Source organism: Pan paniscus, chromosome 17, assembly GCF_029289425.2.
Source record: "Pan paniscus chromosome 17, NHGRI_mPanPan1-v2.0_pri, whole genome shotgun sequence".
Classification (NCBI taxonomy): domain Eukaryota; kingdom Metazoa; phylum Chordata; class Mammalia; order Primates; family Hominidae; genus Pan; species Pan paniscus.
In genome coordinates this window covers 97,787,383-97,931,561 of record NC_073266.2, presented here as the reverse complement: position 1 = coordinate 97,931,561, position 144,179 = coordinate 97,787,383, and the positions used below count along the sequence as shown (strand labels likewise).

Here is a 144,179-nt window from a genome sequence, read left to right as displayed (position 1 = left end):
TCTAGGCATTTGATAGACTGATGGACGTCCGAGCTGACCATAAGGCACAGGCCACACAGGAAGGAAAATGAGACCCAACGCGAAGATAAGTAGGGCTAAACAGTCGGGAAAATGTGGGAAGAAGGATGAATAGTCATACGATCAACTCAGATTCCTCCCTGACATTCTTCTACAGCTTTATTCTCGTCCTTTGGGAGCCAAGATGTTCATTTTCCTACATTCTTAGCTGCCTACACACGGCGACTTTTCTCCACGGTGCCTGATCCCTGCTGCATCCTCCTTCTCTAGTGGCAACTGCAAATGGCCACACAGAAGGCGGACACTGCACCCAACTCAGGAGAATGTAATTCACTCATCGCCAGTCACAGACCTTGGCTCACCGATTTACTAAGTATAGATTTTATTTCTATCCCTCACCTACCTGTTTTGCCAAGGGAACTAAGAAAAGAGCATCATCAAAAATTCAGATAGGTATAGTTCTCTCAAGATGAACCAGATCCAGTACGGCATCACTGCAGACATACACACAGAGCTGCATAAAACAGGAAGAGAGCTGCTAATCACAGCCCCAGAGGGTAGTGGCCAAAGTGATGCCTTGGAGATCCGAGAATGCCAGACTGAGATCACACGGCCTGGGGAATTACCGCCTATGGTCATTTTGGTTTTCCCGGGATAGCCAAGCCCAGAAACTGTTAATTGGCTGAAATAAAGCATATTTGATTTTCTTATGACAAAAAAGGCCTTTTGCCATTGTCTACAGATGATACTTTAAATCTTTATTTTATGACTAAAGGTGAATTCCAGAGCAACATTAAATGTTGTCCCTTTAAATTTTTAATCATTTACATAACGATTACCATAATATTCAATTTAAACATAAAATGTAATTGAAAGTATGAGATTAATATGTGGACATGAAATCATATAATATTCCATGGAAAAAATAGAATGTATAAGGCAAAGAGGTTTAAAGTAACATGAAAACTAACGCTCACTATACAAATTCTGTGAAATCCTCATAATTACACTGTGAAGCAGGTGTTGTTAGAGCCACATAATCTCAAACAAATTATTTATTATCTAAAATTACATAGATATTAAAAGGTTAGGCCATATATGAATTTAGGATTCTCTCAAAAATTTTTTCTCTTTCTCCTACATCAAACTTCCCTAAATTATAGAAAAGTCACAATGTTACCAAACATATTCACAAAACACATATAATCTTGAATCCAAATTTCAGTTACAGCAGAAAAAATAAAACTCTAGATCAATCTCAATCATGTAAATAAATTCAGATTTCCAATCTAAGAGTCTCAATTTGAGATACTTCTTTCTCTCTCTTCTTTCAAACCAGGAGAAATATAAATATGAGCCACAACCTTACAAAAGCTAGAAAATATTTACAATTCCACACAACAACACATGAAGAAAACCTTCTGGACATCAAAAGTTTAAACCAGTCAAGACTGAACACCAAGATAAAGTGCATGCCTCTGAAGAGCTTGAGCTAGTCAAGAAGCCCAGAAATCCCTAAAAGAGGTATGTATACTGAGGACTGAGGATCAAAACCTGTGATCTTTACTTGGAACAGAAATATTGCAGCATGTGAACCCTCCACAGAGTGACAGAGGGAAAGGAGTTTAAAGGGAAACATGCAAATGTATCACCTTTGGAATAATTAGGACACGTGTGTGGTGTAATGAAAGAAGGCAAGAAGATGGGGAAGAAGCCAGACAGATGGCAATTTTCATTCTATTATGAAAAGAAAAGGATAAGTCACAAGTCGCATGACAAAATTAACAAGTATGAATCCACTCTAAGCCATAGTCAATCCTATAGCCTAGGAGTCATTCTAACAGATGAGAGTGTTTTGGAGACAAGATTCCAAAACTCGTCTGCCTTCCGTCATACTTACTACCCCCAGCTCCTCCTCCACAATATCCTTTCACAAGTATCTAGAATATTCAAAGACTAATAATATTATATAATTATTTATAATAATTGTATTACAAAAATAAAACTTGATGACCTTTATAAAAATACTGGAAGAAAAAGGGAAAATTACATAAGGTACAGAACATACAAATTATACCATGAAGCAGTAAAAAATAGGATCAAATTTTCTATGTTTTTTAAAAATATGCCTTCTCTAAAATGTTTTCTCTCTGAAATGATATTTAGAAGACATAATTGAAAATAAATACAAAATAAAGTGATAAAAAATAATCTGGCAAAATTCAGGATGTAATGAGTAAAGACAACCATGAAAGAAATGAAGATCAATAAAAGCAGGAAAAAAAGTGGGAAGTGGAGAGAATAATGCTGCTAAAAACACAGATAAGAATATAAATGACAGGCTTAAATATATCCTGAGCAAAACGAAATAGAAAACACAAGAAGGTGAAATGTAACATTAAAGTCAGGTCCAACAAATGAGAAATTAGTGTGAAAGAGCTCACAATATCTGGTTAAAAAATTCAAAGATAAAAGAAAACTTTTCTGAAATAAAGAAAACATTGAATCTAATGTTAAAGGCTTAACATTTAATGTTAATGTTAATGGTTAAAGGGCTTATCTTTATCCAGAAAAAATGTGTTATAGTATGACCACATCAAGGCAGATGCAACTGAATTTACCGGACTTCACAAACACAAAATAAACAACCCACAAAAAAAAAAAAAATAGAGTCCCCATGAGGCTTTAATGAAGACAACTATTAGAGGCCAGGTGCAGGGGCTAACACCTACAGTCCCAGCACTTTGAAAGGCCAAGGCAGGAGAATCACTTGAGCCCAGGAGTTCAAGATAAGACCAGCCTGGGCAACATAGCAAGACCCCATCTCTATCAGAAAAACTTAAAAAAGAAAACTGTCCACTAAAAATGAATAGAGATAACATGATACAAGTGAGCATTCTGAAGCCTAATATCAAAATGTTCTGGGGGTTGCGGTTAAAGAACAGAATGCAAATGTTACAAACCATAACTGTATAAAGACTAATTATATTCATAACAAAAATAAGAGAAAGATAGTAGAAATATATTCTGGTCCATTCAACTTTCACAGTGGGAGAGAATCAACAAATTATGTTATGGGTGATTAAATATTATTTTAAAAGATAAAGGTCATTATTAGAAAAATTAAAAATAACAAAATCAAATAAAGTTGAATGACGAAGGTGGGAGAGGAAAGTGGGTTAAAGGGGTAAAGTGGAACTATATTAAAAGAGTCAATGGAGAGTACCCTTGGAAATAACACAAAAATTAAAGAACTAAATATAATTTATACAGCACATAACTAAAATAAACTATAAATCTTCAAATTAAAAGAAAATATGTACATACAAAATATCACATAGAGAGAAATATTAATACCATGAAAATATTAAAATAAAAGCATAAAATTAATTCATTTATTTACCCTATTAGTATTTTTTGAACACCTATGTGCCAGGTATTGTGCTGAATGCCAGTAAGATATAGTTCCTGCATCTTGGAGTTTTCGTGGAGGAGACAGAGATTAATCAAACAATCACACAAATGAAAAATTGCAACCATAAAAATTACTCTGAAATACAATGAAAATTACTATAAGAGAGGGATTTGATGTGAGTCAGAGAAGTTTCCCCTAAGAAAGCAGCACTGGAGCTGAGATCTAAAGGGTAAACAGCAGTTAACTGAGTGGAGAACAAAGGTTTTCCTGCAGGGGGAACAATCTGCTCCCCGAGGCCAGAGTGGGGCCTTGGGAGTTGTGCCTGAAACCACATTGTGAGGAAGTGAGGGGAAGCATTGTGCAGATAATGCTGAAATAAGTAGTGGAAGATGCTTCCTAAGAGAATGGGAAATCCAAGACTACTAAGCAGAAGAATGATTTGACCAGATTTCACATTTGTAAATATCACTATGGTTACAATGTATAGAATGGATTTTAAGGAATTCAAATTGGATACAGGTGAGTCAATTAGAAGGCAACATGCTTGCCAAGGCAAGGAATTTGATTACTTAAACTAGGTATGGGAGTTTTGGAAATAAGTAGATAAATTTGTCATATATTTGAGATAATAAATCACCAGGACTTGATGGTAGACTTAGTTGGAGATGCCCTCACTAATGCACCATCTAATGCTTCAAGTCTAATAATTATTCAATTCCTCCAGAGCCACCAATCCAATGGTTCTACCATATTTATGCTGCCATTCACTTTACTGATATCCTTCTTACCTTACCTCTTTTCCCACTTTATATTCCATGATCAATACCTTGCTCCCTCATAATGATTGTACTCACTTTTCCAAACAACAATCCTGATAAATCCAACTCTCTGCCTTCTACATCTTGATACCACACAGCTATATGTGGCTAGATAAAACAATCACACTGACAATCGTCCTATACTTTCTGAATCCATCACTCTTCTACTTTTTCAGATCTTTTCTTTCTCCCTCATCCTTACCATGTAATGAACTCATTTTGCATGTCAAGGGCTAAAAGTTGAATATTTTAAAAGTTCTCATTTTCCCACTACTATATAAACTAACAAATATCTTTAGTCTGCATTCACAAATAACATAACAAATGAGCTCTTCATATTTCTATCTGTGGTGAATTAAGATGACTAGAAATTTTGTGGCACCATCCCGTTGAAAACGTGGGGACATATTCTTTCTCCTTGAACCTGGGTGGGCTCTTTGACTGCTTTGACCAATAAAATACAGTGAAATTAAAACTTCCAGTTTTGATGTCCACATGTTAAAAGCCTTGAAGCTTCCATTTCTACATCTTGGAACCAATGTGTGTGGGGTGCTGAGTCAGTATCGAAGAATTCTGCTTATTCTGCTTGCATTAGTCCATTTTCATGCTGCTGATAAAGACATATCCAAGACCGGGTAATTTATGAATAAAAAGAGTTTCATGGAATCACAGTTCCATGTGGATGGGGAGGCCTCACAATCATGGCAGAAGGTGAAAAGTATGCATTACATGGGAGCAGACAAGAGACAATGAGAGCTGAGTGAAAGGGGAAGCCCCTTGTAAAGTCATCAGCTCTCATGAGACTTATTCACGACCATAAGAACAGTATGGGGGAGCCACACCATCATTCAATTATCTCTCACCAGGTCCCTCCACAACACATGGGAATTATGGGAGCTACAATTCAAGATGAGATTTGGGAAAGGACACAGCCAAACCACCTCATTCTGCCTCTGGCACCTCCCAAATCTCATGTCCTCACATTTCAAAACCAATCATGCCTTCCCAATAGTCCCCAAAAGTCTTAACTCACTTCAGCATTAACTCAAAAGTTGGCAGTCCAAAGTCTCACCTGAGACAGGGCAAGTCTCTTCCACATATAAACCTGTAAAATCAAAAGCAATTTAGTTATTTTCTAGATACGATAGGAGTACAGGCCTTGGGTAAATGCAGCCATTCCAAATGGTAAAATTTACCCAAAACAAAGGGACTAAAGGCTCCAAGCAAGTCCAAAATCCAGTGGGACAGTCAAATCTTAAAGCTCCAAAATGATCTCCTTTGACTCTATGTCTCACATCCAGGTCATACTCATGCAAGCGGTGGGTTCCCATGGTCTCAGGCAGCTCCACCCCTGTGGTTTTGCAGGGGAGAGCCTTCCTCCCGGTTGCTTTCACAGGCTGGCATTGTATGCAGCTTTTCCAGGCACACAGTGCAAGCTGTCAGTGGATCTACCATTCTGGGGTCTGGAGGACAGCAGCCCTCTTCTCACAGCTCCACTAGGCAGTACCCTAGTGGGGACTCTGTGTTGGGGGCTTCAACCCCACATTTCCATTCCCCACTGCCTTAGCAGAGGTTCTCCATGAGGACCTCACCCCTGCAGCAAACTTCTGTCTGGAGATCCAGGCATTTCCATACATTCTCTGAAATCAAGGTGGAGGTTCCCATACCTCGATTCTGGACTTCCGTGAATCCACAGGCTCAACACCACATGGAAGCTGCCAAAGCTTGAGGCTTGCACCCTCTGAAGCCATGGCCTGAGCTGTACCTTGACCCCTTTTAGCTGTGGCTGGAGCAGCTGGGACACAGAGCACCAAGTCCCTAGGCTGTACACAGGCAAACAGCAGAGGGGCCCTGGGCCCAGCCTATGAAACCATTTTTTCCTCCTAGGCCTCTGGGTGTGTGATGGAAGGGGCTGCCACAAAGATCTCTGACATGGCCTGAAGACTTAGCGATTAACATTTGGCTCCTTGTTACTTATGCAAATTTCTGCAGCCAGCTTGAATTTCTCCTCAGAAAATGGATTTTTCTTTTCTATCACAGTGTCATGCTACAAATTTTCTGAACGTTTATGCTCTGTTTTCCTGTTAAAACTGAGTGCTTTTAACACACCCAAGTCACTCTTGAATGCTTTGCTGCTTAGAAATTTCTTCTGCCAGATACCCTAACTCATCTCCCTCAAGTTCAAAGTTCCACAAATCTCTAGGGCAGGGACAAAATGCTGCCAGTCTCTCTCGATAGCAAGAGACACCTTTACTCCAGTTCCCAGTGAGTTCCTCATCTCCATCTGAGACCATCTCAGCCTGGATTTCATTGTCTATATCAATATTTGATATTTTAGTCAAAGCCATTCAACAAGTCTCTAGGAAGTTCCAAACTTTCCCACATTTTCCTGTCATTTTTCTGAGCCCTCCAAACTGTTTCAACCCCTGCCTGTTACCCAGTTCCAAAGTCGCTTCCACATTTTTGGGTTATCTTTACAACAGCACCCCACTCTACCAGTACCAATGTACTGTATTAGTCTGTTTTCATGCTGCTGATAAAGACATACCTGAGACTGAGTGATTTATGAAGAAAAAGACACTTAATGGACTCACATTTCCAGGTGGATGGGGAGGCCTCACAATCATGGTGGAAAGCAAAAGGCACATCTCTACGTGATGGCAGACAAGACAGAATGAGAGCTAAGTGAAAGGGGAACCCCCTTATAAAATCATCAGCTCTTGTGAGACTTATTCAAGACCACGAGAACAGTATGGGGGAAATACTCCTGTGATTCAGTTATCTCCCGTTGGATCCCTCCCACAAGACACGGAAATTATGGGAGCTACAATTCAAGATGAGATTTGGGTGGGGACACAGCCAAACCATATTGCTGCTGAATAGATCATGTAGACAGGCTCTCAAACTACACAGAGAGCAAGAGAGGCCCACCTTACCACAACATTTCATCCAATCCACTAATAAAACAGGCACATCACTGAAGCCACCTTCAACTCTCCAGACTACCCAGCTGCCAGCTGAATACCACAGATGGCTACAGTTAATACCACATGGAGCAGAATCATGTAGCTAAGCCCTGCTTGCACTAATACAAGTCCACAATTTTTTTTAAGTTTGTTGTTTTAAGCTGCTAAGTTTTGAGGTGGTTTGTGGTACCTGGAATAAGATGTCACTCTAATATAATATAAACTTAAACTATGTGGCATTGGCTTTGGAATCAGACAATGGATAGAAACCAGAAGGATTTCACAAAGACTGTTAGTGAAAAGTGAACAGACTTCGAGGAAAATGATAGCAAAACCTGTAAAAGCATTCTGGGAACTGACAGTAAACACTGAATGGTCTTTAAGGAGACTGAAAACTTGAAAGAGCTTAAGAAGTCTACTGGAAAGGGCTTTAAGGATAATGAGAAAAAATCATCAGTGGAGGCTGAGGAAAATGCACCAAAGTCATATTCTGATGGGAGAGTTAGAAAACGCTTGCCTGGAATGATATAAAAAATAGGAAAAATACCGAAAAAGTTTGTGGATCTGGCTGGGAAGATTTTTGGTGTCAACTAAAGAAAAAAATTAAGCTTTTAAGAAATTAAAGTTAGATTTATTTAGGGGTCTGAGAACAAGAGACTGAGGATTACAGCCTAGGAGATTACAGCCTAGGAGAAGTCTTTCAGAGAGGTTCTGTCAGACTGCTCTGGTGCAGGGCTTTAGCCCACAGTTTATATGCAAGCTGTACATATACACCATGGAATACTATGCCGCCATTAAAAAATGATATCATGTCTTTTGCTGGAATATGGATGGACCTTCTATTATCCTTAGCAAACTAATGCAGGAACAGAAAACCAAATACAGCATACTCTCAGTTATAAGTGGGAGCTAAATGATGAGAACTAATGAACACAAAGAATAAAACACACACTGGGGTCTACTTGAGGGTGGAGGGTGAGAAAAGGAAGAGAAGCAGAAAAGATAACTATTGGGTACTAAGTTTAATACCTGGGTGATGAAATAATCTGTACAATAACCCCCTGTGACACCAGTTTACCTATGTAACAAATGCCCCTAAACTTAACATAAAAGTTAAAAAAAAAAGAAAATTAAAATCTCCTTATCATCTACCTGGTAATATGAAAAACACATATCTTTCATTCATTCCTTTCAACTGATGAGGAAACTGAGGCATTGGGAGTTAGTAAAAGTCCACATTGAGATATGAGACCCACCACTGGCTGGACGCAGTGGCTCACACCTGTAATCCCAGCACTTTGGGAGGCCGATGCTGGTGGATCACCTAAGGTCAGGAGTTCAGGACCAGGCTGGCCAACATGGTGAAACCCCCATCTCTACTAAAAATACAAAAATTAGCTGGGTGTGGTGGCAGGCACCTGTAATACCAGCTACTAGGGAGGCTGAGGCAGGAGAATTGCTTGAACCCAGGAGGTAGAGGTTACAGTGAGCCAAAATCACGCCATTGCACTCCAGCCTGGGCAACAAGAGCAAGACTCTGTCGAGGAAAAAAAAAAAAAAAAACACCACCATCATTTTGCAAGTGTTACCACTATTGTGTGTTAATACTGTAGAAGTATTCCTAATTATGATTTCTTTGTATTCCTAATTGTAATAGCTTTGTATTTGAAAAATTATTGATTCATACTCTATATGTTATTATTTTGTATGCGATGACAACAGAATATATTATCATGCTCCTTTTGTGAATCTCATTCATAATATAAAGTATAAATTTGTGATTTTGCTTTAATTTGAAATATAAATTTCAAATATGTTATCACAATTTGATACAAACTATTGACAGTAAATCTGTGGATTAAGTAATGTCTTAGTAGGTATTGGGAAAATTTGAAACTAGTAACATGGAGGACTATTGTCATTGTTTATTTCAAAGCCAGTTAAAATTCTGCAAAGCAGTGTACATAAAAATAATTTCAAGAAATTTATAAAATACGGAGATTATGGTGTATAAACAACTTTAGATTCTTCGTTTAAGAAATTCTGCCAGTTTGTAATATATGCTTCATTCAAAGTAGCTAAGGGCTGTACCTGGCTAATACTAGGCACCTAATATTTGTTGAAAAGGAATACTGAGTAGCTGGGACCTCCTGAGTAGCTGGGACCACACACATTTAACCTGTATTTATAAAATTTCTGTTTAGAGAATAACATTTGATGGAATCATGCTTTTACTTTCTGCTTATGACTCAATTGTTTGTACTGACATTAACATCCCAAATCCTTAGCATGGCCTATAAGGCCCTGAGCAATGTGGCACCTGCTGAAGCCTGCTGCCTCATTTAATAACTCTTTGTCTCTTTCCCAGATCCAGCCACTCTAACATTTTTTAGTTCCTGGACCAAGACAAGCTCTTCCCAGAACCTGACCTTTGTACCTGTTCTTTATTCCTGGAGTATTTTTCCCCTGACAAATTACTTATCATCTATCATAATTCAGGTTAAATGGCACTAACTCAGGGAAGGCTTCCCTAACTGGCTCCCTTCTCCAACCAAATTAGGAACAATTATATGGCCACATAGTATCGAATCAAGTTTATAATTTTAAAATAATTGGGAGATTTTGTTGTTTAACACTTGTTTTCACTATAAGACTGTAATTACATGCAAGTAAGAACCATGCCTGTTTGTTCACTCCTGCCACAGTCAGAATAGTGCCTGGAATATGCAGTAAGGGCTGAACAAACACTAAATAAATGAACAAGTGAATAAATGGATATTGTCTCATTTTTAGAACAGAGTACTAAATGGATCATGAACACTATCTGGTATGTCACGTAGGTAATTTACAAGGGCTACAATTTCAGCTCAGATTTACCTTTTCCTGGATACAGGTCTTGATAGGTCTCTTGATGTCATTTCACTTCAGATTCTTCTTTAGAAAACTTGGACAATAGCATTTGCTGTCTTGTCCAAATTGTTACTAAGAATCAAGAGAGATATCTGACATGAAATGACATTGGAAAACATTAAACACGATTGAAATAATGCTAGCCAATATGGTTATTATTAGAAACCAATTACATTTTCAACTTAAAAATAGTAATACTTATTGCAGACTCAAATGTGCTCATTCTAAAACAAGTAAATGTTTGCCTATGGTCTGAGATTCTAATCCATGGAGTTCATTCTAATCCACATTCAACACTATCATGTACCAGTGGGCCTCATAACCCACCTAGCCCTGTGATTTTTCAGGTTCACTTTTCTAAACTTGTGAATTAAATATTTATTTTCTTAGTTCAGAAGAGGAAAAAAACTCTTGTAATTGTTGCCCATTTCAGGAGAAATCTTGCATATGAAAACAAGAGATAAATATACACAACTGAGGGCTGTGGTTTAAACAAAATCTTGAGAATGTTTTTTGACCTTATACATTTGTGCTTTAGTATAAACAAAATGATATAGACAAAGGTAGCTTTTAATAGAACCAGTCACTAAATTTAAAAAATGACAAATTCTTCTGCTTAGCTAAGCAACAGAGAAGGTAAAATACTAATTCAATTCATCAATTTAAGCAATACTCATTAAGAGCCAAGTATGTGCTTACTGAATAAGCTGCTAAGGTTTGGTGGTTACAGAGTGTGCGGTGAAATGATGTCTACATCACAGTCCAACATTCACAGAGTTTAAAAGCCTACCAAGAATCAAGACAGACACAAATACCTAACATAGACGTTTGTATGTGATAAGAGAGCCAGAGTACAATTTAGGAGAAGAAATTGTATGGAAGGAAGGTTCATTTCCATTAGACCAGAAAAGACAGCACATTTGAAGGCCTGAATAAGAAATATTCTGGATAAGATATTGTGGCTGCTACCAGAATGGCTCTTGATGATCTCTACCTCTTGGTATTTATACCCTTATATAATCTCTTTCCTATAGTATAAGCTGGTCCCAGGTACTTGTTTCTATTGAATAGAATAGAACAAAAGAAATGAGATGCCACTTCTGAGATTAGATTATAAGATACTGTGAATTTCATCTTGTGCCCTCTCCCTCTCTCTCTTTCTCTTGCCCTCTCATTTGAATGAAGCCAACTGGCATGCTGTCAGTGGCCCAGTGTAAGTCCTGTTACAAGAAATTGATGATTACCTGTAGCCAACCCTAAGTGAAGAACTGAGGTCCTCAGTCCTACAAATGGAGAGAAATTGAATCTAGCTAAGAACCATGTGAGTGAGCTGGGAAGAAGATCCACCCTCAGTTGAAATTTAAGATGACATATTGAGCAGACATACTGAGACACACTGAAAGTAAGAGAGCAGGAGGAAACAAAACCAGGGTCATACAAAGAACACAACTGATTTTGAGATTCTCACATAAGTATTACACCTTCAGTGAGCACGTGTACTAGAAATTAAAAAAATAAATAAAATAAACCTTCAAAGAGAGCTAGCAAATAAATTTCCCTATGTTTTCAGCTCTGAGTGGAGAGAGAAAATGTTCCCTGTAGAGTTTATAGCCAGAATCCAGCTCTCAAACAGGTTTCAGCCTGAACTCACACAATCTGTGTGGCTTCCAAATTTGCAAGCTGAGAATTTAATTCAAAGTGGTCTCAGGTTGATAGCAGTCCAAAATGCCAGGTGGGAAAAAAATTCTCTCTGGACAAATAAATCATCAAAGCAAGCTCATAAGAGCAGGTTTCAAAGGTCATGAGCTTCTAACACACACACACACAAAAATCACACACACAAAATGGGGGTAGCAGCAACATGGGTAGCGTATTCAAACTTGAAAAGACTTTAAATATTTGTATTATTAGATGTAGATTATGAAACATATTTTAATGTGGTTAATTTTTTTAAGGAATCAAAACTATGAGTAAAGACCAAGAAAATTGTGCTGGATGGCCACTTCCACCATGGCTCCCCTCCTATTTAAGTCTGGGTACTGTGTCACCCGAAGTCTTCAGGCACATTGTTCCAGGTTTGGGTTTGCCTATGAAAGAAACTCATGAGAGCTGGAAGTGAGGAGTGAAGGAGGTCTTCACATAAAGCAGGCTTAAGGATTAGACACAGCAGGTTTGACAGATGTGATGGCTTGCAGAATTCTTTATGAGCTCCCACTGTCCATCTGGATAAGATTTACAGACCTTTCAGAAATTCCTATAAGCTTGGATTCTGTGCCCACACTCTAGACTGTCAGGCTAAGATCTCTGATATAAAACAGACCTCTTCTGATTTTGTCTAGCTGCTTTTCTAATATCTATTCACCAAGCTCTTCCAATAATAGCATAAGGCCCTAATTAATATTAAACTTTTATCATTATAATACATAGGATGTCTTCTGTTTTCCTGATCAAATTCTGACTACTATTAAAATATAAAGAATTGTCCAGAAATATATAAAAAAAGAATCACACATTGATCTTCTTTAAATGAAAATATAACAATTGTATGGACTAGGATGATTACAGTTGTTCACTTCTGACTGTTATTTGAAGAAAAAAGCAATAAGAAGCCTCAGCAACTTAACAGAAGGAGCTGCCATTTACTAGGAGAAAAGATTGTGGATGAGAGTGTAGCAAAGGTCAGAATTCTGTGAAGCTTGAGATGTCTATTATAATGAATTATCTTTTATACTCACTACAATTTCCTAACAATTTTGGGGTTTATATTTTTGAAAGAGATATACCTTTAATTTTCTTTCTTTGTACTATTGTTAGGTAACTTTAATGTGCAGATTATACTACAGTGAAAGTTGTCAATGACAAGGCAAAGTCACTTACATCAGACCCAAAGCAAAGTGGAGCCGGGTCATGAAAAAGGGGATCTTGTGTGTGTGTCCATGATAAGCACTATCACAAGGACTTTCTATAAACTCACAAGAAATTTCTGCCCACCCAGCACACTCTGTTTGTCCAGCTCATCCTGTAAGTGTCTCTATAATAGGACCTATCATAAAAAATTCCTCAAGACTGCAGCATTTCAGATAAGCCACCCTCACAAGAACACTTACCTAGCAATGGCTGTTTCTGCCAGTAAGTTAACACCAGCTCCTGCATCAGGCCCTGTGACCAATGATGTTTGTTTCAAAACAGCTTGCATAGACTTCTTTTTGTCTTTACATATTTTCCTTACCTCAACCTCTTGGGATGCACCTATGATTGATCATAGCACAAATATCTCAGATTATAATCCTTGTTTATTTCCAAATAAATTTATTTCTTCAGAGATCCACTTTTTCTGTTATTATACATTGACATTGTTATCATGAAATTGGTTGGGTGATGTGTCTTATTTTCTTGTCTCCAGAAGAATTTCTGTAACAGTGCAATTAAACGTTCTTTGCATGTTTGCTAGAACTCACCTGTAAAATTGTCGGAGCAACCAAAGCCTGGTTTTTGTGTTTAGTTTTTCTTTTGTGATTGGGGAGGGGGGTTTGTCATACTGATTCAAGGTGTGAAGGTAACATCATTTTGATTTTATACATCTTCTTCAGTCCATTTAAGCATGTTACATAGCGGTGTTTGTTCTTTTCATGATATTCTTTACAGTAGTCTCCTAAATGTTCCCTCTGCTTCTCCCATGAGCCCCTACAATCTATTTCAACTCAGAAGCTATAGAGTTTGTTTAAAACATGTAACATATTATGCCACCTTTCTTACTGTAAAACATCCCATGGCTTCTCATAGTACTTATAGTAAAAGTGAAATTTTTATGATGGCTTGAGAAACTTTTCTCATTAGATGCCCAAGTGCTGGTCTGGTCTGATCTTCTCATCTTCCCTTGGGTGATTCTGTGGCAGTCACACTAGCCTCCTTGCTGCTCCACAAAAACTCCAACATGATCCTACTTCAGGATATTTGCCATTGTTACTGCATCTGCCTGGAACCTTTTCTCCCATATAAACATAGAGATTGCTCTTGCCTGTCCTTCAAGTCTATTCTTAAATGTCCCATTCTCTGTGAAGCTTTCCTGCCCACCCTATTTAAATTACAGACTTCACTCCCAATTCCCCATCTACTTTAAGAGTCTTCATTTATCATTCCTTGACAAACTGTAAATATACATGTTCACTTTTTTATCGTCTGTCTCCAAATACTGGAATGTTAAGTTCTGTAATGTCAGATATTTCTGTTTGGTTCACTGGTGTATTCTTAAAGCATGTTACATACTAGGTATACTCAATGAATATTTGTTGAATAAATATCACATTGGGCTTATTCCAGAAATTCAAGCTTGTTTCAATAGTTAGAGCAATCTACAAATGTAATTCATTACATTAACTAATTAAAGGAGCTAAATCACATCACCACCACAATAATGCAGAAAAACACATTTGACACAACTCAATATTCATGTCTGCCTAACAAACATCTCATGATACTAGGAAAAGAGGAAGGGATATATTATTTTCATGTATAAAACACTAACCATTGTAGCATGCCAATATACTCAAAATTCAATGAAATTCCTATCAAAATCTTAGCATTCCTCTTAGTCCTCAACAAAGCATTTCTAAAATGTGTATAGAAGACCAAAGGGCCAAAAGAGTCAACTTCTGAAGAAGTGGAAAAAGAAAGTTGAGGAAATCTTAAAACATGTTATTGAGCTTAAAGTTGCAAAAATAAACTCATGTACCATAATTCATGAGTAGAAAAATAGACTAGTGGAATAACATAAAAATAAAAACAATGCTTACATAAAATGTTGTAACTGATTTGGATGTCATTCGAAATCAGTAAGTAAATAGTTGGACAATGTAATGAAAGATGCTAGGCAAATAATGTGGTAGGGAGAATAATGGCCCTCAAAGATGCCCATGCCTAACCCTGGAACCAGTGAATATGTTACACTGAATGCAATAAAGGCTTATCAGATGTGATTAAGGATGCAAACCGAGATGGAGAGATCTTCCTGGGTTATCCAGATGGGCCCAGTCTAATCACATGAGTTCTTAAAAATGGAGAACCTTTCTTAGCTGAGTCCAGAGAGAGATGTGACAATGAAAGAATGGTCAGAGAAACGTGACATTGCCAGCTTTAAAAAGAGAGAGGAGAGGCAATGAGAAAAGGAATGCTGATGTTCTCTAGAAGATAGAAAAGGCCAGGATATGGATTCTACCCTAGCCACCATAAAGAAACATGCCTGTCGACAACTTGATTTTAGTTCACTAAAATTCATGCCTGATTTCTGACTTGTGTACACTGTAAGATGACAAGTTTGTGTTATTTTAGGTCACTTAGTTTGTAGAAATTTGTTACAGCAGTAATAGAACAAGTGGTTATCCATATGAGGCAAATTAGATTGGATACCTATCTCCAATAGAAATCAATTCAAGGTGAATTCCAGGAAAATACTTAAAACATTTAGATTAAAAATAAATGAGAATTTTTGTTACTTTTGGTAGGTCGTAGAACCAAAAAAAACAAACATTAAGGAGGAAAAATGAACATATGACTACATCAAAATATAAAGCTTCTCTATTTGGATGATATCATAAGGTGACAAATCATAAACTGTAATATTTGCAACATATATATGAGTGAATAAATATACATTTAGAATATATATGAACTCCCAAAAATCAACAGGAAAAATAAGACATAGAACAAGCAAAATGCATAAACAAAAGAAGGCAAAACAAAAATAATGACTCATAATTATATGAAAAGAAGCTCATCTTCATAGATGAGCAGATAAATGCAAATTAAAACCACCCTGAGATGATTTTTACATCCATGAGCCTGATAAAAGTTAGAGTCTAAAAGTAATAATTAACAAAGATGGGAAGTAACAGAAAATCTTGTCCATTACTGGTTAAAGTATAAACTGATACAGCTACTTTATAGAATATTGCATTATAGAATAAAGTTGTGAGTATGTATATGCAGTGACTCAGCATCTTCATTCCTAGTATGTACTCAAGAGAAACTTACAGGAGTGGACTAGGAAGTAAATACAAAACGATTACAACATTGTTTGTTATATCAAAAAATAAAAAAGACACCCAATTTTCCAGCAAAAAAAATAAGTAAAAATAAATCCTGGTGTATTCTAACAATGGAATAATATATCGCCATTAAAATAAATCAACTATTACTGTACATATGAATGTAAGTATCAGCAAAACATATTGTTTAGTGAAAAAGTAAGAAGCTGAAGAAGAATATATGCAATATGGTTACATTTATATGAAGTCCAAAAACTTGCAAAATAAAGAAATGTATTTAGAAATAGATTCACATGTGAGAAAACTAGAAGAAAATTAATGAAAGGATAAAAGGGATAGCAGTAATTCTGAGTAGTTGAGGGGATTTCAATTGGAAAAAAATAGTATCATATTCTTTAAGTCAGGTAGTGGGTATTGGCATTTGTTTTACCATCGTTCTTTATTCTTATAGCTACACTATATATTTTCAATGTATTTAATGTATTTTTTGCATAATTAAATATTATGCAATAAAAATGAGAAAACAAAAAAGTAGAAAATGATAAATTACAATAAAGAAATGGAGAAAAAATTATAATCTCATTGTGTAATGGTATATTACATAGCTATTTTCTTAAGTAGATGTATGTACATGATGTATGCACGATTGTACATACATGTTCTTAATTATATATAAATATATGTACATATTTTTAATATAAAATACTAAACAAAGTACACCAAAATATTAGCTCCTATGTTAGTGAGATAATGTTTTGTTTTTTTGTATTTTAAGTTTTACATAGTAGGTGTATTTGTCTGTTTTCATACTGCTATAAAGAACTGCCCAAGACTGGGTAATTTATAAAGGAAAGAAGTTTAATTGGCTCACAGTTCAGCACAGCTTGGGAGGCCTCAGGAAATCTACAATCATGGCGGAAGACAAAGAGGAAGCAAGCCAGCTTCTTCGCAAGGCAGCATGAAGAAGTGCCGAGCAAAGGGGAAAGAATCCCTTATAAAACCATCAAATCTCGTGAGAACTCACTATCACAAGAACAGCACAGGGGAAACTGCCCCCATGATTCAATTGCCTCCACCTGGTCTCTCCCTTGACCTGTGGGGATTATGGGGGCTATGGGGATTACAATTCAAGATGAGATTCAGGTGGGGATACAAAGCCTAACCATATCAGTAGGCATGTGTTGAATTTTAAACTCAGAGAAAAATACTAGTGTTTTTATAGGATTCTTACTAAAGAAAAACCAGAAAGTAATAAACCATCTATGCTAAGACATAAAATTCAGTTGTTTAGTTACAAGATAGAATGTGGCCTTGTAAGAAAGCAAATTAACTTCTAACATACAAAGCCTTACAGAAGATTCAAGTGACTGACGGATCTTAAACAGAGCTATTATTACAACTCAAACTGCAGTAAAATATCCTCAGCAACATAGATGTGTGTGTTTCACTAGTCAGAGCAATACAAATTTAATGAAACTCCATTGGTGGTGTTTTTAATCAGACAATTTCTGAAGATGTCCTGGCTTATTCATAGATGCAAGCCAAATCTCTAGAAGACTACCATAATAAGAAAAAAAAAGAATGCAGGCAATTGAGAGCTGTTCCAAAGTTTAGGGAGTTTTTGTAAGGAATTAATAAATAAAAATGTTCTTGAAAGAGAGAAATTAATATGCAGTTCATACTGCCAGAATTGCAGGCAATTTATCAAACTCCCCTAATCCTCCAAAATCGTTATTTTTTTTTGACACACACTTTACAGTACAGAAGAAAATGTCTCTGGCAATAAATCACAAGGTTAAAATTACCTAGTCTACAATTAACTAGACAGTGATGGTAAATCATTTTCTACCAAAAGAAAGAAATGTCTTGTCTATTCAGGTTCTGCTCTACTTAAAAGTTTTCCTTGTTGGCGAGCAAGTGGTTAGAAAATCATATTTTATACGTACATTCAGCTTAACTATCATTCAGCTCAGGAAGATGACTCAGGGCCTTATCCATACCTTCAAGTTTGCTCTTAGCAAGTAATTGTTTCAGTATCTATATCAAAAATGGCTTAAGTCTGCAACATGTTTCTGAATGATTAACAAGGTGATAGTCAGTTCTTCATTGAATCCTGGATGCTTTATTTTTCTTAATAAGAGGAATTCATATGGATCAGCTAGAAAAAAATTAAGAGGAAAATCACATGGAAAGTTATATAGATCTATAATATTATATATCTATTATATATAATAGATATCTATAATATTATATATCTATTATATATATAATATTATATATCTATTATACATAATATTATATATCTATTATATGTAATATTATATATTGTATATCTATTACATATATTATATAATATATCTATTATATATATATATTATATATTATATATCATTTTCAAATTCCCCAGCGTTCATATTTGTCAGTGCAAGTAAAGAGCCTTAGTGCTGATGAGGTTTGAGGTATGACCATTTGGCCAGAATTTATGAACTCTACATGTCGCTTGATGTGTGCTTCAGGGTACACTTTTTTTTTTTGAGACGGAGTCTTGCTCTGTCACTCAGGCTGGAGTGCAGCGGTGCGATCTCAGCTCACCGCAAGCTCTGTCTGCCGGGTTCACGCCATTCTCCTGCCTCAGCCTCCTGAGTAGCTGGGACTACAGGCGCCCGCCACTATGCCCTGCTAATTTTTTGTATTTTTAGTACAGATGCGGTTTCACCGTGTTAGCCAGGATGGTCTCGATCTCCTGACCTCGTGATCCACCCGCCTCGGCCTCCCAAAGTGCTGGAATTACAGGTGTGAGCCACCACGCCCGGCCAGGGTACACTTTTAAGCAGAGACACTACTTTGAAGGTCATAAAAAATATAATAAGAGATAAGGCTAATTTCCTTTAATAATAATAAAATCCTTTAATAAAAATATAAAGGAATAATATAATAATTTTCTTTAATAAAATATAATAAGAGATAAGGCTAATTTCCTTTAATAAAATATAGTAACTACATACCAACAGAATTCCAAAAAAAGAAATGGAGAGGAAGGGAGCATGGGTCATTAATCTTGTCAAAAATATAAAATTATATATGAGGAATTCCTAGAAACTGTTTTCCTTGTCTGCGGCCATTGTGCTGCTGCTACACAACTACCGCAAGCAGCCCTTCACGCCCTCCTCCCAGTACAAAGCTAATTGACTTGTGAGAAATGTTAAGCTTGGAAGAGTCAACATCGCTGCACTTATTTTTTATTCTACTCTGACATTAGAATAATCCTTGAGTGGGGGAAAGGTCAAAAACCCCCCTGGATAAGTGTTACTAATTAATGATGATTGTTTTAAACAATGTTTGGATAATTTTTCCTTGTCCCTTGACATAAACTTGATAAATAACTGAGAAGTGAGAAGGAGATTAGTGGGTTGATTAAATTCCATTCAGGTACTTAAAGTTAGCTCCAAAAATTTAGCTATTTATAAATTGTCATGCATTGTTAATGTATAAGAGATGTAGATTTCATTTATCTTTGGTGGAGCGAGATGAATCAGTGAATCATTGAAGACTGAAAGAAAGAAAAAGGTCTTTTCTCTTTTCTTTAAGAAGCATCATTAGTTAAAAACATGTTAGTTGATACCAGAGAACTATATTTAAAGGGACAGCAATAAGCAAATTGATTACTCTGGTGATTATTGGAGCGACATTGCCTTTTAGTTGTACTTTCACAAAAATTCACAATATTTGCCAAAGTCAAGTTATCCATTACACTATTAATTTGTCATTCTTTTGTTTATGTAGTCAATATCTCTATCTCAATTAGATCTATCTCAACTGCTTCTAAACAAGCCACCATAGTCTCTCCCATTTCAACAATCTCTTCCAAGTACCATTTCATTTCTTCTTTTCATATTTTTGAAAACTTTTGAAAAACTACCTATTTTCCTACTCCATTTCTTGTTCATTCCGTTCTAGTGGACATGGAATCTGTTCCTCCTCCAAAATGGAATTTGGTAACCCTTAAATTACCAAACCCAAAACAATATGTTGCTTTTATCTTTACCTCTCTGTGGCATTTAATGATAAGACCACTACTTTCTTCTCTTTTACCCTTCTTTCTTGAATTCAGTCAAACAACATACTTACATTTTTCGTCTTATTCTCCATCTTAGAAACCACCTCAGCTTTCTCCATTCAGCCATAAAATTCTGCTTTTCCTCAAAGATTAATCTGCCTCTCCTCTCACTCTATACTATCTCTGTTAGCTAATTTTATTTGTGCACATTGCTTATACTGAGCATTACATACACATATGCATGTGTGTACATGTGCACACACACACTGTATGTGGACATGTATATATATATGTGTGTGTGTGTATATATATATAGTATATATATAAATTACAATAACATAAAGGTGGCATTTTAAATTAGTGGAAATTACCCTGATTTGATCACTACACATTCTATACATGTAAAGAAATATCACTCTGTATCCCAAGAATATGTACAATTATGGTTTGCCAAATGAAAAAGTTCATACTTTGAAAAATTTTAGATAAATATCAAACTTTCTCTGAAACTGTAACTGTAAAATGTAAAAAACAGTAATTGCTATATTGCTTATTTCTGAGTAGAAGAATATGAGACATTTCCCTATTCATTATGTGTAATTACAATTACATATATATATGTTTATATATTACATACATATATATGTAATTGTAATTACACATAATGATTAGGGAAATGTCTCATATTCTATATATATAGACAGAAAGAGAGAAAATATATGAGGGAGAGAAAGAATCTTTCCATCTCCTTTGAGTTCCACGGTGCTGAGAGTCAGGACAACTACAATTGCTTCATCATGCCTGCTTGCAATTATAGGGCTTTTGAACCATTTGTTCCCTCCTTAGATATCCTCATTTTTTTCAGATTCTTGCTTAGAAGTCACTCCTCCGTGGACCTCCTCTGACATATTAAACATTGCAGTCCATTATAAGCTGCAAGAGGACAGGGATTTTTGCCTGTTTTATTCCCTACTGTATCACCAGGGGCTACAGCAATATCTGACAAACAGTGGGCATGTAATGAATATGTGTTAAGTGAAGTAATAAATTCAATCAAATCACATCACCTGTTTAAAGCACTTCATTGGCTTCACATTGCACTTAGAATAAAGAGAAATTCTTTTTATACGATATAAGTTCCTGCAGAATGCAGACACTTTCTACTTCTCCAGCCTCTTTTCAACTCCTCTCCTACTAGCTTCTGTATTTAAGCCACATTAGACCTTTCTTCAGTTTTTTATATAGACTTTGTTGCATCACACCTCAGAGATTCTGTACATGTTCTTCCTCCTGCCTAGAAAGGATCGTCCCTCCACTTTCGCCAACTAATCCCTGCTCAACTTTTCATCTCAGCAGGAGGCCCATTCTCTTTGGCAATCCTCTGGCCTCCAGCCCATTTATTATATACTCACATGTCAACATGTACTTCGTACAGCATGTAACACAATTGCACTTTTATATTTTTACAAATTATATTTCCCATATTGAACTGTAAGTCTCCTGAAAGGAGGAATTTTGTTCTTGCTCATCATCAACTTTTTCAACATCCAGTGCACCATTTAGAACTTAGATGTAGTCAATACAGGTTTGTGGAATGAAAGAGGAAAAGAAAGAATTAATATTCCTTTAAATTAGGATGGCAAAGATCGTATATAGAAAATTGGCTAAGTTGTGGTCCATTCATATTTGCTCCCAATTAAGGAGCACAGCTATGAAAAGGAAGGCTTCAAATTAATAACCAATAGATTTTTTAAAAAAGAAAACTGGCCAGGTACTCTGGCTTATGTCTGTAATATCAGCATGTTGGGAGGCCAAGGCAGGATTACTTGAGCCCAGAAATTCCAGACCAGCCTGAGAATTTGGCAAAACTCTGTCTCTACAAAAAATACAAAAATTAGCCAAGTTTGGTGGCATGTGCCTGTAGTACCAGCTACTTGGGAGGCTGAGGTGGAAGAATAGCTTGAGTCTGGGAGGTCAAGGCTGCAATGAGCTGTGATCGCTCCACTGCACTCAAGCCTGGGTGGTAGAGTAAGACCCTGTCTCAAAAAAAAAAAAAAAGAAAAATCACTAAGCAAAATAAGACATGTGAAGGATCATGTCAAAGGTAAGAAAAATTAGGGGAACATTAAAAGCTTTCTTCCCAAGCCACTAAATCAACTTGACTAACAAAATTACCACTTGATTTAGCATTAGAAAATTACATTACATATCAAACATAAACCCATTAATCAAATACTAAAGAAATTTCTGAGTTAAATGGTATAATGTTAGCTTATGCCAGAGCTGACCTTGAAAGATTGTTCAAATATGGCTCAGTATGATTGAAAGTTCTGTGTGAATATGTTTTTGGAAAGATCCAACAGCAACACCTTAGTGTATGTTTTTGAAATAAAATGTATCTGAGTAGCAGGAAAGTTATTCTCAAATTTCCATTTTATAGCTGGAGATGTTATACCGTGACATATATGATACGACCCAATATGGATTAATCCCTTTTAGAAGTCAATCAGGAAGAGGGGAGCAGTTAAAACAGTTGCTTGGTTTACAAACATTAGAACAATTTTCTTATTCACACCATCTGATTATTGTATTTTATTTTTTCCCCAACGTTTAGACTACACAATGAGTTAAGAATGATAAAAATAAGCTCACCAATATACTATGTACATATTTACCAAAATCTGTGCATGCTTATACATATAAACACAGCTGATAATTTATTAGTTAGGCTCATTTGTAATTTTTGTCACTATAGACTAGTTTTTTTATTTAAATTGAAGATTAGTATACATTTTAAATGATTAGTCAAAATAAAAAATCTAAAATGTGCTCTAAATACCTCTTAGGTCAGAAAAAAAAAGTCAAAAGCTAGAATATAGAGAAATTAAGAAATGCCCTAAATTTCTTTTTTTTTTTTTTCTATAGAATACACAAATAGACTTTATTGGGATAGATTTCTGTGGCTGAATGTTTTTAATGCTATAAATATAGAAAAATATCTTATTTTTGAATCTTTTTCTTATCTTTTTTTTTCTTTTTTTTTTTTTAATTATACTTTAAGTTTTAGGGTACATGTGCACATTGTGCAGGTTAGTTACATATGTATACATGTGCCATGCTGGTGCGCTGCACCCACTAACTCATCATCTAGCATTAGGTATATCTCCCAATGCTATCCCTCCCCCCCCCCCACCACAGTCCCCAGAGTGTGATATTCCCCTTCCTGTGTCCATGTGATCTCATTGTTCAATTCCCACCTATGAGTGAGAATATGCGGTGTTTGGTTTTTTTGTTCTTGCGATAGTTTACTGAGAATGATGGTTTCCAGTTTCATCCATGTCCCTACAAAGGACATGAACTCATCATTTTTTATGGCTGCATAGTATTCCATGGTGTATATGTGCCACATTTTCTTAATCCAGTCTATCATTGTTGGACATTTGGGTTGGTTCCAAGTCTTTGCTATTGTGAATAATGTTGAAATGTGACAAGTAAAGTAACATGAGGTCTTTTGTCTATTTAAAATAATCAAACAAAAAATGACTTACTAAATTATAATACCCTGTGCCGGCAAAGGTGCAGTGAAATGGGCACTTTCTTATACTATGAGGGGTGTTTAAATTGTGTATAAGCCTTCCAGGGTAAAGCCTGTCAATTTTTTAAAATAATGGAGACAGGGTCTCACCATACTGCCATACTGCCTCCTCCAACTCTTGGCCTCAAGCAATCCTCCTCTCTTAGCCTCCCAAAGTGCTAAGATTATAGCTGGGAGGCACCCAAAACCCTGTCAATTTACATCAAGGGTAATGAGAATGTCCATTCACCATGACTCACAGTAATCTTACTTCTGGGGAGACAATTCAATCTAAACAAAAGGTCATCTGTACACACACAGTAAAAATCTGGGAGTAACTGAAGACCGAGTTGGTAAGTGAAATAAGAAACAGTTCTAAGAAATTAAACTATGGTATCAATAGGCACCTGGTATAAAAGGTCAGTTGATGTTAGCTGCTACTTTTTTGTTGTTTTGAGACAGGGTCTCACTCTGTCACCCAGGCTGGAGTGCAGAGGCCTGATCATGACTCACTGCAGTCTCAGCCTCCCTGGGCTCAAGTGATCCTCCCACCTCAGCCTCCCAAGTAGCTGGGACTACAGGAACATGCCACCACACTAGGCTAATTCATGTATTTTTCTGTAGGGATGGTGACTCCCCCTTTGTTTCCAAGGCCTGTCGCAAACTCTTGGCCTCAAGCCATCCTCCTGCCTCAGCCTCCCAAAGTGTTGCGATTACCAGTGTGAGCCACCACACCTGGCCAGCTGCTACTTTTATCATTATTATTATTCCACTCAATTAAAAATTATCATTTTCAAGGCTATGCAACAGTGTGTATCCTACAGCGTAATTGTAAAAACATATACAGTCGTCGTCCCTCAGTATACAGAATTAGTTCCAGCCCCCCATCTCTGCATATACCAAAATCCATGCTTACTCACGTTTCGCTGTCACCCCTCTGGAATCCACGTATACGAAAATTCCAAATATTAGTTGGGCATAGTGGCAAGCACCTGTAGTCTCAGCCACGTGGGAGGTTGAGGTGGGAGGATCGTTTCAGCCTGGAAGGTTGAGGCTGCAGTCAGCTGCGATAGCACTACTACACTCCAGCCTTGGACAACAGAGGGAGACCCTGTCTCAGAAAAAAAACAAAATAAAACAGGTTAGAAATTGTAATCTAACCCTAACCCTAACGCTAACCCTAACCCTAACCCCACCCCTAACCCCTAACCCTCACCCTCACCCAAACCCTCACCCTCACCCTCACCCTAACCCTAACTTGAAAGCACCCACATGGTCATCTCCTGTTCTTGCTGCACTTACATAAATAATCAAGCAAAATCTAACAAAACTAGACTTATTTTTAAAACAAGAATAGTCTTACTTTGATTATGATCAAAAATGATGGTTACTACAGAGATAAATTTTACATTTCAATGGAAAACTATAACATGGCCGGGCATGGTGGCACACACCTTTAATTCCAGCACTTTGGGAGGCCAGCAGTTCAAGACCAGCTGGGGCAACATGGTGAAACCCTGTCTCTACCAAAAATACAAAAATTAGATGGGCATGATGGCATGTGCCTGTAGTCCTAGCTAATCAGGAGGCTGAGGAGGGAGGATCGCTTGCACCCAGGAGGTAGAGGTTGCAGTGAGCTGAGATTGCACCTTTGCACTCCAGCCTGGGGGACAGAGCCAGACCCTGTCTCAAAAAAAATTTTTTTAAAGGAAAACTATAGCCATTGTGGGTTATCAGATTCTAGTCTTCTTTCTTGTTTCTGGGCTATTTTTACCTCTTTGTAAACTGGATCCTGCCATCTGCTGAATTTTGTCCCACAATGATACTTGTGGAACAAGAAGCCATGTATTGTCTCTTCTACTAATGTATTTATTGTCGGTTAATTTGAAGGTCTCCAACCCTGGAACAAAGTTAGAAGAGGAAGGTTTTGCTCCCCAAAATGTATAACCAAATTGTGGTACATTCATGTAATGGAATGCTATTTAGTCATAGAAAGGAACAAGCTATCAACTCACACAAAGACATGAATGAATCTTGCATGCACCTTGCTAAGTGGAAGAAAACAGTCTGAGGAGAATACACACAGTGTATTCTACATGGTGTGTATTCTACACGGTGTGTAGGCAAACTACACGGATGGGAAGCCATTGGCTCCATGGGGTGGGGGTTTGAAGCATTCCATATGATACTTTAATAGTGGGATACCTGCTACAATGCATTTGTCAAAATATGCAGAATTTTACAGCCAAATGGTTAATCAAACTCTATTCAAACTAAATAAAATAACTCAGGATATGGACTATCCCAGGATAGAATACGTCACGTGAAAAAGAATTTATGTTATAAATTACTATGGTTTGGATGCAGTGTGTCCCTGCAAAAACTCATGTTGAAATTTGACCCCCAATGTGGCAGTGTTGGGTGATGGGGCCTTGTGGAAGGTGTTTGGGGACGGATCCCTCATGAATAGATTAATGTCCTCCATGGGGGTGAGTGAGTTCTGCTCTCACAGGAATGGATAATTCCTGCAGGAGGAGGTAGTTAAAAAGAGTCTGGCTTCCTTGGCTTCCCTCTTGCTTTCAATTTTGCTACGTGATCTCTGGTGCACCCCTTGCTCCCCTTCCACTTTCCACCATGAGGTGAAAAAGACTGAGGCCCCACCAGATGCAATTGCCCAATCTCAGACATTCCAGTCACCAGTATTGTGAGCCAAATGAACCTTTTTTACTTCTAAATTACCCAGCCTCAGTATTCTGTTACAGAAGCACAAAATGGACTAAGACAAAAATGTAGGTAACAACTCAGTGAAGGTGTAGGGAAAATGGTGTTGACCTAAGTCACTTTGAAAATGAATAGAATCTGTAGGCTGAAGGCAAATGAACTATACTTCATCATTGGATTCCATTTTATAAAGTTCTTTCCAACATAAAGAAGCAGTTGTTAACAATTGTAAAACCACATGTCTGTATCTGGAATAAAATAATGACTTACATAAGTCACAGATGGTAGGAACCAGGTCTCTCACTGTTGAAGTGGGAGGTTACAAATTAGCAAGGTGAGAAGGCTAGAATGCTTCATGTGATAATAGATCAGAGGTGGAGACATTAACGTTGTAGGGAAAAGAAAGAGAGATGAGACTGTTACTGTGTCTATGTAGAAAGGGAAGACATAAGAAACTCCATTTTGACCTGTACCATGAACAATTGCCTTGCTGAGATGCCGTTAATTTGTAACTTTGCCCCAGCCACTTTGCCCCAACTTTGAGCTCACAAAAACATGTGTTGTATGGAATCAAGGTTTAAGGGATCTAGAGCTGTGCAGGATGTGCCTTGCTAAAAAAATATTTACAAGCAGATGCTTGGTAAAAGTCATCACCATTCTCTAGTCTCGCTAAACCAGGGGCACAATGGAAAAGCCTCAGAGACCTCTGCCCTGGAAAGCTGGGTATTGTCCAAGGTTTCTCCCATGTGATAGTCTGAAATATGGCCTCGTGGGATGAGAAAGACCTGACCGTGCCCCAGCGCGACACCCATAAAGGGTCTGTGCTGACATGGGTTAATAAAAGAGGAAAGCTTCTTGCAGTTGAGATAGAGGAAGGCCACTGTCTCCTGCCTGCCCCTGTGAACTGAATGTCTCGGTATAAAACCTGATTGTACATTTGTTCAATTCTGAGATAGGGGAGGTGAGACTTGTTGGCAGCAATGATGCCTTGTTATTATTTACTCCAATGAGATGTTTGGGCAGAGAGAAACATAAATCTGGCCTACATGCACATCCAGGCATAGTACCACCCCTTGAACTGAATTATGACATAGATTCTTTTGCTCACGTTTTATTGCTGACCTTCTCCTTATTAACACCCTGCTCTCCTTCCCCATTCCTCCTGCTGAGATAATGAAACCCTAACCCTAATCCTAACCCTAAGCCTAACCCTAAGCCTAACCCTAACCCTAATCCTAACCCTAAGCCTAACCCTCACCCCTACCCCTAAACTTACCCCTACCCCTAACCCTAACCCTACCCATACCCCTAACCCTACCCCTACCCCTAACCCTAACCCTACCCCTAACCCTAACCCTACCCCTAACCCTACCCCACCACTACCCCTAACCCCTAACCCTACCCCTACCCCTAACCCTACCCCACCCCTACCCCTAACCCTAACCCTAAACCCTAAACCCTAACCCGAACCCGAACCCCACCCCGAACCCTAACCCTAACCCTGACCCTAACCTGAACCCTAACCCCAACCCCTAACCCTAACCCTGACCCAAACCCGAACCCTAACCCTAATCTAATCTTTACCAAGGCAAGAGACTGAGGACACGAGCTGTTCCACTCCAATAAAATATAAAACAAGAATAGTTATACCAGATATAGATCTTAGATATGATTATATATGAATATCATTAATCATTAGTTGATAGCAATTACTCTTTATTCCAATATTATAATAATCCTCCCTCTATAATCATAACCTAGGAAAAGCCAGGCCATTCAGAGATAGGGGCTGAGGGGACATAGTGAGAAGTGAACAGAAGACAAGAGTGCGAGCCTTCTGTCATGCCCGGACAGGGCCACCAGAGGGCTCCTTGGTCTAGCGGTGACATCAGCCTCTGGGAAGACGCCCATTGCCAAGCGGACCATGGTCTAGCGGTAGGCTCAGTGTCAAGGAAAAACACCCGCTACCTAGTAGACTGGGAAAGGGAGTCTCCCTTTCCCCAGAGGAGTTTAGAGAAGACTCTACTCCTCCACCTCTTGTGGATGTCAGGCCCACCCGCAGTTATCCGGAGGCCTGTCTCCCTGTGATGCTGTACTTCAGTGGTCATGCTCCTAGTCTGCCTTCATGTTCTGTCTTGTACACCTGGCTCTGCCATTTAGATAGCAGTAGCAAATTAGTGAAAGTACTAAAAGTCTCTGATAAGCAGAAATAATAATGTAAGCTGTTTCTCTCCTTCTCTCTCTCTCTGCCTCGGCTGCCAGGCAGGGAAGGGACCCCTGTCCAGTGGACACATGACCCACGTGGCCTTACCTATCATTGGAGATGGCTCACACTCCTTATCCCGCCCCTTTGTCTTGTATCCAATAAATATCAGCAAAGCCTGGCATTCAGTCTCTGCGTCTCTGTGTCTTGGTGGTAGTGGTCCCCCGGGCCCAGCTGTCTTTTCTTTCATCTCTTTGTCTTATATCTTTATTTCTACACTCTCTCATCTCCGCACACAGGGAGAAACCCACCGACCCTGTGGGGCTGGACCCTACAATTAATATTTTCCCAAACCCAGTTGGGAATCCAAACTCTACCATTTAACTCCTATTTTTAACACCTATCAGCTGAGACCTAAGCATCATCCCTGCCCTGACTCTTACCCTAATTGTAACTTCTAAGAATTTTTACCTGAACCCAGTCTGGAACCGGAGCCCTCACTCCAACCATGGAATGAAAGGACGCACTCACCTGAAGAGCACCAACCACCATTTCACCCTGGGTGTGACACAGGCTGCAGCCATGCTGTCTGCAGAGGAGCAGGAAGACAGGACTAACAGGGCTCCAAGGGAGCATCCACAGCTGTGACATCCACTGTCATTGCAATGGGAAATCAGGACAAGAAAAGAAAATCATGGCTGGGCACAGAGGCTCACACCTTTAACCCCAGCACCTTGGGAGGCTGAAGCAGGTGGATCAGTTGAGGTCAGGAGTTTGAGACCAGCCTGGTCAACAGGGTGTAACCTCGTCTCTACTAAAAATACAACAATGAGCTGGGCATGGTGGCACATGCCTGTAATCTCAGCTACTGGAGAAGCTGAGGTAGAAGAATTGCTTGAACCAGCGAGGCAGAGGGTGCGGTGAGCCAAGATTGCGCCATTGCACTCCAGTTTGGGTCAAGAAGTGAGGATCTGTCTCAAAAAAAAGAAAAAAGAAAGAAAGAGAAAGAAAGAAAGAAGGAGAGAGAAAGAAAAGAAAGAAAATCATAATTGTGAAGATTATAAATTATATCCCTTTGTATGTTGGACTTAAGTACTCAAAACACAACCAAAGTGTTAAAGTCTTTTGTGGGTTTCTCCAAAGCCTCTTTATTGATTGATTGATTGACTGATTGATGATTTGAGACAGGATCTCACTCTCTTGCCCAGGATGGAGCATCACGGTACCATCACAGCTCACTGCAGGTTGGACGTTCTGTGCTCAGGCGATCCTCCCACTTCTGTTTCTTGAGTAGCTGGGACTAAATGCACATGCCACCATGCTCTGCTATTTTTTTTAAAAAAATTATATTATTATTATTTTTTCTGCAGAGACAGGGTCTCTCTATGTTGCCAAGGCTGGTCCGAAACTTCTGGGCTCAAGTGATCCTCCCACCCTGGCCTCTCAAAGTGCTGGGATCCAGGACCCCTCTTAAGGAGGCCTGACCCTAGCCACCATCCCTCCTTGGCAGAGCCTTCACAGGACATGAGATCACTCAGGCCAGCACACTTGCATGAGACCAGCTTCAGTTGGGAACTAGGTTTGGTCAGAAAGTCAAAGCGTTTGGTTCCTTTGTTGCTTTTAGCTCAAGTAGTCCCTGGGCTATTTGCTCACTGTCACTACCTCTGCCTGCCACACATTAAGGACCCCAGTGCCACATTGATGAATAAGTTGAGAGTGTGTTTTGTGGTGGACGATGGGGTATTTGCTTTGTCAGAAACTGTTCCCAGTTTTTCCCTGCCCATTATGGGCACACTGAAATAAATCCTGGGGATCCCTAAGGGCCCCAGCAATGGAAAATGCTCTGCTGAACCATGGTACCTGGGCAGTTTATTAACATCTTCCACCCAAGAGCCCTCTAAATGAATGCACTACTGCCCCGTATACTTCATGGGGTTTCTGTGTATGTATCAGATGAAGTTTTGCATATGAGTGCACGTCGTGACCTTAAAGCTCTTAGAGAAATGGAAGAAGTTATGACCCTAACTCCCCTCCTTTTCTATTCTAGGGGAAAAGGGCTGTGTCACAATACCCTCACGCCAGTCCCACTTTAATCTCCATCAGCCCTTCAGGCACACAAACCCAAATAAATACAATTAAGCAACTGCAATGTGCTTGCTGCATAAATGCAGTCTTAATACACATCCCACCTAATTACCACCGAATACCTGTGCTATCTAGAACTTGAGTCGTTACAGTCTTTGCTGCCCTGCACATTGAAGTTCCACAGCCTCCAATCTGTCCTCCGTAAATCTTTTCATTCCAGAGGCATACCCATGGGGAACTTGAGAACACACGTGGCTTCAGTTACTAGTTTTGGATACAGCACAGCTAAAATGAAGCAGCTGAAAGCTCCAAACACACTCACTGTCCAGGCGGAAAGAATTCTCCTGGGCTGACAAGGCCACTCTGCTATCCCTAACCCACAGCTTCCGGCCCAGGGCCAAAGATCCACTGCTTGCCAATCCTAGGCCCACAGGCAGTGGCAAGGTCGGTGGCAGGTAATGGGTAGATCATCATTTCGACTTAGGTTCATTGGCCAGAGCTTGTTTGGGTGGTAACATCTAGCTGCAAGGGAGGCTGTGAGATGGACCTTGCTAAAATTGAGGAAGATGGAGATACTCCATTTCTAAAAAGGGGAGAAATGGATATCGGGGGGAATCACAGTATCCAACATACCACTCTAATCAGGAAAGTTCTATTTGCAGGTGTCTCTGAACACTGCCTCCCTCAAGGTCTTGAGACAGGCCCAGGAGAGCTGGACCCAGATCAATCCCTATCCTGCATCTCACAGTGAGTGGCATAGAGAAGCCTTCGATAGACTTGGTGAATGCCTCCTACAGGTAAAGGGCCTTTATCCACAGAGGTCCCCACTACCCACATCTGCTGACCCTATCTCACACCAGGGGCCAACCAGCCAGAGGAAGTTCCTGCTTTCCTACTCATGTCTCACTAATTTCAAAGGGGACCAGGTCCAATGCCCACTCCCCACCCTCCACCCCCCTGCCCTGCACTCACATGACCTCCTTCAAAAGACCCCAACCCCCTTCAAAAGACCCTCAGACCTGGTTACCCCAGGCAGTGAGCCTATCCTTCCAACAACCTCACATATGTGAAGGCATGTGGGGTAAACATCACCCAGCCGTCAAATACACTCACAGAGCCCTCCTGTCCAGGGCACAGCTGGGGCTCATGCTGCCTGCCAACCCCCATGCCTCTCCCTTCAGCTCCCACTCACGTTCCTCCCTCAGAGCATCACTCTCCTGAGACGGCTCAGTGACCTCACTGTGAGAGGCAGTGCCACCACTTCACAGGATGACGGCCAAAGAAGGAGACAGGGCTTTAACAGCTGAGTGAGTAGTCGGCCAGCAAGTTTCTCCATACTTTGCCAAGCAGGACAGCAGGGCACAAGGAACACCTGGGGTGGAGGCAGACCATGCCCACAGGGAGGCCACACCCACAGTGGACAGGCCACACCCACAGGGAGGCCACACCCATAGAGGAGAGGCCACGCCCACAGTGGACAGGCCACACCCACAGAGAGGCCACACCCATCTCCATCCCCATCCCCACCGCATCCCACGTGGGGCTATCAGAGTCACATCAAGAAGGGGTGCCTGGGATCCCCCATTCCTGCTAGTGGGAGTACAGCTTAGAACAATGTTTTTGAAGGCAATTCAGTGGTACATTTCAGAAATCAATGTGCCTTCTTTGTGATCCACCAATGCCACTTATAGGGGTCTATTCTACAGAAACAAAGAGGGACGGCTATAAAGATTATGAGAAATACAAAAGTAAGAAACCTGGACGAGTGTCCCTTGAAAAGAAAAATCAGACATAACAGAGATTAAATGCTAAACCTACGTCCTCAAGTTGCCATCCGATGAAGAAGACAAAAAGTAAGCAAGTCCCCCTCCCGAGAGTGAGAATGCAATGATAGAGCCATGCACAGAGGAGCAGTCCTTGGACGGAAGCCCCAGGCCTGCAGGAGGAGGAGTTAGCTAGGCAGAAAAGGGGACCAGAGGTCCAGCCAAAGAGGCTGCCTGCTCAAAGACAGGCCCTTGAGACCACCACACACAGAAAGGCCCCCGGGTCACTGGGAGGATCGGGGCCAGGCTGCAGATAGGAAAAGGGAACTGGTGGGCTTCACAGACCACAGGGGACCAGCAGCCCTGACACATGCCTGGAGGAGAGGGTCCACTCGAGGGACTGAGTGACCCCTGAGCTGCCTGAGATGGGGCTGGGAGACAGGCAGTCCGGCAGGAAGAGAGTCCAGAATGACCTTTCCTGGAGTAGGTGACTGAGCGATGATGTTTATGAAGGTGGAGACAGACGCCTCCTGAGAAGTTTGGGGAGAGAGGAGCAAGGCCAGAAGCGATGAGCTCTGTCTGTGTTGCACACGTTGAGTCTCGGTGACCAGTGACCCAAAAGAGTGCTTGAGACCATGTCCGAGAATCTGTGGATATGTGTAGGCAGGAAAGAGAGGAAGAGGACCTGGAATTCTAGGACTTTCTCACCCCTGGAGGTCACAGGGATGTTAGTGCTTAGCAGGGAGTGAAAGTCCAGGCACTCACTCTTGGCAGTAAAATTGGGAGATCGAGATCAACAAGAAGAAGATATCAGAAGGGCATGCAGAGGTACAGAGACTGGGACATGAACCAGGAGACTGAGAGACTGGATCAAGGTCATCTGAGGGAGCCCAGAGGGTTTCCCAGTATGTCCTTGGGCCTGTGGGCATTATCTGGGGTTTCTGTGGGATGCTCTAGAACAATTAAATCAGGCACATATTGAGGACAGAGGGGACTACATATCAAGCTGGGTACGGTCTGAATCCAAGCCCGTCTTCCTTTGGGGCTAAGGATGGCTCCAGGAAATTGCTTGTTCACTGCCTTCTGTGTGATGCTGTTGGTTTTACAACTTGAGTGAGCAAGCAGCATCTTCCGGGAAGATTTCCCCACATATCTAAGAATAAGGAGTTGATGCATATCCATTTAGAGTGAATGAACTCTTCACACCTAGCTTCAGGATTCTTGCTTTGGCTAAGACCTCAAGGCCAGAAGACATGAGTGCTTCCTTAATGTTTGTATTGCCAGGGCCCAGTACAGGCCGGCACCATGGCAGAATTTGATGAATCAGAGACATTATCTTGGAGATGGCCGTAAACTGGACCACCAAGAAACCATGCTGAAATAGACAAGAGGAAAAGCATGCGGTTTCATCTAATAGGAAATCAGTAGGGCCTGCAACTACTTTGAACCTCTGAAATGCTTTGGGAGTGTGCACGAGGAGATGAATCATGCTGATGAATGGATGCTGTGTGACTGAAAACTGACCACGCTTTTCTGCCATAAAATCACATTCTGATACATTCACCAAGTCAGTGAAAAGCTTTACGGACTGACTCTTTTTAAAACAGATCCTGAGACTCTAATCCATGCTTAGTGTAATACTTGGAACAAAGATTGTGCTTCATGTTCTAGGTGCTTTTATTTGTATTTTGTAAAAGTGTCCCAGAGTTTTAATGCAAAGTCAGAGACAGCTGCGTAAGGTTTACCACCTGCCTTTTGTCTTCCACCTGGGGGTGGACATGCAGGTCACACCGCAAGCTGGTTGAGGAGAGAGCCCTTTGCACCAATCTAGGGGATGCAACCAGGGCCACTTTGTAGGATGTGGGCAGATGGCTCTGGAATGCAGGGAATTCATTCTATTCTGGCCAACGGTGCCATCTGCTGAAAGAGCTACTGGTATGTCAGTTTGGGCATGAAGCTTCCATTGAGAGTCAAGATATTACTGCATCAAAAAGGCAGAAGAGGCTAGACACAGTGACTCACACCTGTAATCCCAGCACTTTGGGAGGCCGAGGCGAGTGGATCACCTGAGGTCAGGAATTCGAGATCAGCATGGACAACATGGTGAAACCCTGTCTCTACTAAAAATGCAAAATTAGCCGGGCATCGTGGCACATGACTATAGTCCTAGCTGTTTGGGAGGCTGAGGCAGGAGAATCGCTTGAACTCGGAAGGCGGAGGTTTCAGTGGGCCAAGATCGCGCCATTGCACCCCAGCCTGGGCAACAAGAATGAAACTCCATCTCAAAAATGAAAATTTAAAAAAAAGGCAGAAGAGGCCTCTTTGAGCAGGGGAAGAGAAAAGGGTAAAAAGAAGGGATGCCTTTATATGAGAATCAGGTGATAATGAGGCATAACTACTCTGCCATTTCCTTATTTCAATCGAATATCAGTTCTTTGCCTGCCTCATCCGAAAATATATTAGAATGCATTGCAAATGCAACAGCCTGCTGGTTCAAATATTACAGCGATGCTTTCCTATTACCCAACGAAATTATCTTAGAGAATGTTTTCTTAGAACATATACATCAGCAACAAATGTTCAATCATAAAAGAGCCTGCTCTCATCATAAAAGAACCTGCTATCATCTTTTTTTCAACAGGGTCTCGCTCTGCTATGCCCTGGAGTGCAGTGGCACGATCACAGCTCACCACACACTCGACCTTCCAGTCTCAAGAAATCCTCCCACCTCAGCCTCCCCAGTCTCAAACAATCTGCCCCTCTTGGCCTTCCAAAGTGCTAGGATTATAGGCATGAGCCACTGCAGAGGGGCCTTCCAAAGTGCTAGGATTACAGGCGTGAGCCACTGCAGAGGGGCCTGCCAAAGTGCTAGGATTACAGGCGTGAGCCACTGCAGAGGGGCCTGCCAAAGTGCTAGGATTACAGGCGTGAGCCACTGCAGAGGGGCCTTCCAAAGTGCTAGGATTACAGGCGTGAGCCACTGCAGAGGGGCCTTCCAAAGTGCTAGGATTACAGGCGTGAGCCACTGCAGAGGGGCCTTCCAAAGTGCTAGGATTACAGGCGTGAGCCACTGCAGAGGGGCCTTCCAAAGTGCTAGGATTACAGGCGTGAGCCACTGCGGAGGGGCCTTCCAAAGTGCTAGGATTACAGGCGTGAGCCACTGCGGAGGGGCCTTCCAAAGTGCTAGGATTATAGGCGTGAGCCACTGCAGAGGGGCCTTCCAAAGTGCTAGGATTACAGGCTTGAGCTACTGCACCCAGTCAAGGAATACATTTTACTGGGTCCACAACATACTTCCTTTTTGCTCCTGATGGTTCAGTTATTAGATGGGTTCCTAGAAGCCGTGATTTGAGGAAGATTTAACCCCTACCCATTCCTATTTTCTCTCTCATTTTCTGTCTGAAACAAGTCAGCCTCTCAGAGGCTCCCATGACCCCCGGTTGTGTGAAAAGGCAGGCTATCAGGCCAGGATCTGAGGAGTCTTTTCTCTCTCTCCTTTCTTTTCTCTTTCTTTCTTCTTTTCCTTTTCCTCCCCCACTCCCTTCTTTTTGCTTAGATGAGGTCTCTGTCTGTCACCCAGGCTGGAGTACAGTGGCACAATCATAGCCCACTGCACCCTCGACCTCCTGGGCTCAAGCAATTCTCCCACCTTGGCCTCCTGAGTAGCTGGGACTATAGGTGTGTCCCACCATGCCCAGCTAATTTTTTTTTATTTTTTGGAGAGACAGGGTTTCACCATGTTGCCTAGGCTAGTCTCAAACTCCTGGCCTCAAGCAATCCTCCAGCCTCAGCCTCCCAGTGTGTTGGGATTACAGGTGTGAGCCATTGTGTCTGGTAGGAGAGGGCTTTTGTTTTTTCCAATCTGGCTGCTGTACTGTGTAAAAGCCTTTCCAGCTGAAGGCTCAGTTAATTTTTTTTTGGTCTATACCCGCCTGAACCTAGAGCTCAAAGCCCTAGCAAATCCAGTTCAAGTCTCAGCTGGAAACTCAAGCTCCACACGCAACAGCAAGCTTTCCCAGCCTTTCCTCCTGCTTTTGCCTGCAGATCATGCCAATCAAGAGCTGTGGAGCAACAGATGATTAAGATAAAGGAGCAGCACCTCTCAAACTTCAGTGTGGACATGAATCACCTGGGGATCTTGTTCAAGTGCGGCTTCTGATTCAGTGGGTCTGGGTGGGGTGTTGCTAACAAGTGCCAGGTGGAGCAGATTTTGGGCCTTACACCACACTCTGAGCCACAGGCATTGACAAAATGATCTCACTCTCATCAACCTGGTCCAGAAGCCAAGTCTAGGGCTACTTGAAATTCCGTAGCCTTCCAGCCTTTCCTTTAAAAGGCGTCTTCCCACTCCAAAGCCCCGAGCTTACTGGGTGCACCGCACTCCCACCTTCATTGCCTACAGTGCTGTTCATTCCTCCACATACTCCTTTGTCCCTGCATTTCTTAAAATGTGACAGTTGGAGCTCCTCCCTCAGGATATTACTGAGCCTCTTCTAACCACAAAACAATGTTGCCCACTGTAATGGGCAACTTGCAGTCAGCATTGAGCCTGTGACTTTTCTCAAATCCAAAGATTTGCATTCAGTTTAGGAAATTTCCCTTGAAAGAATGGCAGCACCTCTGTCCACAGTCTGCTTGCCAAGTGTGTGTCTCTTGGCATTTTTTGTTTGCTTGCTTACTTACTGCGCACGTGCCTTGTTTTGGAACTCTGTTTACATATCCGGTCCTCTGGCCAGCCTAGCATTTCTCTAAAGGGCAGTGATTATAACTCAGTGGCTTTGTAATGGTACTCCCTGGCACTAAGTCCCAGCATATAACAGGGTAAATACTTAGCAAAAATAAAGGAAAATCAGATTTCTATGAAAGTAATTTGTGTTAAAGGCTTTAGAGGTGTGTAGTTTGTGGCCTAGTAGTTCTAATTTTAGAAGTCCATTTAAAACATTGAATATAAGCAAATTTTTAAAACAGTATGATATAAAAGCTTAACAGTGGAAACATCTTAAATATCCAACAATAATGAAATGATTATAAATTATGCCTATATTCATATAAGCACCTTTTAGAAAACATCTTCTCTAAGAACATTTAATAAAACCGTTCTGGCCGAGTGTAGTGGCTCACATCTGGGAGGCAGAGGTGGAAGCATTGCTTGAGGCCAGGAGTTTGAGACAAGCCTGGACAACATAAAGAGACCCCCATCTTTACAAAAAACAAAAATAAAAATAAAATTAGTCTGTGTGGTGGCACAAATCTGTGGTCCTCAAGAGGCTGAGGTGGAAGGATTGCTTGAGCCAAGGAGTTTGAGGCTGCAGTGAGCTGTGATTATGGCATTGCACTACAACATGGGCAACATAGCAAGATCCTGTTTTTAGAAGAAGAAAAAGTTCATTATATAGCACAAGGTGAAAAGTGCAAGTTGTAAAACGAGATAAACAGCATGGTCACAACTTTGTAAAATATACAAATATATATGCAGAAAAATAAGTGAAAATAAAATACACCAAAGGTTAATACAGTTGATTGCTGAGTAGCATGACTACAGGTAATTTTTACAGGTTTTTTCACTTCTTTATATTCTGCAGGTTTCTTTTGCAATGAATGTATGGTGAGATTTATAATTATATGGCTTGTAGATTACAATTCATAGTATACTTCACAATGATTTTTTAAAAACTGTCTTGTCTTCTGAACTTCATCACAAATTCCTCAAGGGCAAGGATTGTATCTTTGGTTTCAGCAAGCCCGTTTCAGAGGCCTCTTGATTGGTAAATATTCATTGATGCTGCTAGTAATTGATTCTTTGTCTTAACAGGTTCTCTTTTTCTAGCTGCCTTAGAAAAAGTCTCCTTTCGCATCAGGCAGGTGCTTCTGATCCTCTCCCTAGAGATAGGCTATCTAATAAAGCCCTCTAAGCCTTTATTTTTATTTTTTTATTTTTTGAGACGGAGTCTCGCTCTGCCTCCCAGGCTGGAGTACAGTGATGCGATCTCGGCTCACTGCAGCCTCCGCCTCCCGGGTTCAAGCGATTCTCCTGTCTCAGCCTCCCCATTAGCTGGGATTACAGGCACCCCCCACCACACCCGGCTAATTTTGTATTTTTAGTAGAGATAGTGTTTCACCGTATTGGCCAGGCTGCTCTAAGCCTATTTGATAAAACCCTTCTCCCAGGCCATCAGCAACTTGACAATTAGTACTGACAGGTGATGCCTTTTGGGATCAGGTCTCCAGTGGTTCTCGTTAGCATTCTTCACTTGAATATTACCCAAAACAATGGCAAAAATCAACCCCTATCCTAGGTTGCTCGGTGGAGGCAATCAAAACGAGACGCCTTGGGCTGGCCGCGATGCTCCTTTCCCCAGGCTCTGGGATTGTGGACGAGAGGGCGCGCGCCCACTGGCGATCCCACGCGGAGCTGCAGCGTGGGGGCGTGGTGTGGCGGGTCCTCCGGAGCGCGGGGCGGGGCTGTGGGCGGGGATATGGGCGGGTCCTCCGGGGCCCGGGGGCGGGGCGCGGGCGCGGGCGCCGGGAGGTGGGGCGGCGCGCGCCGGCGTCCCCCGCGCTCCTCCCGCGCGCGGCCCCTGGAGTCCCTGAGGCGCGCGGCCAGCCCAGCTCGGGCCCGCAGCACCGGGAGCAGCCCGCCGGCCAAGCGAGCGCGGGCCGGGGCCGGGGCCGGGGCCTGGGCCTGGGGGCGCCGCCCCCGGGAGTCTTTCTGCGGCCCCTGAGGAGCGAGGGCCACGGCGAGGCTGACCGGGGCCGAAACCATGAACCGGAGTTTTCACAAGTCTCAGACCTTGCGATTCTACGATTGCAGCGCAGTGGAAGTCAAGAGCAAGGTAAGCCCCCCGCCCGCCCCGGCGACCCTGCGCCCAGTCTCCTGGCTAATGAATGGGGCGCCCCGCGGAGGGGGACTGGGGCGGCGTGGAGGCGACAGGCGCCGGCGACAACTTTCCAGTTCGGGCGCCGCGCGCCGCTCCGCGGGACGCGCACTGGGGACCCCGGCCGTCCTTCCCGCCCCCCGCGCGGACACAAAGCCCGGCAGCCGCGGCGCTCAGAGGGCCGAGGGCCATCGGACAGTCCGTGCAGACTCTGGACCCGCTCCGCGGGAGCTGCTCTTTTGTTCCACGAGTGAGAGGCGATCGGGGCGCGCCACACATTGGAGGGGAGGGCGGCCTTTCCGGGGCGAGTTGAGGGCCAGGGGCTGCTCGGATTCGGGGCCGTGGGGGGGGCTCTGGGGGCCCGGGCCGTGGGATGGCCCTGGCCAAGGCGCCTTCAAGGCTGCAAAGGAGGCTTGTTACCTGCCAGGAGGAGACTTGCCGCCGACTCCGAGCCCGGCGTCCCCCACCCGCTCGGTACCAAACATCTAGGCACCAGGCGCGCTCCCCGGCGCAGACCCAGAGCACGCACCCGGCTCTCCCCCGGCCCAGACCCAGACCACGCCTCCCCGGGCGCGTCCCCGGGCGCGTCCCCGGGCCAGACACCCCACCCCACCCCCACGGGCGCGCCCCCACCCCAGACTCCCCCACCTCCGGACGCGCCCCCGCCCCAGACCCAGCCCACTCCCCCGGGCGCGACCCCGGCTCAGACCCAGACCCCTCCCGAGCGCGCCCCCGGATCAGACCCGTACCCAGACCACCCCCACGGGCGTGCCCGGTCCCTCCCGCTGCCTGCGCCCGGGCGGAGCGTGCCCGAACTTGCGGGTCGCGATGCGCGTCTGGGTAATTGGCTGGTAGGATCTGGCGCTTCTGCCCTTTGCGGGGGTGGTTCCTTCGCCGCAGATGCTATTGTTTGTGAGGGTCTCCTTGGTGGACCCCGCGGGCTGAGGAGGTGCTGCAGTTGTTCGGGGTCCTGCGGGAGGGGGCCCCTCGAGTCTTTCGCTGGCTACTCTCTGGGAGTTGAGCGGCCCTTTCGCCCTTTCTTTCTTCGCACCCCGGTTCTCAGAGTTGTGGGAAAGGCTCCTAACGGCGGAGTGGGAGCCCGCACCCCTAACTGTGTGCCTATCTTGGGCGCAGGGCGGGTGTTCCCTCCCCTGTCTCTGCGGAGGCAAGTCTAACAGCCCCCTCTCGCTGTGCTGCTCTGACCTTTGGAGTGGGATTTCCAGGGTGTCTGCAGAGGATTGAGGCGGGGAGGTGTCCCAGCAACAGCATGGCCGCCTCTCCAGCCTGCTACAGTGAGTTGCAGGATCCTTCTCTACTTAGGGGTACACGGTCTTTTAATGAATCCCTCATTTATCGTAAGATCCTGTCCTTACCCTTGCCCCATGACCTCAGCCCCACACCCATCTTCTCTGGAGCACAGAAGTGCCCCCAGCTCCCCCAAATCAAGTGTGCCAGCTGTGGGTTAGGTGAGGGGAAGAGCCCACAAGCATGGGCGGGAGGTTTCTTTAGCTCAGTGGGAACACAGCTCTCTGGAGCTGCACTATCTAGTACAGTAGACAATAAGCACGTGTGGTATGTAATCTTATTTAACTTTTTATTTTGAGATTATTGTACATTCACAAGTAGCTGTGAGAGAATATAGAGGTCTGTGTTCTCAGCCTCTGAGCTTTTGCTCAGCCTCCCTGATGGTGGCATCTCGTGTGACTAGCACACTGTCCTATGCTGGACACAGACCTTAGCGGGTCTCAGCAGCGTAACACACTCATTCGTGTACGCCTAGGTCTGTGCGGTGGTGTGACCACCAACACAATCAAGGTGCAGAGCAGTTTCCCCCTTTCATCCTAGGATCCTTCCTGCTGCCCTTCACAGCAGCTGTTTAACCAGGGAGGACTGGTTGGTTAACATGAGCGTTAAAGACTCACTTCTGTGCTCATTTGCCCTCTGCAGAGGGTGGCTGCCTCCTCACACACATAGCTCCGGAGAATCAGAGGCCTCAACCAGGCACAGGGTAGGTCTGGAGGACATGCCCTCACCAGGCCTCATCCTGCAGTCCTGGGCTGCTGGCACTACAGAGGCTGCCTCTGCCTTCCCTGGGGTGCCAGCCTGCCTGCTTCTGCCAGCTCCATTTGGCAAAGAAGGGGTGCTACCTTACATCCCAAGCATGGATTCAAGTTCAGATGCAGCAGATGCTTGTCTGGAGGTGAGTGGCAGCGCCAGAGTTTTGGTTGAACTGGGGTGTCCTTGGAAGGGCCACACTGACCTGGGCCTTACTGGACTTGCTGTTGTGCCCTCCCCACCATGATGGGGCTGAACTTACTGCTTGTCCAGAGGGTCCGTGTGGCTCTTCCTTCTGTGCACAGCTTCCCACTTACCCACTTTATGGTTAATATTTGTTACTGTGGCATCTATCTCCATAGGGAGCCGCTGTTGTCAAAATAACAGCAAAGCCTTATGACAACCTCAATGTAGCACCATAACACCATGGTTTGGTTTGTGGGGAAAATGGCGTCTGGGGAGCTGAGTCCAGCCTGGGTTCTGCCACCTACTGCATTTGTGAGCTTTTGGGCAAGTCATTTAACTTTTCCAAGCATCGGTTATTTCATCTGTAAAATGGGCATGATACCTTTTCTGCTTACCTATCAAGATGAAATGCATTGAATACAAGAGCGCTTTGAGTTAAATACTGCAGGTCAGAATTCTTTGGCATTTTAAGATATTGGGTTGGAAAACGGCCTTAGGTTCTCTCAGAATTTTTGTCATTCACCATTTGCCACAGATGGTCAGTCCCCAGTGCTTAGGGACAGGACCCTGGTGTGTGTGCGCAGGGGGCCATATGATCTTGATCTTGACCTGGTGGCTTTTCCTCATTTTGCAGCCCCTTATACTTCTCCAAACATTTTTACCTTAATTCCAGTGATTCATCTGTTCCTCACCAAACCAGCAGCAGTATGTACTTCCAATTCCCTAGTTCTGTTCATGGGACCACCCTTTTCCCACTTAGCTTTGACTTTGGCCTCTCCTTCCACAGGACCTGCCGTGGGGAGGGAGGAGCTATGCAGAGGGTTAGGGTGTTTCACGTGGAGGAGAGCAAGAGTCCTTGGCCACCTTAGAATGCAGCAGAAAAGCCAGTGCTGGGATCGGAAGGGGTTTACAGGGGGCGGTAAATGGAGATGAATTTTCGTATGAGGAGAAGACAGCAAGCAACACGGTGCCACTATGAACTTAGCAACGCCTTTACCTACGTCAGTATTTCGTCAATTCCACTGTCGTCCGCATAAGCTTGAAAAATCCAGAGAAACACAGCTTATCCCCCCTCCCAGCAGTGTGCTCAGCCCAGAGCCCTGAGTTCCTTCAGACTTGAGCGTAGATGGCCCACTGCTCATGCCCTCGGCCCATGCTTTCTTTGGCCTGTGTGTCCCTAGTTTGTGGCTTCCCCTACCTGAAATGCTTTCTCTGAGAATCTGCCCTATCCTGAGGACCTTCTTAGGCAGCTCCCTCTTCTACAAAGTCATTCTGGATGCCTGTGCCAGAACAAACTTTCTCTGTCCGACCCCTTCTTGGTGTTTCTGGTCATCTTATTGGCACTTGTCATGATGCTGGTGCCACAGTTATGTTCGGCACAGATTGTCTGTCGTGTTAATTATATCTGAGGGAGAAGATTTTCATCCCATTTGTGCTTCCTGATTAAATAATGTTGGGGCTTTTTTGGATTCTAAGCTAACACAGTGTCATCGTAGGAAATTTAGAAACCACAGCCAAGCACAAAGAAGGGCCAACACCATTGGTAGCTCTCCTGTCCAAAGGTGAGCCACTGTTAAATGTTGCCTCTGGCCTTCCGGTCTTTTGTATGCCTGTATGATGCACGCATTCTTGTGTTACAGAATTTGGGTCAAATAGGCATGTCATGGTGTAGCCGGCTTCCCCTCTAACTTATCATGTATTGCGAGTGTTTTTTCATGTCAGTAATATTTTTAGACAACAGAAAAGACTGCATCATATGCCTGCTCATGTCTAAACCATGACTAACCAGTATCTTAAGTTAACCCCAATTTTTTCCACAGTAAACAGTGCTGTAAATAATATCTTTAAGTCTTTATATAAAGATTATATATAGAATATACACATATAAAATATGTAAAGATTATTGATTATATTAAACCAGTGCAAAATTCTTACTGATCTTTAGAACAAATTCCTGGAAGTGACATCACCTGGGAAAGGCACGTACTTTTACAGGCTTTGAGTGCGTATTTCTACTTTTCTTCTGGAAAGTTTATTTTACCAATTTATAGATGCTGTTTCATATCTATTCATTCATCTGTTTCTTTCTCCCCATCCCTTTCTTCTTTCCTCCTTCTAGCACTGGGCATTTTCTCATTCTTTCCCAATTAGATGAGTGAAATGGTATCCCATTGTTTTAATTTGTATCTCTTAAGTTATTAGAGAGTTGAAATTTTCGTATTTATTGGCTACTTGTGTATTTATTTTCAACTGCCTGGTTTTGTCCTGAATCCTTTTTCTCTGTTAGTTTTCTTGGGAGTTAATAAGTTATGGGAGCTTCTTGTTCGCAATGTTTCCAATCAGTGCAGATGGTGCTGAGGGTGACTGGCTCTGAGAGTGTTGTGACCTTGCCCCCAGGCATTAAACTTGGGCCCTCCAGGATGACAAGGGTATGAGGAGCCTGTTGGTGGGCTGGCTGATGCACTGGCTGGCCATGTTCTCCTGGGGACAGCCAGGTGTGCAGTGTTTTGTGTTAGCATATCTCCTCTGGTCCCCAAGATCTTACTGCTGGCTGAGGCCGTTGACTGCCATGGTGCTGCAGGAACATGCCCTTCCAGCTGTGTGATGTGCGACAGCCGGTGGGATGGAGCTGAGGCCAGGCCTCCCCATTGGGTGGCTGACACTTGCCTCCTGTGGGCCAGTTAAGAATTGCCTGGACATGGTTTGACTCACCTTTGTGTGTCAGCTACACCCTTTTAAGACTTTAGTTTTGTTGTATTTGTGCATGTCTGTGCTTAAACAGGTTCAGTGACTTGATTTGGGAAGTCACATCTTAGGGAGACTTACCAGGGACCCAAGTGCAGAGTCAGCCTGGGGGGCACTGATGGCATCACTGCCCCTGGAGGCTGCCAATTTCTTGTAGGTCTGTGGCCTGGGAGACTCTGATGGCCTTCCAGGTGGGCACCTCAGCTAGCCAGGGGGTAGAGCCCTTTCCTAGGACCCATGGCATTTCAGATAGAAGGCCCTAATTTTAGGGAAGTGAAGGAATATCAGGGATTGGGAGATGCAGCCATTCAAGGTCTCAGAAGCTCTGGCGTTTGTGAATCACGTCCAGAATTAGTACAAAGGGGAGAGGCATCCTGATCTTTTCCCATAAAGGGGTCTCCATGACCTTTAGAGGCAGCAAGAAGGGAGCCTGGCATGACAGCAGCAGAACCTCCCAGGTGGTTAGATGTGTTCACCTGGCTGCTTACATGTCAAATCCACTTCCTCTGGGCAAATTTCTACTGCACCATGACCCTGGGGATCCATGGGAGGTACATGCTCCTGTGTAGCCCCCAGCCTCTTCCCAACACACACCCTGCGGCCCTGCTCCGAGTCCCCCAGGCTGGACGTTGCCTGCTGTGCAGAGAGGTTGTGTTCTGAAGTATTAATAACATTTACTTAATGTCCCTCCAATATATGTGCATATATGTGCCAGGGACCATCCTAAATACATTGCAATTGCAGATAGTTCACTAATGCCCATCACAATACTGTAACGTGGGTTCGTTTATCACACCCACTATACAGATGAAGAGGAAACTGAGTCACAGGGTGCTTCACTGACCTGCCGAAGGTCATAAAGCTCATAAGTGGGGTTGGAACCCAGATAGTCTAGCTCCAAAGTCTAGAGTGGGAACCACCAGTTGTCCGTGGCTGCTGGAAGAGGGCTCACGCCCCTCTCAGGATCCAATAAGCCATGAAATACAAACCAGGACACAGGTGCACACATTCCCAGCTCACCGTGCATAGGGTGAGAGACTCCCTCAGCTGTCTGAATCTGGAGCTTGCAAGAAACAGCTGGGAGGGTTAGTCTTGTGTTTTGTGGGGAGAAGTTCTATCTTTCTTGCATCACTGTAGAAGGTTCTTGCTGCATGGCCTCACAGGAAGTCCTCTATTCAGTAGCTATTCTTTCAGAGTCTGATCTTATCCATACATTTGTTTACTCATTTACTGAGCAACTACTTTGTGGCAGGCATAGGGCATGTGCTGGGGTAAAACGTACAACATCCCTGCCTTAAAAACACCAGTGAAGGTTCAGTCAGGTAAGTGGGCAGATTTGGGTGAGGTGGAATGTCCTTTGTCTTGATAATCAAGCTATCACCAGATCCACAGCCTCACGTCTCCTTGAAATCGGAGGTTTCCGGTGCAGCCCAGTCATCCCACCACCCAGCAAGACCAGTCAATGTGCTGAGTCTCCCCTGAAATTGCTCTGATAGTCTCTGCATCGGCAACAGTGATGCCTGTGTGAGGTGGTTTGAGATTCTAGGCCAGGTCTCCATAGCTCCCAGAAGCAGGTAGGGTCCAGTCCCCACTTGTCCTTATTTGGGGCTCTTTAATCCTCCCCACATGTTTTCAGAGGCCAGTTCAGAACCCTAGCTGCGTTTCTCAATGGCGTGCTGTGTAAGGAAGAGCTCAGCATTGGAGGTGGGAAGAGCAGTGCCTTGTTTATATTAGGGACACAATCAGTGTTCCTTGGGTCGAATTCAGATGAAAAACAAGTGGGTTTTCCTGACAGCTACTGGTTCAGAAATGGTCCGTTAAGCAAATTTAGAAAATTACTTTTTGAGGAAAGGGACAACTACTTGCACTTTTGAGCTGATGCTGGAACAAGTTAGGACTTTTGGGAACTATTGAGAAGGGATGATTATATTTTGCAGTGTAATAAGGACATGAGATTTGTGGGAACAGGGAGAATGTTATAGCTTAGATATTTGACCATCGAAACCTCATGTTGAAATTTGGTCCCCGATGTTGGAGGTACAGCCTAAACGGAAGTGTTTGGGTCATGGAGGTGGATCCCTCGTGAATGGCTTGGTGCCATCCTCATGGTAATGAGTGAGTTCTTGCTCTATGAGTTCTAGCAAGAGCTGGTTGTTAACAAGAGCCTGGCTCCTCCCCCGTTGCCTCCTCTCTTGCCACATGATCTCTGCACATGCCGGCTCTCCTTCCACCTTCCACTGTGAGTAGAAGCAGCCAGAAGCCCTCCCCAGAAACAGATACTGCCACCATGCCTCTTGTACAGTCTGCAGAACTGTGAGCCAAATAAGCTTCTTTTCTTTACCAATTAAAATGTATTGATACATTGATTTGCCAGTTGGCTCATTGCCGGGACATCCCTGAGAGGCATCAGTGGCCTTGCCCTCTGTATCCTGTGAAGGTAAGTGGCACTAGTGCTGTAGGTGAGGGGAGAAGGTGAGGTACTTTGGAAATTAAAAGCCCACATAGCTATTTCTGTTGCTGTTGGCACCTCCTGAGTTTCTCAGTGCTCAGAAATAGGCCAGGAACCTGCTTGTTGCCAGCTCAGCAGCTCCAGGGGTGCTTGTGCCCCTTCCTTGTAGACCAAGCTTGTCCAATCCATGGCCTATGGGCCACATGTGGAACAGGATGGCTTTGAATAACGTGGCCCAACACAAACTCATAAACTTTCCTAAAACTTTATGAGATTTTTTTTTTTTGGTAATTTTTTTTTGTTTGCTCATCAGCTGTCATTAGTGCATTTTATGTGTGGCCCAAGATGATGATTCTTCTTCCTGTGTGGCCCAGGGTACGCCTGTTGTAGACCATCAGCCCTACACACTTCCTCTTGCAGAGTTGCCTGGGCACACTCAGGTGCTCCAAGGACCAGCCCACTGGGAATGGGGTGGCTGGACCAGAGCACTTCTGGTACAGCTGTGTCATCAGGTACCTTCGACCCCCTCTTCTCCCTGCTGCTCCCATGTTCCTGGGGTCTAAGGATGAGCTCTCCTGCACCCTGGCCCCTGCCCCACCTCTCCCTTATTCTCCCTTCACATCAGTCACTCATCCCATACTTCATAGACAGTGGCAGAGGAGTCTAAGAGGGGAGGGCTCCACTCCCCAGCCACAACCAGAGCAGATCTGCTTGGTTTTGAGATACATGTGTAGCATTTTACTTGGGGGAAGAAAAGGCTTTCACTGATTAAAAAGTTTGAAAACCACTGTAGTGCAGGATGCTTTCAGCCTGGGCACCGAGGCCCTCCCACGTGGCCTACGTGAAACTACTAGTCTATCTGTCACCTCCCACTTCCCCCACCCGCCCCCCGATTCTGTGACCTCCCAGCAAGCCGATCCTTTCCTACTCTTGCCAGTGGAAGTTCAGCCTTGCCTTCCTGCCTCAGGGCTCAAATCACTGCCTGTTCAGGAAGCTGTCCCAGACCCCCTTAGCCCAACGACAGTGTCTGCTGTGTTCAGTGAGTGTATTACAGTGAAATACACTCATCTTAAGTGTACGGCTTGGTGGTCAAGATGCAGAACATTCCAGCGTCCAGGAAGGTTCCTTCATGCCCTTTTCTAGTGAGTACCTACCCCCGAGGTAACCACTATTAGGGTCTCTATCGCCAGACCAGTTTTTTGTTTTTATTTTTATTTTTTTTACTTTTGGTTAAAAAAATAGTTTTTTTTTTTTTGTTATACTTTAAGTTTTAGGGTACTTGTGCACAACATGCAGGTTTGTTACATAGGTATACATGTGCCATGTTGGTGTGCTGCACCCATTAACTCATCATTTAACATTAGGTATATCTCCTAATGCTATCCCTACTCCCTCCCCACACCCCACAACAGGCCCCAGTATGTGATGTTCCCCTTCCTGTGTCCATGTGTTCTCATTGTTCAATTCCCACCTATGAGTGAGAACATACAGTGTTTGGTTTTTTGTCCTTTCGATAGTTTGCTGACAATGATGGTTTCCAGCTTCATCCATGTCCCTACAAAGGACACGAACTCATCATTTTTTATGGCTGCATAGTATTCCATGGTGTATATGTGCCACATTTTCCAGTCTATCATTGTTGGACATTTGGGTTGGTTCCAAGTCTTTGCTATTGTGAACAGTGCTGCAATAAACATATGTGTGCATGTGTCTTTATAGCAGCATGATTTATAATCCTTTGGGTACATACCCGTAATGGGATGGCTGGGTCAAATGGTATTTCTAGTTCTAGATCCCTGAGGAATCGCCACACTGACTTCCACAGTGGTTGAATTAGTTTACAGTCCCACCAACAGTGTAAAAGTGTTCCTATTTCTCCATATCCTCTCCAGCACCTGTTGTTTCCTGACTTTTTAATGATCGCCATTCTAACTGGTGTGAGATGGTATCTCATTGTGGTTTTGATTTGCATTTCTCTGATGGCCAGTGATGATGAACATTTTTTCATGTGTCTTTTGGCTGCATAAATGTCTTCTTTTGAGAAGTGTCTGTTCATATCCTTCACCCACTTGTTGATGGGGTTGTTTTTTTCTTGTAAATTTGTTTGTGTTCTTTGTAGATTCTGGATATTAGCCCTTTGTCAGATGAGTAGATTGCAAAAATTTTCTCCCATTCTGTAGGTTGCCTGTTCACTCTGATGGTGTTTCTTTTGCTGTGCAGAAGTTCTTTAGTTTAATTAGATCCCATTTGCGAATTTTGGCTTTTGTTGCCATTGCTTTTGGTGTTTTAGACATGAAGTCCTTGCCCATGCCTATGTCCTGAATGGTATTGCCTAGGTTTTCTTCCAGGGTTTCTTTGGTTTTAGGTCTAACATTTAAGTCTTTAATCCATCTTGAATTAATTTTTGTATAAGGTGTAAGGAAGGGATCCAGTTTCAGCTTTCTACATATGGCTAGCCAGTTTTCCCAGCACCATTTATTAAATAGGGAATCCTTTCCCCATTGCTTGTTTTTGTCAGGTTTGTCAAAGATCAGATAGTTGTAGATATGTGGCATTATTTCTGAGGGCTCTGTTGTGTTCCATTGATCTATATCTCTTTTTTGGTACCAGTACCATGCTGTTTTGGTTGTTACTGTAGCCTTGTAGTGTAGTTTGAAGTCAGGTAGCGTGATGCCTCCAGCTTTGTTCTTTTGGCTTAGGATTGACTTGGCGATGCGGGCTCTTTTTTGGTTCCATATGAACTTTAAAGTAGTTTTTTCCAATTCTGTGCAGAAAGTCATTGGTAGCTTGATGGGGATGGCATTGAATCTATAATTACCTTGGGCAGTATGGCCATTTTCACAATATTGATTCTTCCTACCCATGAGCATGGAATGTTCTTCCATTTGTTTGTATCCTCTTTTATTTCATTGAGCAGTGGTTTGTAGTTCTCCTTGAAAAAGTTCCTTCACATCCCTTGTAAGTTGGTTTCCTAGGTGTTTTATTGTCTTTGAAGCAATTGTGAATGGGAGTTCACTTATGATTTGGTTCTCTGTTTGTTATTGGTGTATAAGAATGCTTGTGATTTTTGCACATTGATTTTGTACCCTGAGACTTTGCTGAAGTTGCTTATCAGCTTAAGGAGATTTTGGGCTGAGACGATGGGGTTTTCTAGATATACAATCATGTCATCTGCAAACGGGGACAATTTGACTTCCTCTTTTCCTAATTGAATACCCTTTATTTCTTTCTCCTGCCTGATTGTCCTGGCCAGAACTTCCAACACTATGTTGAATAGGAGTGGTGAGGGAGGGCATCCCTGTCTTGTGCCAGTTTTCAAAGGGAATGCTTCCAGGTTTTGCCCATTCAAGATGATATTGGCTGTGGGTTTGTCATAGATAGCTCTTATTATTTTGAGATACGTCCCATCAATACCTAATTTATTGAGAGTTTTTAGCATGAAGCATTGTTGAATTTTGTCAAAGGCCTTTTCTGCATCTGTTGAGATAATCATGTGGTTTTTGTCGTTGGTTCTGTTTATATGCTGGATTACGTTTATTGATTTGCGCTTGTTGAACCAGCCTTGCATCCCAGGGATGAAGCCCAATTGATCGTGGTGGATAAGCTTTTTGATGTGCTGCTGGATTCGGTTTGCCAGTATTTTATTGAGGGTTTTTGCATTGATGCTCATCAGCAATATTGGTCTAAAATTCTCTTTTTTTGTTATGTCTCTGCCAGGCTTTGGTATCAGGATGATGCTGGCCTCATAAAATGAGTTAGGGAGGATTCCCTCTTTTTCTATTGATTGGAATAGTTTCAGAAGGAATGGTACCAGCTCCTCCTTGTACCTCTGGTAGAATTCGGCTGTGAATCCATCTGGTCCTGGACTTTTTTTGGTTGCTAAGCTATTAATTATTGCCTCAATTTCACAGCCTGTTATTGGTCTATTCAGAGATTCAACTTCTTCCTGGTTTAGTCTTGGGAGGGTGTATGTGTCAAGGAATTTATCCATTTCTTCTAGATTTTCTAGTTTGTGTAGAGGTGTTTATAGTATTCTCTGATGGTAGTTTGTATTTCTGTGGGATCGGTGGCGATATTCCCTTTATCATTTTTTATTGCTTCTATTTGATTATTCTCTCTTCTTTATTAGTCTTGCTAGTGGCCTATCAATTTTGTTGATCTTTTCAAAAAACCAGCTCCTGGATTCATTAATTTTTTTGAAGGGTTTTTTGTGTCTCTATCTCCTTCAGTTCTGCTCTGATCTTAGTTCTTTCTTGCCTTATGCTAGCTTTTGAATGTGTTTGCTTTTGCTTCTCTAGTTCTTTTAATTGTGATGTTAGGGTATCAATTTTAGATCTTTCCTGCTTTCTCCTGTGGGCATTTAGTGCTATAAATTTCCCTCTACACACTGCTTTGAATGTGTCCCAGAGATTCTGGTATGTTGTGTCTTTGTTCTCATTGGTTTCAAAGAACATCTTTATTTCTGCCTTCATTTCGTTATGTACCCACTAGTCATTCAGGAGCAGGTTGTTCAGTTTCCATGTAGTTGAGCGGCTTTGAGTGAGATTCTTAATCCTGAGTTCTAGTTTGATTGCACTGTGGTCTGAGAGACAGTTTGTTATAATTTCTGTTCTTTTACATTTGCTGAGGAGTGCTTTACTTCCAACTATGTGGTCAATTTTGGAATAGGTGTGGTGTGGTGGTGAGAAGAATGTATATTCTGTTGATTTGGGGTGGAGAGTTCTGTAGATTTCTATTAGGTCTGCTTGGTGCAGAGCTGAGTTCAATTCCTGGATATCCTTGTTAATTTTCTGTCTCGTTGATCTGTCTAATGTTGACAGTGGGGTGTTAAAGTCTCCCATTATTATTGTGTGGGAGTCTAAGTCTCTTTATAGGTCTCTAAGGACTTGCTTTATGAATCTGGGTGCTCCTGTATTGGGTGCATATATATTTAGGATAGTTAGCTCTTCTTGTTGAATTGATCCCTTTACCATTATGTAATGGCCTTCTTTGTCATTACAGTCACCTTGACTTGGTGACTGGTGAGTCTCACCAGTCACTCACCTGGGCTTGAGTGATCCTCCTGTCTCAGCCTCCCTCCCGAGTAGCTGGGACTACAGGTGCACACCACCATGCCCCACTAATACTGGCTTTCAGTGATGCAAGTCTGCCCTATGGGGGTGATGTCGGTCATTGATCTTACCTATGACTCAGCATTGGGATTGTTCCTGGCTCTGGTGTACACAGAGACTGTGACCCCTGTCTGGATTTGGGGTGAGGCAGTTGTAGGTCCTGGAGGCCTTGAACCACAACTTATTAGCTATTTGTTGATTAATCAAAATCAGAAAAGATCCTTTATCTTACAGAATTTAAGGTCCCTACTGCTGATGTGTGAAGGGCTTTCACAACCCTTCTTCGGATTCTGTGGTTTGATTGGCTGTTCTTATGCATTTCCTGGCTTTCCTTGAGTTCACACCAGCTGATCAATCTCTGGGGTCCCTCTGGTGGGCTGGATGTTGTGGGAGAAGCTGGGACCTGAGATGAGAACAGGCCTGACACTGTGCCAGAGGTCCAGGACATCGCTGTGCTGGGGCCCTTTGTGTACAATGAAAGTTGGACAATCTTTCTTGGAAAACGTGCCTGAACTTGACATGTGGAATGAAGACCTCACAGCAGCTTCACTCATGGTGAGCTGTGGACACCCGCAGGGCCAAGAGCTTCCACTCCACCTTCAGCCTGGGAGGTGTGCCTGGGTTGCCTGGTTGGCAGCTCATCCCTTCTACACTCAGGGGAGGGTGTTCGTGAAGCCTTTGTGTCTCGAGGGCCGTCAGAGCACTGTGTGAATCTCTCCGCTCCTCCTAAAAGCCTGCCTGCTGAGTGGGTGCATTTATTTTCTGTCTTATCACATCAGTACGCTTGTCAAAAGCTGGGTTATAAATCAGTCAGTTCTAAGGTGTGAGATCTCTCTTTTTGCCTTTGCTTCTGAGACAGGATGGACAGTATGCCTGTGCATAAGCCCTCAAGAGGCCCCTTTCTGGGGACCTGGGTGCGGGTGTGAGGCCCCTGAGGTTCCTGGTTAAGGCTGTGAAAGAGGAGTTTGGGGCTGTTACAGCTGTCATTTTTAGGTGGTCAGCTGTTCTAGAGGATTTGGAAACAAAAGCAATGTTAGCACCTGTGTCCCGTGGCTCAGGGGCCTCCCTGACTGGCTTTCCACCCACAGTCCTGACCTCATGCCTTGCTGGTGTCTGCAATAATAAGGGGGTGTTTCCTTGGGACAAAATAAACTTCTCTGGCTTCAAAGTGGTCCTTCATGAGGGAGAGGAAGTGGCACTGACCCCCATGGCCTGCAGTCACCTTGGGCCCATCAGCACCTGTACTGGTGCAGGGATGAGAGGGAGTGCAGGCCCAGCTGTGGGGACAGGCCTCCTGGGTCCTGTGTGAGACCCGCCGGTTCCAGTCACCGGCTATGCGGTGGCACATGAGTGATTGATGCTGAATGTTAAATCCTGTACCTCCTCAGGTGGCTTTGTTTTGTTTAAAAACTTTGCATGAATGTTCTCCTTTGTCAGAGGTAGGATAGTTTGCCTGGAAGGTGACACTGTGTGTCTGCATGGACAGGAGCAGCAGACATCAGAGAGATGCAATTGAAATAAATGGTATGTTGACGAAGCCCCACTCCACTCCTCAGGAGATGAGCAGCTGGGGTCCCTGCGTGTGTGGAGGTCTCTCCCTTGAGGGTCTCACTGTTGAGGAGGCCCCACTCCACTCCTCAGGAGATGAGCAGCCCCAGGTCCCTGTGTGCAAGGAGGTCTGTCCCTCAGGAGGGTTTACCTGTGAGCCCACACTCACCTGTCCTGCACCATGAGCTGGTAGCAGTTCCCCAGGGATGTGGCCCCGTGGGTTATAGGAAGGACACCACTCAGGGATGGGCTGCTTCCTAAATGCCCTCATGCATCTTAGACCCTCTCCTCAGCTGCCTGAGCCTCTGATCCTGCCCATGAATGCTGGTGTGGGCGTGTCTGGCCTTGTGTCCAGTCTGTCTGGTGGAGATGGGGCAGGTGTAGTGATATGGCTTGGCTGTGTCCTCACCCAAATCTCATCTTGAATTGTACTCTCATAACTCCCACGTGTTGTGGGAGGGACCTGGTGGGAGATAATTTGAATCATGGGGGCAGTTTCCCCCACATTGTTCTCGTGGTAGTGAATAAGTCTCATGAGATCTGATGGTTTTATCAGGGGTTTCCACTTTCATATCTTCCTCATTTTTTTCTTGCTGCCACCATGTAAGAAGTGCCTTTCACTTCCCACCATGATTCTGAGGCCTCCCCAGCCATGTGGAACTGTAAGTCCAATTAAACCTCTTTTTCTTCCCAGTCTCGGGTATGTCTTTATCAGCAGCGTGAAAACGGACTAATACATGCAGGGAGCACAGGCCCAGGACTGCAGGCCTGGCCACCTCATCCACTTGCTTCAGCAGCCCCGCAGTAGGCTTTCTGCAGTGGAGGTCAGAGTACCCCTGGTGACCCATCCCACCCACCCAGTCCCTGGTGTGGACACCACCTAGCAGAGGCCTGTTGAATTGTGTGGCTTGGGGGGCGGGGGCAGAACCTACCACTCTTTATCTCCACCCAGAGCTGCTGGCTCTGGTCACACTCATGAGCACAGCTTTTCACTCATGGAATTACTAAAAGGTTATTTCATTTTTTAAAAATGCCCTGAAAAACAGCTACCTGCCAGCAGTGAAGGGACAAGTGTAGGAATGCAGTGGCTTCTACTCAGAGATTAGGGCTTGTGGTTCAGCTGCAGGAAGGCTGAATCTGCCAGCAGCTCAGGCCCCCACAGTGTGAGCCCAAAACAGGCTTACTATTCTGTGCTATTATAATTCCATACATGCAAGAGGTCTGCCTTTACTGTGCTTGCAACTTTGGGTTTTTGAGAAGGGCTCGGCAGCCATCCCTGTGGATGCCTGTGAGATGCCGAACCCGTCTCTAGGCCTGGGGGAGAACGAACAGCTTGGTGAGCAAGTTGAGCGAGTGAATTGCTCCCATTGGCTGGAGTCTCACTCGCTCACCAGGGCCTATATTGAGCACAGGACATGTGTTCATATTAGAGTCTCATCACAACCCTGGGATGAATGTTTTTATCTATTTTATGAAGGAGGAACAGGATCAGAGAAGTTTACTGTATTTTTTTTAGTAGAGACGGGGTTTCACCATGTTGGCCAGGCTGGTCTCGAACTCCTGACCTCATAATCTGCCTGCCTTGGTCTCCCAAAGTGCTGGGATTACAGGCCTGAGCCACCGCGCCCGGCCTCAGAGAAGTTTAATAAATTATCCGGAGTTACACAGCCAGTACAGGTGAGGATTGGAACCCAGGTGTGTCCACTCAGAGCCTGGCTCTTTGCAGCTTTGCTATGTTGTCTGTCTGTATTTGTACAACTCCAGTGACCCAGCCTGCATCCCCTCAGCCGCTCCCAGTGGGCAGCACAGCTCAGATGCAGAACTGCCTAATTCCTCCATGTATCATGAGCTCACATCGCAATGGGACCCCACTTTCTTCCACGGGCTGGAGTTCGAGGCTTCTGCCTAAGTGAATCTACCTTTCAGGAAAGTCTTATGAAGGCAGGGACAGATGCGCAGCCTGTGCTCACGCCTCACACACTTGGGCCCAGGCCAACCCCCAGCACCTTTCCCCTGGCCCTACCTCTCAGCACTAGAGTCTCCTGAGCCCTTAGTTGCTTCTGGAGTAACCCTGGCCCGTTCATCCCACTCCCTTGCTGATGGGCCATCCTTGTCCATTCCCTCCATGAGGGGCATCCCCTCACACCTGGGGTGTTCCTTCTCACAAAGGGCACCCCTTGTCCCTGACCTTCCATTTGGAATTCTCTCTCCCATCATTGTAGCTCTTTAGGTCTTTTCCAAATTCCCTTTTTGAATTCAGCCTCAGGTCCTTCATTTACTAGCCTTGTGACTATGGGCAGGTTATTGAATCCCTCTAGGTTTCAGTCTCCTGGTTTGTAAAGTGGGAACAGTGACACCTCCCTAGGGTTGCCATCAGGATTACAGAGAGCATGCACACAAAGCTTGGCAGAGACTCTGACTTCTCTCCTGTATGGTAAATCCCTTCTGGACGGAGACCATGTTCATAGACCTCTGTGTCCTCCACTGCTACCCCTCCCTCACTGCTACGCCTCCCCCCCTCACTCCTACATTTAGCAGTGCTGGGTGCGTTGGTCCAGAACACATGCATGAACCAGAATGGCAGGCCCTCTGCAGGGACTGTCTGTGCTCAGAGGGGCCACAGGGTACAGTGGGTTTAGCCGTCACCCTGCACAGTCTGGCATGATGCTCGTCTGGGCAGTTCTGCGAGTGCCAACGGCTGCACCATCATCACTCTGGATCTTGGGTGGACAGCACCTAGGCAGGCGCCAGGCTCCACCTCATCTGACTCATAGGTGTGTGGCCCAATTTTAAACCGTCCCAACATGTCAGCCCAAGAAGTCATTCTATAGCAAACTACTGCTGAGTCCCACGCTCCAACAGGTTCCTCATTAGGATGACCGCCTGTATTTCTTTAAGACCTGTTGCACTCTCTTTTCCTACATGGAGTTCTTTCTGTGTTTCTTAGTTTCCTACAGGGCACAGATGTGCACAGGTGCTCCCCGGCTTGAAGGTCTGAGGCGGCTCATGTTTGCCATGCACACGCGTGAGATCCTTTACAGCTGGAATGCGTCTGGGCTTGGATGGTAGGCCAGCATCGCCATCCCCTCCCAACAGACCCTGCTGTAGGCCAGGGGCTCTGACAGTCTAAGGCGAGTCTCAGCCCCTGCCAGTGAATGGTTTAGAGCTGGGCATGTGACCCCACCCTGACAGTGAGACTTGAGGATCTTCTTCCTCTGAAATGGTGACACTGTGACCCTATGACCCACCTGGATGCGTGGGGGAATGTGGGAGACACCTGAAGGCCCCCAGCACGTCCTGGAGCCAACTCCCTGTGTCAACACGTCCCTGGAGCATCTCAGACACACACAGTCCTGTTTGCCTGGCCGCCCACACTGCCCTCCTCATTCCTGGGGCTGTCCAGGCTCCTTTGGTTGTGCCATGGGATGAAATGCTCTCTGTCCTCACACTTCACCCAGTTATTTCCACTCCTTATTCACTGAGTTTAAATTAGGGCCTGTGTTTTACAGTCTTCATTTGCATCTCTCAGAGTTTGCAATTACATATTTGCATGTGTGAATTACTGTCTAACTTCTGGCTCGAGCAAACCATCAGCTACACGAAGACAGGTCAGTTGTGCAACCTTTAATGTGCACATGAGCCCTGACTCTCGTGAGAGTGCAGATTTGGACTCCGGGTCTGGGGTAGAGCATTTCCAGCTGGCTCCAGGGAATGCTTCTGGTTCAAGGAACATCCTCAAGGAGCAGGAGCTAGAACTTTCTGAAATGACCTTGCCTGGGCCCAGCCCAGAGGTCCTGACTTCCTTGGCCTGAGGGGGCTCCTGGCTCAGACAGGATTCCCAGCCCAGGGGCCTTGCCCATCTGCTCTGTTTTGTGCCAAGGTAATTTCTGACCTAACTGGGACCTCGCTGCAGATTCGGTGTTGTGTTTTTGTGTGTGTGTTTTTAAATTTACTATATTGTAAAGGCTTCCTTGAGCCCTTAAATCCTTTTCAAATACCACTTCTGGCCAAGTGTGGTGGCTCACACCTGTAATCCCAGCACTTTGGGAGACCGAGGTGGGTGGGTCACAAGGTCAGGAGTGCAAGACCAGCCTGGCCAACATGGTGAAACCCCATCTCTACTAAAAATACAAAAAATTAGCTGGGTGTGGTGGCATGTACCTGTAGTCCCAGCTACTCGGGAGGCTGAGGCAGGAGAATCGCTTGAACCCAGGAGGTGGAGGTTATGGTGAGCCAAGATCATGCCACTGCACTCCAGCCTGGGCGACAGAGTGAGACTCCGTCTTCTAAAATAAAATAAAATAAGTCCCACTTCTGTTAGCTTCATCATATCTCCACCTGGAAATGTGCTTTCATGTGTTTGATGCACTTACTGTTTCCATTTGTCACACTTATAAGTATGTTGATGAGCATTTCCTGTGGGAATCCGTCTCTGTTTCTGATCACCTGCAGTTGTTCACTGTTGTCACCTGTAGGCCTGGGGTGGGGGCCTTAGATGGGAGGCAGGCCCCTGGGGGTGTGAGGCAGGTCTTTGGTGGAGAAGGGCCTTAGGTGGGAGGCGCAGTCTGTGGGCAGGGGATGGGGCCTCAGTGGGCAGGGCCTTAGGTGGGAGGCGCAGTCTGTGGATGGGGGTGGGGCTTCAGGGCTGCATCTTAGGAGATGCAGTCTGTGGGCCTGGGGGCCAAGACCCTGTGGTGTCTGGAACCTTAGACGAGAGACAGTCTGCGTACCTTGGGGCAAGCCTGGGGTGGGCGGGCCTTGTGGGGGTGGGGACCCCTTGCAGACAACGTGAGCTGTAGGGGCACTTGGTGCCTGCGACTCACCCAGCAGAGCTGGTTGAGGAGGCTGGGGGTCAATGTAGAGGGGCCTGGGTGGCCTTGTGCATGTGGCCTGTGTTCTCCAGGACCGTGTGTCCGGGATCTCCTCTCCCCTGGCCTCCCCTCCGCTCACCTCCGCTCACCTCCCCTCACCTCCCCACGGCGGCTTCCGCAGTTTTCACTTGGGGTCTCTCTGCTCGCTGCCGTCTCCCCCGTGGGATGCGACTTCCTGAGCACCAGGTCGGGCCCTTTTCCAGCTGTGCTCAGAGGCCTTGAAACCACTCCTCAGATGAACAAAGGTGGGGCCTGCCTCACGCTGGTCACCTGTCGTTTAGTAAATGTTTTTAGTATCTACTGTATACTGAGCTCTCTTGGGGATAAAATGGAGACCATATTTTTCTTTCACCGTTCAGCCCAGCACAGGAAAATACGGGTTCAATGAGTAAGTTTCTACCTGGCTCAAAGAAGTGAGTTCAAATTGAGACACGGCCACTCAAGAGAACACTTCTGTGAACCTCCTGGCCTTTCTGAAGCCCTGGTGGCCTGGTGGTTCCCGGGGTTGCCGTCTCGTGAATGGGGTTTCTCAAACCTCCTGGACTTTCTGAAGCCCTGGTGGCCTGGTGGTTCCCGGGGTTGCCCTCTCGTGAATGGTCTGGAACCCTGGTGGTCTGGTGGTTCCCGGGGTTGCCCTCTCGTGAATGGGGTTTCTCAAACCTCCTGGCCTTTCTGAAGCCCTGGTGGCCTGGTGGTTCCCGGGGTTGCCCTCTCGTGAATGGTCTGGAACCCTGGTGGTCTGGTGGTTCCCGGGGTTGCCCTCTCGTGAATGGGGTTTCTCAAACCTCCTGGCCTTTCTGAAGCCCTGGTGGCCTGGTGGTTCCCGGGGTTGCCCTCTCGTGAATGGGGTTTCTCAGATGCTCTTCTCTTTCTGGGGTCTGTTCTGCTGAAGGGAAGGATGTGGGGTGGGGAGTGAGTGGGAACTCCTCAGGTTCTCAGGAGAATCCACCGGCCTGCAACAGACGCAGTGCCTGCCTTGCAGTCGCCAGTGTGGAACACTACCCGGTGTGTGTGACCCAGTGGCTGCCACTCAAGTTTGACCAGAAGAAGGGAGCTGGTCAGAGCAATTCAGTGCTTCCTTCTTGAGTCATTTGGAAGCAAAGCCTTTTGCAAGAAAACACAGCCTTGCCTCTTGTCACCCGTGTGCAAGTATTTGAAACATTGCCTCCCTGTTTTTGTTGCTTGAAAATATCTTCACCTGCATGCTGACATTTGGCTCCAGATGGGGGAAGATTATGGCAAATGCAATGTCCACAGGGCCGGACTGGTGGGACTCATTGCTCTATAAGGGACATGGAACACATTTCATGACTTTGTGCTCAAACCTTGTCCTGTCTTTCTGTTTTGTGACATTGTCAGCCAATGTCAGTTTAATAAAATTCTAGAGTTTTATTTTAAAACTGGTCAAGCCAGGCCATGCCTGTCATCCCAGCAATTTGGGAGGCTGAGGCAGGAGGATCACTGGACCCCAGGAATTCAAGACTAGCCCTAGCTACATGGTGAGACTGTCTCTACAAATACATATATATTTTTTAATTAGCTGGGTGTGGTGGTTGTGAGCTTACAGTTCTAGCTACTGGAGAGGCTGCGGTGGGAGGATTGCTAGAGCCTGGGAGGTTGAGACTGCAGCGAGCCACACTGCACTGCAGCCTGGGCAACAGAATAAGACCCTGTCTCCAAAAAGCAAATAAACAAAAACTCTGGTCAACAGGTTTAATTAATTAATTCAGTGAAGATTCAAGTGCCTGCTATGTGATTGTAGTCAGTGGTAAGCCGCAGCAGTTTCCTGCCACTCGTAATATGGCAATTAAAAATTTTAAATTTGTGGCTGCTTGGGGTCTGGGAGGTGACCTGCTCCTCAGCAAATTTTGACTGATAAATTAATGCCTGGGTCTTCAGCCTGGTTCTTTGCTGGCCAGTGTGACAACAGTCTGTCACGTCTCTGGGGGCACATTATAATTAACAGATGTGATCTTTCTCCGGTTCAGGATCATCTGTGAATCAGGGGTACTGCCCCAGTAGAACTAGGAACATCCAGCAAAAGACTGTTTTCAAAATATACCAATTAAGTGAAAAAAGCATGAAGTAGACCGGTGTTGGTAGTGTGCTGCCATTGTTTAGAAAAGAGGGAAGATAGAGACAATTCACATTTGTTTGCTTTCGTATGCATAAGATATCTCTAGAAGGGCACATTAAAAGCTAAGTCTCAAGCCTGTAATCCCAGCCCTTTGGGAGGCCAAGGCAGGCGGATCACCTGAGGTCGGGAGTTCGAGACCAGCCTGACCAACATGGAGGAACCCCCGTCTCTACTAAAAATGCAAAATTAGCTGGGCGTGGTGATACATGCCTGTAATCCCAGCTACTCGGGAGGCTGAGGCAGGAGAATCGCCTGAACCCAGGAGGCGGAGGTTGCGGTGAGCCAAGATCACACTATTGCACTCCAGCCTGTGCAACAAAGAGAGAAACTCCGTCTAAAAAAAAAAACAAAAAAAAAAAAAAACTGAAGTCATTGGTTACCTGTGGGGAGGGGGCTGGGTAGCTGGAGATTTCACTAAATACCTTTTGAATGTTGAGCTATGTGGTTATATAGCCCTATTCAAACCATAAAGAAAAATATAACAGTGTATGATCCTAATTTTTAAAAACCATACATGTTAAAGAAGCCTGGAAGAATGTCTTCCTACACATTACAGTGGTTTTCTTTGTGGTGGGGTGATGTGCAGAGTTAGACATCCGTGTGTGGGGCCCTCGTGAGCCGGCCCAGAGATGACTAGGTGTGCTCTGATCTCCTTGTCCTCTGGCAGCACCTTGGGTGTCACAGTAGACCTGGACTTTCCTCTTTGTATGTGTTGTACATGTGGGAGGGGGCATCTACATTGAAACTTGCTGGTTTCCCCAGGATGGCTACTTTCCCAAGCTTCTCCAACTACTTCAGGCAACACTGTCTTGATTTGGGTGCAAAAGAGAAAAAGAATGCTTTTAAAAAACAGCAAGAGTATTTTGAGGAAATGACAAAGGACAGTAGAAATGCAGTGTCAGAAACATTTGCCCTTCAAGTTTAATTTTGCTTTTTTGTGAAAACCAGCCTGAAGGGGGAGGTGAGCTGGGAGGGAATCGAGCCGGCACCGTGGCAGAGAGTGAGCAGGATAACTGTGAAGGGGACATTCAGTTGTCTGCCTCTATAAAGGGGATGCTACATCTCCCAAGTGGCTTAAAGATTAAAAATCATGTATGTGCATCTCATGCCCCAAGCAGCTATGAGAACTTTAACATGGCAATGGGCCTTTGCATGAATGATGGAAATGGCCAGGAGCTTCCCTCCCTTTGGTTTGTTGAAGAACAGCACGTGGGTCCAGGCCCTAAGGGTCCTCCCTAGTGTGAAAGGACCTAGGTGACAAGAAAATACTGTTAAAATTCTCCTCTTCATTATTTTGGACCCTTTGTAAAGGAAAAGCAGACATGAGTCCAACATGCGGGAGATGGCTGCTTCGTGCGTAGACTGAGAAACGGTGCCGCAGTTCCTTGGGGATGGTTCTGAGCCAGAGCTGCACCTTGATCAGCAAAAGCGTGACATCCTAAAGTTTTTTAGTCACTAGTGGCTGACTGAGTTTAAGATGAAACCAGCAGGGGACTATGTTTTCAGTGGTAAGAAGAACGCCTACACAGTTGGAGCACTGGGCCAGAGTCAGGAAATAAGGGTCTTAGTTCCAGCCTGGAATCAAGTTTCTCTGTAGCTTTTGGGCAAGTCTGTCACCCTCTCTGAGCCTTCAGTGCAGGGGCTTGGACCGTCACTTTCTTTTTTTTTTTGAAACGGAGTCTCACTCTGTCGCCCAGGCTGGAGTGCAGTGGCGCGATCTTGGCTCACTGCAACCTCCGCCTCCCGGGTTCACGCCATTCTCCTGCCTCAGCCTCCCAAGTAGCTGGGACTACAGGCGCCCGCCACCACGCCCGGCTAATTTTTTGTATTTTTAGTAGAGATGGGGTTTCACCGTGTTAGCCAGGTTGGTCTTGATCTGCTGACCTCGTGATCCGCCCGCCTCGGCCTCTCAAAGTGCTGGGATTACAGGCGTGAGCCACCGCACCCGGCCTTGGACGGTCACTTTCAATTGGGAAGCTTATGATTTAATTCAGGGCATGAAGACAGATATCCAGCTTTGAAGTACACACCAAACATGAGCCCTGTTTGTGCCGACAGTGAGAGAACCTCACATGATGAGGAGGTTTGTCCAGAACATACTGAATCAGGGCCCAGGCAGTCAGGCAGGCCAAAAGGATTTTGGATTTCTGTTTTAGACAGAAAAAGAGTTTTATACCTTCTAGAGTCATCCATGCTCTGATTTGTTTAAACGTATGGTAAATTTAGATAGACCTCTTAGGTATCAAGAAAATTTTATGTTTGTAATATCTTTTAACCTGGAAGGTAAGACATAATCGTGTTAATGGTGATGAGTTATCCTTCAGTATAGAAGTTGAATAATGAGAATAGGTTTATATTGCCAGAGCCCTGTGACTCCAGAAATATCATTCATATACAGTTTTGGTTTCTGAATTAGAGAAGGAGGACTGAGGACTTTTGTAGTTTGGGGTCAGGGTGGAGACAGGCATGTGAGGGAAGGCAAGTTCTACCCTGTTGGGAGTGCCTGCCCTCTGTCCTCCTTACCCAGCCAACACTGTTGGGTCCATTTTAACTGGAAAAGCCAGCCCTGCCAGCTGGGTTGGACCAAACCTCATATCCTGTGCCTCCTCTGTAAGGCCCAGCAGTGATGAGGCATGGGCCTTCCCTGAGTTCTTAACTCTTCCTCTTCTAAATGGGTTGTGTGCTTACAGCAGATGCTGGCCTCCCTTGGTCCCTTGGAACATCCTGTTTGCCTGGAGCAAAAGCAGAGTCTCCACTGAGTGTCTGCTGGTGCCGTCCTCGGGGTTGAGTGCCTGCTGGTGCCGTCCTCGGGGTTGTCATGTTTCTGAACATGGCTTCTAGTTAGCCTTCAATTTCTGGGTCACATGGTAACTCAACATTTTGAAGAACTCCCAGACTGTTTACAAAATCATTTGCACCATTTTACATTCCTAACAAAAATGTGTGAGGGTTCAGATTCCCACACGTTCTTATCAGCATGTTATCTTTTTTATTACAGCCAACCTGGTGAGTCTGAGGTAGTGACTCCTATGCTTTTGATTTTTTGGTCATCTGTGTATCTTTTTTGGAGAATGTCTCTTCAAGTTATTTGACCATTTTTAATGGGGTTGTCTTTTATTATAGAGTTTTAAGAGTTTTCTTTTAATATGCCTTATCAGAGGCACAAGTCCCTTATCAGAGATCTGATTTGCAAATATTTTCTGTCATTCTATAGATTACCTTTTCACTTTCTTCATGATGTTCCTTGAAGCACAAAGGTTTTTAAGTTTAATGAAGTCCAGTTTATCTTTTTTTTCTTTTGTGGTTTCTGCTTTTGGCATCATATTTAAGAAATTATTGCCTAACTCCAGTAATGAAAATTTAATTCTATGTATTTGTCTAATAGTTTTATAATTTTAGCTCACATTTAGTCTGTAATCCAATTTGAGTTACTTTTTATATATGGCATGAGGTAGAGGTCCAGCTTTATTGTTTTGCATGTGGATATGCAGTTGTCCCAGCACCATTTGTTGAAAAGACTGTTTTTTCCTCATTGAATTGTCTTAACATTCTTGTCAAAAATAAATTGATTACCAGCTGCAGTAGCCCATGCCTGTAATCCCAGCACTTTGGGAGGCTGAGGCAGGTGGATTGCTTGAGTCCAGGAGCTCGAGACCAGCCTGGGCAATATGGTGAAACACTGTCTCTACAAAAAAAATACAAAAATTAGCCAGATGTGGTGGCGTGCGCCTGTAGTCCCAGCTACTTGGGAGGCTAAGGTGAGAGGATTGCTTGAGCCCAGGAGATGGACGTTTTAGTGAGCCAAGATCATGCCACTGCACTCTAGCCTAGGTGACAGAGCAAGACCCTGTCTTAAAAAATGAATAAATAAATAAATTGATGACAAATGTAAGGTTTTTTTCTGTACTCTCAATTCTGTTCCCCTGGTCGTTTATACATCTCTATGTTAGTACTATGTGTAAGTTTTGAAATTGGGAAGTGTGAGTTCTTCAACTATGTTTTTCGTTTTCAAGATTCTTCTGGATATAGTGAGACCTTTGAATTTAGGATCAGCTTGCTGACTACTACAGAAGATACAGCTAAGATTCTGATGGGGTTGTATTGAGTCTGTAGATCAATTTGGGGAGTATTGCTGTCTTAACAATATTAAGTCTTCCGGCTGGGTGCCATGGCTCATGCTTATAGTCCCAACACTTTGGGAGGCCAAGGCAGGAGGATCACTTGAGCCTAGGAGTTCGAGACCAGCCTGGGTAACATAGGAATGACTCCATCTCTACAAAATTAAAAAAAAAAATTAGCCAGGTGTGGCAGCGCATGCCTGTAGTTCCAGCTACTTGGCAGGCTGATGCAGGAAGATCACTTGAGCCCAGGAGGTTGAGGCTGCAGTGAGCTGTGATTGCACCACTGCACTCCAGCCTGGGTGACAGAGCAAGACTTCATTTAAAAAAAAAAAGAAAAAAAAAATTAAGTTTTCTAATCCATGAGCATGAAATGTCTTTCCATTAATTTAGATCTTCTTTATTTTTTCAACAATATTCTGTAGTTTTCAATGTATAAATCTTTCACTTATTTTGTTTATTCCTGTTTTATCCTTTGTAATGCTATTGTTAATGGAATTTTCTTACTTTTTAGATTGTTCATTGCTACTGCTTAGAAATACAGTTTATTTTTGTATGTGGGTATTGTATACTAAAATCATGCTGAATTCATTTATTAACTCTAATAAGGTTTTGTTTATGGATTCCTTAGGATTTTCTATATACAAATGCATATCATCTGTGAATAGAGATATTTTAACTTCTTCCATTCCAATCTGATGTCTTTTATTTTCTTGCCTTTCCTGGGTCGAAACTACAGTACAGTGTTAAATAGATGATGTGAAAGTAGACATTCTTGTTTTGTTGTTGATCTCGGGGAAAATCATTGTCTTTTAACCATTAAGTATGATGTTAGCTGTGAGTTTTCATAGATATTCTCTATGTAGGATGAAGAAGTCTCTTTCTATTCCTAGTTTGTTGAGTGTTTTTAATCATAAAAGGGTGTTAGATTTTGTCAAATGCTCTTTTTGTATCTATTGACATGATCATATGGCTTTTGTCCCTTTAATATTGTTTATTACATTGACTGATTTTGGAATGTTAAACCAACCTTGCATTCATGTGATAAATCTCACAGGTCATGGTGTGTGGTCCTTTTTATATGTTGCTAGATATGGTTTGCTAGTATTCTCTTGAGGATTTTTGTGTCTCTATTCATAACAGATATTGGACTGTAGTTTTCTTTTCCTGTAATGTCTTTTTCTGGTTTTGATATCAGGTGAAAGCTGACCTCATAGCATAAATTGGCATCCCTCTTATTTTTTGGAAGAATTTGTGAAGGTTTGATTTTGATTTTGTGAACACTTTGTATAAGTGGCCAGTGAAACCATCTGGGTCTGGACTAAGAAAAGTCCAGACCCAGATAATTCAATTAAACAAGAGATAATTCAATATCTTGTTATAAATTTATTCAGATTTTCTGCTTTTTGAGTCAGTTTTGGTAGTTTATGTCTTTTTCTAGGAATCAGTCCATTTCATCTAGGTTATCCAATTTGTTGGCATACAGTTACTCATAGTATTCCTCTATGATCCCTTTTTACAATAAAATTTTATTTTAGAAAAGTTTTAGGAGGCTGAGACAGGCAGATCACTGAAGGTCAGGAGTTCAAGACCAGCCTGGAGCCTGGACAACATGGTGAAACTCCATCTCTACTAAAAATACAAAAATTAGCCAGGCATGGTTGTGTGCACCTGTAATGCCAGCTACTTGGGAGGCTGAGGCATGAGAATCACTGCAACCTGGGAGGTGGAGGTTGCAGTGAACCAAGATTATGCCACTGCACTCCAGCCTGGGTGACACAGAGAGATTTTGTCTCAAAAATAAAAAATTTAAAAAAAACAAAGATTGCAGAGAGTTCCCATATACACCATACCCAGTTTCCTTTATTATTAACAACTAACATTAATATAGTATATTTGTTAAAATTAATATACAATACTGATATATTATTATTAACTGAAGTTCATACTTTATTCAGATTTCCTTAGTTTCACCTAATGTCCCTTTTAACTTAATGATCCAAGATCCCATCCAGGATGACACATTGCATTTAATTTTGATGTCTCCTGATATGGTTTGGCTGTGTCCCCACCCAAGTTTCATCTTGAGTTGTAGTCCCCATAATCCCCATGTGTTGTGGGAGAGACCCAGTGGGAGGTAATTGAATCATGGGGGCAGTTACCTCTATGCTGTTTTTGTGATAGTGAGTGAGTTCTCACACGAGCTGATGGTTTTATAAGGGGGCTTTCCCCCAACTTTGCTATGCTCTTCTCCTTGATGCTGCCATGTGAGGAAGGACATGTTTGCTTCCCCTTCCACCATGAATTGTAAGTTTCCTAAGGCCTCCCCAGCCTTGCAGAACTGTGAGTCAATCAAACCTTTTTCCTTTATAAATTACTCAGTCTTGGGCATGTCCTTATAGCAGTGTGAGAACAGACTAATACAGTAAATTGGTACCACAGAGAGTGAGGTGCTACTATAAGGATACCCCAAAATGTGGAAGTGACTTTGGAACTGGGTAACAGGCAGAGGTTGGAACACTTTGGAGGGCTCAGAAGAAGATAGGGAAATGTGGGAAAGTTGGGAAATGTGGGAAAGTTTGGAACTTTCTAGAGACTTGAGCTCAGAAGACAGGAAGATGTGGGAAAATTTGGAACTTCCTAGAGACTTGTTGAATGGCTTTAACCAAAATGCTCATAGTGATATGGACAATAAAGTCAGGCTGGTCTCAGATGGAGATTAGGAACTTGTTGGGAACTGGAGTAAAGGTCACTCTTGCTATGCAAAGAGACTGGCGGCATTTTGTCCCTGCCCTAGAAATCTGTGGAACTTTGAACTTGAGAGATGATTTAGGGTGGTATCTGGTAGAAATTCCTAAGTAACAAAGCATTCAAGAGGAACCAGAGCATAAAAGTTTGGAAAATTTGCAGCCTGATGATGTGATAAAAAGAAACCCCAGCCGGGTGCAGTGGCTCACGCCTGTAATCCCAGCACTTTGGGAGGCTGAGGCAGGTGGATCACCTGAGGTCAGGAATTCGAGACCAGCCTAGCCAACATGGTGAAACCGCATCTCTACTAAAAAATACAAAAATTAGCTGGGCATGGTGGCAGGCACCTGTAATCCTAGCTACTCAGGTGGCTGAGGCAGGAGAATCCCTTGAACCCGGGAGGCAGAGGTTGCAGTGAGCTGAGATCACGTCACTGCACTCCAGTCTGGGACAAGAGCAAGACTTCATCTCAAACAGACAAACAAACAAACAAACCCTATTTTCTGGGGAGAAATTCAAGCCTACTGCAGAAATTTGCATAAGCAACAAGGAGCCGAATGTTAATCACCAAGACAATGGGGAAAATGTCTCCAGTGCATGTCGGAGGTCCTCACGGCAGCCCCCTCTCATCACAGGCCTGGAGGCCTAGGAGAGAAAAGTGGTTTCCTGGGCCAGGTCCAGGGCTACCCTGCTGTCTGCAGCCTTGGCACTTGGTGCCCTGTGTCTCAGCCACTCCAGCCACGGCTAAAAGGGGCCAACATACAGCTCAGGTGGTTGCTTCAGATGGTGCAGTCCCCAAGCCTTGGCAGCTTCCATGTGGTATTGGGCCTGAGGGTGTGCAGAAGTCAATAATTGAGGTTTGGGAACCTCCGCCTAGATTTCAGAGGATGTGTGGAAAGGCCTGGATGTTCAGGCAGAAGTCTGCTGCAGGGGCAGAGACCTCATAGAGAACCTCTGCTACAGCAGTGCGGAAGGGAAATGTGAGATCACAGCCCCCACATACAGTCCCCACTGGAGCATTGCCTAGTGGAGCTGTGATAAGAGGGCCACTATCCTCCAGACCCCAGAATGGTAGATGCACCGACAGCTTGCACTGTGCGCCTGGAAAAGCCACAGACACTCAATACCAGCCCATGAAAGCAACCCAGAGGGGAGCCGTACCTGACAAAGCCACAGGGGCAGAGCTGCCCAAGGCCATGGGAGCCTACCTCTTGCATCAGTGTGACCTAAATGTGAGACATGGAGTCAAAGGAGATCGTTTTGGAACTTTAAGTTTAGTGACTGCCCTGTCAGATTTCAGACTTGCATGGGGCCTGTACCCCTTTTGTTTTGGCCAATTTCTCCCATTTGGAATGGGTGTATTTACGCAATGCCTGTACCTCCATTGTATCTAGGATGTAACTAACTTACTTTTGATTTTACAGGCTCATAGGCAGAAAGGACTTGGCTTGTCTCACATGAGACTTTGGCCTTGGACTTTTGAGTTAATGCTGGAATGAGTTAAGACTTTGGGGGACTGTTGGAAGGGTATGATTGTGTTTAGAAATGTGAGGACGTGAGATTTTGGAGGGGCCAGGGTGGAATGATATGGTGTGGCTGTGTCCCCACCCAAATCTCATCTTGAATTGTAGTTCCTATAATCCCCATGTGTCATGAGAGGGATCTGGTGGGAGGTAATTGAATCATGGGAGCAGTTACCTCCATGCTGTTCTTGTGATAGTGAGTGAATTCTCATGAGTTTGATGGTTTTGTAAGGGGCTCTCCCCCCCTTCACTCTGCACTTCTCCTTGCTGCCACCATGTGAAGAAGGATGTGTTTGCTTCCCCTTCCACCATGATTATAAGTTTCCTGAGGCCTCCCAGCCCTGCAGAACTGTGAGTCAGTAAAACCTCTTTCCTTTTATAAATTACCCAGTCTCAGGTATGTCCTTATAGCATCATGAGAACGGACTAATACATCTCCTTAGGCTCCTTTTAGCTGTGATAATTTCTCAGACTTTTCTTGTTTTTGGTGACCTTGATAGTTTTGAGGAGTACTCTTCAGACATTTTGTAGAATGTCCCTCAATTGAGATTTGTCTGTTATGTTTCTCATCATTATACTGGGATTATGGGTTTGGGGGAAGAAGAAGACAGTGGTAAAGTGGTATCTTGATCACATCATATCAAGATACATGCTATCAACATTACTTATTACTGTGGATGTTGATCTTGGTTACCTGGCTGAGAGTGTTTGCCCGGTTTCTCCCCTGTAGAGTTACTCTTTCTTCCCCCTTTTTATACTGTAGGTTTTGGAATGAACACATTCCATGTGCCTTACACATAAGAGGTGGGAAGTTATGCTCTACATCCTTGAGGGTGGTGTATCTATTTGGTAATAAATTATTTGGTATTCTTCTGTATGGTAGACCTGTCTACTCTCCCTCATTTATGTACTCAGTCATTTACATCATTGTGGAGTCATGGATTTTATTTGTACTTTGAATTATAATCTAATACTACTTGCTCAAATTGTTCCAGCTTCAGTCACTGGGAGCTTTTTCTGTTGGTTTCTATTTCCCTTTGACATACCCACATGATTATGGGCTTTGTTTTTGGGCACTTCTTTACTTTCTGGTATTATAAAATACCCAAGGCACATCATGTATATTTCCTGTACCAGCCCTTCAATCAGTGATTTCTCCAAGGAGTCTTGGTTCCTTGCATGCTAGGTGTGATCATTGCTACTAGAATGTTTATAAACCTTGATTCCTTAAGGCCCATAGCAATGTCCCCTTCACCGTTACTGATTTTAGTAGTTTGAATCTTCTCTCATTATTTTCTTGGTTAGTTTACCTAAAGATTTGTCAATATTGTTAGTATTTTCAAATAACCAACTTTTGATTTTGTCACTTTCTCTGTTTTTTGAGTCTTCCGTTTATTTCCACCCTAACCGCTATTATTTTCTACTTTCTGCTTGCTTTAGATTAAGTTTGCATTTCCTTTTTCATTTCTAATGGTGGAAGTTTCGATTATTGAATTGAAATCTTTCTTTTTAAATATAGGTGTTTACAGCTGTACATTTCCTTTTCAACACTGCCTTAGCTGCATCCCATAAATTTTGGTGTGGTGTGTTTTCATTTTCATTAATCTCTACATATTTTCTAATTTCCCCTGTGATTTCTTTTTAATTCCATAGGTTATTTAGGGGTATGTTTAATTAGCACTTATTTGTGAATTTCTCACATTTTCTTCTTTTATTGATTTCTAATTTCATTTTATTGTGGTTGGAAGACATACTTTGTATGATTTCAGTCCTTTTAAGCTTATTGAGACTTGTTTTAGGGCCTAAGTATGGTCTATCCTAGAGAATGTTTCATGTGTACTTGAAGAATATTTATTGTGCAGTTGTTGGGTGCAGTATTATACAGATGTCTGCCAGGTCTAGTTGGTTCATAGTGTTGTTTAAGTCTTCTATTTTTTGTTGATCTTCTGCCTAGTTTTATTCATTATAAAAAATGGGATATTAAAGTCTCCAACATTTATTGTTGAACTGTTCATTCATTGTTGAACTATTTATTTCTCTTTTTAAGTTAGTGTTTGCTTCATTTATTTTGGAGCTCCGTTGTCACATGTATATATGTTTATAATTGTTATGTCTTCCTGATAGATTTACCCTTGTATTATAAAATATCTTTTTCTCTTGCATTAAAGTCTATTTTGTCTGCTGTTTATATAGCCACTTCAGCTGTCTTTTAGGTACTGTTTGCATGCTATATTTATTTCCATCCCCTTTCTTTCAACCTATTTGTTTCCCTGAATGTAAAGCATGTCTCCTCATATAATTGGAGAATGATTGTTGTTTCTATTTGTGTTTTGTGTTTTAATCCATTTTGCCAATCTCTGCCTTTTTCTATTAGAATATTGAATTCATTTACATTTAATTACTGACATAGTAGGATTTGTGCCTGTCATTTTGCTGTTTATTTTCTGTCTCATCATTTTGCTCTCCATTATTGCTTTCTTTTCTGTTAAATATTTTTACGTACAGTTTTATTTCTTTGTTGTTTCTTTTACTGTATTTTCTTAGTGATGGCTTTTCAATTAACATTTAATTTCAGTTAACATCTTAATTTAAAACAATCTAGCTCAGATTGATACCAACTTAATTTCAATTGTATACAAAAATTTTGCTCCGATATAACTCTATTCCCATCCCTATTATTTGTGGTATTGTCATCATACAAATTACATTTTCATATAACATTGTCAAAACATTTTTATAGTTATTGTTTTCTGCAGTTGTCCTTTTAAATCAGAAGAATGAGTTACAAGCAAAGAAAAATACATTTATACTATCATTTTTATATACCTATCTAGTTACTTTTAACAGTGCTCTTTATTTCTTCTTGTAGATTCAAGTTATGTGTAATGTTCTTTTATTTCAGCCTGAAAGAGGAGGCCCTTTAGTATTTCTTATAGGGCCCTTTAGTATTTCTAATAACAGATTATCTCAGTGTTATTTGTTTATTATTAATTTGGGAATATCTCATGTTTCCTTCACTTTTTGTTTTCCTTCTCCTTCATTTTTGGAAGGATAGCTTAGCCGGATATAGAATTATCCCCACTGCCTTCCCCAAACTTGAAGTATGTCATTCCACAGCATTTTGGTCTCCATGGATTTTTTTTTTTAACAAGAAGCCAGCTGTTAATCTTACTCTGATGATCTCTTATACAAGAGGAATGGTTTTTCTCTTGCTGCTTTCAGGATTCTCTCTCTCTTTTTTTTGGCAGTTTGCATGTGATGTGTCTAGGTATGGACCTCTTTAACAAACTGCAAGTAGGATACACTTAAACTTTTAAAAATATATAGATTAATTTTTCATCAAATGAAAAGTTTAATGGAAAATTTTGGCTATTATTTTTCCAAATAGCCTTTCTGCCTTTTTTTCCTCTTTCTCTCCTCTGGGACCTCCAGATTTGTTTGATGGTATCCCACAGACCTCTGAGGCTCTGTTCATTTTTCTTTATTCTTTTTTCTTTCTGCTCCTCTGATTGGATAATCTCAATGTACCTATCAAATTTGCTGATTCTTTCTTTTGCCATCTCTAATCTGCTGTTGAGTGCCTCTACTGAATTTTGTATTTTGGTTTTGTAATTTTCAACTCTAGCATTTCTACTTGGGTCTACTTTTATAATTGTTATCTCTTCATTGGTATTCTCTATTTGGTGAGATATCATTCTTTTTTTTTTTTTTTTTTTTTTTTTGAAATGTAGTCTCGCTCTGTTGCCCAGGCTGAAGTACAGTAGTGTGATCTCAGCTCACTGCAAGATCCGCCTCCCGGGTTCATGCCATTCTCCCGCCTCAGCCTCCAGAGTAGCTGAGACTACAGGCGCCCACCCCCACACCTGGCTAATTTTTTGTCTTTATGTTTTTAGTAGAGACAGGGTTTCACCATGTTGGCCAGGCTGGTCATGAACTCCTGACATCTCGTGATCCACTCGCCTTGGCCTCCCAAAGTGCTGGGATTACAGGCGTGAGCCACCGCGCCTGTCCGGTATCATTCTTATACATTCCCTTAGTTCTTTAGAAATGGTTTCCTTTAGTTCTTTGAAAATATTTATAATAGCTAATTTAAAATCTTTGCCTAGGAAGTACAACATCTCGGCCCCCTCATGGACAGTTTCTACTGACTGCTTTATTTTCCTCTGCATGGGCTTTTTATTTCAGTTTCTTTGTGTATCTCTTAGTTTTGCTCAAAACTGAACTTTTTTTTTTTTTTTTTTTGAGATGGAGTCTCACTCTCGGAGTGCAGTGGCGCGATCTCGGCTCATTGCAAGCTCTGCCTTCCGGATTCGTGCCATTCTCCTGCCTCAGCCTCCCGAGTAGCTGGGACTACAGACACCCGCCACCACGCCTGGTTAATTTTTCGCATTTTTAGTAGAGGCGGGGTTTCATCGTGTTAGCCAGGATGGTCTCGATCTCCTGACCTCATGATCCGCCTGCCTCTGCCTCCCAAAGTGCTGGGATTACAGGCGTGAGCCACCGCCCCCGGCCAAAACTGAACATTTTAAAGAGTAGGACTTTTTTCCTTCTCAAGGGTTTTGTTGTTGTTGCTGTTGGATTTTTTAGTGACTTTCCTGGACTAATTCTATGAAGTCTGTATTCTTTGTCATGTGTGACTTTCAATCTTTGCTTAGTGTGCTGAGTGTTCAGCTAATGATTAGATAGAGATTTCCTTAAATGCCTTGAAGCTATAAGTCTCCCAGCCTTTGTAGAGTGGCTCTATATCTGTTGGGACACAGCTTCAACATTCTGGTAGTCCAAGTCTGCTTTAGCTTTCACTTTCTGATTGCACAGAACCCCACAGTCAGATGTAAAAGATCACAGGTGCCTCAGGTCTTTCATGGCCATGCACAAAGCCCTGCCCCTGTGTAGCTGTCTAGATCTCTGGAATGTATCAGAGCTTTTCAAAGCCTTCTTTGAACAGCCCACTCCCCAGGATTTCTGTTTTTCGTTTTTAAAAATTGTGGTAAAATAGACGTAAACTTCATCGTCTTAACCATTTTTATGTGTACAGTTCAGTAGTATTAAGTCTAGTAAGTCCTCACTTATCATCGATAGGTTCTTGGAAACTGTGACTTTAAGCAAAACCACTGGTAATAAAACCAATTTACTGTGGGCTGATTGATATAAACAAGAGTTAAGTTCCTGCAACATATTTCTCGTCACAAAAACATCACCAAACTTCTAAATAAAGACCCCAAATATTTATTATATTAAACATTTGAAATAAATGTGAGCTATGCATTTAAGAAAGATTGATAAAAACAAGATAATTTTTTTTTTTTGAGATGGGGTCTCGCTCTGTTGCTTAGACTGGAGTGCAGTGGCACAATCTCGGCTCACTGCAACCTCTGCCTCCCGGGTTCAAGTGATTCTCCTGTCTCAGCCTCCTGAGTAGCTGGGATTACAGGCGTGCACCACCACACCCGGCCAATTTTTGTATTTTTTAGTAGAGATGGGGTTTCACCATGTTGGTCAGGCTAGTCTCGATCTCCTGACCTCATCATCCGCCCGCCTTGGCCTCCCAAAGTGCTGGGATTACAGGCTTGAGCCACCACACCCAGCCAAAACAAGATAATTATTTACCCAATTTTTGGTGAATCAGTGACTGACAGCGGTTGTAGCGGTGGTGGATTAAATCAAGGAATAACTGTTTGCAAAGTGAAAATTGTCATGAGCACCTCCCACCACCATGCAGTTCAAAAGCAAACAATAACAAATATGGCCGGCACTTTCATACTGCAGCATTTATCGCAGTCATTTCTTGCCACGTATTTGTGTGATTACAGATTTTTATTTTACAATAATTTGTATGTATTCATTCACTTATTTTCCAACCTGTTTATTCCAGTTCATGGTTATGAGTGACTAGGACCTATCCCAGCAGCTCAGGGAACAAGGCAGGAACCAACCATGGGCAGGACACCATTCCATCACAGGTTACACTCACATACACACCCACAAGGACTTGGACAATTTAGACTCATCAGTTAACCTAATGTGCACATCTTTGGGATGTGGGAGGAAACTGGAGTAACTGGAGAATATGTAAATGTGAGGAGAACATGCAGACTCCACACAGACAGTGTGGCCCTGGCTGGGAATCGATTTTTTTTTATCAGTATTGTAGTGAAATAACGTTGAATGAAACATTATTTGAGGACCTGCTGTATATTCATATTGTTATGCAGCCATCACCCATTTCCAGAACTCTTTTCATCTTGTAAAACTCAAACTCTGCATTCAAACTCCTCATTCCTCCTCCCTCAAGCCCCTGGCACCCACCATACTACTTTCTGTCTCTGTGATAAAATTTCGAGTACTCTATTTACCTCATATAAGTGGAATCATACAGTATTTGTCCTTCTGTGACCAGCTTATTTCACTCAGCATAATGTCCTCAAGGTTCGTCCATGTTGTAGCACATCAGAATTTCCTTCCTTTTGAAGATGGAATAATATTCCATTGTATGTATGTGTCACCTTTTGCCTATTCATCCATTGATGGATACTTAGGTTTTTACATTCTAGCTATTGTGAATGATGCTGCTATGGACATGGATATACAAATATCTCCTCCAGATTCCGCCTTCGGTTATTTTAGTTATATACCCAGAGGTAGAATGCTGGATCATATGGTAATTCTATTTGTAATGTTTTTAAGGAACTGCCATATTGTTATTCACAGCAGCTGCACTGCTTTACGTTATCACCAGTCGTGCACAAGGATTCCAATTTCTCCACATCTTTGCCAACACTTACTATTTTGGTTTTTCGATAGTAGCCATCCTAATGGGTATGCGTCCCAGCATTGTCTTTTAAATGTGTTTGTCCAATTCCTGTTTGCCCCAATGGTAACTATTCCTCAGGCACTTTCACAGTGATCTCTATACCATAGTGCAGCAATCTTCAAGTATCACATATCCTCTAAAAGAATTTTAAGAACAAGTATAAAGGAGATAATATATTTTTAAATTGGCATCTAATTTTTATCATAAGAAATATAAATAGCTGCAGAGGATCTAATTTCAAGCATGTTGTAAAATTTTCACTTAAAAGCAAACCTAAAAATACAGATGGCTTTTCAAAAAAAAAAGAAAAAAATGCTACTGGGTCCCTTTCACAAAGGACCTTTTACTAAGTGACTAAGAAACTCAATCAACTAGTTTGAACTAAATGTGAATAGTTCCATTTGTCTGTCAGCAGATCATATTTTAACAGAGGCCTTCAATGTATCGACTCAAAGGAATGACTAGTGACGTGTGTTTGGGGATGGGGGGTGGGGAGGTTTTGCCAGTCATATCACATAAGCAGCTGCTTTGAAAATATCCCCACTTTCCGTGGTTTTAGGCAAGTAACTCGTTGTAAGTTCATTAAAGTAAATGCTTTGTATCTGGCAAGAGATGTAAAATTGGCAGGGAGTATGCAATAATTATTTGTTTATAATTAGTTGTTCCCTTTGTAGATAACCTATTTTGGTCCTACTAACAAAATAAACTTGGCCCATGGAAAAAAACTTTTTTTTAAACTTTGATCATATTAGCTTTAAATATTAAACAGCTGATGCTGATTGTTTTCAGCAAATGCCCTGGGGACAAGGCTTTTCCCACTGAACTTGACCCTATGAGTAGGGCTTTTCCTGGAGCTGCAAGACAGGTCTGACGATGACAGTCCTGAGTGTGGGCTTTGGGGAACTTCCAGACTGGTTCTGCTCCCTCCCAGGCTGTGAGGCTGCTGGATTTCACAGTTGAGGAGAGGTGGATAGGAAGTGAAAGCACCGCAAAGCTTGCTGCTCTTACTGAGATTCAGCTGCTTTTCTAGAATAAACACTCCTTGCATTGTTGCAAGCCATTGATTAATTTCCACGGTTCTCTGAAACTTGGTTTTGACAGTTTTTCCCAGTATTCTGTCTTTAATGGATAAGCAGAGATTTGCAGGTCCTAGTCTTCCATTCTGGAAGTGCTTGGAGATTAACTTAAAACAGCACTGTCCTGTCATCTTTCCTGTCGTGCTTCCCAGGCTCCTAGCTGTCTTGGGTTTCCATCATCTTTTTGTCTCCTTGCTTATTGACCAAGAGCTGTATGGAACATTACTTTTATTGCAACTGGCTCCAAGGTATTATTCATTCAACAAGCACTTCTCGAGCTCTATCCCTTCTTCTGGAAGGAAAAGGGTCAAAATTATGATAAGAAGTTAGAGTTGGGGGAATAGATAGATATGATTAATAGAGATTGATATGATATAGGTGATAGATGGACATTTCTTATTTTCTATTTATAGTATAATGATGTTATCATTGAATACATTTTAAAGAAAATAAAAATGATTTGCATTTAGAAGCTTTTGATACACTTTGTATTTTTTGAGACAGGGTCTTACTCTGTCATCTAGGCTGGAGTGCAATGGTGCAGTCTCAGTTCACTGCAGACTCCACATCCCAGGTTCAAATGATCCTCCTGCCTCTGCCTGCCAAGTGATTGAGACTACAGGCGTGTGCCACCACGCCTGGCTAATTTTTGTACTTTTCTGTAGAGACATGGTTTCCCCATGTTGCCCAGGCTGGTATCAAACTCCTAGAGTCAAACGATCCACCTGCCTTGGCCTCCCAAAGTCCTGGGATTACAGGTGTGAGCCACCACACCTAGCCAGACGCTGATACGCTTTTGCTTATTGATCTTGGTATTTTGTATTTGAGATAATTTTTAATAATTTTAAAAGATGAAATCTCCCCCAACCCCGTTTTTTACTATCCTGTTGTAGGAATAATAGTTGGGGTCAACTACAAAATAGAATAATCATTATCTAAATAATGAATGAGGGTTCATTTAGCTAGAAGCATTGAAGAATAAGAATTTGCACACCTGTGTATTTCCCAATAACAAATAATCTTATTCTTTAAAAATAAACATGGGATTCATAGGCTTACACACATTTCTTGCCATATACCTGGAATCAGCCATTTTGCCTCGGAACCATGGGTCCTTTTAAGGGAAAATGATACAGCTCATAGTGTCAGGGTACTGGTGAGGGAAAGATGTGTTTTTTTTGTTTGTTTGTTTTCTTTTTTCGAGATGGAGTCTCACTCTGTTACTCAAGCTGGAGTGCAGTGGTGCAATCTTGGCTCACTGCACCCTCTGCCTCCTATGTTCAAGCAATTCTCCTGGAGCACCCTCCCAAGTAGCTGGGACTACAAGCGTGTGCCACCACACCTGCCTACGTTTTTCTGTATTTTTAGTAGAGATGGGGTTTCACTATGTTGGCCAGACTGGTCTCGGACTCTCCCTTAGCCTCCCAAAGTGCTGAGATTACAGGCATCAGCCATCGCTGGCCAATGTGGACTTTTTGATGGGGTTATCTATTAACTTGCTACTAACCTAGGCCAGGCACAGCGATGCAATCTTTTTTAGGAAATTTGATTTTTTTTTTAACATAAACAAGGTCTTGCTATGTTGCCCAGGCTGACCTGGAACTCCTGGGCTCAAGTGATCCTCCTGCCTCAGCCTCCAAGTAGCTGGGACTACAGGTGTATACCACCATGCCTGGCTTGAGTATTGATCTTTCATTGAAATTGGTCACTGGTTTGGAGTGAGGAGATGACCTCCCGGGATAGGATGGCGCCCTTTGAGGCATTTTATGTGCGGGATAGTAGGTGAATGAATGAAGCCCAGCAGATGTTGAAGCAGCCGTCCTGTTGTAAGTCCTGCTATACGAACAAACACCCACATGAAAAACAATGAAAATATTAGGGAGTGCCAAGTCTCCTGCTAACCTTTAATGGTGGTTTAGGCATTTTCATAGTGATCCCTGAACTCTGATGTAGTGGTCCTCAAATGTCACATGAAGCCTGAAAGAATTTTGAAAAACTACCACTATAAAAGGGGATGATATATTTTTAAGTTGGTACCTGAATTTTTTTTAGTAAATATAAATAGTTTGCAAAGGATGTAATTTACAGCATACTGTAAATATTCCATTACAAATAAAGCTTTTGGTGCATGATCTTCTAAATACAGCCAGTGAAATCTAAATGCTGCAGTGATTTGATACAGTGAAATCTAAATGCTGCAGTGATTTGATACAGTGAAATCTAAATGCTGCAGTGATTTGATACAGTGAAATCTAAATGCTGCAGTGATTTGATACAGTGAAATCTAAATGCTGCAGTGATTTGATACAGTGAAATCTAAATGCTGCAGTGATTTGATACAGTGAAATCTAAATGCTGCAGTGATTTGATACAGTGAAATCTAAATGCTGCAGTGATTTGATACAGTGAAATCTAAATGCTGCAGTGATTTGATACCACTATCATGCATTTTAAAATAGGATAAACAGACTCTTATTTTTGCCACTTTTCTGACTCTGAAGAGCTCTTTTCTAATCAGAAATTATACTGGTTTCTTTTTCTCTTTGATTTCTTCTTCCCATTACTCCCTCAAGAGATTTTTGTCCTAATATTTTATTCTAATAACTTATGCTTCGTTACCCCTGTTACTCTTCTCTGCAACAAAAAATATGTATAAATTGAAGTTCAAATATTTTTCTCTTGTGGTCCTGGGGCTCTATTTGTTAAAAATATTTTTAAGTTGTTTACTAGTATAGGGTTCTAGCTTGCAAGATGAAAAGCAATCTAGAGAGTGGGTGCATAACAGTGTGAATGTACACTCCTGAACTGTACACTTAAAAAGAGCTAATATGGTAAATTTTATGTGTGTTTTACCACAATTATAAATGAAATAGATTGTTATAGCAAATTTCTAGATTGAGTTATTAACAAGTATTATCAAATGGTGATTGGAACATAGTTGTGCAATTTGATAATCACTAGCCATCCAAGTAAACATCTGAAGAATCTTTCGTTTACATTAAGTATTTATTGATAATCACTAGCCATCCAAATAAACATCGGAAGAATCTTTCATTTACTGTTAAGTATTTATTGATAATCACTAACCATCCAAATAAACACCGGAAGAATCTTTCATTTACTGTTAAGTATTTATTGATAATCACTAGCCATCCAAATAAACATTGGAAGAATCTTTCATTTACTGTTAAGTATTTATTGATAATCACTAGCCATCCAAATAAACATCTGAAGAATCTTTCATTTACTGTTAAGTATTTATTGATAATCACTAGCCATCCAAGTAAACATCTGAAGAATCTTTCATTTACGTTAAGTATTTATTGATAATCACTAGCCATCCAAATAAACATCTGAAGAATCTTTCATTTACTGTTAAGTATTTATTGATAATCACTAGCCATCCAAGTAAACATCTGAAGAATCTTTCATTTACGTTAAGTATTTATTGATAATCACTAGCCATCCAAATAAGCATCTGAAGAATCTTTCATTTACTGTTAAGTATTTATGGATAATCACTACCCATCCAAATAAACATTTGAAGAATCTTTCATTTACTGTTAAGTATTTATTGATAAATGAGGTAGGCTGGCACTAATTGTTTTGCAATTTTTATTGTTGGGTGTCAACACTGTGAAGCTTCATTTGCACACTCAGGTAGATGAGAGTGAAGGCCCCTAAGCACAGCTCAGTTCTTTGAACTCTCAACAGGTTGTGTGACAAAAATAATAGGGTGGTCTCTCAAAATTATTTTGATAATTAGCTGACAGTTCAGTTAGGACAACTTTATATTTTGTTAAAAGCAAGTAATTGGAAACTACTTGACTTGCAAGGTTTATTGCCTGGTCATTAGAGCCATTCACTGTTTCAGTTTCTGGTAAGTATACTGAAAGGACTTTACCAAGAAATATGTGACAATGAATTATACCTGCTAATTCCTTCATTTAGAGGACTCTTGTTTAATCTGATATGATGGGGAAATAAAAATATTTAGTACCCAATACCAATATGATTTTTAAATACAATGCTTTTGTCATGTCACATTTCACATCTCTTTTTGTCAAAACTTTGGAGCTCATTCAACATATGAAGCATGTTTACCATATAGCTGGGTTGGCAAAGTCAGCCTCATCATTAAACACAAATCAACCTTGTTTTCTCTCAGGAAACAGTCTGAATTTATTTTTCATTTCAAGTTAACATGCTAAGACATATTTTGAGAAAATTATTGAATGTACTGAGAAACTGAGATGTGTTTTAGGTTAGTTGCTAAATAAAGTTAAGACTGAAACATTGTAGAACTAACATTTAGCCTATGCTGTTTCAGGGAGGCCTGGCGTTCCTGAGGTGAAAGTGAGCTGTATCCCTTTGCGGGGATACTGAAGTGAGAATTATATAAAATTCAAAAACACTCTTACTAGTTGCATTAGACATGATTAAATTATCTTATGTATTCAGTTAGACGAAAGCCATATAGTGATACAAGGAAATTGCTTTGGAAGTTGGTATATGTATTAGTCCATTCTCACATAGCTGTAAAGAAAGAATGGAGACTGGGTGGTTTATAAAGAAAAGAGACTTAATTGGCTCACGGTTCCACAGGCTGCACAGGAAGCATGGTGACCATCTGCTCCTGGGACGGCCTCAGGGAGCTTTTACTCATGGCAGAAGGCAAGATGGGAGTAGGCATCCTACATGGCAGGAGCAGGACTAAAAGAGGGGGAAGGTGCTACACACTTTTAAAACAACCAGATCTCGTGATCACTCACTCACTCACCATCACAAGAACAGCACCTGGAGTTGGGCTTAACCATTCATAAGAGCTCCGCCCTCATGATCCAGTCACCTCCCACCAGGCCCCTCCTCCAACACTGGGGATTACAATTCACCATGAGACCTGGGTGGGGACACAGATGCAAACCGTATGAGTATATATGAGATTACAGTTCAACATGAGACCTGGGTGGGGACACAGATGCAAACCGTGTGAGTATATATGAGCTATGTGAGATGGGAAAGACAAGGATTGATGTTAGTGAAATAAATGCTTTGTGATCTGAAAGATACTGCATAAAACTGATGTTGTAGGCTTTACATGTGTGTCTTAAAGTTTTGGAGCCCCTGTGTGTGAAAGAATCTGCATCGCCTACATGCTGTGCCAGCGTCATCCTTGGGTGAACGTTTCCCCTTGAATAACGGGGAGGGATTTCAAGGGTTTGCTCTGCTCTGCACTTCTGACAATAGCAGGAGATAGAGGAGAGCCCTTTCCTCTGCCCCTTCCAGGGTGCAGCCGTGTTCAGAGCATGTAACTGTCCAAATACCAAGTTCTGGGGTCCCACTTCTTCCCTTACTGAGTATGTAGACCGTAGGTTAGAGGGGCTTTGATTAGTCATTGAAAGTGGCTTTTCCCAAACTATTGTTATTATTATTATTAAGACTGAGTCTCACTCTTTTGCCCAGGCTGGAGTGCGGTGGCATGATCTTGGCTCACTGCAACCTCCACCTCCCAGGTTCAAGCGATTCTCCTGCCTCAGACTCCTGAGATGCTGGGATTACTGGTGTGTGCCACCATGCCTGGCTCATTTTTTGGTACTTTTAGTAGAGATGGGGTTTCACCATGTTGGCCAGGCTGGTCTTGAACTCCTGACCTCAAGTAATCTGCCCGCCTTGGCCTCCCAAACTGCTGGGATTACAGGCGTGAGCCACCATGCCTGCCCCAAGCCAGTATTTTGAATTGTCCCATTGTTGTAGGCCCTGGAGATTTTTTTTTTTTTAATTGCTGAGGGCAGTGCACAATGGATGAGAGGTTTGTTTTGCTCTTGGTAACCTGGGGGAAGTGCTTTTTGAAAGCGAGGTAGAAAAGGAGATTTGTTCTTGAGCAATTCAGTTTCACAAAGAATCTGTGGAGGTTAAGGTCTAGTGGCCGATTCCCATAAAACCTGTGGTTCTCTGTGTGTGGTCCCCAGATCAATAGCATCAGCTCTTTCAGGAACTTGTTAAAATGCAGATTCTTAGGCTGTACCTCGGCACAGTCAAACCCAGAACTCTGGGGGGCCTCCAGGTGATCCTGGCGCAAACACATCTGATCTTAGATGACCTTCCCTGACTCATTCATACAATGTCTGGATGATAGAACGACTAGTTTTCCATAAACATTACTTTATTTGTATATATTTTGGAACCAATCTAATTAGTTTTCAACTGTATATGTACCACCTGATGAACAAAGATCCCGAATTGCCGAGTGAGGAATGACAGGAGCCAGAACCCTTGGGCATGACCCTAACCTCATGTCCCCCTGGGGTCCTCTCTTGGAGGGTACCCTGGAGCTCTGCGGGCAGCTCATGGGCATCTGAGCCAGGGTTAGGGTCTGCTGGAAAAGAGGTTAGTCCCTAGATGTTTCCCAAACCTGGACCACCTAATGACAGCTCCTGAGGGGGGTGTACATGCCGCCTTTAGGAAAAAGACCAGACCATCATCCTGTCTCCCTTGGACTTGTATGATTTTAACCAGGTTCCTTTATTCTTGCAATTTCATGTCTACTTCTGATCCTTTTGAAATGTAACCATTACTAAAGTACAAATCAAATGAAGACACTTCCTAGCTTAAAATTAAGACCCGTAAGGTCTTCATGGTCTTTTGCCTTTGGAAACAGTCCCGAGGTTTCATCCGGCCTTGCGTCCTCTCCTGCCTCTGAGTTTCCTAAGCCCTGCCCCAAGCTGTGCAGATGCCCCCTCAGCAACCACAGATGAGGCAAGGGACCCTGCTGAGGAAGGATTCTCCTTTCATGCCACCCAAAAAATTAACATTAATTTTGACGTTGCTTTTTCCTACAACATGAGCTACACAGCCCGTCCTATCCTGTCCTCAGGATATTCATCTGTGTTGATGACTGAGCTGTCCCTTGGTCGGTGTGGACGAGAGGGCCGTCCTGGGTCTCTGTGGATGAGCGAGCTGCTGCCTGAGTCACTACTGCTTTTAATTGTTTAGGGTCCCTCTTCCTGTATTATAATTTCTTATTTAGTCACTGTGAGCTCTGTGAGAACTGAGCTGTTTGTCACTATCTCCCCAGGCCCTTGTGGAGAATTAATAAATACTTGTCCTTTTATTTTCTTAATACAACATTTTAAATTCATCAGCCTCTGTAGCGAACAGTATGAGATATCTCAGAGAACTGAAAATAGAGTTACCATTGGATCCAGCAGTCTTACTATTGTGTTTCTACCCAAAGGAAGAGAAATGAAGCATTTGTAGCTTCATTCCAGCACTATTCATAATAGCAAAGATGAAATCAACTTATGTGTCTATCAGTGGATGATTGATTAAAGAAAATGTGGAATATAAATACTTGTTTGTTAAGTACACTAACCACACCTTATTTCTGGATATTTCTCTGGTATTTATTAATGCCCCCCCCCCCACCCCGTCTCTTGCATTGTAGTTTGGGGCGGAATTCCGAAGGTTCTCTCTGGACCGTCATAAGCCTGGGAAGTTTGAAGATTTCTACAAGCTGGTTGTGCACACCCACCATATCTCCAACAGTGATGTAACTATTGGCTATGCAGATGTGCACGGAGACCTGCTGCCCATCAACAATGATGACAACTTCTGCAAGGCGGTTTCTAGTGCAAATCCCCTGCTCAGGGTCTTCATCCAGAAACGAGGTACTGAAGTGGTTGAGTGGCTGGCTGGTCTTGTTGAGCAATCATTTTTAAAATACAGTTTTCAATTTTTTCTGTCATTACAGGACTATGTGGTTCGTTTTCTAACCTGTAGTAGGAGATGAAAGAAATTAAAAATTGTTTCATCAGCATTAATAGACAAAATACTAAACTGTGTTTTCTACTTTAAATGATATTGACTTCTGACTTTTAAATACTGAAGAAAGAATAATAGTGATACTTCCAGTCATTTAACTAGAAGCGAAATGACTCAGTGATAAGGAGGCTTGAGTCAGTGGCCTCAGAATGAAACTTGGGGTTACGGTGCATGCCCTCCATCATCTTGTTAGGAGGAGGGAGCATGTTAGCTTTCGATGATAACTTTGGTTAACTTTTAGCTCTGAGGCCCAGTTTCGCTATAAGTAATAATATCATTTTATGTGAAAATAAATTACTAACATAGGTTAATGGCTGAAAGGGAAGGGGTGCCCTGCTGCTGACTTATTGTGGGACCTCATACTGCTCACGTCTCTGGACTGCATTTAGATTTTTTTTCCATCTCCAAACTTCGGAGAACCTTGTTGTTTCAAAATAATATGCTGAAAGAAAGAAGCACCTGCAGGTGAGGCTTGATATTGGGGAAATGGCATTTTCATAACTGACTGCCTCTCCTTTGGGCGGCCCCACGGTGCAGGTGGTGAACACTGACCACCTCAAGGAACCAAGCAGCCAGTGGTGACACTTGCAAAGTGAGGTTGCAGTGTGCCCTATCTGCCCTCATGGATCTGCTGCCAGAGTCTCTGGGACAGCTAGGAGAGGTTTCCCGGAGGAAAGGCTGAGCTGAGCCTAGAGGAAGCAGCAGCAGGGTGCTGGGTGGGAGGTGGGCTGGGCGAGTTCTCAGACGAGGCCCTCCGCCTCCTTCACCCCAGCGTCCTGCTTTGCAAAACGAGGGTCCTCATAGTAACCCCCATCCAGTTTCTGTGAGGGTGATGCTGAGCAGTGTGCTGCCAGCTCCTCGTCCCTGCTCTGTAAATACTAGCTATGGCTGTTATTCCCATTTGCGGTGATGAAGGGAACGGCAGGAGACTCGTTGACCTCACTTCAGACAGATTCTCTGGCACAAGATCAGAACACTCTGCATCTGCAGTTCTCACTGGGCCTGGGTATCCTGCTGACGGTGCTGAGAAGTCAACACAGCTGTCACTTCCTCACAGTGGCCTGGGGGACGGGCTGAGCTTCAGCTTCCACATCAGTCCTTCGGGGTTGCTGGGGGCAAGGACCCTCGCTGTCTCTGCATGGCTCTGCACAGCCTCCAGCGTGCCACACCTCGGTCCTCTCTATGCTGCCCTCTGCAGTGGCTACTTGCTGCTTGGCTGGTCCTGGAATGGAGGCCTGTGCCCCCTGCCCCCTGCCCTGGAACTCTCTACCCGTTCACATTGCCTGGGTGTCTGTATCTGTTCACAGGCCGCCTTCTCAGGAAGGCCTGGTCTCAGCTGCTTGATCTGATGAGCCCGTGTTCCCCTCTGCCTGTCGCCCTCTGTCCTCTTACTCGGCTTCCTCTGGGCTCTGTCCATTGCTCCCAGAGCTGGTTTGCCGTCTGTCTCCACCCGACCAGGAGCGTAGGGTGGGGGTGTGTTCCTGGCTGTGCCCCTGCCATCCCAGGTCACAGCATTTGCTCACATGGTGTGGGGTGAGCAATGGTGTGAAGAAGGTGTGTAAACTGCAGATGTGCACACAGGCTTTGTTGCCCATCGTGCAGGAAACAAGTCTTTTTGTCCCGCTGACTGTGGAGCTGGGGTGAAGGCCAGCAGAAGGCACTGTGCCCTTTGGAGGTGGGCCCCAGGCGTCTTGGCAGCCTCTACTGGGGGTGCATCAAAGCTGGGCTGGGACCAGAAAGTGGGCTTGTGTGTTGCCCATGGGAACGTGCTAACCTCCAGCAGCGGCTCGGACACTCTGCCTCTTTCCAGCTTGCTGGCTGGGGCCCTGTGTTCAGTCTTCATCATTTATTTTTCCTTCTTCCTCTGCCCTCAGAGTAGTAGCCCAGTTTAACTAGCTGGCTCAGGGTTTCTAAGTCTCTCGTGGTTATAGCGTGAGCATGTCGCCAGCAGCCCCTGCCTTTCTCTGTCATGTTACAGTGTGGAGCTAGGGAGACCTGAACTCAGACCCCACCTTCTCCCTGGCTTTGTGACACAAACACACGCCTCATCCCGCAGAGCTCTACTGTCCTCATCTGTGGCACGGGTGGCAGTGCCTGTCTCTGGGGTTGTTGTCAGAGCTTAATAGCGACATCTGCTGATGACAAGCCCTTCACTGGCCCCTCGGTCCTGTCTTTGGGAAAATCAGAGCTGCCTCTTGCTGTCCTCAGTGGATTTGACTGTAAAGATGACGACATTCCAGGTGGCAGTCGGGGCAGTTGTTTCCGGTGCACAGTCAGGCACCCTCCCTGCATAGTAATCTGTGCTGATGTTTCATAATCTGTGTGTTTGCGTTTGGGGCAGAGCTGAGGCCCCTGAGAGGCGACACTCAATCCCACAGCCTTTTTACTGCAGCAGGGGTGTCGAGGGGTCAGTCACGGCCATGCTATTTTCAAGATTCTACTGCAGCCGTACCCACTCTGTCATTTACTTAATAACTTTCTGTACACGGACGTATTTTATTTAAATATATGTTAAGAGGGAATTTACTATCACAGAGGAAAAGTCAGCATTCTCCTAATACATGTTGGAATAAACCCACAATTATGTTTTAAAAAATTAATCTGTTGCTCAGCCAGGCATGGTGGCTCACGCCTGTAATCCCAGCACTTTGGGAGGCCGAGGCGGGTGGATCACTTGAGGTCAGGAGTTCGAGACAAGCCTGGCCAACATGGTGAAACCCTATCTCTACTAAAAAATATATAAATCATCCAGGTGTAGTGGCATGTGCCTGTAGTCCCAGCTACTCGTGAGGCTGAGGCAGGAGAAATCGCTTGAACCCAGGAGGCAGAGGTTGCAGTGAGCCAAGATTGCACCACTGCCCTCCAGCCTGGGTGACAGAGCGAAACTCCGTCTCAGAAAAAAAGAAAAATTAATCTGTTGCTTAAAATAATCTCTTCCTCCAAACCATACAAAGACACAGTGATAAACTACAGAACAGCATTCCTTTATGAATGTAGATGTAAAAACCCTTCAGCAAAATACTAGCACATGGAAAAATGCACCCACACAAAAAGTACACGAATGTTCATAGTAACATTATTCACAATATCCATAAGGCGAGAACAGCCCACGCGTCCATCAGCTGATAAATGGATAAAAAAGTGCGCGCATGTGCGTGTGTGTCTAGTCATGCAGTGGAATGTTATCGAGCCATGAAAAATGATGCGCTGACACATGCTACAGATGGATGAACCTCAGAAACCGTATGTTTAAGAGTGAGAGAAGCCGGACATAAAAGTTCCCATATTGTATGATGACTTTGGAAGTTGATTCTCATTATTCAAGGACTGTGTATTGATGAAATGTTGTGACCAGAGGCTAACAGGAACCTAACCCTGTGTCCCCCGGAAGCAATGGTTCTATGCTCAGTAATTCAGTGACCATGTCAATTTTAGACAACAAACTACTACACGTGACAAGAATCCTCTGTAATGTGAAAAGTCCAGAATGGGCAAATCCATAGACTCATGGTTGCCAGGGGCTGAGAGGTAGGGAGAATTGGGAGGGAGGGGGTTTCTTTCTGGAGTGATAGAAATGTTCTAGAACTAGAGATTTGCATAAATACCAACAACCATTGAATTCTACACTTTAAATGGGTGAAGTTTATGTGAATTATTTCGGAATAAAGCTGTTAAAAATAGAAAGGACTGTCCACCTTACCAGGGCGGACAGGCTGATGAGCAGACCCCTGGATCTGAGCCATGGCCCTGGGTAAGGTTTTCTGGGTTTATCTCCAGCCTTTATTTCCAAAATTCAGCCATTCTCCATATGTGAATACTTTGACTTTTTAATAAACATATTTGTTCAAAACTTTAAAAAAAATCCTCTCTTCCCCTGGTAATAGGAAACTTCCTGTGCTTCTCTGAGAGGGCTCCAAGCCTGGTGAGTGCCCCAGGTGGGCACAGGAGTGTGGCATCCCCAGCTGTCTCCCTGTCCTCACTGGGAAGGCACACAGCACAGCCCAGTGGGACTAGCTGGGCCTGTCACTTTGTTACCAATAGAAATGAGATATTTTCATATCCTGTGGTAGTTGCATTCCAATATCCTAAATATCATTTACAGTAATCATTATTTAAAAACAACGGTACATATTATTATTTAATGCATGAATAAGAAAAGTAATCTGCCACACATTTGTTTTACTATTCTGATAATTGTCTTCAAAATAATTTCCTCTATAATCCCCTGTGCTTTATTTTATGCCTTTAGGAACGTTATTTTGAGAAAGGTGTTCCCTAGCATCATCAGATTGCTAAAGGGCTCTCGGCTTATACCAGGTTAAGAGCCCCACTTGCAGAGAGGCTGCATTTGGGGCTCAGACGACAGGCCAGGAATGACTTGGTTTTCATTCTCCTGGGATGATCCGGACTTTCTCTCCGGATGTTCTCTCAACGACTACATGGCATTTGGGGGCAAAAGGACCCAGCCTTAGGCCTTCACTGCCTTTCTTCTTTATTTGCTAGGCTTCTGCTGCATCTGGCCAGGAACTGTGAAAAGCCGTGGGCTTTTCCCTTGGACACATAACAGCTGTCTTTGCCCTTCTCTGTATCGCTGTGCCCATTTAAGTGAGAAGAACAGCAGTTACCAGAATGGATTGGCCACAATGAGAGGGTCTGGACTTGAGTCTGCGTATTTAGGTTGTAAATACAGAATGTGTTAAGTGTTAAGGACCCGCTTCTCTGTTCCCCTGCCTCCCCAAGGGTGCAGGAATGTTTTGGGAAGCTGGCCCTTGCCATAGAATGCACAACCAAGTTGATACTTGGAGCATCTCTTTCTATTTTTAGCAGGATAAACAGGAAGTGCAAACAGTAACTTTTCCCTGCTTATCCATCAAATAAACTCTGCAAATGCTAGCATACCCTGCAGTGTGGTTACTCACCTCCAGGCACAGCCGAGGACTTGGTAGGGTGTCTCAGTAGCTCCTCCTCAGGAATATGAAGACTTAATTACACCGAAAGATGTTCAGCACAGAGCACTCTGAACTCCTTACTTTTAAAGCTAACATCAGTATTGCCCATTTGCATATGCCTGTTCACTGTTCTTGGCATTCTGGGCATTCTTTTGGGTTCCTAGAATGAGGAGAACACAGTTGTAAACTATTTGATTTATCAGAATTTGCCCGATGGGGTGTATTTTGCTCTGATTTCACTTAAGTGAGTTACTAGAAAAAGGAAGGGGTATGGAATGATTGAGAATCTTGTTATGGACACTGGCAGGATTTTCAAGTATCAAGCATAGAAATCCTGCTTATAATTGTTTTTCTTGGATTCTTAGGGAAATAGCTAGAGGTATGTTTGGTTTTTAAATTGAGGGTTCACTGCTCATCAGGAAGCCCTCAGTTAAGCCGTCAGAATTCAATTTCTGCATTCCATGCCCCATTGTAGTCTCTTTCCTCGGACACCGCCTAGGGGCTTGAGGTTTTGTGTCTTGGGGGCAGGGAAGAGGTATATTTTTGCTGAATTAGCCTCACTGTGTCCATGTGCTTATGGGAACAGACAGAACGTGGGCTTTGCCCTCTGGGGTAGGAGGTTTTCCATGAGACATGTTTGCTGCTTTAATTGCCACAGATTCCTGGAAGTTTGTGTGTTTGGAGGATTTTCTTTTTTTTTTTTTTTTTAATAAAAGAAAAAAGTCTCCCACTCCACCGTGGGAATGTGGAGAAGATGACATTCCTGCAGCCGCGTTCACGCTAGAGTAGGAGTGTGTTGAGGGAGGAGAAAATGTGCTGATGTAGCTTGTCAAAAAGAAACAGAGCCAGAGGCCCCCCCTCCAGAAGAATCCAGGGTTGTCCTCCAGGGCGCCCACATGAAGCCGAGCCCTGCAGGCGCTGTGAGCAGCCGCCCTGCTCTCTGCCTTGATTCTCTTCCAATTGAGCCAATGGGAACAGAGAGGGAAACAGATGACTAACTTGTCTCCTGTAGTCCCAGCAAAACACCTTGTATGTAAATGGTGAGAGTTTATGTTGCTTGGAGTCTGTGATTTTCTTACTTTTCTTACATTTAAACCCATAATGTATTTATAATTTGGATTATCTTTAAAGACCTAACATATCATAAGCATATCCATCATTAAATTCTTCATAAAACTTTGTTGTTTTTAAAAAAGCTCTTCTGTTTAAAACATATTTGTAAAACAAGATTCGGATGACGTGGAAGCAATGCCACCACCCCGAGGCAATGACTTTTGCATTTTGGCAAAATCATTCCAGGCCTCTCACTGTAGACGTGGTTAGTTGGACGTAGTTTTACACAAACAGGGTCATAATATACATGGCATAGCAATTATTTTAACCTACCACCATATTTTTTGTCTTTTTGTAGATGTATGTAGACATACATCAATGGTGGACATATCAGTTACACAGCTCTAACAAAGTATAACCAAGTCCTTATTAATTGTTATTTAAATTGTTACAATTTTATTATGAACTATGTTGTATATTTTAAAATACTTGTCAGGTTCTGTCTTTAAGGGAAACTGGTAGAAATGTTCTTGCTGGGTTAAAAGGTATGGGTATTTTGAACTAAAATATATATATTGCCAGGGGACCACTCTTTTGCAAGCCTCTAGAGTAATGTTTGAATTGGTTCTTTTTTACTTTAAAAAAAAAAAAGTTTACTTTTTTTTTTTTTCTTGAGATGGAGTCTCGCTCTGTTGCCCAGGCTGGAGTGCACTGGTGCCATCTCAGCTCACTGACACGGCCACCTCTCAGGTTCAAGCGATTCTCCTGCCTCAGCCTCCTGAGTAGCTGGGACTACAGGCACGCGCCACCACGCCTGGCTGATTTTTTTGTATTTTTAGTAGAGACAGGGTTTCACCATTTTGGCCAGTCTGGAACTCCTGACCTCAGGTGATCCGTCCACCTCAGCCTCCCAAAGTGCTGAGATTATGGAGCCATCGCACCTGGCCAGAAAAAAAAAGAAAAAAAAAATGTGTGTATATATATATATCTTTGAAGACTCTTATTGTGTGGGACAGGAACTCCTGATCTTTGAATTTTCCCTCTCAATGCTGCAGTGAAGGCCGGCAAGGGTCTGGCCTGAGGTGCAGGGGGAGGCTGCTTTCCTGCCGGAATAGCACCGAGGGGGGCCAGGTACATGGCTGCCCGCCCTGGGAACAGGGATTCCCGCCTGCTCCAAGCACCTGGCATTTTGTATTCATGGATGTTCCTGTCAGCCTGGCCTCGGTGGATGAGGAGCTGCAGGTCTGCAGAGTTCAAGTCTAGCAAAAAGGATGCTGCCCGTGAGCAGATTGTACCTGTCAGTTGGCCAGAGTGTTGTGTGGTAAAAATGGCCATGTCATTGTTTCTGTCATGTCAGAGTGGCTTGTGTGATGATTAACACATTTGTGTGGGTGCAGTTTGATGGAAATGAGGCCAAGCGTGGAGACACAGGTTGGGGCTTTCTTTTCATATTAGGCCAATGATCATCTCGAGCTCAAGTGATTCGTAGTCCAAGGTGGGACTCTGGCTGGCAGAGCTGGTTTCCTGTCCCCTCCTCCTCCTGCCGTTTTATTCCCCAGCCACACAGTGAGACGCAACAGTGGCGCCGCTGTTCTCTAGCAGTCGGCCCAGGAGGGTTGTCTCTAGTCATATCTCTGCTGCAGCACAGCCATCCCCTCGGAGGGGCTCACTTGAGCCCCTGGTCTCCTCATGCTGACACCTCACACGCAGCTTTCTCTGTTCCCATGGGTATCATTTCCCCCCTCAGTTATGTCCATCTCTTTCCTAGTTCACATCCTTTACTTCCTAAAATTCACCTCTGTTACCATTGTTACTTCAGGAACCCTTAGAAATAATTCCCCACATGGCCTAGGATCCTCCTGCACTAGTATTTTGGAGCCAGGATTATGAAATATGCAAAGTCCAGAGCTCACCCCTACCCCACGGAACTAAGATCTCGGGGGGGTGAATGTCCATAGCTCATGCACGTTGACGTTTATGAACCTCTGCCTGAGAACATTTAGAATGTTCTCAGAAACACGTAATGTTTTACTACTAACCAAGGATTTCTAAAATTATCGTGTGACTCTCACAATAAACCAAGTTGTATAAGTTTCCTCCTTTTATACATGATGACACTGAGGCTTCAAGAAAGGTCAAACATTGTGAATAAGTTCTCAGCTAAAGTTTGAAATTTAGTTCATGTATCCATGAGTTAGAGCCCATTTGGCACCTTTATTTACGTAGAGGATGCAGAGGTAGCAACAGGCACGCACCTCACACTAATGAATTCACATTTCGCTTGCTTGTGCTCAGCACCGAGGATGGATTGAGTGGCGCTGTCACATTAAGGCCGTGTTGTTTTCTGTGGCCAGGAGGATCCCTGTTCAATATACACTAATGAAAAGTAGCTCGTTGTAGAAATTGTATACCTATATTAGTTTGGAGTCCAGGGACATAAAAATTTCCACTGTGAACTTTTTTCTTTTCCAGAAACGTAGGCAAGATTTGGATTTCCTCTTGCACAGCAGTTTCTTTTCCTGTTTTTGCCCCATATCTCTGTACTTTCCATCCACTCCTGTTGGAAAATGATTCAGCCTGGAGGTCACCATGTGCAGCACATCCCACCTGTACTCAGGCTTCCAGAAATCCCGACTGTTTTTGTGGCACTTGACACACACAGGCAGAGTTGGGGTGAGAGGTGCCGTTGGAGTTGGAGCCGTTTACTCCTCATGATGGTGTGTGGCAGGGATGCTGGGCATTCCCGCCTTCCTGCCGGCACTTCCTGCCAGCACTCCTCAGCAGTTCCACTCGGAGCCACATGCTGGGTGGAGCAAAGTGTCAACACCAAGACATTAACCAGTATCAAAGATTAATGACTTACTTTTTATACTGGTAAAATATATGTAATGTAGAATGTTCTATTTTGACAATCTTTAGGTATATAGTTTAGGGGCATTAAGTACATTAGGTACATTGTACAAACATCGCCATCATCTGTCTCCAGAATGTTTTAATCTTCCCAAACTGAAACTCTGTACCCATTAAAGCATTTTGTATGTTTGTTGCATTGAAGCCAGACTCCAAAAAACAGCTCTGTACCTAAAAGTATAAATTTCTACAAAATGTCCTTGGGGCATGTTTATAACTGATATATCTATGGTCTTGCTAGAAATTTCAAATCAAAGGGTGAGGGATTACACTTTTTCAGAAAGCATGAAAGAATTTTCCCTTGCTGATGGAGTTTGTTGAGTCTCTGGGGAGCTCCTGGACCCTTCCCCAGGCCATGCGTGAGGCCGACCCTCCTCCCCTGGCTGCTTCTCCCAGCGCCTGTGTACTGACCACACCCCAGGCCACAGGCTCCTAGGACCTGGAGTGGGGAGGACGTGGGGGTCAGGAGCGAGCCTTCTGTGATACTGGCATCAGTGCTGAGGAGGGGCTGTGCCTCTTGGGCTTCAGGTGGGTCTCCGAGTTAAATTACCCTAGGAAAGAGTACAGCTCAGAGACCTAAGCCACCGTCTGCTTGGGGCCTTTCTGAACTAGGAAGCAAGTTCTGTCTCGAGATGTCAGTCTTCTGTGATGTGTTGACATGTTGGCAGCAGGGGCCAGGAGGACTTGGACACATTGGTGCTTCATCCACCAGAAGTTGCTGCCAAGCAGCTCCCCTGCAGACACCTCTCCTCCGCCCTCCACACAGGAGTGAGGGGAGGACTGACAGCCCAGCTCCCACGGCCGGCGAGCCAGGAGGGTCCCTGCCCACAGTGTGGGGACTGTGAGGAGGAGATAATGAACAGTGGAGATTTGGGACTGGTTGACCCTCATCTCCAGGCCAGGTGTGCTTTTCTTTCAGTCTTATCATTCTTCCCTCCTTGTCTTTGGTGTTCTGGACCACTGTGAGGTTCAGAAAGTACAGTGTACCCTTCAATGTGTCATGACAGCCCCACACAGGTCCCTGGGGCTGCCTTGGCAATTGTGGAGCTTCAGGCTCCCGCCGTGGCACCTGCTCTCCCCCATCCCCTGGGCTCCTGCCGTGGCACCTGCTCTCCCCCGTCCCCTGGGCTCCCGCCGTGGCACCTACTCTCCCCTGTCCCCTGGGCTCCCGCCGTGGCACCTGCTCTCCCCCGTCCCCTGGGCTCCCACTGGGCAGTGGCTTCAGTTAGGGTTGGCATTCAGTTGAGGCCTCACCTAAGGGCTCCAAAACAGATCTGCTCCCAAGTGGCAGCTAAACAAGACCCCCTTGAGCTGGAGCTGAGGCCAGAAGGCCCCTCTGCCTGCACTGCACCCCACCTCAGGGACGACTCAGAGACCACCAAAGGAGAGTGTTCACTGATGTTCTTGCTTCTCAGGAATGAACGAAGGGGCCACTGTCACATCGTGTCTCGTAGAGACTGCGCAGTCTGGTCTTGTGACCCCAACACCTTCTAGGGTTTTTAGTGACTCCTTAATGATCAAATGGAAACTTCTTGTGGTTAACGCTGACCTTCTTGTACATTGAAAACATGAAAGTACACGTTTTTGATGTTCAGAATCATCAAGGTGGAGTTGGACACCTTTGACCAATTTTAGATTTGGCTTTGGAGGCTGGTTTGTCAGCGTTAGGAAATAAATCCCTATCTTGGAACAAGTCTTTTCTAACCTAAACAGTTTTCCCAACACATGATTCTTTCTGGCTACCCTCATTATCACACGTATACATCTAAGCACATTTAGTTAATAAACATTGAGTCTCCTGCTGTATCAGAATCATAGGAATTTGAAATTGAAGGAGTTTTAAAGGTCCTCCAATCTAGCTTTCTTCTTTACAGGCGAGGAACCAAAAACCCAGCTGGGCCAAGTCCAAGGCTCCCACTTAGGTGTCTGACAAATCTATTTAAATTGTGGCATAGGCCCTTGTAGACTTGGTTTTCTTATAGACCAAAACCTAAATGATTTAAACATTTTTTCAAGAAAATTTCTTGTGAGCAGATAAAAGAACCAGTAGAAATTCATATGTCTGAGCTGCCTGCAATCTATCATCTGAGGCAGAAAATGTATGTCTCTCCATCTCATTGCCCAGGGACACACATGGGGGCTCCTGGTGGTGAGCTGTGGTCGGCACTCAGAGTGTTTTCAGTAATGACTCCATCCCAATCTGAGTGGCGTTTTCCTCTAGGTTGATAAAGCCCAAAGAACCATACAGAGCAGAGGAAAAAAAGAAAGAAGAGAATTTTACAAAGGCATCGCCTCATGTAGCTCTGCCAGGCCTGGGCTGTGGCCACGCATCTGGGCAGCTGCTGCCCCGACATTTTCTTCTGCAGGTCCTGGGGAGGTGGCCAGTTTGAGGTTAACAGGTGATCAGCTCTGGATCTTCTAGTTACCTGGAATATGCTGCTGAAACCCTTGAATAAGCCTTCACTGACCTTCCTGCCTATTGCCAGGCACTTCTGAAATTAAAATAACTTCTGCTTTACCCTTTGTTACTGTTAAAATACTCATCCACGTGGTATTACGGAGCCAGTGAATTCTCACACCCTGGCACTGCCACAGTTGTTTTACCGTTGGATGAGAGGAGTCTAATGGAGCCTCCAGAATGTCTGGCCCCTGGTGGGTCGTTCCCAGGGCTACAGGTGGAGGGAGATGCAGAAACCCTGCACGTTTCACAGAGAATTTGGGCAAATAGGTTCTGGATCTGTTGTTTCAGGCTGGGATTTAATGAGCTCTGTTTCCTGCTCATGGATGGTGATTTTGTTGATTGCCTGGAGACCAAGAAAGAGTTCCAGGGGCTGCAGGGCCTCACAGAGGAGTCAGAGGCGTTGTCTCTGTAGGCCTCCTAAGCCCCCAACAGCTGCCCGCCTGCCCTCCACTCCTCAAATCCATGGTCTCCAATACCTCCTCTCAGAGGTAGGGGTGGCTGCCTTTTTTATATAGGACAGAACTGAATCCTGGAGAGGCCGTGTGACTTTTCAGAGCCACATGGCCATCAGGTGACAGACCAGGATCCGTGTCTGGGCCTGCTTCCGTGCCTCCTCCCCACAGCTGGACTTACAGGTGGAGAAGCAGCTGTGTGCTCAGGCACTCAAGGGTGGAATCATGGGCCTGTGCACACCAGGCCCATTATACAGGTCAGAGGCCTAAAGGGACACCTCCTTGGACTGCAGAGTGCCCACTGGGAACAGACTCTGGACGAGAGGCAGTGTACGCAGAAGCCCTCTCAGGCCTGCCAGAGTTTGCCCATCCCAGGAGGCTTTGCCCTCAGGACCCTCCTCTGGCCTCTGGTGGGTTCATCCACCTGAGCCCGGATTGTTGCCGGTGCACAGGACAGCTTCTTAGAAATGGCCAGAAGGTGGCTTGGGTCGTTTCTTTTTTAAAATCCAGGCTCTTGACGATATTAAGCAGAAAACATGGGGTAGAATGGTGTATATGATACATGACCCTTATAATAAAAGGAGAGATTAAGAATCTGTGCTCACTTTTGCTTGTAAGTTGTACGAATAGACCCTGGAGTAATCTGTGAACCTATTGAAAGTCATATCCTTGGGATGGGGAGTGACTAATGGGTTTGGGGTTTCTTTTTGGGGTGATGAAATGTTCCAGAATTAGGCGGTGGTGGTGGTTGCACAACCCTGAATATACTAAAAAACACTGAATTGTACACTTTAAGAGAATGAGCTCTTTGGTAGATAAATCATATCCTACATGGTATTTCAAACCAGCTGTTTAAAAATTCTTCTGACAGCAGTATTTCATTTGCCTTTGAGCCTCTATCTAGGTGTTTAAAAACTGATCGAGTTCTGCTTGGTGCTTGACCTTCTCTCTGGAAGGAGAGGTCTGGTCTCATCTGAGAGATGAAAGAACAGCCTCAACGACGGACGGGGGACTCCCAGGGGACGCGCTTGAAGCTGTTTTTGTCCAGAGGGTCTGTGCGCCAGGCAGGGAGGACTGTGGGGCCAGGGTGACCTGCCTGGCCTGGTGGGCTCCTGACGTGGTGTCAGTTAGCGGGTAAGAGAAGACATCTGGAGTTAGCTGTCCTCGTGGTAGACTCAGAGGAAAAAGGTGTTTTGCCCATTGGTATTTCATGCTGGCCCCTTGAGGAGCCCCAGGAGCAACTGCCTAGCATCGTCTGCTAGAAAGGCTTACTGTTGTGTGTGTGTTGGACTCAGCTTATCATCCAGAGATACGGTCCCACAGCTGGGGTGGCGCAGTGGCCCTTGGTTGAGTTAGGAAGGAACCACTGGCCAGTCCGATGAGGACCACGTGGACATGCCCCAGGCCTCTCTGTTGGGCTTCTGTGATCTCCTTTAAAAAGAAAGAAGAAAACGGTTGGTTTGATGTGTTGGCAAACTTTGGCCTTGAATGCTGGCCATGGGAATTGCTGAGGGAGGTCTGCTCTAAATGTGGGCTTTTCTGCCAACGGTTATTTCTGGTTGTTTCAATTATAGTTGTGCTCTCTGGTAACTGCTGTAGTGTTGTATAAATACAGGGTGAATCACAACCAGGCCATGAAGCCAGATCTGGGGTGGAAGTGACACGTGGGCAGCCCCTAGAACTGGGTTCTCTGCCCCAGAGAGCGTCAGGCAACCCCGGGCTGGGCAACGCCTACCTTGCTGCCTCTGCTGGGATGAGCACTACTCTTCCCATGTCTGCATTCACCCCCCAGGTCACTCTTGTGTTCAGATGCCCCAGCAAGGCCACACCTCCCTCACGAACGTGGGGAAACGGTAGGGATTGCACCCGCCTGACTTCCCCGCAAGCCCATCTCGTGGGCTTGTCTCTCCCACATGCCTGTCACTTGCTGTACCCCGGCCATCCCAGGCCAGGGTGACTGGCCGAGAGCTGCCCATCTTCTGAGATGCAGACCTCTGAGAAGCCATGTGAACTCTGCCCTGCATCTGTGTGGGAAATTAGGGGCCCATGTTTCCTTTCTTTTTCCTTCATCATAAAAACTCAAGAGCAATAGGTGGGGAAACAGAGAGACCCTTCCTCTGGCGAACTGGGCATCCGAGGAGGGCTGGGATGGTTGTGCTGGCACAGTTGGGTCGAGGCGCCTGTACTGGGAGGGTCCTGCCGGGTTTGGGGCTGTCAGAACTTGGGGCAGGGCAACTTCTGCTGCCCAGGACGGGAATTGCAGGTGGAAGGCACCATGAGGAGGTGCCTAGGTCCTTGGAACTGCATCTGTGCTCCTCAAGAGAGTATTCTTGTTGGAAGAGACACCAGCACTGGATTCCAAGTCTCTGTTCCCCAAGACACCCATGTAGGTTCAGTCTTTGAATCTGAGTCTCTGACGCACGCAGTGAGATCAGGCCACCTCCAGGCCCTTAGGGAGAGGCCAGGTGGGGCCAGCCATGGGACCCAAGAAGGGTCACATAATTAAACAAAATTGTATCTAATTAACTGTAGCAGAGACTGAGGAGGGATAGAAATACTGTAAAATGAGAGGGATATTACTGTGTCCAAGGCATCTTACTTCTAATATTGAGCAGAGTCACGCACCACGTAACGTCTGCTATTGGGCACAGTCACGCACCACGTAACACCTCCCGTTGGGCATGGTCGCGCGCCACGTAACGTCTGCTATTGGGCACAGTCACGCACCACTTAGCATTTCAGTCAGTGATGGAGCACGTATGCAGCAGTCCCGTAAGATTTTATTTTTTCTGCACCTTATCTATGTTTAGAAGTATTTAGATACACAGATACTCACCATTGTGTCACAGTTGCCTAGTGTATTCAGCACAGTAACACGTTGTACGGGTGTGTAGCCCCAGAGCAATGGGCTACTCCACGTAGCCTGGGCATCCAGTGAGCTACACCCTCCAGGTTGTGTGAGTGCGCTCAAGGATGTTTGCATGATGACCAGTCGCCAAATGATGCGTTTCTCAGAACCATGGCAATCTCTCCGAACGGGGCCTGACCCTGCAAAGCATCAGGTCAGCAGTGGTCATCCCTGGGCCAGGGTGGAGCCCACAAGTGAACACAGGTGCTGCTCCCATAGTAGGTGCTGTGGGTACCACACAGGGGAGCCAGGAGGTGAATGGGGGGGCCCGTTCACATCAAGAGGGAAGGGGCTAGGGTGTCCTTTGTTCCTCGTGACCCTCCCACAATGCCTGAATTGCGATGATTCACAACTAAATCTAACCGGAACAGCCCAGCCGCACTGAGGGCTGCTTTGAGGATGCTGCGTTGTCCCCCTTGCTGAAGCTCGTGGTTACATGTGTCCACAGTGGGTAGAATCCTTCTCACACACACGCCTCGTGTGTAGCCTGAGGGACACAGCCCTGTCTACTCTGAAGCAAAATGTGAGAAACAGTTAAGCCCAGTGTTCCAAGTACATTTCTCACTAGGAGGGAGTCAGCTGTGCAGAGCCTGACAGCACCCACCCACGCGTGCCATCCCCTCAGCCAGGCAGAGCAGGACACTGACCTTCCAGGGCCAGAGAACAGGTTACAGCAGGCAGCCCCATGTCCTTAGGAGCAGCCCCACTGGTGTCAGACCATTAGAGTAACCCTTAGTGGATTCTTCCTTGATTTCTCTTTTTTTTTTTTTCTTGAGACAGAGTCTTACTCTGTCCGCCAGGCTGGAGTGCAGTGGCGCAATCGGCTCACTGCAAGCTCCACCTCCCGGGTTCACGCCATTCTCCTGCCTCAGCCTCCTGAGTAGCTGGGACTACAGGTGCCCGCCACCACGCCCAGCTAATTTCTTTGTATTTTTAGTAGAGACGGGGTTTCACCCTGTTAGCCAGGATGGTCTTGATCTCCCGACCTCAAGATCCGCCTGCCTCGGCCTCCCAAAGTGCTGGGATTACAGGCGTGAGCCACCCCGCCCAGCCCTTCCTTGATTTGTTAAGGTGGTTCTGAAGACCAGAAAAGATGAGAAGATACTGATTAGCAGGGAGATTTGGGGGCCGAGGGTAAAATTTTATGTTACTTTTAAAACTGGAGGAGTAGCAGCTACAGACGAAATGCTGATTAGCACTTGATTGCATATCACGTGTGATTATATGTAGCCCTCAGTTATCCCATCGAGAGCAGCAGCTATGAGTGCACGTGTGCACAGGGATGTGTGTGTGCATCTTTTGGGGGTGTGTGCAAGGGCTGTGTGTGCATGTGTGTGAGGGTGTGCGCGTGTGAGGATGCATGCATGTGTGAGGGTGTGCGAGCATGTGTGAGGGTGCATGTGAGGGTGTGCGAGCCTTGGTGTGTGCGTGTGTGGGTGTGCAAGCATATGTGAGGGCATATGCGTGTGTGAGGGTGCATGCATGTGTGAGGGTGTGCGAGCATGTGTGAGGGTGCATGCACATGTGAGGGTGTGCAAGCATGTGTGAGGGTGCATGTGTGCATGACGGTGTGTGAGCCTTGTGAGGGTGTATGCATGTGTGGGTGCATGTGTGTGAGGATGCATGCATGTGTGAGGGTGTGCAAGCATATGTGAGGGTATATGCGTGTGTGAGGGTGCGTGTGGGTGCATGCGTGCGTGAGGGTGTGCAAGCATGTGTGAGGGTGCATGCGTGCGTGAGGGTGTGCAAGCCCACGTGAGGGTGTATGCATGTGTGGGTGCGTGTGTGAGGGTGTGCAAGCATATGTGACTGCATATGCGAGTGTGAGGGTGCATGTGTGGGTGCATGCGTGTGTGAGGGTGTGCGAGCATGTCTGAGGGTATATGCGTGTGTGAGGGTGTGCGAGCATGTCTGAGGGTATATGCGTGTGTGAGGGTGCATGTGTGGGTGCATGCGTGTGTGAGGGTTATGCATGTGTGGGTGCATGTGTGTGAGGGTGTATGCATGTGTGAGGGTGTGCAAGCATATATGAGGGTATATGCGTGTGTGAGGGTGCATGTGTGTGTGGGTGTGGGAGCATGTGCGTGTCCCTTGTGTTCCAGGGCTGCTGGTCATGTGCCTAGAATAATTTCATCTAGGTCGTGTGACATTCAGGTAATGTTGGCTCCAAATTTAACTAGATGAGAAAGGCAACAAAAGTTAATTTCATTAATATTTTAAAATTACTTAATACATTAAAAATTAGATGGGTGTGGTGGTGCATGCCTGTAGTCCCAGCTACTCAGAAGGCTGAGGCAGGAGGATGGCTTGAGCCCAGGAGTTCACATCTAGCCTGGGCAACAGAGCAAGACTTCGCCTCTTAAAAAAAAATAAATCACCTTCTGAGGATACGTGAGAGACCCTGTGAGTGTGTCACCTGTATGCTCGAGGGAATGACCCACTCCTCCCAGCGAGGCACATCACACCAGATTCTACTATCCAAGGATAGAGCAAGGGGTGTGCTGGTAACTCCCCTTAGATTGTATGGGAAAGGTACAAACTTTCAGATTGTAATTCATTAACGTCGATTTTAGTCCAATTTGGTGAAGGAGAGTAGATTAAAAGCAGAGAAAAGATTAGGCTCTCTCACAAATCTCTCTCTTAAAAGACATTCAAGGTTGCAACACCTAGGAGGGTAAGTTCATGGGACTAGCGGTTAGGTTCCCGCAAAGCTGGAAGGAGCCACCTTATTTTTTAGCTTTATTGAGACCTAAGTCAGCATCCGACCATTTAAGTTGTCCAAGCCAATGTTTTTAGTGTGTTCACAGAGCTGTGCAGCCATAGTCCGTTTAGAACATTTTCACCACCCCAAAAACAAGTCTCTGCCTGTTAAGTAGTCTCTCCCCATTCCCCCAACCCCCAGCCCCTGGAACCTCTAACCTGCTTTCTGTCGCTCTGGATTTCCCTGTTCTGGAAATTTCACGTGAAAGGAATCATACGGTGCATGGTCTGGGTGCCTGGCTTCTGTCACTCAGCATGATGGTGCTTTGGTGGCGTGTCCGTGGGGTCATCCATGGTGTGGCTCGTCCGTGTCATGGCCTGTTTCCGCGCCTCGCTCCCGCTGCGGGTTTCACGGCCTTGCTCCCTCTGTGGCTGAGACCCCACTGTATGGACAGGTCACCCTGTGTTCATCGGTTGGTTCATCAGTTGATGGACATCGGGGTTGTTTCCACCTCCTGGCCACTGTGAATGATGCCGCTGCGAATGCTCACATACAAGTTTCTGTGAGGTCACCTGGATTCACTGCAGCCCAGCAGTTCCTCAGAGGCGTCAACATAGAGTTGCCCTAGGACCATCAGTGCCGAGGCTGAAAGGAATAAGAGCGGACACCCTCGTCTTGTTCCTGACCTTAGGGGGAGGTGCCCAGTGTTCCGCATTGAATGTGACTTTAGCTGTGGGTTTTCCTAAATGCCCCTCATCTGGTTGAAGCCTTAGTGTTTCTTTCTCACATCAGAGGCAAATGCATTGGGGTGGGTCTGGTTTGGACAATAAATTTCCTCTGGTTTGGACCAAGAAAAACAGAGTTCTTTGACCGCTAACATATATGTAAAAAGAAAGTTTGTAAAAACAAGAGTTAAAATGCTTCTAACAGTGTGGTCATCACTGCACAGGACACTGGAATTGGCATTCGGGGTTGTGTCTGTCCATGTGGTTTCGTTGTATGTCATGTGCTCTCAGCTCAGACAGAGACATCCAATTGACTTCTGACTTGGGGCATTTAAACTTCATACCACAGCTTTATTTAGAGGACTTATTTATTGTATTTTCCACTGTTTTTATTTAAAAGTTGTATAAAAATTGTTAGGGCTGGTTTTGATATAGAAAAATCATTATGACTGGTTTTGCTAAGTCCATACACCTTTGTGGTCTGGGGAGCGGTGAGTGCTGAAGCAAAGGAATGTCTGCAGAAACAAACAAGGGTGTTCTCTCAGCTTCAGAGACTGATGAAGCAGGATGAAGTGGGCTCCCGGGCAGAGAGTACTTGGAGAGAGAGTGGCCGCACAGTGCTCGAGCTGGGGCTGTGTGTACGACCGGCAGGATCACGTGCTGAGCCTTGGGGGACTCAGCTGGGACCATTAGAAGCTCTGGGGCCTGCTCCACCCATTCTGACTGGTGCTGCCCTCAGGAAACCATCTCTGCCTGAAACCCATTAGGGCCAGGGAGAGTTGTCTGGCTGGAAAGGAAGAAGACGGATGCTGGTGGTTTTTTGTCTTTCGCTTGTTGTTTTAGAGCCACTGAGAAGGTCAGCGTACTTTTCCACTATGCCTGTATGCGGCTTTGCTCTTCTCCATGCCCATCTGCAGCTTGTTTTGCAGAAGTCTCTCTGGCTTTCTCTCTCCCACCCTTTCACATTGCAAGGCCCTCCACTTCTTCACTAATTTTCCTGCAGATGACGGAGCCCTGCGACCAGGAACCTGACTCTTCAGCTCAAATCTTGGTTTGAAAGGGGGACTTCTCTGTGCCCCTGTTGTCGGCATGCCATGGTAGAGAATGGACGGCCCACGCAGCTGGCCCCTCATGAGACCCCAGCCATCTCATTCCACTGGGAGCCACGTCAGGAGGAAGGAGGACTGGGAGGGGCGTCTGGCTGCGTGGTGTGGGGTCTGCAGTGTTGTGGCACACGCAGCTTCAGCCAAACATCTAGCCCTGTACCTAGAACTAAGAAATAAAACTATAACATCAGATTTAAAAGTTCTCTGGGAACATTTGTCCCGCCCAAAATAGTAAGTTGTCATTTTTAAAAGAATAAAACAGAGCTTTGATAAGCCCCGTGGATGCACCTGACACGAGAGAATCAATGGTGCAGGTGGATTTGGGCTCAAGGTGGTTTTCAACACCCAGGTGATGTCTAGGTGACTGGAAAGGGTGTCTGTTGGACTTGCACCTTTTTTCCCTGTGGAAGCTATTTTTATGCAGTTTTGTATTTGTTCTCAGAACAAATTGGCCAAAAACACTACCTTAAAGTGTGACTTGATTTTTAGTGTACATTTTCAGATGTTATGGGAAATGCATTCACAGTTGAGGTGTCAAAGCAGGGGAAGATGGCTTCCTTGGCAATAACAAGCAAAGGCAAACATGTTTATTTTTGTATCTGTAAAAGCTGGTCGCTCTTTAAGTGTAGTTCCAGCATCTAAAGTGGACACAGAACCTGTTCTTCAGGGCCTGTCACACCCTCACTGTCCATGTGAGAGTTTGTCCCTCCTTGTGGATACTGGGGGCAGGAGCTGCCTTCAGGCACACAGGCATCAGCTGCCACCCTTCAGGGAGGGCTGGGGGCCAGTGGGCAAGTGGCTGCTGTTCCTCGGAGCAGCTCGTCAAAGGCAGCCCAGTTGGTCACAGGCATTTTGGGAGGAGGAGACAGAAGTTCAAGGTCAAAGACAAGGTCGCAGTTGTGGAAGTGGGAGGGGCCCAGAGCACTGTGGGTGAGCAGCTGGGGAGCTTGGGGTGAGACTCTGCTGGGCCCTACCCAGCTGTGTTGCTTCCCTGCTTTCTGCCTCCGTTTCTTGCATAACAAAAGCAGGTGGCAAGACGAGGAGCTGAACACGAGGCCTGCGAGAGCTCTGAACTCTGCGAAGGGCTTCTCCACTGGAAACGTGTTGTGTGCTGCAGCCCTGGGTCTGTTTGAAATGCAGGTTCTATCAGCGGGGCTGGGCTGCTTCCCTCCCAGGGACAGGTCTACCGGGCAGCCTTGGGCAGTGGATCTCTGAGGTGCTTCATCCAGCTGCCTGTCCCCACACATGCTCTGCACAGGGGGAGAGGACGTGAGGAATGGGGAGCCGACGCCCATCAGGAAGGCCAGGAGCTGAAAGCAGCTTCCAGCCAGGAAGGAGGGAAGGGCCAGGCTCCAGGTTGGCAGCAGAGAGAAGCTCTTCCCCAAGCAGGAGGCAGGGGCACAGTCGCTGATGAGGGAGGATGGGGAGGAGACCCTCCTTGTTGGGAGAGGGGAGGTAGATCCGATCTGCTGAGTTTAGGGGAAGGGCACACCTACCGGACTTTGGAAGCAGAGATGTAGGGTTGCTCCCTCCCTTTGAGACCTGTCACCAGCTGGCCGCAGCGCTGTATGGAGATGAGGCCTTCTTGAGGGCTCACAGCGGCATGTCACCGTGTCCCTGGTGACCTGGGTGTGCAATGCACCCAAGCACGCAGGGTCCCCCGGCGCCCAGAGCGTGATGCCTGCCTTGGCGTGTGTGGCATCGGGACCACAGCTTCCGCAGACATCCCAGCTGGGGACATCGGCTGACTTGGCTGAGGGACCAGGGGACAGACACCACCTCTCCTATCCCCCAGGGGCGTGTGACCTGGGGTCCCTGGCATGCTTGGTGCACACACCAGTCTACGGTCAGGGTACGCAGGGCTTGTCTGTGAGTGTCGTTGCCACACAGACTGAGCCTTCAGGGTGGCGCCCCTTCCTGGCCCACCCCCGCAGGCTGCTTCTCCAGTCACAGCCCATGTTCTAATGTCGAGATCGCGCGTGAGGTTCAGACCTTTGAACAGCCTGACTGTAGGAGCCGCCTTCCAGCCCACTGGAAACGTGCGTGTGAGGCCGGGTTCTTACCCTCAGCACTGCTGACGTTCTGCGCTGGACATTTCTTTGCTGTGGGGCGTCTGCATGTGGAGAGCTATCGGTGCCCCGGCCTCTGCTGTCTAGATACCAGGAGCTTCCCCCCAACTTGTGCCAACTAGAATGTCTCCAGACATCACCACATGTCTGCTGGGGGCAGAACCACGGGGCTAAGTTGTGGCTGTCCCCTGTGGTGGGCTCTCTGTTGTGATGAGGAAGGGCTGGGCCTGCAGGTGGACATCCGGCCCCCTGACAAAGCTTGTATGAGGGGACCCAAGAGCCTGTGGTGCCTCTGCCAAGCTCACTGGCGAGAACTGGGGGTCAGGCTCACTTCCTCCAGGGAGTGGGGAGCAGCCCTGCCATTTGCGGTGCCATAGAGACAGTTAAGCTTGAGAATGTGATTGCCGTTCTGAAAACACCCAGAGGCCGCAGTGTGCCCGGCAGAGAGCAAGGACCCCTGACCACCGGCTGGGTTGGTCCTGGGAGGGCCCCCGTGATACCTGGGGGGTGTACACCATGGAGCAGAGCCTCCTCCAGTGTAGCCTGGGAGCCTCTGTGAGGCCACAGCCCCCAGGAAGAGCACAGTGCTGCATTCCCAGGTGCTGCCGGCTGCACCCCTCCCAACTGCGTGTCCTCACCTGCCGGCCCCAGCTGTCGCTGCCCACGCCCTGCCTGCCTCTCCTGACAGGAACTTCCCAAGCAGAGGCCTCAGGTAGCAGGCGCTCCTTGTCCCCTCTGCCACCTGGGCTGCAGAGGGTGTATCACCAGGAGTGAGCTCAGGACCTGGACACCCAAGCCCAGGTGAGCAGCTGACACACCAATGGCCATTCCCGTCCTGGGCCCTGGTTCACCCAGCCAGGCCTCTGTGCCACTTTTCCACGGGACATTCAGCTTCCCCTTTCCTCTCCTCTCTGCAGACCACTGAACTTTCATTCTGAGGCACAATGGGGCGTTCCCGTCAGGCTCTGCCCCCCTAGACAGAGGCGAGACCAGCTGCGGCACAGCTCTTGGCAGCTGGGTGCCCCTCTGAGATGGGCCAGGCAGCACGCTCATGGCACCTTCATGTGGCTTCAATTCTCTGGCCATTGCATTCCTAACCAAAATATAAACTTCAGGATCGTTTTGGATTTTGCATTACCCAAACCATTTGCTTTTGATAATAACAGTGTCTTGGCAGAGTTCTTGCTCTTGGACTCCGTGTGGTGATGGTGACCGCCATGCACGGAACCCATGGCATGGGCATCCGCCACTGTGCTTGTTAACTGAGGAGGAGGTGCAGTCGCTGCCCGGAAGGCACAGGCAGTGGCCAGGGGCAGCAGTGAGACCACACCGTTGTGAAACCCATGCTCCTAACAACTCGCCTGCACCTCTCCTCTTGGCTCTGCAAGTCTTTGCATGGAACAGCTGATTTAACGTGGGCCCAGGGCAGCAGGGGAACCTAAAGCAAGCCTCCTGGGTGGGGGGAGGCAGTGGCATGTCACTGGGACTCCCCTGTCCTGTTGGCCTTCTGTGGTGGATTTGGGGGCCAGTGGCCCGCTGAGGGCAGGACACACCCTGGCAAGGGAGCAGGCGTGGGCGGGAGGGCATGTTGCTGCAGTCTGGGGCATGTGAGCTTGGCCTCCAGAGATGAGCTCATCCTCCCTGGGCCTTGCTGAGCGTCTGAGGCTTCTTCACCGAGGCTCACCTGAGTGACTTCAGCGCTGGGGGTTTACCAAGGAAAAACGTTCCCCTCCAGTTTGAAAAAAAAAAAAAATGACTGCAGCCAACCCTCAGGCCCTTCCTGTGAAGGTGCTGTGGGCCACACCACGTGGGCTTGGCTGTGGGCACTGGGCCGGCTTCTGGTGCTCACCAGCTGATGCGTCGGGAGGTGTCGGGGGCAGTGAGTTCCCACTGGTGCTTTGTGACAGGCTCCTCCTCTTCGTGGCCTCGGAAAAAATATATGAAATGGGAAACTGTCAGTGGTGGTTAGTGCTCTCCCTGGGCTCTGGCGTGTCCTTCTCTGTCTCCCTGCAGGTCACCACCCGCCCAGTGAGTTCTTCTGCCTGTCTCCTGCTCTTCCTTCCTCACTCCCTCCCCAGAAGAGGAGCCACTGGCTTGACACCTTCACGCTGTTTTGGGTGGACCTGCTCCTACACATGGGAGGAAGTGATGGGGCAGGGCAAAGGAGGGGACCTTGCCATGCTGTCGGCATGTGTCCATCTGCCCAGATTTGTGGACATCTGTTTTCTGCCTCATGTGTTCTGTAAAGACACTTGTGCCATGTGAAGGTGGCACTCCTTCAAACTCTGTGAGCTCCACCCTCCCATCCTGGCAGGAACCATCTGGGGTGAGAGTCGGCGTTGCTAGGGAGACTGGGGGCTGGGACATGGTTTTACCAGAGTGCCATGGTCGGAGGCCTTCCTAAAGCAAAAATGATCAGAAAGCCAGGCTGGACACTGGAAATGCGCTTGAGGGAAGATGGCTGCAAGCTGGGATTCTCCAGGGATGCTCCTCTCTATGGGTTCTCAGCATGCAGGCACAGAAGGCTGGAGGATTCTCCCTTTCTTGAGAGGAGACACTGTTGGAAGGGCAGGTGCAGCCAGGAGCAGGAGTCGGTGGTGAAGGAGTGGGGTTCCCCTCAGCCCAGCAGCAGCGGACACTGAGCTTGGAGGAATCTGGCTGGAAGGCCCAAGTTTACAAAGCCTGGACCAGAGGCATCTCCTTGAGGAGTCAGACCCATTCTCCTCTTAGAGTGCAGCGCTGAACCTACCGGGAGCGGGTGGTTGAGATTTTTATAGAGATCACTGCAGCTTTTCCAATGATATCTCCACTGGGACAGACATGGGGATGCAATCCAGGTCTCCCCATCTCACGTGTGCTGGGTGGGTCTTAGGAGCAAACCACACCTGTATCTGCAAGAATCAAGCACAGAAAAGAAAGTTTCTTGTCTAAGACAATATGTGGTCTTGCTGGACCATGATTATCCCATGCCTCTGTGTGTGTGTATGTATGTGTGTGTGTATGCACACGCTTCCCATTTGGACTCTGATTATCTTGTGCATGTGTGTGTGTGAGCTTCCCATTTGGACTGCGATTTATTTCATGCATGTGTGGTGGTTGTGTGTGCACATGTGTGTGCTTCCCGTTTGGACTGCGATTTTTCCTGTGTGTGTTTGCATGTATGTATGTGTGTGTGTGCTTCCCATTTGGGCATTGATTTATCTCATGGGTGCGTGTGCTTCCCATTTGGACTGTGATTTATCCTGTGTGCGTGTTTGCGTGTATATGTGTGTATGCTTCCCATTTCGGCTATTTATCCTGTGTGTGTGTGCATGCATGCATGTGTGTGCTTCCCATTTGGACTTTGATTTATTCTGTGTGTGTGTGTGTGTGTGTGTATGCATGTGTGTGTGCGCTTTCCATTTGGGCTGTGATTTATCCTGTGTGTGTGTGCCCGCTTGCATGTGTGTGCACGTATGCATGTGCTTCCCATTTGGATTATTTATCCCCTGTGCATGTGTGTGTGTGCTTCCCATTTGGACTGTGATTTATCCTGTGTGTGCGTGTTTGCGTGTATGTGTGTGTATGCTTCCCATTTGGGCTATTTATCCTGTGTGTGTGTGTGTACATGTGTATGTGTGTGTATGTGTGTGTGTGTGCACTTCCCATTTGGGCTGTGATTTATCCCGTGTGTGTGTGCGTGTGTGTGTGTGCTTCCCATTTGGGCTGTGATTTATACTGTGTGTGTGTGTGTGTGTGTGTGCTTCCCATTTAGGCTGTGATTTATACTGTGGTGTGTGTGTGTGTGTATGTGTGTTTCCCATTTAGGCTGTGATTTATACTGTGGTGTGTGTGTGTGTGTGCTTCCCATTTGGGCTGTGATTTATCCCGTGTGTGTGTGTGCGCGCGCTTCCCATTTGGGCTGTGATTTATACTGTGGTGTGTGTGTGTGTGTGTGTGCTTCCCATTTGGGCTGTGATTTATCCCGTGTGTGTGTGTGCTTTCCATTTGGGCTGTGATTTATACTGTGGTGTGTGTGTGTGTGCGCGCGCGCGCACGCGCTTCTCTTTTGGGCTGTGATTTATCCTGTGTGTGTGTGCACATGCCTGTGTGTGTGTGCATGCATGCTTCCCATCTGGACTGTGATTTATCCTGTGTGTGTATGTGTGTGTGCGTGCTTCCCATCTGGACTGTGACTTATCCCGTGCATGTGTGTGTATCCTGTTTGTTTTCTAAGGATCGTGAAGGGCTGTTTACATAGATCATGTTTTGCCTGTGGCCGCCGCGGCACCAGGGAGGAGCATTTTTCCACTTTAGTGAGCTGTTTGCCCTGTCGGGAGCTCGGCCTTCTCCACAGCAGGCAACGAGGGGGGAGGCTTTCTTCAAGGCTGACTTGTACTTTTATTCTTTCCCATATTTCCCTTCCAGTCCCGCACAGAAATGTTTGCCTGCACCCCCTTCCATAGCAAGCTGCAGCCCTTCTCCCCACCCTGGCCAACATTAACTGTTGCCTGCCTTTCTCTTGAGGCTGAGACCTGAGTGGGAGCTGAGACTCAGGACCAGCTGCTGTGTGGTGGCTCTCGGGCCTTTGTTCTGTTTTTAATGTTGAAGGGAGTAGGAAGTATACATTGTAAGTTGGCATTTACTTGGGCATTAGGTCTGGAGTTGAAATAAAGAGGTACTGGCTTTGAAAAACAGGTATATGTTCTGAGTGTAAAGTAAACGTGGGATGTATCCATCAGTCTTTTCTTAGTGGGTTGAGTTCTTTCAGGTAGAGACACAAGGAAAAACTTGATTAAAAGCACATGTGTGTACTTTAAACCTGATCAAGTTATCTGCTCCAATTCCTACTTTATAATGTTGTTCCCTCTTCTTTAATGTGCTTCTCTATACCACGGATAGTTTCCAGGAAAAAATGTGAATTTGTGTTTCAAGACGTATCAGTTGCCCCCCACCCCCGCTTTTCTGTCTTCATCCTGGCTCTAGGAGCTCTCTCCTCCTCCACCTCTGGGTCACCTCCCACAGACCCTCCGGGTACAGCCAGCCTCTTCTCCCTTTTGGAAGCCACCTCCTCAGGAAGCCCCTTAGAACTTACCACACTCTTACCAGCATGACATCCCAGCAGGCACTCACCTCCAATGTGACTGGAGCTGGTGGACATTTGGAGTTTTTGGATTTAGAGGTACCACCTGCAGAATTTCAGAGAAACAAGCCTGAGGGTGTCTCTCAGAAAACATAACACAAAACACAGCAGTTGTGCATCCAGGAAGTGGCCACCCCAGATGCTCAGCGGCGGGTCTGTGTGGTTGTTCGCTGTGGTGTTTTTTTGTGATGGTGAACATTTGGCAAAAGCCCGAACACCTAACGTCCCTGCAGTGGTGGAACGAGGGTTGTGCCCTGACAGAGAACGTGACTCAGATACACTCAGCAAGAGAACAATTACGGAACAGTGTGCGTAGTGCACTGAATCGATACGTCACCCCAGGTTCTGATGTCGAAGTCCTAGCCCTCAGTCTGACTGTATCTGGAGACAGCGTCTTTAGGGGGTGATGAAGGTTAAATAAGATCGTAAGGACGAAGCCCTGACCTAATCAGATTGTGTCATAAGCAGAGGAGGAGGCACCAGAGATCTCGGTCTCCCTGCCACGTGGGGATACAGGAAGAAGGCAGCTGTCTGTAAGCCGGGAAAAGAGCCCTCCCCAGAAACTGTTACAAGCCGGACCTTGATATGGGACTTTCCAGCCTCCAGAACTGTGAGAAATAAATGTGCATAGCTTAAGCTGCACCATCTGTGGTATTTTGTTATGGCCGCTGGAGCTAAGACACACATTATGTTCACACTTCTGCAGCAAAACAATTATTAAAGTGTTATGTGTTTCCCATCTAGCATGTGTTAGTTGCACTAAATAGTCTGGGGAAGTGTGTACTAGACTGTTAGGAAGAAGGATTATGGGGCATTTTCTTTCTGCTTTGTTTAATCCATTTTCTCCAGTCTGTTTAGTCTTCTGATCCCAGCCTGGCCTCTGTTGGGTGCTCTCCCTGAGCATTGGTTAGGAATGAACAGACAAATGCATGAGAGATCATGTTTTTTTACAATGAACATTTTTTTTTTATTTTTTGAGACGGAGTCTGGCTCTGTCGCCCAGGCTGGAGTGCAGTGGTACAGTCTCGGCTCACTCTCCGCCTCCCGGGTTCACGCCATTCTCCTGTCTCAGCCTCCCAAGTAGCTGGGACTACAGGCGCCTGCCACCAAGCCCGGCTAATTTTTTGTATTTTTAGTAGAGATGGGATTTCACCGTGTTAGCCAGGATGGTCTCGATCTCCTGACCTCGTGATCCGCCCACCTCGGCCTCCCAAAGTGCTGGGATTACAGGCGTGAGCCACCGCACCCGGCCTACAGTGAACATTTTTTACTTTGGCAAAGGGGCATGGGTTTTGGGAGGTTATCCTCCTGCATCACCCAGGGCTGGAGTCGGAGCACCTGGATAATGCTGTTACCCCTGAGTGTGAACTAAATGTGGGCTGCATCCATCAGTCTTTTCTCAGTGCACTGAGTTCTTCCAGGTGGACATAGTGGAAAACGTGATTAAAAGCACTTGTGGGCAGGTGCGGTGGTTCATGCCTGTAATCCCAGCACTTTGGGAGGCTGAGGTGAGAGGATTGCTTGAGCCCAGGAGTTGTCGATCACCCTGCTGTCACCTAGCGGCCTCCAGCCTCAGTTCCCCTCTCTGTCAAAGGAAGTCGTCATTGGCCTCAAGGTCTGGGAAGACCAAGGAGGAAATAGGTGGGAAGGTTTTATGGAGCCTCTGGGACTTTCCTGAGGAGGTGGGAGTTCAGCCTCCACGTCAGCCCTTGGTTCGTGGACCTGGAGGGGATACAGGGCCTGGAAAGAACAGGCTTGGCTGTGAACTTGCTGCAGCACAAAAGGTGAGGGCTCTAGGCACAGCCTTGGGGTTTTACAGGAGCCCTGTGGAGTGAGGGTGGTACATCCCATTTTATAGATTTCAACACTGGGCTCAGCACTGGTCCAGGCAGTGGGCGGTGGCTCTGGGATAGGGCAAAGCTTCCCTAACTCTACAGACTGAATGCCTTTCCCTGTATCCTGAAGCCACAAAGCCAAGGAAATTCGGGCATTAGTGACCTGTTGTGACCCGGAAACTGCCCCAGGACTAATAACTCAGTGGCTTCTGTGAGGCAGTAGCCATGCGCTTTGAAGGAGGCTGAGCAGACTTGCTGGGGAGCAGCTCCAGAGCCACCTCCAGCTGAGACACCATTTCCTTTTGGCAGAGAAAAGTGTGTCTGGGTTCGCTTTATTTTTACTTTGAGGGGTTTTTAGGAAAGAGCCATTGTTTGAAGAAATTCATTTAACAGAAAAAAGTCAGCATCAGTGTTTGCCTTCTTCCCCTTCCCAGGTGGGGTCTCCCCAGGGTTTTCCCCCTTTTTTTTTTTAGATGAAGTCTTGCTCTGACACCCAGATTGGAGTGCAGTGGCACAATCTTGGCTCACTGCAACCTCCGCCTCCTGGGTTCAAGCGATTTTCCTCCCTCAGCCTCCCGAGTAGCTGGGATTACAGGCGCGCGCCACCATGCCTGGCTAATTTTTGCATTTTTAGTAGAGATGAGGTCTCACCATGTTGGCCGAGCTGCTCTCAAACGCCTGACCTCAAATGATCCACTCACTTCGGCCTCCCAAAGTTCTGGGATTACAGACGTGAGCCACCGCGCACGGCCGCGTTTGCCCCTTTCCAAGCAGGTTGGGTTGGTATCCAGCTGTGACCCCTGCCCTTGTAGTTCTGAGTCTTGTCTTTGTCCTCCACGACAAACTTTTTCCATAGCCCCAAGCAACGTGCTTCCTAGTGTGCATCACACGCTCATGATGTTGGGAACCTAGTGGCTGAACATGGTGGTACTTAATTTCTTAATAAGGACTTTCTACATTGGGTAGTTGGTTTGTTCATTTTTACATCATGCTGGTTCCAGACAACTAATAATGCCTGATATTCAGGGCTCACTTCTCCAAGGCCGATGGAAATGTTCTCATAAGCCTGGGTCCAAGCATATGGTGACATTTATGTTTCTGGTTTTTTGTGTGCTTGTTTTTACCAGAGCAACAGATAATGTTATTTCCTACTTTACTTAGAATGGCACAGGGATGTGACTTCGCATTAGGCAATGATTTCTTAAATATAACAACAAAAGCACAAGCAAAAAAGAAAAATTAGATAAATTGGACTTCATCAAAATTAAAACCTGCTGTACGTCAATGGACGCTATTGAGAAAACAGAACCCCTCACAAAATGGACAAAAGCATTTGTAAGTCATGTTTCTTAGAAGAGACTCTTATTCGGAATATGTAAAGAATACTCGCGTCAATAGAAAAGACAACCGAGCTGGGCATGGTGGTGCATGTCTGTAATCCCAGCACTTTGGGAGAACGAGGCAGGCAGATCACTTGAGGTCAGGAGTTCAAGACCAGCCTGGCCAACCTGGCAAAACCGTCTCTACTAAAAATGCAAAAATTAGCCAGGCACGGTAGTGGGCACCTGTAATTCCAACTACTTGGGAGGTTGAGGCACTCAGCCTCAGAAATGGCCTGAGCCTGGGAGGCAGAGGTTGCAGTGAGCTAAGATCACCTCACTGCATTCCAGCTCGGGCAACAGACTGAAACTCTGTCTCAAAAAAAAAAAAAAAGACATACAACCCAACCCAGTTGAAAATGGGCAAAGGATCTGAATAGACATCTCTCCAAAAAAGATATTCAAGTGGCCAATAAGCACATGAAAAGATGCTTAGCATCACCAGTCATCAGGGAAATGCAAACCACAGTGAGACACCGCTTCACACCCACTGTGATGGCTGATAATGACAGACAGAAACAAGTATTGTCAAGACTGTGGAGAAATCGTAACCCTCAGAACTGCTGGGGGGAATAGAAAATGTTTCAACCGCTGTAGAAAACAGTCTGGCAGTTCCTCAAACAGTTAGACATATGAGCAGTAATTCCACCCCTAGGTGTATATCCAGCAGAAGGGAAAATGTGTCCACACAAAAACTTGGTTCTGCGTCTCTGGAAAGCCCAGACTGAACATCCAAACCGAAAGAGCAACACGCTATCATTCTTCCCCCTTTTCAAATGAACATTTGATATAACACGTATCAGATGTACATAAGTGTTCACAACAGCATTATTCACAATAGCCCGAAACTAGAAACAACCCAAATTAAATTAATGGATGAATAAATGTGGTATATCAACACAATGGAATACTGAACTCCTTATACAATGTGGATGACCTTGAACACATGATGCTAAGTGAAAGAAAGCCAGACACAGGCCACGTGTTGTAAGATTCCATTTATATGAAGTGTCCAGGGCAGGAAAATCCACAGAGACAGAAAGTAGATTAATGGTTGTGGGGCTGAGGAGAGGAAGGCATTGGGAGAAGCAGACTTTTTTTTTTAGGGTGATGGAAATGTGCTGTAATTAGCGGTAATGGCGCCACTCTATTGTGAACACGCTAAAGCTACTGAGTTGTACACTTTAAAATGGTTAAAATGGTTACTTTTATGTTATGTAAATTTTCTCTCAAAAATTTTAAACAAAATGCACAGGGAACGCGCGTGGGCCGGTGATGGCGGCAAGCAGGTGCCTGTTGCTGGACTGCCATGGCGCCCCCTGCTGGCTGCTCGTGAATTCGGGGAGGGATGGGGCCTGGATGCGCCGGTGTCTCCTCCTGCTTTCTGTTCCGGAGACTTCCCAGGAGGGTGGAAACCCCCACCCAGAGTGACTTCCCAAAAGGCAGCACTACCCGACGAGGGACGCCACAGGAGGAGGGCTTGGAGGGAGGGCGGTGGGCACGGTAGAGTCTTCTTTCCTGAGGCGACCCCAGCTTGTTGGACAAGGCATAGCAAATGCTGACTATAGTAATAGAAGAGTGAGTTATGGCTTCAGGGATTTTTTTAATTATTACTTTTACTTCCAGTTTTTCTATAGTGAGTACAGATTACTTGGGGTGGTATTTTTAATAGAGAGAAATAATAGAGAACCAGGACCAACATGAGATGTTTCTTAAATACTTCCAATGAAAATTTAAGCTCAAGTCTGCTCATTCCTTTCCCGTCTCTCCTCCTGGGTCAAGGCCAGGAATAGCCTCCTCTCCTTGCCTGCAGCCTTCCCCAGCAAAACTGGGGAAAGGGTGTTGGCAGAACATTCCAGAGGCAAGTGCACAGATTGGACCTGGCTACACTTGAGTCCACTGAGTCCAGAAACAGGACCCTAAAGTAAGTTAATAATTATGCACCATAGGGTTCCTTTTTCCCCACATCTGTGGAAATAAAATGTTGCTTAAAGTTCCAGAAAACACTTCTTAGATGGAAACTAGGACTTTGTGTGTGGTGTTTTCGTTGGTTGAGGCTGCCCTCACTTCAAGGGTGCAGGGCCCACCTGGGCAGCGCTGTGTCTGTTGCTCAGGCCCTGGCCTCTGGCACACGCCCTGCAGGCTGCCTGTTGCAGTGCACACAGGTCCTGGGGCAGGCACCATCACCTCCCTCATCAGAATGTGCTGGTCGCCTCCAACTATCAACCTGGGTGTCCTTGGTGACTGACAGCCGACAGTCCTGGTCTTGGTGGAAAATAGATTTGCTCTGGCAGATGGGGGTAGACGGTGATCTTGAGCTGTTCTGTGCTGGGGATCGTGGCCAGGTAAGCCTGGAAGAAACCCCTGAGGATGCATGCTGTAGACCAAGCCTGTGGAGGATGCCACAAGGAGACAGGTCTTGGGGTTTGAAGACAGAGTTTTCTGGAAAAGATAAAACTGCCAAGGAGTTCTGAGACTAGTCAGTACACAACAGGTTTTGTTTTTCACCTTATGTGGCAGGCTTTTTAAATGTTGACATTTATGTTGTCTTTTAAAATGAAATATTGTTCTGGCATGTGTTTTGACCCAGTGGTGTAGTAGTTCTGCGGTATTTTTGTATGTGTCTACATGCTGTTTAATTATGGGGAAGGAATCTGGTCTTAACCACCCTTGGACAAGCGGGGACCGGACAAGGCCCTAATAGGCCGTGCTCATCTGGCAGCTGAAGTCTCCGACGTGGTGCGTCCTGATGCCGTCATCGAGGGATGGAGACGTGCTCTCCCTTCCGGCTTCTTCCCTCCTTCCTTCCTTTCTTTACTAATTTCTTACCATTTAAGCAGCTGCTTTGCCCGTGAGCAGGTGAGGCCATGGCGTTTGGCCTGGGCAATTCACCAGGGGACCATGGTGACTCACAGCAGGGTGACTCGCAGCCACTCATCTCCTGAAATCAAGTGTGGCGGATGCGTGAGCTCTGAATCCCCCTCTCCATGGTGACCTAAAACCGAGTCATTGATCCTGAGAGGGAAAGAAAGAAGCTGTATCTCTCACTTTAGGTAATGAAGTTGAATCGGAAGCAGTGAAGCAAGTGGTTTGAGAACAAGGAACACTGTGAGCCAGGAAACTCGGAAGATCAGGAATTGGGGTGGGAGTGGCTGTGAAGAGGACCCCACACTCTGGCGCCCGAGGGCACCATCTCCCGTCCAGGCCAGATGTATCAGATTCTGAAGAAAAAGCAGAGGGGCCGCTGAGGGGGTGTCTGTGTCCTAGTGGAGCGCCTTGAGGCAGAGGGTTCCCCGCAATTCCGAGTCCTTCTGCAGCCCTGTGCTGCCAAGGGAGGCAAAGCAGTGCTGCCGTACCTAAATTTCAGCATCTGTCTGGTGCTTCCCTTGTTGAGCGCTCGCAGGGATCAAATGCAATGTTGAGCGCGGGCCTGGTGCGTTCTCCAAATGCCCATGAGTTGTCACTACTTCTGCAGCTTCCACCATGCAGACGATTGGGCACCCCAGGCGTCCGGCCAGGCTGGTAGGGAGGTGTGGGCAGAGGGCGTGTCTCGGGACCGTGGCTACCTCCACCCGGGCGCAAGCCCTCAGGCATGCACAGCCACCTTCCTGAGTGACCGGAGCGTGAAGGCGACGCCTTCCTGTTTCTCTCCCTTCCCCAGAGTGCAGTTGGACAGGCTCCATCTGAGAGAAGGACCCTGGAAACCTTTGGAAGAGGCACCTTCAGCAGTTCCCACCCTTCCTCGCCAGAGAGTCAGGATAGTTTTAATAAATCAGGTCAAGCCCTTATGTAACAGAAGGGGTTATTTGTAAGAAAATATTTCTTAGAAAATCTTTAGTTTGAAAACTTGTAACCGTGAGAGCTTCATAGGACCAGACTTCAATTTCCCCTCGTTACGGATACTTCAAAATAGAAATGGAAGAAGAAAATATAATTTAATTTGACGGCTGGGTGTGGTGGTTCACATCTGTAATCCCAGCTACTCAGGAGGCTGAAGCATGAGAATTGCTGGGAGGTGGAGGCTGTAGTGAGCCGAGATTGTGCCATTGCACTCCAGCCTGGGTGACAGAGCGAGACTCTCTCCAAAAAAAAAAAAGTTTATACATATACATACACACACACACACACACACAAACATAATTTGACTGAGAACAGGATATGGGGAGAGAGGGTGGTTAGACAGTTGCCTAAAAAATGTGACTCCTTGAATTGTTTACTTTGTGGAAAATACCAGATTTAACATATTGCTTGAAAAAGAAGCAGTGACAATTTTTTTCTTGTAAAAAGGTATTTTAGAAATCAAAGTTGGAATTTTAGAAATGGGGTATTCTTTAAAACAAATTTTATTTCTAAGAAAGTTTGGAATTTTTCACTAATGAAGTCCATATGCAATGGTTCATATTTAAAGAGATGGAGAAAAGGATTGTTGTCTGAAATTCAGTCACCTCATCCCCATGCCACCGCAGCTGCATGCGGGCAGTACTTCCTGCACCTCCCACTGCAGACAGGCTGAGGTTGTGTGTTCTCTCACCTGAGCTGCAGCTCACTGGAAGCAGGCGGGGTGGTTGGCACCAAACGCACCCTGGGCCCTTGGATGCTGGGGAGGGGGTTCAGGGTGCAGACCACGGCCGGCCCATCTCTTCAAGAGTTCAGGAAGAACCAGAGTCGCATGCACTTGCTGGCCCTCCTCCAAGTGGGGTGTCGGCCCGCTTCCTCCACGGAGCCGCTTGCTCATTTGCCCCCTGCCTACGAACGTGTTCATTTTTCAGCTTACACAGCCATTTGACAGTGGTAGACATTACTTAGCTCATCAACCTCCTGTCATTCAGAATTAGTTTATGAACCCATGGCATCAACCTCACCTGAGTGTCCTCGAGCTGCACCCCAGGCCCAGGGGTTCAGAACCTGCCTTTGTACAGGGTGGTCTGTGTGCCTGCTGCTGAGAGGTGCTGCACCATGAGGGGATACACTCCCTGCTGCTCAGAAATCCCCTGGGCGTTCATCTTAGGCCATGTTCCCATGGTCGTCCTCTCTACATGGCTCAGAGCATCAGAGACGCTGGGGGAGGAAGAGAGGACAGGCCTGGGTACACCTCATGGCCCCAGCTCCACCCTCTGCAGCGCCTCCTCCCAGGACCCCAAGTCTGTCTGGAAACATGGTGAAGCGTTGCTGCTGCCTTGCCTGTCATGGGGGTTACACAAAAGACCTTCCCTGTCCAGGCCATTCGGGGGCCCTGAATCCCTGAGCCTGTGTCCCTGTCCCCAGGAGTACCTGCTCCAAGCTTGCTGCCCTGAGTGAGCTGCTGCATGAAGAGCCGTGCCCTGTCCTCAGCACTGCCCATGTGTTATCCTGCACACACGTCCACACGCAACACTGCCCATGTGTTATCCTGCAACACGTCCACACGCAACACTGCCCACGTGTTATCCTGCAACACGTCCACACGCAACACTGCCCACGTTATCCTGCAACACGTCCACACGCAACACTGCCCGTGTGTTATCCTGCAACACGTCCACACGCAACACTGCCCATGTGTTATCCTGCACACACGTCCACACGCAACACTGCCCACATTATCCTGCAACACGTCCACATGCAACACTGCCCACGTGTTATCCTGCACACACGTCCACACGCAACACTGCCCACATTATCCTGCAACACGTCCACATGCAACACTGCCCACGTGTTATCCTGCAACACGTCCACACGCAACACTGCCCACGTGTTATCCTGCACACACGTCCACACGCAACACTGCCCACATTATCCTGCAACACGTCCACATGCAACACTGCCCGTGTGTTATCCTGCACACAGGTCCACACGCAACACTGCCCATGTGTTATCCTGCAACACGTCCACACGCAACACTGCCCGTGTGTTATCCTGCACACAGGTCCACACGCAACACTGCCCATGTGTTATCCTGCAACACGTCCACACGCAACACTGCCCACATGTTATGCTGCACACAGGTCTACACGCAACACTGCCCATGTGTTATCCTGCAACACGTCCACACGCAACACTGCCCACGTGTTATCCTGCACACAGGTCCACACGCAACACTGCCCACGTGTTATCCTGCACACAGGTCCACACACAACACTGCCCACGTTATCCTGCAACACGTCCACACGCAACACTGCCCATGTGTTATCCTGCACACACGTCCACACGCAACACTGCCCACATTATCCTGCAACACGTCCACACGTAACACTGCCCATGTGTTATCCTGCACACACGTCCACATGCAACACTGCCCACATTATCCTGCAACACGTCCACACGCAACACTGCCCACGTTATCCTGCAACACGTCCACACGCAACACTGCCCACATGTTATGCTGCACACAGGTCTACACGCAACACTGCCCATGTGTTATCCTGCACACACGTCCACACGCAACACTGCCCATGTGTTATCCTGCACACAGGTCTACACGCAACACTGCCCATGTGTTATCCTGCACACACGTCCACACGCAACACTGCCCACGTTATCCTGCAACACGTCCACACGCAACACTGCCCACGTTATGCTGCACACACGTCCACACGCAACACTGCCCGTGTGTTATCCTGCACACAGGTCTACACGCAACACTGCCCATGTGTTACCCTGCAACACGTCCACACGCAACACTGCCCGTGTGTTATCCTGCACACAGGTCCACATGCAACACTGCCCGTGTGTTATCCTGCAACACGTCCACATGCAACACTGCCCGTGTGTTATCCTGCACACAGGTCCACACGCAACACTGCCCACGTGTTATCCTGCACACAGGTCTACACACAACACTGCCTATGTGTTATCCTGCAACACGTCCACACGCAACACTGCCCATGTGTTATCCGGCAACACGTCCACACGCAACACTGCCCATGTGTTATCCTGCACACACGTCCACACGCAACACTGCCCGTGTGTTATCCGGCACACAGGTCCACACACAACACTGCCCGTGTGTTATCCGGCACACAGGTCCACACGCAACACTGCCCGTGTGTTATCCTGCACACACGTCCACACGCAACACTGCCCGTGTGTTATCCTGCAACACGTCCACACGCAACACTGCCCATGTGTTATCCTGCACACACGTCCACATGCAACACTGGCCATGTGTTATCCTGCAACATGTCCACATGCAACACTGCCCGTGTGTTATCCTGCACACACGTCCACACGCAACACTGCCCACGTGTTATGCTGCAACACGTCCACACGCAACACTGCCCACGTGTTATCCTGCACACAGGTCCACATGCAACACTGCCCATGTGTTATCCTGCAACACGTCCACACGCAACACTGCCCGTGTGTTATCCTGCAACACGTCCACACGCAACACTGCCCGTGTGTTATCCTGCACACACGTCCACACGCAACACTGCCCACGTGTTATGCTGCACACAGGTCTACACACAACACTGCCCATGTGTTATCCTGCAACACGTCCACACGCAACACTGCCCGTGTGTTATCCTGCACACACGTCCACACGCAACACTGCCCGTGTGTTATCCTGCACACACGTCCACACGCAACACTGCCCATGTGTTATCCTGCACACAGGTCCACACGCAACACTGCCCATGTGTTATCCTGCACACACGTCCACACGCAACACTGACCACGTGTTATGCTGCACACAGGTCTACACGCAACACTGCCCATGTGTTATCCTGCACACACGTCCACACGCAACACTGCCCATGTGTTATCCTGCACACACGTCCACACGCAACACTGCCCATGTGTTATCCTGCAACACGTCCACACGCAACACTGCCCACGTTATGCTGCACACAGGTCTACACGCAACACTGCCCATGTGTTATCCTGCACACACGTCCACACGCAACACTGCCCATGTGTTATCCTGCACACAGGTCTACACGCAACACTGCCCATGTGTTATCCTGCAACACGTCCACACGCAACACTGCCCATGTGTTATCCTGCACACACGTCCACACGCAACACTGCCCATGTGTTATCCGGCAACACGTCCACATGCAACACTGCCCGTGTGTTATCCTGCACACACGTCCACACGCAACACTGCCCACATTATCCTGCAACACGTCCACACGCAACACTGCCCACATGTTATGCTGCACACAGGTCCACACGCAACACTGCCCATGTGTTATCCTGCAACACGTCCACACGCAACACTGCCCATGTGTTATCCTGCACACACGTCCACACGCAACACTGCCCATGTGTTATCCGGCAACACGTCCACATGCAACACTGCCCGTGTGTTATCCTGCACACAGGTCCACACGCAACACTGCCCACGTGTTATCCTGCACACAGGTCCACACGCAACACTGCCCATGTGTTATCCTGCAACACGTCCACACGCAACACTGCCCGTGTGTTATCCTGCACACACGTCCACACGCAACACTGCCCATGTGTTATCCGGCACACAGGTCTACACACAACACTGCCCATGTGTTATCCTGCAACACATCCACACGCAACACTGCCCGTGTGTTATCCTGCAACACGTCCGCACGCAACACTGCCCATGTGTTATCCTGCACACACGTCCACATGCAACACTGCCCATGTGTTATCCTGCAACATGTCCACATGCAACACTGCCCGTGTGTTATCCTGCACACACGTCCACACGCAACACTGCCCACGTGTTATGCTGCAACACGTCCACACGCAACACTGCCCACGTGTTATCCTGCACACAGGTCCACACGCAACACTGCCCATGTGTTATCCTGCAACACGTCCACACGCAACACTGCCCATGTGTTATCCTGCACACACGTCCACACGCAACACTGCCCATGTGTTATCCGGCAACAAGTCCACACGCAACACTGCCCGTGTGTTATCCTGCACACTGGTCCACACGCAACACTGCCCGTGTGTTATCCTGCACACACGTCCACACACAACACTGCCCGTGTGTTATCCTGCACACACGTCCACACGCAACACTGCCCACGTTATCCTGCAACACGTCCACACGCAACACTGCCCGTGTGTTATCCTGCACACAGGTCTACACGCAACACTGCCCGTGTGTTATCCTGCAACACGTCCACACGCAACACTGCCCATGTGTTATCCGGCAACACGTCCACACGCAACACTGCCCATGTGTTATCCTGCACACACGTCCACACGCAACACTGCCCATGTGTTATCCTGCAACACGTCCACACGCAACACTGCCCGTGTGTTATCCTGCACACACGTCCACACGCAACACTGCCCGTGTGTTATCCTCCACACACGTCCACACGCAACACTGCCCGTGTGTTATCCTGCACACACGTCCACACGCAACACTGCCCGTGTGTTATCCTGCACACACGTCCACATGCAACACTGCCCATGTGTTATCCTGCAACACGTCCACACGCAACACTGCCCATGTGTTATCCGGCACACAGGTCTACACACAACACTGCCCATGTGTTATCCTGCACACAGGTCCACACGCAGCATGATGCTCTCAGGCAGGAACCACAACAGAAGACCCACAGCAGGGATGTGGCCTGTGAGGCCCAATGGGCGTCACTTGTAATTGTGAACTGTCACTGTTTTTATTGGCCATTGTCTTGCCCTGAAAAGTGGTAATTATTCCATACGGTGACACACGGAGCCCTGCACCTTTAGATGCGCTGAAACTCCCTTGGAGCACAGGGCCAAGGCCAGAGGGGTCAGCATGGGATGTTAGGGTCTGGCCAGCACGACTGAGATCAAAGGGGACTCTGGTTTGTTGGATCCTCAAGTGTTTGCAGTTGTGGGGCCCCAAAAGAGGTGGCTGTGGTTTGGAGAAGGGGCCCTGAAGGGACTTCTGTGAGAACAGCCCCCTTATGGTTGGGGGAGGACCAGACCTTCCTGGTCTGCAGGGAGGGCTATGTACTCCCCTGAAGTTCCCCGGGAAGGTGGACATGGGGAGGGAGGACCCTGTGGACTGTCTCGTGCTCTGAGGATGTAAGGAGTCAGGACAGGATGAAAGGGGCACGTACCTCCCCTGCTTGTCTGACGCTCTCTACAGAGGACATTTACCAGAAACTTGAAAATGCTGCTGTAAAAAAGCTGCCACGGAGCTGTTGTGTTTGGGGCAACTAGATCTGACCATGGAGGAGGCTGTAACTGATCGCTTTCAATGAACTTGACGCCTTTAAATTCTAAGGGAGGTGGAGACTTTCCACTGAGACAAGGCGTCCTGATGCCCCCATGACCGAGGGTCATACCAGCAGTGTCTGCCATGGCACACGTGCCCCAGACTGTGTCGCCTGCTTGGCAGAATGCAGTGGGGCTGCCGAGAGAGACACTTGCAGCCCTGCATCTGGGCCTTTGTTCTGCTTGGGGTGCGGCAGAGAGGAGGAACACACTCATGATTGGGGTGGTGTGCTGTGTTGGTGCCGACCTGACCATACGGTGTCCATGAGCTGAGGCTGTGTGCCGCTGACATGCCTGCCTTCATCTCAGAAGGAAAAATACAAGGGAACAGTCACATTTTTTACAGGTCCAAATGGTGACAAAGTGGTAGCTGTGTTAGGAAATAAGCGGAAATGATAATTTTTTTTTTTTGAGATGGAGTTTTGCTCTTCTTGCCCAGGCTGGAGTGCAATGGCACGATCTCAGCTCACTGCAACCTCCGCTGTCTGGAAGCGATTCTGCTGCCTCAGTCTCCCTACTAGCTGGGATTACAGGCAGATGCCACAACACCCAGCTAATTTTTGTATTTTTAATAGAGACAGGGTTTCACCATGTTGGTCAGGCTGGTTTTGAACTCCTGACCTCAGGTGATCTACCCAGCTTGGCCTTCCAAAGTGCTGGGATTACAGGTGTGAGCCAGCGCACCCAGTGGAAATGATAAATTATGTTTTCTGGCAACTTCCTGGAGGTTAACAGTTCAACACCATGTTTTTTCAAAACAAACCTTTACTAAAATTTTAGAGGCAAAGACATATCCATTGCAGGAAGTCAGGGACCCTGAATGGAGGGACTGGCTGGAGCCACAACAGAGGAACATAAATTGTGAAGATTTCATGGACATTTATCAGTTCCCAAATAATACTTTTATAATTTCTTATGCCTGTCTTTACTTTAATCTCTTAATCCTGTTATCTTCGTAAGCTGAGGATATACGTCACCTCAGGACCACTGTGATAATTGTGTTAACTGTACAAATTGTAAAACATGTGTTTGAACAATATGAAATCAGTGCACCTTGAAAAAGAACAGACTAACAGTGATTTTTAGGGAACAAGGGAAGACAACCATAAGGTCTGTCTGCAGGGTCAGGCAAAAAGAGCCATATTTTTCTTCTTGCAGAGAGCCTATAAATGGACATGGAAGTAGGAGAGAGATCACTAAATTCTTTTCTTAGCAAGGAATATTAATATTAATACCCTGGGAAAGGAATGCATTCCTAGGGGAGGTCTATAAATGGCCACTCTGGGAATGTCTGTCTTATGTGATTGAGATAAGGACTGAGATACGCCCTGGTCTCCTGCAGAACCTTCAGGCTTACTAGGGTGGGGAAAAACTCTGCCCTGGTAAATTTGTGGTCAGACTGGTTCTCTGCTCTCGAACCCTGTTTTCTGTTGTTGAAGATGTTTATCAAGACAATATGTGCACTGCTGAACATAGACCCTTATCAGTGGTTCTGCTTTTGCCCTTTGCCTTGTGTTTGTTGGATGCTTATCAGTGGTTCCGCTTTTTCCTTTTGTCCTGTTCCCTCAGAAGCATGTGATCTTTGTTATACCCTTATTAGTACGTCTGCTTTTTGCCTTTTGAAGCATGTGATCTTTGTACCCACTCCCTGTTTTACACCCCCTCCCGTTTTGACACCCGTAATAAAAAACCTGCTGGTTTGAGGCTCAGGTGGGCATCACGGTCCTACCGATAGGTGATGTCATCCCTGGTGGCCCAGCTGTAAAATTCCTCTCTTTGTACTCTTTCTCTTTCTCAGCTGGCCGACATTTATGGAAAATAGAACCTACGTTGAAATATTGGGGGCAGGTTCCCCCATTACATATCTTCAAAAGGTTTAATTTGAGGTTGGCTAGGATTATATTTTACATTATTGTTAGGTGGGTAAACAAGGCTCCCCTCTGCTCAAGTCCTTGAAGGCCCAGGACCCCCCAGTTTCATCCTCTTACTATGGGCATGACATTCAGTTGTGACGTGAAGAGCAGTGTGGACCCGGTGGAAACACCCAACCATGAAAGTTAAAAGCTGGAGCCTTTTAGACACATGGAGAGCACATCACAGAGGCAACGCCCCTCACAGGTTGGAGGGTTTGGAGTGCAGGGGAGGGATTTGCAGTAGTTGGGACTTGGCCAGGAGGAGGGGCTGTTAGGATGGCCCCTAAGTGTTTTGAGGGAGGAGAGGCCCACTCAAGACTGTGGGGCCCATGGACAAAAGACAAAGGCCAGGTCCTCACTCCCTGCTTAGTCTCTCTAGCACCAGAGCCGGGGGCTGTTGGGCACCCATTCTAGCCTTGAGGAGGTGAGGGTCCAGGCTGTGTGTGTGGGGTGCAGCAGGTGGGGTAGTTATTGTCCACACGTGTTCCGTCCTTTTAGGCTGCCTCTTTCTGATCTTTGTACAGACAGAGCAGACTTTTGATGGGGCTTTTTGGTCTATGCCTGTTGGTGCATCCAGGTTGCTGGTGCCTTCAGCTCCAAGTCTGGGATGACAAGGCTAAAAGAAAACCCAAGGAGCTGCTGCCATGTTGCTTCTCCGGTCCTGAGGCCCCAGCTAGTGCGACTTCTCTCCTGCGTCATCTTATATTTGTTGTTTTGTATGTAACATCCAGGGTTTTTGTTGAACTTAGGAGGGATGGGAAGAACTACATGACTTCTGGGAAGCAGAGGTCCACACACTTGCTTTTATTGGTGCAGGGAACCCTGGTCTACCTAAGTGATTTATAAGCCCCTTACGAGGAGGGGCCCGGCCTGTTGTGCCCTTCTCTGTATCCTACAGTTCTGGGCTTGAGCCTCAATCCAGTCCACCGTGCACCACGGCCAGAGCACTTGCTGCCCTGTGGGGATGGCCGAGATGCTTCCGCCTGGCCCTTGTGATGCAGACAGGTTTGTGGTTTTGGTGGAAGGGAATGCACCATGCGGAACAGGGGTGGGGCTCCCGGGATGGGTGGCCGTGAACTGGGACTTGAAGACAAGCGGCTCTCAGAGGGAGGTGAAATTGAACCTGAAACTCTGTGAGTCAGTGGTAGAGAGAAAGAGGATGCTTGGAACAGTAGGTGTCACCTCTCCTGGGCCAAGCCTCACTGTACTCTGCCCGTGTGTGGGACAGGCGGCCAGGCTGTTTCACACGTGGACACACACCATTTCTTACTCCCCTACCCTCAGCATCTCAGGCCTCACCTGCCCTGCATAAAACTAGTTTCTTCTCCTGGGCCCTGCTGCTCATGGCTCTGAGCACAGGGCCTGAGCATAGGGCCTGTCCTCAAGGAGGAGCATGTGGATGGCCACCTGCACCACAATGTTCTTGCAGGCATGAGTTTGCCAGAGGGGTTGCCTTCTTGAAAGTGCATAGATTTGTCATCCAAGGAGACCCCTTGGGAAGAGCCCATATCATGGAAAGCAGGCAGAGCACTGTGCCTTGGACACTGCCACACTTCCATCTGCGGCCCCATGGATCCACAGTCCCTCCCACTTAGAATGAGCAATCATGAGGCAGATGCCTTCAGTGAGGTTTAGCTTTTAGTCCAGGGAGAGCCCACTCTGTCCCAGGCCCTTGGTTAGTCCAAACCTGCGGCAGCAGCCAGACCAGATGGACTCTACAGGTAGTCTCTCCTCATCACGGGAAGAGGAGCTCTGTGCCACTCACCCTCCGGCGTCTTCTCTTGAACTTTGTGTTGTTGATCCCCACACCCCGGGCAGCATAACTGCCACCTCCCCAGATGCCCCCGCACTGTTCCTATCATATCCTGTGCACATCCAGTCTCACGGTGTTCTCCATGTAGCTGTATGTAAAATTCAGTCTGTATCTCTCCCACTCGCTTCATGGCTACTTCAGGGCAGGGACTTTATCCACTCACCTGTATCCCTGAAGTCACTGAGTAAGGATTTGCAGCGTCTGTGAGGTGCAGAGAGGCCGGATGCTGGCCAGGAACCAAGATCCCATTTCTATAAAACAAGCACAACCATAGCCACATGTACGTGTGAGTGTGCAAGAAAGGACTTGACAGACATGCACACCCAGCCCCGGTGGTCACAGCTGGGAAGAAGTATTACAAGTGTCATTTTATTTTTTTATTTTTGTGGGTACATATTAGGTATATATATTTATGGGTTACATGAGATTTTGATACAGGCATACAATGCATAATAATCACGTCAGGGTAAACAGGGTTTACAGGTATAGTTTTTAAAAGTCATCTTATTTCAAAAGTCCTTCCAGACCTTACTGTGTCAGTGGGTAATAAATTATGCTGATAACTGATGACAGATGGGTTCCGTCACTGAGCAGCATGTGTTGAGTGCTGGCCAGGATGCCAGCTCCCAGGAAGACAGTCCTCATGCTGGGGCATCCCAGCTCCAGGGTGCATTAACCCTGCTGCCTGGAGCATGTGCCAGAGCCTGTGCTAGGGCCTTCTCGTTGTCTAGGCAGCCATGGGCTCTGCTGGGTTGAGAGATGTGATGCCTGAGCATTGGCCTCCTCTCCAAGCTGCCTGAATGTTGCCTCCATGGTGGAAGTAATTTGTCTTCGAGTCCTTTCCAGGACTGTCAACCAGCATTCCCCATCATCTCCAAAGCAAGTCATAATGGGCCCTGCCTGCTCACTGAAATGCAGAAGCCAGACTGACCCCTGGAGCCTGGAGGTCTCTGCTCTGAGGAGCTCCTGTTTATGGCATTGCTTCTGCCTGGGCTCCCGGTCCTCCTGGCTTTCACTGGCAAAGCAAAGATGTGAGCCTCCCCAGCCCAAAGAGCAGGCTGCTGTGGATGCCACCAACTCCACAGGACCAAGCCTCACAGAGCAAGCCCTTCCCTCTGCTCCCCGAGACGCCTGTCTTACAGAGTCTTGTGTGTCAAGAACAAGAGGTTTCATATAAAAATTAATGAAACAAGATTTTTTTTCTGACATGAGGAAAATGCATTATTCAGAGTTTCCAAATGCCACCAGTCTCTTCACTTAAAATTTTTACTTTAGACTAAGCTCCTTACGTTTCTGCTTGATTAATTCAGTGGACTTTCATTTTATTTTGCAGTAGCCCAACTTTAGGGTAAAGTTTACACACTGCCACAAATGTGTCATGCCACAGGCTGGCAGGTGTGACCAGGCGGATCCCACAGGGTCCCTGGGAGACCTGAGGAAGAGAGCTGCACAGCCCCCATGTGAGGCTGGGCATATTGGTAAGCCTTGAGGCTCCATGTGCCTACAAATAGCACTGACTCTGCGGGACCTCACAGAAGGGAAGCAGCCATCCTCTGATCCCACTCCTTCCTCTACTCATCTCCCCTCATCAGCTGCTAACCAAAAACGCAGGGAAATGCTCACACGCCCGACTGAGTGACACATTCAGGGGCCTTGAATGCTGGCTAGAAGACACTGTGGTGGGGCTTGCGCATAGAAAAGAAGAAAGCAGGAAAGGTCTCTCTTAGTTGTAATTAACCTTAGAAAAAAAACGAGCCTCCGTCTTACAGTTGAGAGAAGGAAATATGGGAGAATGGGCAAAGCTTAAGAAGTCCCCAGTCCAGCCTGCTGCCTCCCAGAAGGCTGAGGCACTCGCCAGCCCTCCAAGCCCTAAACCCTCCACTGCCATTGATTCTCTCTGCTGCAGCTGCCTGCTAGCACCTTTTAATCTCTGAGTTCTTTTTGGTTTGGTGCCTGTGGAGCTGTAAGGAGAGCGCTAGAGAGTTAATTTTAGGGGACTGCACTTGAGCTTGCCTGATTTCAGCTCAGCCTGCAGGTCTGGAATGCTCCTGTGCACCCTGGGTGCTTCGGCGTCACGCAGATGGAACAGCAGTGCCAGGTGTATGACGGCCGAGGGCTCAGGCGGGGCTCGGTTGTGTGTCCCCTCTAACTGTCCCCTCTCCCGCAGAGGAGGCCGAGCGTGGCAGCCTCGGCGCGGGCTCGCTGTGCAGGCGGAGGCGGGCGCTGGGCGCGCTGCGTGATGAAGGACCCCGGCGGCGTGCACACCTGGACATCGGCCTCCCGCGCGACTTCCGCCCCGTATCGTCCATCATCGATGTGGACCTGGTCCCCGAGACGCACCGGCGAGTGCGGCTGCACCGGCACGGCTGCGAGAAGCCGCTGGGCTTCTACATCCGCGATGGCGCCAGCGTGCGCGTGACCCCGCACGGGCTGGAGAAGGTGCCCGGCATCTTCATCTCGCGCATGGTACCCGGGGGCCTGGCGGAGAGCACCGGGCTGCTGGCTGTGAATGACGAGGTCCTGGAGGTGAACGGCATTGAGGTGGCCGGGAAGACGCTGGACCAGGTCACGGACATGATGATCGCCAACAGCCACAACCTCATCATCACCGTCAAGCCCGCCAACCAGCGCAACAACGTGGTGCGCGGCGGCCGCGCGTTGGGCAGCTCGGGACCTCCCTCGGACGGCACCGCGGGCTTCGTGGGTCCCCCCGCCCCGCGCGTCCTGCAGAACTTCCACCCCGACGAGGCGGAGAGCGATGAGGACAACGACGTCGTCATCGAGGGCACACTGGAGCCTGCACGTCCCCCCCAGACCCCGGGCGCGCCCGCAGGCAGCCTCTCCCGGGTCAATGGCGCGGGCCTGGCGCAGCGGCTGCAGCGGGACCTGGCCCTGGACGGCGGCCTCCAGCGGCTGCTCAGCTCCCTGCGGGCCGACCCACGTCACAGCCTGGCGCTGCCGCCAGGCGGCGTGGAGGAGCACGGGCCCGCGGTCACGCTCTAGACTCCCGAGAGGCCCCCAAATCCTAGCTCCAGTTCCCCGGTAAGGACAGGGACAGGACCTGCAGACTGCATCCGCTCATTTTTTGTTGTTTTTGTGACCACAAAAACAACCCTGCTCTTTGTTTCAACTTCCGGATATAAAAACACAAGTATTGCCTATTTTTATAGAATTTCGCCACAGAACTTAAAATGAACGCCTGTAGACACACTCCATACCAGGCCTGAGTGCAGGTCTTGGCGCCTTTGCAAAGTGATAGAAAAGATCTGACCAAGTGCAAAAAAATGCTTTTTAAAATTTTTACAAATACTTTGTTTTTAAAGTGAAGCTTTAAAATTACTTTTTTAAAATAGTCAAATTCATGTTTTTAAGTTGGCCCATGCAACATGTCTCAGCATTCTTGCTGTGCTCTCTGCTGACTTGCAGGCGAGGCCGACTGTGCTGATGTACGTGACAAGAGGCTGGTTTTTAATAACGAATGCAGCCAGGTGCAGTGGCTCACGTCTGTAATCCCAGCACTTTGGGAGGCCTACGTGGGCTGATCACGAGGTCAGGAGGTCGAGACCAGCATGGCCAACATGGTGAAACCCCGTCTCTACTAAAAATATAAAAATTAGCCAGGTGTGGTGGCAGGCGCCTGTAATCCCAGCTACCTTGGGAGGCTGAGGCAGGAGAATCGCTTGAACCCAGGAGGCAGAGGTTGCAGTGAGCTGAGATCGCACCACTGCACTCCAGCCTGGGTGACAGAGCAAGACTCTGTCTCGGGAAAAAAAAAAAGAAAAGAAATACACCCAAACCTGTCCATGTACAACCATGGAGATGAATTCCAGATTTTCACACTGTTCATAGTCATAATTCGGTTGGGACAGGAGAGCTCCCACCAGCACACTTATGGCACCCGCAGCTGTGGAATTGTTCCGGGGCTTTTTTTTGTTTGTTTTGAGACATAGTGTCTTGTTCTGTCATCCAGGCTGGAGGGATCTCAGCTCACTGCAACCTCCGCCTCCTGGGTTCAAGCAATTCTCCTGCCTCAGCCTCCCAAGGAGCTGGGACAGGCACATGCCACCATACCCAGCTAATTTTTGTATTTTTAGTAGAGATGGGATTTCACCACGTTGGTCAGGCTGGTCTTGAACTCCTGACCTCAGGTGATACGTCCCCCCTCAGCCTCCAAAAATGCTAGGATTATAGATGTGAGCCACAGCACCGGACCAGGGGCTATTTTTGTGACCCACATAGGTGGCCCATTCAGCCTCAAGGGGAAATCCAGGGTAGGAAGCAGCAGCTCTGCTGGACTGGGCTCAGCAGTCCCATTTGGGATGTAAGCCTCTATTGCCTCTAAGATGACCCTTTTCCTGTGGGTTGACTGACTCTGAGGGCGATTTCGGAAATGTTTTCAGCAGAAATGAAGGATAAGCATCACACATGTCCAGCAATGGCTTTGAGAATGCAGTCATTTGCACGTGAGTTCTCATCTTTGTTTTCTGAAACAGACGTTTCTTTTAGTAAGTCACAATACATGCTAATTTTCATTTCTAGAATGGTCACTGGCAGTTCTCACTTTTAACTATAAGAAGTCATGTGGAACTTAGTGATTTTTAACAAATACTAAATTCATCCTCACTTTATGTTGATCTTCCAGCAACATTTATATATTTAGTAATTTTAAAAATTCCTATTTGATACAATTAAATTTTATATAATGTGTTTTGCTTGAATAAAATGTTACATTTATACTTTGAGAACTCTGACCAAATCTTTCATACAGATACAGGTAAAGAAATATTTTTCTAGGTTGTCGGAGCTGCGTACCTCCCGCTGCTTCTCCTTGTGGTCCAGCACCACCTGCTGGTCAGTGGCAGAACTGTCCTGACTTCGTGAACATGGAACTGCTAAGAGGGAAAACTGCATCTCAGCATTTTCATTTTTTCTGAATATTAAGTGAAAAGCAAGTTCTATTTGTAAGAAATAGCTTTTGCTGAGGAGTTGTGAATTCCTGCACCTGTGTTTGATGTTATTTGTATGCAATGGATTGCTGGCCCTTTGTTCCTAAGCAAGAGAAGACCAAAGATGCTTCCCCATGACCTCTCCGGTGAGGATCCGCACCCCCCCCCGACTTGCTCTCTGATGAAGGGCATGTCGTTCAGTGCCCCAGCAGTCAGAAGCAGTTTTTGTGGAACTAAAACTAATAATGTTACCCTCACAAAGGAAATGTTCTTTTACTAAGTTATTGCTGATTCTTGAATGTCTGTTATATAACTGGGTCGGCTATCAAGAAGGAAGGTTAAATTTCTTATCACATTTTAAGTTGTTAAGCAAATGTGAGTTTTTTTTAAGAAATGAGGCTTTCACTGAGATTTGTGTGCTATTCATAATTTTAGGAATTACTGCTTAGAACAGCTGCTTGAGTGTATTTTTCTACACAGGTCTGTACTTCTGCCACTTTCTCCTTTTAAAAAAACAAAACTATGCATATTATGTATTAAAGTTTTCTTGGTTTTATATATCAGAGAATAAAAACTTTTTTGACTTTTGAGTAAACAAAATGCATGAATATTTCAGCTGTGTTCTAAGTGGAAGAGAATACCAGAGATAAAGTAATCCCTCAAAAAGAGAATGACAGATTTATCAAGTGCCTATCATGTGCCATCTTTCACTGAATCTGCACACATTCTCTGAGGAACGTAGATGAGAAAATGGGCCCAAGCTCATCAGATAGACAGATGACAGTCCAGAACCCTCTCTCGAAGTCTTTTTGAAAAAGCTTTTCTGAATATTTATACAGCACACAGCCCTTCCTAAATATGCCCTGGTTGGCGCGGTTTTCATTAACACTGTCGTTCTGGCAGCCATCAAGATTCAAATTACAATTACAAATTCAGTTACTCAGCAAATGACAGATGTGATCACATTGAGCACCAGCATCCTGGAAGCAGCACAGGTACCCTACTAGGAGCTTCACAAGTACTCGCCACCTGCTGAGTCCCCACAGCAACTCTGGACTGTCGGCAGCTGGACAGTTGACCCCCACAGTCTGATGAGGCAGGAGTCAAGTGCCAACACTGGGTACACTCTCCAAAACTAATGTCCGGTTTCAGCAGGATGAGATACGAGGCTTAAGTGTGAGCAGAGGCCACATGTGCCCCTGGCTGCCAGCCGGGTGTGGCCTCAGGCTTGGGTTTCCCTGACCTGATAGTCTACATCATATGGCAAATTTATTCACAATTTGGTGAGGGTATTTAATATTTTATGGTTTCACATAAAATGATCACAGCGAGTGAGAGTTTTGTGGCAAGGTGCAAAAGTATCTAAAAAAATGCCATGATTGTTGTGAAATCTATATTAGCGAAAATCTAAATTTTCCAACAGAAGGACATGTAAGTTACCTGCACCTCTGTGGAATGTTTTTAAAGGATGCAAGTATGAACTAAGTGTGGTAGGGTCAACTTTTGATCCTTGCATTTTAAAAGTTGGCACTAGTATGAAGTTTTTTATGGCAGCACTAAAACTCACACGGTCTGAATAGTTTATTAAAATGGTGTAAGGCTGCACTAATGGCCAGTTCCCAAATGCACTAAGATACTTAATGTGTACCATTCCTACTGAAAGTATGAACCTACTTAGCTGATTTCCAGCTTGCCCATTTCTGGAAAGGTAAGCTGCTCAGCGTGAGCTCAAGGACCTCCTGTTTCAAACAAACTGGAGGGTGAACCCTCGTCCCCTCGAACAGCTTGTTTAAAGAGCACCTGCTGGTCAGGCACAGTGGTGCATACCTGTATTCCCAGCACTTTGGGAGGCCAAGGCGGGCAGATTGCCTGAAGTCAGGAGTTCGAGACCAGCCTGGCCAAGATGGCGAAACGCCGGCTCTACTAAAAATACAAAAAAATAGCTGGGCGTGGTGGCTTGCACCTGTAATCCCAGCTACTCTGGAGGCTGGGGCAGGTGAATCGCTTGAACCCGGGAGGCTGAAGTTGCAGTTAGCCAAGATCACACCACTGCACTCCAGCCTGGGCAGCAGAGCAAACTCCATCTCAAAAAAACAAAACAAATAAAAGAGTGCCTGGATTACCCCAGAGGCTCTGATTTAAGGAACTTGGGTGGAGTTTGAGAATTTTCATTTCTAACAAGTTCCCAGTAGATGCTGATGCTGCTGGTGCAGGAATCACATTTGAGAACCATTGGCTAATCCCCCAAGCTTACAGGACTTGCCTATAAACTTGGACTTGATGACCAAGACCCTATCCAACAAGCACATAGGATTTCCCTCTAGGATGTTATGTGCTGGTATCAATATTGTAATTTCACATCAGGTAACCTGCAAAAGTATTTCCTAAGTGCACAAATACTATTTTTTGAATTATCTCCCACCACCACCATTCTGGTGCCAGATCTATACACCTAGTCTTCTTAACGTTCTCCTTTATGCTTTGAACATCTCCTATTTATTCCTGAAGACACTCCAAATCAATATACAAATTCTTTTTTCCCTCTTACCTTTCCTCATTTATCTTGTGTTTTATTCTCCTTTATCCTCATGGGGAAAAAAAAAACAACTTGAGGGTATTGAGAATGTTTTCAATACTGAGCCATGTTCCCAAGGAGAGACATAACTCTATAACAGTAATAAAAAGCAAACATGATTCATCATTGATCTTGCAACCCAGAAAATGAGTGCCATTTTCCAAATTTGCTTTCCCAGGGAGCTTTGAAGATAAACACATTATTTCTTGACTTGAGTCCCCTTGCTCTCAAGACAAAGTGCCAGGCAAGAGCTCTTTTACAAGAATTGTACTTCCAGTAGACTGTCAGGTGAGCTATTAAGCAACATGGCCGTGATGACAGAAAAGTCTGTCTTACCACTTCAGAGCCAAATTACACACCCTATATGAAACCCATCTGAGGCCAGACTGCAGAGATCCAAACGTATAGATGAGAGGATCAGAGTATGGAACCTCCTTTCTCATAATAAGACTGCAGCATAAGAAGGGCACAGTGCCATGTGATGGGACTGCAGAATGCCAGATGTATGACAGGATCAGAATCCAAAATCGACTTCCACAAAGCCAGACCACAGGGAGCACCACACACGAATGAGGATAATATCCAAAATCAACTTCGAATTAATTAGACTCCAAAGACCAGCACACACTGATGAGAGAATCAGAGATGGAAAACCACCTCCACAGAACTGGGCCACAGAGATTACCAGTCATAAAAAGAGAACTGCACAGAACCAGACTGCAGAAGGCACCACATACATGGATGACAGGATCTGAGCCCCAAATCTACTTTCAGTAACTGGGCTGCAGATCCAGAACCAGGCCGCAGAGGGCACCACACAAACTAATAAGAGTACCTGAGTCCCAAATCTACTTCTGTGTAATGGGTGGTAACAGGCAACAGGCGAAACACTGAAACCCCGACTTCATGCCCTCTGCTTGCCACGACGGTTTTGCATTTGTTTCCCATGCCAGCATACGCTCTTTATTCAGAGGCTGTCATATTCTCTCTGATGTTCAGTTACTAACGATTACTAACGATCCTACTTAGTGTGGATGAGTAAACCAATGTTTGCTTGGAGTTTATGCTTCAGAAACAGGCAACAAACAAAAGATAACACATAATTCATTTATCAATAAATGACAAGAAAAACAGCGCCAGAAGGAGGATATTGTAAATTTTTACCATTTACCATTACTTTTCAGATGAGAAAATGAAGGCACACTAATATTTCTAATATCACACAAATACTTTTCAGAGCCATAATTTGCACCTGTATGTTCTGGCTTAACTGTTTTTCTCACCCCATCTATCAGTTTGTAGAAATGCAGGCTGGGTGCAGTGGTTCATGCCTGTAATCTTATCACTTTGGGAGGCCAAGGTGGATCTCTTGAGCTCAGGGGTTCAAGACCAGCCTGGGCAACACAGATCTTGTCTCTACAAAAAAATGTTTTTATAATTAGCCGAGTACATTCTCTTTGCCTAAAATAAAAAAAGTAGTCCCAGCTACTCAGGTGGCTGAGGTGGGAAGATCGCTTGATCCTAGGAGGTCAAGGCTGCAGTGAGTTATGACTGCACCACTGCACTCCAGCCTGGGTGACAGAGTGAGACCCTGTCTCAAAAAAATAAATAAATAAAAATGCAATGTTTATCCACACAGTCTGGTTAAGGAAAGACACCATCTACCACCTTTGATTTATTCAGGAATGCACCTTCACTGTCTATTCTGGCCAGCAATAGGCAGACTCTGCCATCCAGTGTAAGTGACTTCATTCCTCGGTCAAACATTGGAATTAGGCCAGGCGCGGTGGCTTATGCCTGTAATCCCAGCACTTTGGGAGGCTGAGGCAGCTGGATCACCTGAGGTTGAGAGTTCGAGACCAGCCTGACCAACATGGAGAAACCCCATCTCTACTAAAAATACAAAACTAGCCGGGCGTGGTGGCACATGCCTGTAATCCCAGCACTTTGGGAGGCCAAGGCGGGCGGATCACAAGGTCTGGAGATCGAGACCATCCTGGCTAACACAGTGAAACCCTGTCTCTACTAAAAATACAAAAAAAATTAGCTGGGCATGGTGGTGTGCGCCTGTAGTCCCAGCTACTCGGGAGGCTGAGGCAGGAGAATGGCATGAACCTGGGAGGTGGAGCTTGCAGTGAGCTGAGATCGCACCACTGCACTCCAGCCTGGGCAACAGAGCGACACTCCGTCTCAAAAAAACAAACAAAAATTTGGAATTAAAAGTCTTCTTATATGTAAAGGGTCACTCAAGTTGCTGTTGAAAATATGGAAGGGAATATTCCCTGCTCAGCACCACTGACCCATAGAAAGACAATCAGTGAGAAACGGGAAATCCTTTCTCTGAGCATCCTGTTTCTTCACTTTCTTGGAATCATGATTTTTGTATTTGAAAGTATTTTGGACAAAGAATGTCTTAGGTGAATGCTACTACAATAGTAATCTAAGCAGAAATCTTACAGTCATCCTTACTAGTAACCATTTTTTTATTTGTATAAATCCGTGGGGTACTAGTTTTGGATACCCTATTCAGCATGCATACACTAACGATAGCTGATGATCTTTAAAAAAAAAAAAAAAGGTCCATGCATAATTGGATATATGCACACAACGTGTGCTGGTCAAGTGAGGGCTTTTAGGGTATCATCACCCAAATAATATACATTGTACTCCTTAAGTTCTCATCATCCACCCACCTCCTACCCTCTCACCCTTCCAAGTCTCCAATGTCTGTCATTCCACTCTCTACATCCATGTGCACACATTTTTTAGCTACCACTCATGAGTGAGAACACATGATCTTTGTCTTGGGATCTGACCTGTTTAAGATACCGACCTCCAATCTATGCATGTTGTCACTAAAGACATTTTTATTCTTTCTTAGGACTGGATAGTATTCCACTGTGTATATATATATCCCACATTTTCTTTATCCAGTCATCCCCTGATGGACACTCAGGCTAATTTCTCTATCTTTGCTATTGTGAATAGTACTGCGATAAACATAAGAGTGCATGTATCTTTTTGATATATTGATTTCTTTTCCTTTAGGTAGATACACAGTAGGAAGATTGCTGGATCAAATGGTAGTTCTATTTTTAGTTCTTTGAGAAATCTCCACAGTTTTCCATAGAGGTTGTACTAATTTACATTCCCACAGTGTATAAGAGTTCCCTTTTCTCTGCATCCTTGCCGACATCTGTTTTGGGACTTTTTAAATAACAGCCATTCTAACTAGGGTAGGATGAGATATCTTGTGGTTTAATTTGCATTTCTCTGATGATTAGTGATGTCGAGCATTTTCACATATACCTGTTGGCCATATGTATGTCTTCTTTGGAAAAATGTCTATTCATGTCCTTTGCCCACTTTTTAATAAGATTATCATGAAAATTATGCATGGACTTTTTTTTTTTTTTTTTTTTTTTTAGCTCATCAGCTATTATTAGTGTTAGTGTATTTTATGTGTGGCCCAAGACAATTCTTCTTCCACTGTGGCCCAGAGAAGCCAAAAAAGTTGGACACTGTAGCATGAGTGTTTTGCACACTTAGAAACATGCATCACCTGCACCCTTTTGTCCAGACAATTTCTGGACAATTCGTACAAATGATGTGACTTACAATGAACCCCCGATTTTCTTCCGGGGTTCTGTAGCCTCCTGTGTGCCTATGGGACCAATCCCCCAAACCACACGCAGGACTCAGGCTCAGGCAAGCATCCTGGTGGACAGCACCTCACACATCATCACAGCTCACCGCTGGAGGAGTCAGCAACATCCCTCCTGACTGCCCTAGGAGAGGGTGCTCACAACTCACACAGGCTTCCTGCAGCCTTTGCCTTGTGCCTTTTCCCCTTACAGTGTCCCCTTAGGAAGACTGTAGCCATGAGCAGAATGACTTCTGAGGCCTGTGAGTTCTTTCTGAAACTCACTAAACCTGAGGGTGGTCTTGGAGATGATCTTTCTCTCTCTCTCACATACAAACATACATGTGCACACACGCATTTACATCTCTATTGATTCTTCCTTTCCCTGTTTGTAAGAAACCTGCTCCCATTATCCTTAATATACTCATGTGCTGATCAGTCCCCTGAATGTAACCACCAACCTCCCGTCACCACCACCACCCTCTTCCCCACACAGGTGCCCTCCCCCATCTCCAGGCCTGATGCCCCTTCACAGCTACCTCTCAGCCTCCCAGCCCCACTCACACTGACAGGGGCCATTCTCACCTTCCCCAGGGGACCCTTCCTCACCACCCTGCTTGGCTCCACAGCCAACTCCAAGCCCCACCAGTTCTTCCTCTGCCAGTTGGAGCCCTCTTCGCTCTGCCTCAGTTTAGGGCTGAGAGGGAAGGAAGAGGATGAGGAGAGGAGAAAGGACGGCTTCTGAAGCTTCTGCACCTGTACTGCTGCACTGTCTTACCACATTTATTTATTTACTAGAATTATTTCAAGAACCTTTAAACTTACCAGACTCTGATCCCAGGTCCTGAACTTAACCCTGAAGTCCAATTCTGTGCCCCTAAACTCTTCAATGCTCCTCAAACGAGCTGTGCCTCTCATATGTCTATGTCTCAAAGGTATTTTGTGCTGTTGCTTGGCCTGAAAGGGACTGCTCTGCACTTCCCCTACAGCTTCCCTTCACACTTGAGGTCGGCTGTGCTGCCTCCCTCTGTGAAGCCTTCTCTGCTCCTCCCGGAACATCTGCCTTCCCCCTTGCTCCTGTGTATTGATGGAGCACAGGATCATGGCTTTAGAGCTGGGAGCTCTTTGAGGGGTAACTCCATTTCATTCATGTTTTGTCCCCAGCATTGGGCAGGATCTGATGGACATATAGAAACTAAGCCACTGATGGTATCAGAACTAGTTTCAGGAAAGAAGAAGGAGAAATGATGGCTCACCATCCCATCTCTGCAGGCATAATGGCGGTCACTGGTCAGCCATGGGACCAAGGTAATCAAAGAACTCTATTAAAACTTGCTACGTGTGGTGTTAAGGCTTTTTTCTTCAACAATTATTAAATATGAGTCTACACACAGGAAAAATAATACTTGTTTGCTCTCTCCTGGCCCCTTGCCTGCCCCAAAGCAGTCTCCTCACCTCAGGGTGCTGGTGCAGGGCAGCATCACCTCAGTGAACCACTCCTGTGGAGTACACACCCCAACACTTTCTGCTTAGCAAATGCAAGTGGTAGAGAAGAAAAAGCAAACTTCAAGAACATTGTTATGAGGCCAGGGGGGAGGAGTTGTCCCTGTCCCACACACTTTTTGTTAATTCCTTGCCCTTATGTTTCAAAAGTAACAAAAACATTAACTGCCTAGAACTTTGCTGTTGCAGTGATCAACAACCAATCAGATGACCCACTTTTTTTGAACTTTGATACTTGCACAATCTAGCAGCACCTAATTTCAACAATGACAGCAACAACTTTATATACAATAAATTGGGTAAATAGGGTTAATCACTTTTTCCAACTGGTAGCACTGTTAAATGGGACACCACTTATATTTTTAGAGGACTAAATGCACATTCATTTTAGAAAATTTTTAAAATATAAAAACACAACAAAATCACTCCTAGTCTCACCACCCACATAAATACTTCATACTTGGGTCCTCCTGGCACCCCATTCACTCCAAATGTTAATTAAAAGCAAATCAGTACTCACTTCTGGGTGTAAGCACTCTAGAAATATATTTTGGGCTCTTAGTTGACCTGTTTACCAAGATTTCTGGGCACAATCATTCTTTTGCACACACACACTGTCCTGTTTACCTATGATTTGAAAACGCCTTATGACCAGAATATGTGTAACAATAAATCATTTTGGAGGTCTGTGTTTGAATGGACCTTAAAAGATTGCATGGTTTGATACCGTCTGCTGACCACACCCAGGGAGCATTAATTTCTCACCATGAATGAGACTGGTTTACAGTTGAAAACAGAAATGACTAGAGTGTTCCAATGGGAGGGAGAGGGCAATAAGGTCTGAGTGACAAGCAAGCGTGGATATGAAATTTAATATCCAAAAGAAAAGCACAGAATAAAAAGTCCCAGGCACAAGGCAACAAGCCTTTCCAGGTAAGACGAGACCTGTGCTGATGGGGCCTCAGAAGGGCTTAAAGAACGAGACTGACACTGCGCCTGGAGACAAACGGAGCTGGTGCAGCGGGAGCAGAAGTCTCAGCTCTCACCTGGCACCTCAGGAGAGGCACAGCAGCCATCACGGGGTCCCGGCAACCCTGAGCCAGGAGGGGCTGGCTCTTCTGTCCTCTGTCCTGGGGGCCCAGAGGCCTTGAGCTGGGGGAGGGAGAGGTTCGCGCTGCCATGGCTTGGATGGGCTTAGAGATGTAAACTTGGAGTGAGTCTGAAATAATGTACTTGTGAACGCAGGCATGGCTGAACCACTGGCGTCCTCTTACCCGAAATTCAGTCCCCACCCTTTCCGACCTCTTTCAGCAGCAGTTCCCCATTCCGGGGCCACCGCGCGATTCTGAAATCACTTCTGCAGCAGCTTTCAAACTGGATCTTGTAATTCATTTGGGCTTCAAGACTGCATCTACTTTGAAATGATCTCATTTTTTAACTCTCCTTGCCTTTCTTTAATTTTCTACCCTTCCCAGATTGAAGAACATTGCTGGAGAATGTGAAAGTCAAATACGAGTTGAATCACTGCCTGGTTTCTGTCACCTGTGGAAATCACAGCCACGTTTCACCCCCGGAGTGAGGGCAGCGCCAGCGCAGCTCAGCTTCTCCCATCTGGGATCGCTGGGGAGTTCTGTGGGGAGCACCGAGTCTCCTCAGGGGCATCCCCTTTCCTTTCTAGGAGAGTTGTTACCACCCGGTTAAACATTTTACAGCATGTTCGTCTCCGTCCTGAGGTAGCAGATGCTAGGAACGGAGTCCGGATCCCCAGCCTAATCTGCCTCTCCCAGCAATGGCCTCGCGTCCTAAGAAAAGCCCTTTACCCTGAGGCCACAAGTACTCACCCTGAGGAGACGCAGCCTGATGCAGTCCAGTACAGGACTCGGAACGATGCAAGGCAGGTGAGCCCCTCAACTGGAGCTCAGCCTCGGAGGGCTCATGGCTTTGCCCAGATTTCTTCCCCGCTGCCCGTGGGCGGCAGCTTCTAGTCCCGCTGAAGCACAGGAGCAACCACAGTGACCCGCAAGGCAGTGCGCCCAGGGCAGCAGCTGAGGACAGGACAGGGCTGCACTCACATTTATACCCACTGTTACTTATATGCAAACTGACAGATTATGCAGAGATTTCTGGAATAAGGGTAGTAACTTTCGGCCATCAGGGTGTTGCCATGGAAACGGGGCGGCAACTTCCGGGTGTTGCCATGGCAATGGTAAACTGACAGGGCAAGAGCGGGCGGGTCTTACTGAAAGCTGCTTCCCCCGTCCCGCCTCTACCTCAATAGCGGACTCAAAAGATGAGCACCCCCTCCAGTGCCAAACATGCAAGATACATAATCTTAGAAACAATATTCTGTTGAAACATCAAAAGCATCACGCATTTCTCACTGAAACTCGCCTTGCTGAAAGAAGCCTCATCCGCCGTCCAGCCACAGCGCAGTCCTGGCCGCTCTCCTCCCTCGGCCGCCTCGTCCTAGGGAGGCAGAGATGCGTTCGGAGGCGGCGGCCCCTGCCCAGGGCGGACGTCCGGGGGCCCGGGCCGAGCTGCGGCCGTGAGCTCGGGGGTGGCCAAGGCCGCGTGGCTGCTGGCTGCGCTGCCATTGTAGACGTTTCCAGCACGCTTTAAAACGCACGCACACAGGCACCACAGCGCGGGGCTCCTCTTCCTGTCGGGCTTCACAAATGACACGAACGAAACACAAAACCCACCAGGTTTATCGAGTTGAATTAATGATTACTTAGCAACTTATACCAACTAAGAAACAAGCCTTCTATAGGATACTGTTTTGCTATTGAAATTATCAAGTTGGCCAGGCACAGTGCCTCACGCGTGTAGTCCCAGCACTTTGAAAGGCCGAGCCCGGAGGAGCGCTTGAGCCCGAGAGGCGGAGGCTACGGTGAGCCGAGATCACACACACCACTGCACTCCAGCCTGGGCGACAGAGTGGGACCCTGTCTCAAGAAAAAAATTTAATGAAATTATCAAGTTAATAACCAATGCTATCCTTTGCAGAGTTCTTAAAAACTGTTAAAGATTCTATTCATAAATGCACAAACTTAGTTAATCCTATTTATTACAAATCAAAGCTTTAGACAGGAGTCTTGAAGACTTTCTAACTAGAATTAGAATTGATGAGTTTTGGGGGATGTTAGATAAGGTATGTTTGGTTTATATCTCTAATACTGCTGTAATTTAAACGCTAAGATGTAGCAATGAAGTTGCCAAGATACTTGGATTTTTAATTGGTCTATTCAAATATCCAGATGCCAACTGAATTCAGAGCAGA

General features: G+C 45.7%; 1 protein-coding gene across 1 annotated transcript; it reads left to right on the top strand.

Moving 5' to 3' along the window:
• Positions 1-39,163: 39,163 nt before the first annotated feature.
• Positions 39,164-133,698, top strand: PARD6G (par-6 family cell polarity regulator gamma). The gene is made up of 3 exons (XM_034943430.3): positions 39,164-39,407; positions 84,272-84,494; positions 130,400-133,698. Exons 1-3 carry the CDS (start codon positions 39,336-39,338, stop codon positions 131,233-131,235), a joined length of 1,131 nt encoding a protein of 376 aa, XP_034799321.2. The 5' UTR covers positions 39,164-39,335; the 3' UTR covers positions 131,236-133,698.
• Positions 133,699-144,179: the final 10,481 nt, after the last annotated feature.

What these genes read in the sequence shown, in the direction of transcription:
- PARD6G (XM_034943430.3), top strand. Translation starts at nt 39,336, where the DNA reads ATGAACCGGAGTTTTCACAAGTCTCAGACCTTGCGATTCTACGATTGC. An exon ending in CAGTGGAAGTCAAGAGCAAG is followed by an intron (nt 39,408 to 84,271) that starts GTAAGCCCCCCG and finishes CTTGCATTGTAG; the next exon opens with TTTGGGGCGGAATTCCGAAG. An exon ending in GGTCTTCATCCAGAAACGAG is followed by an intron (nt 84,495 to 130,399) that starts GTACTGAAGTGG and finishes CCTCTCCCGCAG; the next exon opens with AGGAGGCCGAGCGTGGCAGC.